This window comes from Brachyhypopomus gauderio, chromosome 5, assembly GCF_052324685.1.
Source record: "Brachyhypopomus gauderio isolate BG-103 chromosome 5, BGAUD_0.2, whole genome shotgun sequence".
NCBI classification, from domain to species: Eukaryota; Metazoa; Chordata; class Actinopteri; order Gymnotiformes; family Hypopomidae; genus Brachyhypopomus; species Brachyhypopomus gauderio.
Genome location: NC_135215.1, coordinates 12,282,665 through 12,422,596, shown reverse-complemented (window position 1 = coordinate 12,422,596; position 139,932 = coordinate 12,282,665). Strand labels below are relative to the sequence as shown.

The 139,932-nt window shown below is 44.2% G+C and overlaps 8 protein-coding genes and 1 long non-coding RNA gene across 22 annotated transcripts in view; 6 read left to right on the top strand and 3 right to left on the bottom strand.

Moving 5' to 3' along the window:
* The window catches only part of LOC143514497 (uncharacterized), a 15,330-nt gene extending 12,200 nt beyond the window's left edge, over window positions 1-3,130 (top strand). The window contains exon 5 of the long non-coding RNA XR_013130888.1: window positions 1-3,130. This exon is cut by the window's left edge and continues 116 nt beyond it. This is a non-coding gene — a long non-coding RNA (uncharacterized LOC143514497).
* Window positions 3,131-19,463: 16,333 nt separating this feature from the next.
* Window positions 19,464-23,706, top strand: smu1a (SMU1 DNA replication regulator and spliceosomal factor a). 2 transcript variants are annotated; one of them, XM_077005760.1, is made up of 12 exons: window positions 19,464-19,601; window positions 20,329-20,539; window positions 20,674-20,826; window positions 21,019-21,129; window positions 21,259-21,387; window positions 21,611-21,730; window positions 21,884-22,000; window positions 22,108-22,235; window positions 22,444-22,570; window positions 22,742-22,909; window positions 23,119-23,271; window positions 23,377-23,706. In XM_077005760.1, the coding sequence occupies exons 1-12, from the start codon at window positions 19,576-19,578 to the stop codon at window positions 23,473-23,475; spliced, it is 1,542 nt and encodes a 513-aa protein (XP_076861875.1). In that variant the 5' UTR covers window positions 19,464-19,575; the 3' UTR covers window positions 23,476-23,706. The 2 variants fall into 2 exon arrangements, with proteins under 2 accessions (XP_076861875.1, XP_076861874.1); XM_077005759.1 differs by having other exon boundaries at window positions 21,019-21,387.
* A 248-nt stretch (window positions 23,707-23,954) lies between these two features.
* elp1 (elongator acetyltransferase complex subunit 1) lies at window positions 23,955-42,454 on the bottom strand. Its single transcript, XM_077005758.1, has 37 exons — window positions 42,318-42,454; window positions 41,853-42,017; window positions 39,862-40,014; window positions 39,675-39,756; window positions 39,480-39,560; window positions 39,277-39,362; window positions 38,502-38,601; window positions 38,305-38,395; window positions 37,975-38,098; window positions 37,774-37,867; window positions 37,431-37,658; window positions 37,126-37,296; window positions 34,807-34,891; window positions 34,533-34,694; window positions 34,281-34,387; window positions 33,983-34,086; window positions 32,028-32,081; window positions 31,630-31,735; window positions 30,995-31,113; window positions 30,266-30,339; window positions 30,079-30,157; window positions 29,902-29,981; window positions 29,585-29,809; window positions 29,206-29,291; window positions 28,950-29,098; window positions 28,688-28,811; window positions 28,492-28,589; window positions 27,833-28,034; window positions 27,121-27,182; window positions 26,901-26,963; window positions 26,741-26,801; window positions 26,539-26,652; window positions 26,267-26,378; window positions 26,037-26,164; window positions 24,473-24,624; window positions 24,163-24,241; window positions 23,955-24,077 (listed from the first exon to the last, which is right to left on the bottom strand). The coding sequence occupies exons 2-37, from the start codon at window positions 42,000-42,002 to the stop codon at window positions 24,010-24,012; spliced, it is 4,053 nt and encodes a 1,350-aa protein (XP_076861873.1). The 5' UTR covers window positions 42,003-42,017; window positions 42,318-42,454; the 3' UTR covers window positions 23,955-24,009.
* A 335-nt stretch (window positions 42,455-42,789) lies between these two features.
* Window positions 42,790-54,607, top strand: tbc1d2 (TBC1 domain family, member 2). Of its 3 annotated transcripts, none has more exons than XM_077005748.1 (14): window positions 42,790-43,175; window positions 43,899-44,338; window positions 45,205-45,331; window positions 49,046-49,163; window positions 49,517-49,641; window positions 49,765-50,003; window positions 50,100-50,492; window positions 50,863-50,973; window positions 51,229-51,401; window positions 51,512-52,012; window positions 52,476-52,596; window positions 52,676-52,861; window positions 53,023-53,144; window positions 54,022-54,607. In XM_077005748.1, exons 2-14 carry the CDS (start codon window positions 43,931-43,933, stop codon window positions 54,224-54,226), a joined length of 2,829 nt encoding a protein of 942 aa, XP_076861863.1. In that variant the 5' UTR covers window positions 42,790-43,175; window positions 43,899-43,930; the 3' UTR covers window positions 54,227-54,607. The 3 variants fall into 3 exon arrangements, with proteins under 3 accessions (XP_076861863.1, XP_076861864.1, XP_076861865.1); XM_077005749.1 differs by having other exon boundaries at window positions 43,895-44,338; XM_077005750.1 differs by lacking the exons at window positions 42,790-43,175; window positions 43,899-44,338; window positions 45,205-45,331 and adding an exon at window positions 46,118-48,852.
* An 82-nt stretch (window positions 54,608-54,689) lies between these two features.
* slc44a1b (solute carrier family 44 member 1b) lies at window positions 54,690-73,743 on the bottom strand. Of its 6 annotated transcripts, none has more exons than XM_077005751.1 (16): window positions 73,572-73,743; window positions 71,881-71,970; window positions 71,099-71,241; window positions 68,018-68,154; window positions 66,431-66,524; window positions 66,092-66,261; window positions 65,467-65,556; window positions 65,013-65,179; window positions 64,655-64,841; window positions 64,086-64,254; window positions 63,606-63,762; window positions 63,170-63,253; window positions 62,696-62,833; window positions 62,272-62,508; window positions 59,602-59,706; window positions 54,690-58,861 (listed from the first exon to the last, which is right to left on the bottom strand). In XM_077005751.1, the coding sequence occupies exons 1-16, from the start codon at window positions 73,626-73,628 to the stop codon at window positions 58,838-58,840; spliced, it is 2,049 nt and encodes a 682-aa protein (XP_076861866.1). In that variant the 5' UTR covers window positions 73,629-73,743; the 3' UTR covers window positions 54,690-58,837. The 6 variants fall into 6 exon arrangements, with proteins under 6 accessions (XP_076861866.1, XP_076861867.1, XP_076861872.1 ...); XM_077005752.1 differs by having other exon boundaries at window positions 54,690-58,476; XM_077005757.1 differs by lacking the exon at window positions 73,572-73,743 and adding an exon at window positions 72,987-73,453.
* A 4,464-nt stretch (window positions 73,744-78,207) lies between these two features.
* Window positions 78,208-105,531, top strand: abca1b (ATP-binding cassette, sub-family A (ABC1), member 1B). Its single transcript, XM_077005739.1, has 47 exons — window positions 78,208-78,417; window positions 79,757-79,864; window positions 81,065-81,158; window positions 83,174-83,315; window positions 83,470-83,588; window positions 86,275-86,396; window positions 86,869-87,060; window positions 88,452-88,541; window positions 90,876-91,116; window positions 91,313-91,452; window positions 91,627-91,743; window positions 91,891-92,085; window positions 92,574-92,779; window positions 92,904-93,080; window positions 93,211-93,433; window positions 94,157-94,378; window positions 94,808-95,126; window positions 95,239-95,413; window positions 95,528-95,659; window positions 95,812-95,951; window positions 96,042-96,179; window positions 96,289-96,509; window positions 96,615-96,690; window positions 96,861-97,090; window positions 97,207-97,258; window positions 97,373-97,492; window positions 97,649-97,797; window positions 97,915-98,039; window positions 98,162-98,260; window positions 98,369-98,653; window positions 98,798-98,936; window positions 99,015-99,095; window positions 99,207-99,376; window positions 99,517-99,694; window positions 99,787-99,902; window positions 100,002-100,146; window positions 100,363-100,486; window positions 100,570-100,699; window positions 100,808-100,928; window positions 101,045-101,107; window positions 101,220-101,326; window positions 101,453-101,594; window positions 101,766-101,900; window positions 102,597-102,700; window positions 103,093-103,185; window positions 103,426-103,669; window positions 104,073-105,531. The coding sequence occupies exons 2-47, from the start codon at window positions 79,799-79,801 to the stop codon at window positions 104,214-104,216; spliced, it is 6,843 nt and encodes a 2,280-aa protein (XP_076861854.1). The 5' UTR covers window positions 78,208-78,417; window positions 79,757-79,798; the 3' UTR covers window positions 104,217-105,531.
* Window positions 105,532-105,806: 275 nt separating this feature from the next.
* nipsnap3a (nipsnap homolog 3A (C. elegans)) lies at window positions 105,807-110,922 on the bottom strand. Of its 3 annotated transcripts, none has more exons than XM_077005745.1 (6): window positions 110,726-110,922; window positions 109,677-109,887; window positions 108,948-109,109; window positions 108,033-108,182; window positions 107,050-107,136; window positions 105,807-106,489 (listed from the first exon to the last, which is right to left on the bottom strand). In XM_077005745.1, exons 1-6 carry the CDS (start codon window positions 110,792-110,794, stop codon window positions 106,413-106,415), a joined length of 756 nt encoding a protein of 251 aa, XP_076861860.1. In that variant the 5' UTR covers window positions 110,795-110,922; the 3' UTR covers window positions 105,807-106,412. The 3 variants fall into 3 exon arrangements, with proteins under 3 accessions (XP_076861860.1, XP_076861859.1, XP_076861861.1); XM_077005744.1 differs by having other exon boundaries at window positions 110,720-110,919; XM_077005746.1 differs by having other exon boundaries at window positions 109,677-109,913; window positions 110,720-110,859.
* A 139-nt stretch (window positions 110,923-111,061) lies between these two features.
* LOC143514491 (putative pancreatic secretory proteinase inhibitor) lies at window positions 111,062-114,263 on the top strand. Its single transcript, XM_077005747.1, has 5 exons — window positions 111,062-111,460; window positions 111,754-111,788; window positions 111,886-111,977; window positions 113,840-113,860; window positions 114,028-114,263. Exons 1-5 carry the CDS (start codon window positions 111,418-111,420, stop codon window positions 114,071-114,073), a joined length of 237 nt encoding a protein of 78 aa, XP_076861862.1. The 5' UTR covers window positions 111,062-111,417; the 3' UTR covers window positions 114,074-114,263.
* Window positions 114,264-114,393: 130 nt separating this feature from the next.
* On the top strand, window positions 114,394-117,609 carry thg1l (tRNA-histidine guanylyltransferase 1-like). Of its 4 annotated transcripts, none has more exons than XR_013130884.1 (7): window positions 114,394-115,055; window positions 115,318-115,494; window positions 115,745-115,914; window positions 116,050-116,138; window positions 116,289-116,396; window positions 116,496-116,724; window positions 116,810-117,609. XR_013130884.1 is itself a non-coding variant. In XM_077005742.1 (7 exons), exons 1-6 carry the CDS (start codon window positions 114,874-114,876, stop codon window positions 116,652-116,654), a joined length of 885 nt encoding a protein of 294 aa, XP_076861857.1. In that variant the 5' UTR covers window positions 114,394-114,873; the 3' UTR covers window positions 116,655-116,700; window positions 116,810-117,609. The 4 variants fall into 4 exon arrangements, 3 of the variants coding, with proteins under 3 accessions (XP_076861857.1, XP_076861858.1, XP_076861856.1); XM_077005742.1 differs by having other exon boundaries at window positions 116,496-116,700; XM_077005743.1 differs by lacking the exon at window positions 116,810-117,609 and having other exon boundaries at window positions 114,394-114,627; window positions 114,944-115,055; window positions 116,496-116,762.
* Window positions 117,610-139,932: the final 22,323 nt, after the last annotated feature.

Below are 139,932 nucleotides of genomic sequence, written 5' to 3'. Positions count from 1 at the left end.
CATCCACAACACAAAAGTCTGAATTCCTTGATGAATTCCTTCTGAGTGAAATCAGTCATCGTTCCTGTGAACTGTATTTAAGTAGTTCAGCACAAACCTTCAGCAATAGCTAGCCATCCCCAAGAACTGCCTCAAATCCTTTTCAGTGACTTCAGGACAGCCCTCGGGTGTTACATGTGTCACTGCCTGACACTGCTGTAGGTGATGATGTCATCCAAGCGGGTTCTGCAAGATTCTATCTGTTCTATAAATGCTGGACTGGGGGAACAATTTGAGCTGTTGGTTTCCTGGTGCAAACTAGTGCATAGTGCAGGTGTCTCTGGTGGATGTGTGAGAGCCGCATCTTCACGTCAAGAAAGAAGTGAATTTCATTCTTGTTGTTTAAAGGCCCCTTCTCTCACGTTTAAAGGCTCTGGGGCTTCTGTTCTTCCAATAATTAAAATAGGTAGAACCTCACAGAGACCTCTCATTCAGCCAACTATAGTTCAGCATTATCATAACCTCTAGTGTGTTTGTATACAAACTTACGAATCCTATTTTTGAGGGTCTGATTAAACAATTCAACCAGGTCATCTGTTTGGGATGGTAGATACTCGTGCTAATTTAATCCTCTATAATTTGCACAGTACACAGTATGCCTGACATAAACAATGTGCCTTCATCAGACAATATGTCTTTCAGGATTCTGACTTAGTAGACAATAAGGATGAGTGCCTCCACAACACTACATGTTGCCACTGAGGGGCGGCATGGTCTCTTGGTATTGCGTAATCCACCAGAACTAATACAAGTTCTACCCAAACGTACTCTGTTCTAATGGCCTGACAAGGTTCATTTAAATTCTACTGAAGGAGCCCTCAGGGAAGACGCATAGTTTTATGGTACTTTTGGGATGGATGAGGTGTTAGCAAACTGGCATTTGTAGCATTGCACACATCACATATGTACATTACCTCAAATGCCCAGCCAAAAAGAAATTCTTGATGTTTGAAGGGCCCTTGTCCCAGTTTTCTTGAATGTCCACAAATGCCCAGCCAATAAAAACAGGCCTTTAGGAGGTTTAGTGTTTGTCTCTCGTTCTAGCCCTGAGCTCGTCTTGATATGACTGGACCAAGATGCCACAGGATTGTTTTGAGCCTCGTGGAAAGTCTTTTGGGGAGCAATAACTGGGTAACTATTTTTGGTGGTTTGTTCCGTCTCACACTATATACACTGTAGTTAAAAAACTAAAAAGTGAGCACTAACGGCCATTTTCATTTTATGCTTTTTGGGTATTCATGAATATCCCCCCATAAACAGACCTCAGTTTCATCAACATGACCTTTCTGTTGCCTTGTGTTGAACCAGCCATTGGTTGATTGTGGTCTGGTTACAGACTGAGTTCACCAAGGCCTGATATCTGTCCCCTTGTGTCACTTGGGGTTTTGGGGGATCACACTGATTGCATGCACCTGTGGAAGTAATCTGCACAGAGAGCTTTTAAGACTTTAAACTAGATTATTCCTTCTCCTGAACTGTTCCAGCACCACCAGGTCAACAGTGTCCACAGTGTGACACAAGGAAACAGCACATACCATAGTCCCAGAGCAGCGGCACAAAGTCAGAGACCCGGTCTTCCCTGAGCGTTAGTGCTGGCAGGCCTCTGCAGTCTCCAGAGGTCACGGAGCAACTCAGCTTGTTCCTTTGAGGGCTTCAAAGAGAAGGAGCTGCTCTCATTGTAGCTTGAGAAGCACTTGTGCTTGTTGCAGGAATGTGCCAGCATTGATTATCTCTCCAAGCAGCAAGGACTCCATTGCGATGTCCAAGTCCTGGGTTGTAGTATGACTGGGTCCGAGGAGATTGAGGGGAAAGATACAGGAGGCAGGAGCAGCACACAGGGCTCTCTTTAATTTCCACATAAAACAGCAACCAAAAAAAAAAAAAACAAAACAAGGAAACACATCCAAACACCGTCCTCTTCTCAGTGAGGATGAGTTGCTTCACAGCAGCCAGTTCTGTGGAGACTTTCTCTCTGTATTTGGCAAGCAGCTGGATGAGACGTTCACATATATGTATGTTAGCCACACACGGGCACAACCAGTTTTAATGCTTCTTTTACTTAGTCTGTGTCTATGCCTGACTGAGGCTATTGTGCTATTTAATCTTTTAGCAAAACCATCAAAGATGCCTCTTTGATCTCTGCAGTGTGTTAGCATCGCTAATTATGCACACCTTTACTAAAGAGTAAACCTCAACAGAAAATTAATACCTTTGTTATAACTTCTCCAGCCAAACTCAGTGGGGAAAAAAACGTTCCCTTAAGCAAACAACTCAAATTCCTATACAAATGTTTGGTTTATGTGGGAACCTCTTCCAGGTGAATAAACTCACAGCATCAAACAGCTTCACTTGTTGCATTTTTATTAAATTCCCCACCTTACCAGTTCTGGTACATTATCAGAGGACTTACAGAGGTCGAGGGAGAGAGCATTAAGGTAGTAAAGCAGTATAGAGATACGCTAAATTATTTAGCTCCCCATATTCCTACTGACATTTGTGCTAATGGTTGCAAGCATGGGTCAGATAGAGAGAGAGAGAGAGAGAGAGAGAGAGAGAGAGAGAGAGAGAGAGAGAGAGAGAGAGATGTGAACTGGAGCAAAAATGAAGCTCCCTGGCTGTCTGAGTAGTATCTCATGTGCCTTTTTGACACAGATCAAAAAGACTCAATCATTTAATGTCTGAATATAGAAACTCTTGGGTTTTAGTACATGTGTTTAGTTCATATGTGTTTCACATCCACTTTGTTCAAAACTTAAATGCAAAAGTTTGACCAGATGGACCAAAGAAATAAATGATCTCCCTGCAGAAGACCAAAGAGGTCAGACTTCCAACTGGGCAGATACATAGTAATGTATGAATCTTGTGTTAAATTATGAAAATGGTCTTATTTTAACTATTGTGCTTTTTACTTGTGACTACTGGGACAAAAGCTGAAGGTATAAAGCTCATTTCCCCAAAGGAACCCATGTGCAGATTGAACATTATTGACAAACAATTCGATTAAAAAAATGTGGATTTGTACAAAGACAAATTTGTAATGTATAATCCAAACTTTTTCTTATTCATATCCACATACAACATAATTAATATAGTGAAGAGAGGCACATACATCACAAAAATTAAAAAATATATATTTCTTAGCTTGTGATCCACAAGCCAATGCATGGCAGTATTTTATTATTACTTTTCATGTTCTTTTGGTATACTAGTAGAAATATACTTAAAGTACAAAAAACTAGCTGAGTCAAGGAAGATGTACCACAAATGTGAGTGAGACTGATGTGATGCTTCATGAATGATACTATTGAATATCATTAGCTTTAAGTCATGGGCCCACTAGGTTGCCAGGTTCTTTCAGACTGGTGGGGTGAAGCATGAGGTGAATGAATGGATTATATAAGTCAGAATCAGGGTTGCTAAGTCATCTTCAACAGCACAAACCGACATGTTCTCAAGACCCATTTATTTCCCATAAGGCATGTTGCTGGGTTCTTTATTGCTTTTCCACTGTGGCCACTGACCAGGCTGTCAGTAGGACACTCACTCCTGACACCTGATCCCCTGTGGTCAGTGCCCATGACATGGCGTATGATCTCCCGAGGTAACAGTGCACGTGCCCACACGCCTGAGCGCAGGGCGAGTCCCGAAGACGAGCGCGAGAGCAGAGGAGAGCACTCACGGGCCGGAGACGCAAGAACGGAGACTTGCTATCTGTGCCTGTGCTTCTCAACGACATCACTTATCAAAGGCTCAAAAAGGCAGCCAAGTAATATTCAAACCGCGCAGGAGCAGAGGACGAGTGAGAGGACGGGGCGAACGAGCTTAGAGGAAGAGAGAGAAAAAGGTGAGATTAAAGCTGTCAAGGACATGCTGAGAAATACAGTGCGCTATGATGGAGCCTGGTGTTTTTCCTGGAGCAGAAGACCAAATGCGTCCGGCCTGAGGTGTGCAGTGGTTGTGTGCAGTTCATCAGACCTGAATTATCCATCATTTTTATAATCTGTAAGCCCCGCAGCTCATTTTGCACCATCTATATTTCTCACGACAATTCCAGTCTGGAGCTCCAGCTCTATAATCTGATTACGGTTCATCATTAACTGATAAATTATGCAAACGTTCCACATTCAAGAAAATTCTTCATGCAACATGTCCAACATCTACTATAATTTCCTGCCAAGTCAGAATTTTAACAGTTCTGATTCATGAAGATTTTATTTTTAGACACCTTGGCAGAATTATCAAAGACCTGTTCATTCGTAGTATGACGTATTTTAAAAATGATTATTTCACTATGTATTGTTGTGTTTTAATATTTGATGTCAGTGTGCTAAACTGATCCTGCTGGATCACGTTTCCTGCCATGATCTCACTAACACGGTCCTCTTCCTATATAATTAATTAGACTAAAGAAATATTAAAAATGACAGTTTGTGTAAAATGGATGGTTTCTTATCATATTAAAAACATTATTGGTGCATAATGAAGTAGAATTTCTGATCTACCAGGAAAAACTTTAATGACTTTCAGCTCACTGAACCTAGGAAAATCTTCTGATGGCAATATCAGAGAGAGTGTTATTATCTAGTATTAGCATTGCTGCTCTGTAGTCCCATCTTCAGTGTTATGGAAAATTATGTTCTCCATGACCGATGAGGCCAAAAGGCTGGACAATTTCTTTAATTCCACATTAAATACATTTCCTAAACCTTCAGTAAAGCAGGCTAGAGTGCTACAGTTCTGCTGAATAACAAAAGCATGTTTACTACAAACAACATCGTTATCATGCTTCAGAAAGCTTTATACCACCCACTCAAACAAATAAATTAGCAAAGGGATCCCACTCAAATATCAAATTCCCTAACTTTCAGTGACTAACAGTGTTTCAGTCTGTATTTAATGTGTATGGGTTTTCTCTGTAAAGAGTTTCAGACTGTGTTTAGTGTGTATGAGTTTTCTCTGTAAACAGTGTTTCAGTCTGTTTAATGTGTATGAGTTTTCTCTGTAAACAGTGTTTCAGTCTGTTTAATGTGTATGAGTTTTCTCTGTAAAGAGTGTTTCAGTCTGTGTTTAATGTGTATGAGTTATCTCTGTAAAGAGTTTCAGTCTGTGTTTAATGTGTATGAGTTTTCTCTGTAAACAGTGTTTCAGTCTGTATTTAAGGTGTATGGGTTTTCTCTGTAAACAGTTTCAGTCTGTATTTAAGGCGTATGTGTTTTCTCTGTAAACAGTGTTTCAGTGTTTAATGCATATGGGTTTTCTCTGTTTCCTGGGAGGTGGGTGAGCTCAGCCTTCAGCCTGCAGTTCTTCATGCACCCCACGACATCCATCCAACGCTGCCCACTGCACAGACTGCGTAGGCTTCTGCCAGAGAACCGTGGCTACATTGTTAAACTGTTACACTGTCTTTGTACTGTGCACTCGTGACAGGAGGACTGCAGAAGGGGAAATTCCTACGTGATTGTCATAAACAGACAGGGAAAATGTACGTGGATTTGCTTCAGTTTAGAGTGAACTTGGAGTCTACTAAGAACATTAACAGGCATGTGTGCAGTCTACGTTCTCCCTGTAGAACCAATTGCTTTAAAAACAACAACAGAATGCATGTGTGAATCAGTGGGTCAGTAACTGCCCTTCCTCAGCTTCGTCTGCAGCCTTTCAGCTGACTACACATTCAGATTCACTTCACTTCACAACATGAATGTTGTGCACACTGGTAGTGTTAATACACTTGGCACACCTTCGAGTGTGTTCCAAAGTCAGTTATGTTATTTACCCTTGGAGGAAAGAGCACACGTTGAGACAGGTCTTCTGCACCAGATAAATGAGAACCCTTAACCCATGTGTATAAAGGACACTAAGAGGCCTGTGGGCTTTCTGCAGGACCAGATGACTTTTAGCAAGGAGATTCTAACAAACACCCATTTTTCTTGGTACCCATTTCAAAGTAAACAATGGCTCTGTTGCCAATGAGGGCCAGCTCCATTAGAAGAATTTGAACAATTCATCGTAATCTGGGGGAAAATTGTTGCTTTTAAAGGTTTTAAAAACGTTATATGTCCAACCACAGGCAGCAGTCACATTATAGTGTGCTGAGAAAAAGGAATATTGCTTTGGTAATAGAAATAAAGGAACCCCCTTTGTCTTTTTTTAACACCCTAATATTTTATTTTGCCACTGTGTTGTATTCATGGGTGGGACAAAAAACCCCACAGCGTTTCTTTTTCACAAGCATGTCAGTCGTGACATAGGACTTGTGATCAAAGATGAAAAATATGCAGCTGAATTCTGACACAGGTGCAGTGAGTGTTTCTAGAGGCGTAGCCAAGAGCACGACCCTGACATTTTTCAAAAAAGCTCAGCTGACCTGCCGAAGGACCTTACATTTTTAAAGCAGATGACCATTTTTAAAGAGAGCAGTATTGCTATTTCCCCAGGGTGCTACAATCATTTGAATTTCAGAGCCTTCTAAGTACCCAGAGGTCTGGCGTTCCCAGGGTGATAAATGCTTCTATCAATAGACACAGCACAATGTCCACAAAAAATCCCACTAAGACCAACCATACATTCATCGCAACGGTATAGAACTGAACCCCGACCTGCCAATCAGTCGGGAGGAAAAAGCATGTATGATTAACCTGTGTTACTCCTCTCAAAGTTTCCTCCACTTTCCACAGTGAGTCCTGAATGTGTGCATAGCAGCTGCACAGCCTGGAAATTTCAAATCCCGGTGTGCCAGTGTAAGAAAAATCTTAAACAAATCTGGATGCGACAAAGCAAGGCATGGCCGTGGAACGAGCCCACCTGTGCAGAACTGTTGTTGGATCCTCAGAGGCACCGGCACTGAATTGAATCTCTATTGCTTTGAGTGTAAGAGACAAAGTTGGGAGATAATGGGAGACTGACTGGATGGCCTTTAATATCTGCAGCATTGTGCCCTGAAATTCCCTTGTGTCACTTAAATTCTGTTTGTCGTCTTACTGCAACCTGGTGGGGACTAGAGTGATACAGCAGAGCAAAAGAAAGAGACAAAAACTCAAAGCATGTCACGGAACGGTGACGCACAACTGAAACTACAATGCCTTGTTTTTATAGGAGGGTCTCAGAGCTATTCTACACTATTGCTTTAGTACATTCGAACATCCAATGTGTTTTGTACGGTGTATTTTGTTCATATTACAACAGATACTACAGATACTTACTTCTAGCTATCAGCGCTTTGTTGACTGTCCATGTTCTATTCTGTACAATGACATTTTATTAGATTATTATATTATATATTCACTTTATTATATTACATATTCATTTTATTATATTATTATATTATATATTCACTGTCTGTCTTAGGACCAACAAACCTGTGGTGCAGGTGCCCATAGGACAGGGTCCAAGCATCACTGCTCAGCTTTGTGAACAGACGGATGTTTGTGGGTTAATGTTATAGTTTTAACGAGCAGTGTTGTAACCATCCCACATGAAAAGATATCCAAAACTAAAAGCCAGTCCAGTAGAGGCAAACAAAACCAAACAGCAAAATTGAAACACAATCCAAAAATTCCAAGCGTAACAAGAAATACTAACAATATATAGAGCACACAGTACCTGCGCTAGAAAACAGTGGTATTAAAGAAAGAAAAAATTGGACTGGCAAATATGGACTGAACAAATGAGTGACAGGTGATCATTTTTATTCCAGGGAAGACAATCTTCTGATATGCTGCTGGGTCTCTTTTGAATTCTTGAAGGTTGAGTTAATGTCTGTAGCTCTCTGCCTAATGGAGAACTGCATTATAGTCACCTCGTGAAGTTGTTTACCCGCCTTCCCACCATTTACAACTAAATGTGTGAGAACAACAGCAAACACAGCTGATGAATCATCAGTCATCTGCCCAAGAAACAAATGCATTACTTGTGATATGGCCATGTGGTTTATACAAAGTCTTCTGACGTCTGCCCACATCCACAACGTCATCGTTGGGCTCTCAAACCAGTGGAGATCTGCAGGTCTGTTCTTAAAAGGTTTGCTAGCTCTTAGGAACCAGACACAAGTCTGTTCTTAAATGATTTGCTATCTCTTAGGAATCGGCACCAGCACCAGCACTTTGTTGCTGGGAAAGTGGTATGAGTGACATTGAATATGGCAAGGTTGTTGGTGCAGGGTGGGCTGATCTGAGTATTTCAGAAACTGCAGTTCTACGGGTATATTTACAGAGAATAGTTTGAAAAAGAGAAAATATCAAGTGATCAGCATTTCTCCAGGTGAAAAACGTCTTCTTGATGCCAGAGGTCAGAGGGAAAAAAAACGTTCATGAATCCACAAAAAGGCAACAGTTACTCAATTAACCACTTGTTTCAACCGAGGAATTCAAAAAAGCATCTCTGAATGCACATTGCACTGAACTTTGATGCAGATGAGCTACAGTAGTGGAAGACCACACTGGGTGTTACTGCTATCAGCTATGAACAGGCAACTGAGGCTACAATTCATGCGGCTCACCAAAATTGGACTATAGAAGATTGGAAAAAAATTGCCTAGGCTGAAGAGTCTCGATTTCTGCTGCTACATTTGGATGGTAGGGTCAGAATTTGGTTCAGATGACATGAAAGCATGGATCCATCCTGCTTTGTATCAAGGATTTAGGCTGCTGGTGTCATGGTGTGGAAAGTATTTTCTTGGCACACTTTTGGCACTTTAATACCAATTTGCCATCATTTCAAAGGCAGAGCCAACACAAGTATCACTCCTGTTCATGCCCATTTATAACCTCACACAACTCAACCTGGCTCCTTTAACATGACAATGAGGTAACGGTATTCAAATGGCCTCCACAGTGACCAGATCTCAAAGCACCAGAGAACCTTTGGGATGTGGTGGAACGTGAGATTCGCATCATGATGTCATCATATCAATATGGACCAAAATCTGTGAGGAAGGTTTCTTGCACCTTGTGCATTTATGCATGAAGAATTATGGCAGTTCTGAAGACTAAAGATTAATAAATCTAGAGCTAGCAAGGTGTATTATAGACACCCTTTAGTGTGTATACATTGTATACACACTAACTAGACTGCCACGTAAGTTCTTCAGTCAGTAAGCAGAACACTCAAGTTTTTCGTGTTCTAACAAAGGAAAGCACCTTCCTTCATTCTGAAGGCTATGTTATTCTCCCTGTCAGCTGGTGTCTATTCTCAGAAATGTGAATTAAATGTTTGCTTATACAGTGGTGGAGGCCATGGTATCATGCACTAGCCTTTTATAATTGAAGCAACAAATTATCCTCACACTGCGCATTCCTGAACATGCCAATTAAAGCGTCTCTGGGTTAGTTCAGGCACTGGTTACCCCAGCATGCTCCCATCAAGAATGCTAAATTAATGAACTGTAAACCATGTGTTTGTCCTCCAAGGCTACATTCAGATACTATGCTATATAGGGAAAGAGAGAAGAAAAAAATTAGGACCACACTTTTAATGGTATTTATATATTGACTATCCACAAAACAACATCCAAGATGGGCAGTGCCACCTTTTGGTAAATACCTTGAAGTCATTTTGGTGCATTCTTCTTTTTCTGCTAGTCTTGACATATCTATCTCCTTGATAGTATTTTTTGCTAGTTTTTCTTCATGAAAGTGTTCTTCAATCATCCATTACCGTGCCATGCCGTGTTCTTTTGATATTGCTAATCGGACTTTCTTGGTAACAATGTGACAAACATACCTAATATGCTATATCTCAAATTTTACATTTCCCTAATGTTTACATTTTGTTGTTTCTTGTGTTGAGAGACAAAAGTATCAAACCAGCTCTTTTTGAATCCGTTTCCAGCTAGCACATTTAGAATGAGCACTAACTACTCTTCCCTCTGATCCCCTCAATTGGAGCATCACCAAAATCACACTGTGTCAGTGGCTGCACTATTGTAGACATGCTAGATAGTTGTATGTTCAGTCACGTTTAAAGAATCTACAATATATATGTGTGTGTCACAGTAGTCAACGCACTTTATCCACCTGTGTATGCACATGTAAAAGAAAATGGAAATATGTATCTTCCACAGGAGATGGTGTGCAAAGTACAAAAAATGTGTGTAAATTTCCCATTAGAAACAAAAACAGACTGAAATTCTTAACATTCCGCTACAGTAAGAAAACTGTGTGTATACATTATACACACACACACACACACACACACACACACACACACACATATATATATATATATATATATATATATATATATATATATATATATATATATATATATATATATATATATATATATAGTCCCTGTCTTCTCCTGCGTCCAAGTCAAACCAGTCACATGGCCAAAAAATAGCGTGCAAAAAATAAAAGGAAACTTTTTTCTCAAAAGTACATAACAGTACACAACAACAAAATACAAATGATAGTACAATTTGTACATGCATACAGTGCCTTCACAAATCCAAATTGTTGAATTAACACCTGCAATTTTATATAAGACCATTTAGTTCCAAGTGAACATTGTATGAATGAATTCAATATGGTAGGTTTGGGATTACTGAGATCATTAGCAGTGCCATGAGGTCTGTAACACCTGCATGGTTTTATTAATGAAGCCCAACAAAATCACTGCTGCTCATAATAATCCCCTCATATTCATTATGAGATCAGATCTGACACTTGTGCATTAAACAATATTATGTAATGAGTGATCTTTTACTGGTTGAAACAGGTATATAACATACATATTTTTCAGCTTTCTAAGGTGTAATCATGTTATGCAGACTAAGTTATGTAATAGTTAGACAATGTGTGATTATGATAATTACTCAGATAATTGCACAGAATCTAAGGAGAGACTTGCTGCAAGATTACCCAGCTGGTGGCTTGGAGTTCTCTCCAGGATATCAGATTATGAAATGCATTAATGTAAACACAGTTACCCATTGTCTTTAATTATCTGAAGTTCAGAAATGTTTTAAGGTGTGATTTAAAGTTTGGGATTCAGCATAGTCATATACACTTAATGCCACATTGTCACAGAGCTACACTACGCCGAATAGTTTAATTTCGGTATGGAGCACAATCCATTTTTGTCTGCAGCTGGGTGACCTTTTCAGGCAGAATTTATAGTGTCTTTTCAGTCATCACAGACAAATAGACACATTCCCATGGCCATAAACGTCACTCAAGGTTTTCTGGCGCTTCTGTGTTTGCACTACAGCTGGAGGATGGCAGGGGCGATTGAGGCAGGCTGACATTTCTGTCTCTCTCTGTCCAGCTTTCATCCAGGATAGGGAATAAAAAATAGCATCGGATACACATTTCACATGTCCATAAAATTAGTCAGTCAAGCCGCCTCTTGTCAAGATGCTGCTGATGCCATGAACACTTTTTTTCATTAAAAAATTTCATTTCATTTAAAAAAAAAGAATTTCATGTTTAGCTGAAACAGATTAAATTACCCAAAGGGCAAACCGCTAATGTTGCTGGGTAGAGCTACGTAGAAGAATGAACGCTTTTCCACTGCTGATATTCTTTGCGTCATATAACCCTAATGTGATTGAACTGCAAACGTCATCCTTTCCTATGTGTATAACCAAGCTGTCAAACACAAGCTCTAGTTTATAATCTTGCGCCTTCTGGTGGTCCAAACGGTCATCAGCCTACAGGCTTTCATCATATTCTTCTCCATTATAGGCAGGTCCCATTAAGACATGCCAATTATGTTAGTAATTATGTGTTCATGAAGCTTTATATGTTTCTAAGGGTGGTCATGCCTACGGGCCCTTTACTCCCCCCACAGACCCCCCACGTAACATTTATTCCACTATAATCTGCTTGCTTTAAGATTACCTCTGGGTGTTTAACTAATCATAATAAAGTCTGCTCATAATGCAGATTTTGCTGAACAGGTATGAAAAATTCATACTGATTTGAGACCAGGTTTGAGGTTCAGATACTTGCTGAGAAACCAGATTTTGGCTAGAGAAGGCTTGTCCTCGATCAGTGGAAACGGGGAAACCTCCACTCATAGCCCCTCCCAGGAAGGTCAAGATGTATCAGCCCTGTGTCTTGTTGCTGATTGGACTCTGTGCTGTGTTTCCAGACTATTAGGAGGAGATGTCCTTCTCAACTGGGACTAGCACAAGATGGATTTAGTTATTACCTCTCATTGCCTAGGCCATGTGGAATGCACTAGAAATCAATAGGCTTGTTGCAAAGGGGGGAGAAAGTGTGTCTCCCACATGTGTAATCACAACAGAACACCCTGGCCAAGCAAGCACTCACTAGGCGGGTCTCCTCAGCACACCCTGGACTCCTCCAGGGACAGCACAGTGATAGAAGCAACCGAAGCAGCACTATATACTCAGCAACCCCCCACAACCAAAAAAATCAAAAGCAGTCAAGCAAACTACACCAACACCAAAAATGGAAAAAAAAATGCAAATGAGACCCAATTTCCAATTTGCACATGGGCAAAGTCCCAGGATAACTCAGAATGTCATAACAAAAATCCAGAAGACGCAAAGCCAAGAAAGGTTCGGTCTCGAGACGCATCATCTCAAGTGATGGAACTTTAAAACAACAACAACAAAAAACAAGAGTAAATAAAAGAGTCTATGGCATCGGGGTGGGCTAAGACCAACACAACAAACAAAAAACCCTCCCCTCTTCCCTAAAAATAAAGAAAACCAAAACAACACATCTTCCCAGACTCCCCGACGGGAAAACACGAGAAAGAGAAAAACAAAGAAAATGGCATCCAGTCCTACAAACAAAAATAACAATAATAAGGTTATTAGGTAACAGTGAGTGCGAATCTAAAAGCAGACAAGCTCAGACTGCATGTAGCCACAGAGGGAGTGAACCGTACCAACACATGGCTCTCATCCAAGAACCCATAACAGCTTTGCACTAAATCACAAAGCAAACTCAAGGCTCCAATAAAGATCCCATGAAGGACACGTGTTTGCCGTGAGCGCATGGCATTCTGTGAGCGCGTCTACTGCTCAAGACACCACGGGGCAGTAGCATGATTACACCACGGCAGTATAAAGGGGAGGGAATCATCCCATCAGCCAATCACAACATCCATGCATGAGGTTGACCCTTGAGAGGCGTAGAGACACGCCCTCCTGCAAACAACGCATGAGTAGCATATCACACGGCAACTCCTCCAACAACATCCTCGTGGAGTAACCCGTCAATGAATACAGGACACACAAAAGCTAAATCACAGCGAAACCAAACAAGAACAACACACTCAAACCTCAGTGATATTCCGTCTTATGATGTATCAGCAACTCTTCACATCTACAACAGCAAAGAAGTTCCACGACTTATTTAGTATGTTAGTCTATCACTGTTTCCTGAATGCAACAATCCAAAATACAGGTTATGGTCTTTAGGTCATAGTTTACTGTTTTTCTAAAGTCGTTAGTGACAGGCATGTAATCTGGACTATGCAATAGAACAAAAGTGGGTCTGGCAAAAGTGTCATCCATTTTGGAAATTGAAACCAACACTGGATTAACTGATTATGATCAAACTCCCAGGTAAATTCACAAGGCAGTGTTGTCCTGTTTAAAGATGTATAGAATACCCTCACTATCCAAGCCAGAGAGAACTGTGATCTTTGGAAGAAAAAAGATCACAGCCTTGATACCATCACAGACTGTTCAGCTCTGGAGAGAAGATAAGGGGGAGATCCACACCAGCAGAAATGATGTTGCCTAGGCCAGCGAAAACCAGCTTCCCCTTCTGCATCAGACCATCAAAACACAGTAGCATCAGCATTAACAAGATTAAGTCCCAGGTCCTCCAGTCGGTCCTGACCAATCGGTCAGGAGCACTGTGTATGCGTGGTCCTCGGTTGTTAAGCATAGCTCATGTTATCCGTCCTCAGCAACCCAACAATGGTCACTCTCTGACCACAGAACTGCTGACAGGTGAGTACGCTTTTGGCCGGCCACTCTCATTCGAGCAGTGATGTGGAAGCATGTAAATAAACACCTGCTGGGAGGCCCGTCACACCTGCACCTGCCCAACACTCCGTCCCGCGTCAGTGTTAATGCTGCACTGGAGTGCTACACCTTCCATCCAGTCAGCAGTGGTCCTGGGGTCAGGAGCTGAGCTGTGAGGGGGGTCTGAAGAACTGGACGTACCAGAGGACCTAACGCTATATGGGCCTAACACGGCCTGCAGCCCATGACTGCTCACGCACTAACGTCAGTGTTAACATGTGTACTGAAAAGTGGCAAAAATAAGGCGTAAAATCTAAACCTTTCTCCAGACTATAACATGAGCGGTGAATTCAACACCGAAATGTCAACCTGGCATTTGTGAATCAACAGTGCGTATGTAGATGGTGGGGAAGGGCAGATCATGCACTGTATATTATGCACAGGCTAAAGTGTGGAGATCAGTGTTGGTCTAAAATTATACCAGGGACTGAAAATTAGTGTCAAGCATTGGACATATGGGTTAGCACTAGCTGGTGTCAGCACTTTAGGATGTGATGAATATCCAGTGATCCAGCGTCTGTGAAATGGAGGTCTCACCACCCAGCACGCCTGCACATAGACACTTACAGGAACAGTGCCGTCAGATGCGTCGTCTGCCTCCTGCAGACTGGATGAGCTGAGGTCAGTCTAAAAGGCTCTGTCTGCTGCCTCTGGCTCGTTCCACACACAGCCATACACACACACACACACACACACACTCACACACACTCACCGTTAGAAATTTGGCAGTAATGAGTCAGGAGACTACCGATCTTCAGATGCTCTGTGTTCATTTGCACACATAAGAGCACCTTCAGATCAGTTTTCCAGCTTGAGGGTTCTGGTTCAACATCAGTCAGTGTAACTACACAGGAGAGAGGTCAGACTTAAGTAGGAGAGAGAGGAGAACAGGGAGGGGGTGGATGGTTATTGGGTGGATAAATGGGGTGGATGGTTATTGGGTGGATGTGAGGGGGGTAGATGTTGAATGGGTGGATGAACGGGGAGGGTAGATGGTGAATGGGTGGATGAACGGGGCTAGATGGTGAATGGGTGGATGAGTGGGGGTAGATGGTGAATGAGTGGATGAAAAGGGATGGTAGATGGTGAATGGGTGGATGAATGGGGTAGATGGTGAATGAGTGGATGAACAGGGATGGTAGATGGTGAATGGGTGGATGAACGGGGGTAGATGGTGAATGGGTGGATGAACGGGGGTAGATGGTGAATGAGTGGATGAACAGGGAGGGTAAATGGTGAATGGGTGGATGAATGGGGTAGATGATAAATGGGTGGATGAACAGGGGCTAGATGGTGAATGGGTAGATGAGCAGGGGGGTAGATGATAAATGGGTGGATGAACAGGGATGGTAGATGGTGAATGGGTGGATGAACGGGGGTAGATGGTGAATGGGTGGATGAACGGGGGGTAGATGGTGAATGGGTAGATGAGCAGGGGGGTAGATGATAAATGGGTGGATGAACAGGGATGGTAGATGGTGAATGGGTGGATGAACGGGGGTAGATGGTGAATGGGTGGATGAATGGGGTAGATGGTGAATGGGTGGATGAGTGGGGGTAGATGGTGAATGGGTGGATGAACGGGGAGGGTAGATGGTGAATGGGTGGATGAACGGGGGGAAGATGGTGAATGGGTGGATGAATGGGGTAGATAGTGAATGGGTGGATGAACGGGGGGTAGATGTTGAATGGGTGGATGAACAGGGAGGGTAGATGGTGAATGAGTGGATGAAAAGGGATGGTAGATGGTGAATGGGTGGATGAACGGGGGTAGATGGTGAATGAGTGGATGAACAGGGATGGTAGATGGTGAATGGGGGTAGATGGTGAATGGTTGGATGAACTGGGGTAGATGGTGAATGGTTGGATGAACTGGGGTAGATGGTGAATGGTTGGATGAACTGGGGTAGATGGTGAATGGGTGGATGAATGGGGTAGATAGAGAATGGGTGGATGAATGGGGTAGATGGTGAATGGGTGGATGAGTGGGGGTAGATGTTGAATGGGTGGATGAACGGGGAGGGTAGATGGTGAATGGGTGGATGAACGGGGCTAGATGGTGAATGGGTGGATGAGTGGGGGTAGATGGTGAATGAGTGGATGAAAAGGGGTGGTAGATGGTGAATGGGTGGATGAATGGGGTAGATGGTGAATGAGTGGATGAACAGGGATGGTAGATGGTGAATGGGTGGATGAACGGGGGTAGATGGTGAATGAGTGGATGAACAGGGAGGGTAAATGGTGAATGGGTGGATGAATGGGGTAGATGATAAATGGGTGGATGAACAGGGGCTAGATGGTGAATGGGTAGATGAGCAGGGATGGTAGATGATAAATGGGTGGATGAACAGGGATGGTAGATGGTGAATGGGTGGATGAACGGGGTGTAGATGGTGAATGGGTAGATGAGCAGGGGGGTAGATGATAAATGGGTGGATGAACGGGGGTAGATGGTGAATGGGTGGATGAACTGGGGTAGATGGTGAATGGGTAGATGAGCAGGGGGGTAGATGATAAATGGGTGGATGAACAGGGATGGTAGATGGTGAATGGGTGGATGAACAGGGTAGATGGTGAATGGGTGGATGAACAGGGATGGTAGATGGTGAATGGGGGTAGATGGTGAATGGTTGGATGAACTGGGGTAGATGGTGAATGGTTGGATGAACTGGGGTAGATGGTGAATAGGTGGATGAGTGGGGGGTAGATGTTGAATGGGTGGATGAACGGGGAGGGTAGATGGTGAATGGGTGGATGGTGAATGGGTGGATGAATGGGGTAGATAGTGAATGGGTGGATGAACGGGGGGTAGATGTTGAATGGGTGGATGAACAGGGAGGGTAGATGGTGAATGAGTGGATGAAAAGGGATGGTAGATGGTGAATGGGTGGATGAACGGGGGTAGATGGTGAATGAGTGGATGAACAGGGATGGTAGATGGTGAATGGGGGTAGATGGTGAATGGTTGGATGAACTGGGGTAGATGGTGAATGGTTGGATGAACTGGGGTAGATGGTGAATGGGTGGATGAGTGAGGGGTAGATGGTGAATGAGTGGGGTAGATGGTGAATGGGTGGATGAGTGGGGGGTAGATGGTGAATGAGTGGATGAACAGGGATGGTAGATGGTGAATGGGTGAATGAATGGGGGTAGATGGTGAATGGTTGGATGAACTGGGGTAGATGGTGAATGAGTGGATGAGTGGGGGTAGATGGTGAATGGGTGGATGAGTGGGGGGTAGATGGTGAATGAGTGGATGAAAAGGGATGGTAGATGGTGAATGGGTGGATGAATGGGGTAGATGGTGAATGAGTGGATGAACAGGGATGGTAGATGGTGAATGGGTGGATGAACGGGGGTAGATGGTGAATGGGTGAATGAACGGGGGGGTAGATGATAAATGGGTGGATAAACGGGGGTAGATGGTGAATGGGTGGATGAACAGGGGCTAGATGGTGAATGGGTAGATGAGCAGGGGGGTAGATGATAAATGGGTGGATGAACAGGGATGGTAGATGGTGAATGGGTGGATGAACAGGGGAGATGGTGAATGGGTGGATGAACGGGGGGTAGATGGTGAATGGGTGGATGAATGGGGTAGATGGTGAATGGGTGGATGAGTGGGGGTAGATGGTGAATGGGTGGATGAACGGGGAGGGTAGATGGTGAATGGGTGGATGAACGGGGAGGGTAGATGGTGAATGGGTGGATGAACAGAGGGATAGATGGTGAATGGGTGGATGAAAGGGTGGGGGCGTGGATGGGTGGATGAAGCCTCAGAGGCCTCTAAGCCCTCTTGACCTCAGTGCTGTCATGGAGACACATTGCACCATGGCACAAAAATCAGCCACACAGACATTCAGAAGATTTACAGAAGCACTTAACCCTAGCTGTAAAATCTGACAACCAAAATAAAAAAAACAGAATCAGAAGCATTCACGAATGGAACAAGCATACAGGGTATATAGGAAGGGCATATGAATCCCAACACACACATCCACTTAACATGATCAAATACACAAAAGCAGTTCCATGTCATTTTAAGCTGATCCCTATATGTCCAGTTTGAGACTTATATGCGCTTCAACACATAAAACAACTCTGCCCTTGGAAATGGTGATACAGTTCTCCATCCAGCTTTTTGTTTCCTTTTTCATGCCTTTTTTACAATGTCACGAGCTTGCCCGCCTCTTTTTAAAACAGCAGAACTAATAACACATCTGCCTGTGCAGTTGGACTTTGATTATGTGAAGGTTTCTCTTCCACAGACCTGTCACCACTGCCTACTGAGCCTCCTTCTAATGAAGAACAGGACAAACATAGATGAACCAGAGCAGAACTAATGTGTTAAATATAACCTGTAAAAAGCCTCTACTGGCTTGTGCTAAAACTTTTCCTTGATGTAAAATCCTTCCTCACTTGAAAGTATAGGTTGCACCAACCTCCAAATAACCTCGAAAACATGCGTGCTCTCCAAATAAAGTCATTGCCGAATTTGCATAATAGTACAGGTTTTCTGAACTTTTATGTGACTGTTTTAAGAAATCGGTATTTTGTTGCAGCCTATGCAGGTCTTGTTTCACCTCAGATGATCATATCATGATTTTTGCGATTTTGTTATGGGCACCGTGGTATACTGTGGGTGCCACTCAGAACCGACATGCCCATTCTTCTAAAGGTCACTGAGACTGAAGCAGCAATAGATGTTTTAACCTTGAAAGACCTTCGTTCGCAATAAAACATCCCTTCCGTCTTCAGCTGCCTCCTCCCCCTACTGGACAAAGCTGGCAGACACAATTTAATTCGGACTAGGGACTCGATTAAGAGGTTGATAATAGCACACATCCTAGGCAGGGTTTGAAATACCAATTCAGTCGATTTTCGAGTGCTTTACCATTAGGCCCTAGAGATGACTGCGGCTGGATAACAGTGAAGTGCTAAAACACTCTCTATATTCACTCTATAAGTGTTGAAACACTCTATATTCACTTTATAAGTGCTGAAACACTCTATATTCACTCTATAAGTGCTGAAACACTCTCTATATTCACTCTATAAGTGCTGAAACACTCTCTATATAAACACCGTTTAGAAACAAACTTCGTTTCCTAGGTCAAACGTGTCAAAGGGTAGACCAGGCGTGAAACTTTGCTCATCGCCGAACTGTGTTTTCTATAAATCGCCTTTGTCACAGTCTGTTTGTTGGTCTGTTCTTAAATGTTTTAAAGTTTCTCCTATTAGAGAAGCATAATTTTGGAACATCTCCATGTGAGAGACAAAATAGCCCGTCTAGTAGGTAACCCAGTTAAAATACACACACACACACCTTGCGGTATTGCTGCTGTTTTTGTTATCACGGCGTAACTAGTTGAGTGAGCCAGTGTTAATGTGTTCATGTGTAATGCTGGGTGTAGTGGTGGCTGCGAACACGAGGGGGCGCCACACGGCGCTCATATCAACACATCGAGCCACAAGAAGAAGCGTTGTTCCGGTTTGACTGCGTGTCTCGCTTAGCAATTTTCCAAACCATGTCTCTCGAAATTGAATCTGCAGAGTAAGTTACCGATTATATGAATTATACGGGTGCATTGTGTGCATTTATGTAGTTTTACCTTATGGTAAATATAACATGTATTCTGAAAGACTCAGGTCGTGCAGTATAGTTAAGAGGACTGGCTAGCTAGCTAACGCTAGTTGAGCGATGACCAACAGTTATTGTGTAAAATATTGAGTGTATCGCGGTAACCAGACACGGTGTGTAAGTGTGTGTGAGTACATCAGGTTTAATCATGTCTCCACCTACTGAAGGTCCATCTGCACTTGAATGAGTCCACACTCCTGACCAGAGGGAGCAGACGCAGGAAGCTTTAGCTTTAGCTATCTGGCCACTGATCACTACTGTAAATGTATGAAACGTTGGTGTAGGAAATATCATCTGTTATTGTGTGTTCTGTGTTTTAAGTAACTCTCAAAGTTTTGGTTTATAATCAACATCCTACATCCAAAGGGTGTTGGGCCCTTATATTCTGAAATAGTTAGCTAACAAAGAGGCCATATTAGTTTAGATATATCGGGGTATTAAGAGATGAAACCTTTACTGATTGTAACCGGGGGATGAGGAGGTCCTCTCACTGCCTCTTCATGGGGGACTAAATGTCAACCCTGCAAGCATTCAAACAACATTTATTCTCTACAGTGCTAAATGTGTACACAAAATTGTCATTACAGACTGCCCAAGACATTAAAAATACAATATGCTGAAATATTTGTTTGTTTTGTAGCGTTATTCGTCTGATCATGCAGTATTTGAAGGAGAATAACTTGCATCGCACCCTCGCAACGCTGCAGGAGGAGACCACCGTGTCGCTCAACACAGTGGATAGTATTGAGAGTTTTGTGGCAGATATCAACAGTGGTCACTGGGACACCGTGCTTCAGGCTATCCAGTCCCTCAAACTCCCAGACAAGACGCTGATCGATCTGTACGAACAGGTGAGACTCGCGGAGCCGCAGTCCAGCACTGGCTGCGTGGTGATGGAAGCTCTCCCTGACGGCACGTTGCCTCCTGATGTTCTGATCCACAACGCAAAATGCCTGTCGTAGTTGACCCGAGTCCAACCCTGCAGGTGGTGCTGGAGCTGATTGAGTTGCGAGAGTTGGGCGCCGCCCGGTCTCTGCTGAGACAGACCGACCCCATGATCATGCTGAAACAGACCCAGCCCGAGAGATACATCCACCTGGAGAACCTGCTGGCGCGCTCCTACTTCGACCCCAGAGAGGTGGGTAACGAGACAAAGGGAGAAATGACCACAAGTGTGAATCAGCACAGCTCTGTCTGAACTTCTGTCAGTTCTTTTTTTGAGAGTTCATCCACAGCTAGGGAAGGTCGGAGAGAAACAGCTGTGTGTGTGCTGCTACTCTGATGTTGTAGTAAATGTGGAGTTACACGAGTGACCGGTGTGTGTTTGCAGGCGTACCCTGATGGCAGCAGTAAGGAGAAGCGGAGGGCGGCCATTGCTCAGGCCCTAGCTGGGGAGGTCAGCGTGGTGCCCCCCTCTCGTCTCATGGCCCTGCTCGGCCAGGTGAGGAAGCCCCGCCCCCTCCCCATACTGCTGCTCCACATACCACGGAGTGTAAATCCAACCGGATCTTTGTCTGATGCCGCTGCTGTGGCTGGAGGGTTTGATCTGTGGTCCCTTCTTCCCCCCCAGTCCCTAAAGTGGCAGCAGCATCAGGGTCTCCTCCCTCCTGGCATGACCATCGACTTGTTCCGAGGTAAAGCTGCAGTGAAGGACGTGGAGGAGGAACGCTTCCCCACACAGCTCAGCAGACACATCAAGGTACTGCTCCTCACTCACGTTCCTCACGCACTCCGCTGAAGGGCCGTGTAAGTGAACGCCCTTTCTGAGAGTTGATGCCTCTTAACTCTGATGTTATGGGGAAAGCAGAGCCAGTAACGTTCTATGTGATGGCAGATTATCAACGTTTATTTGGCTGAATCTGTTTGTAAATGGATGAATGACTAAATTGTGTGTGTGTGTGTGTGTGTGCGCGCGCGTGCAGTTTGGTCAGAAGTCCCATGTGGAGTGCTCCCGTTTCTCACCTGATGGCCAGTATCTGGTCACGGGATCAGTTGATGGTTTCATTGAGGTCTGGAACTTCACTACAGGAAAGATCAGGAAGGTACAGACATTCGAACTCCAAAACCCTGCCTGCCCGCTGCCGTGTCTCGGATATGAAGCTGTTCTCAGTATATATGTGGATGCTGTAGTTTGCATGGTTGTCTGTGTATGTTCTTCATTTATTGCTTTATTAAGGTGTGTGTGTGTTACACAGGATCTGAAGTACCAGGCGCAGGATAACTTCATGATGATGGACGATGCGGTGCTCTGCATGTGTTTTAGCCGGGACACCGAGATGTTGGCCACAGGAGCTCAGGACGGCAAAGTGAAGGTCTGCCCTTGGGCGGGAACGCCACTGGCACTGGGATTGTGTAGTGCACATGTCTGTGGTTGTAGGTCTGTGGATGTGCATCTGTGTTTTCTCCTGTGTCTGGGCAGGTGTGGAAGATTCAGAGTGGTCAGTGTCTGCGGCGGTTCGAGCGCGCTCACAGCAAAGGCGTCACCTGCGTGAGCTTCTCCAAGGACAGCAGTCAGCTCCTCTCTGCCTCCTTCGACCAGACCATCAGGTGAGGACCCCCTGGAGCCCGTGTTAAGAGGGCTGATCTGGGATCTGTTTGGTGGATGTGCTTACGTTTAGGCGAAGCATGCGAGTGCCATATTTCAAGGTTCTTGATGCACATCCGTCAGTGCATGTATGTTCATTTGTTAATGCTGAATGTGTTTGCTTACCTCAAAGAAAATAAATGTTGTAATGAGGTGCGTTTCTTGCATCAGAGTACACGGTCTGAAGTCGGGCAAGTGTCTGAAAGAGTTCCGAGGCCATTCTTCCTTTGTTAACGAAGCCACGTTTACTCCCGATGGCCACCACATCATCAGTGCTTCCTCTGATGGAACTGTGAAGGTACGCTCCATCTCCAGACCCTCTCCACATCTCTGGAACTCTTCGATGTTCCTTGCAGTGCCACAGACCACAGAGTTGATTTCTCCATCCTTTTCAGTGGCCAGTTGAACAGTGTCTGTCCTCACACCTTTCGAGTGAAGTTTGCAATCCGTTTACTTTGGGTTTGTTCAGATTTGGAACGTGAAGACCACGGAATGCACGAACACCTTTAAGTCTCTGGGTGCATCAGCCGGCACCGACATCACTGTGAACAACGTGCTTCTGCTTCCCAAGAACCCGGAGCACTTTGTGGTGTGCAACCGCTCCAACACAGTGGTCATCATGAACATGCAGGGGCAGGTAAGGGTGGGTGCGGGGGGCCAGTGACGCCCAACTGTGGACGGCGTCTGCTTTCCCGTGCAGATGCTCCAAAGTTAAACTGCATTAAACACTCGTCAGCTTTCACAGTATAACTTGTACGTCTCGTCACTGTTGCATTTACTTCAGTGTTACTGTGCGTGTTCTGTGCTTGGTGAGGTCTGATTTGTGGTCATGTGTCCGTGATGCAGATCGTGAGGAGTTTTAGCTCCGGTAAGCGTGAGGGGGGAGACTTTGTGTGCTGCACGCTGTCGCCCAGAGGAGAGTGGATCTACTGTGTGGGAGAGGACTTTGTCCTGTACTGCTTCAGCACAGTCACGGGCAAACTGGAGAGAACCTTGACGGTAAGAGTCCATCACCAAGCCCGCTATGACGGCCTGGCCTGGTCTTTTAGCTTCACTTCCTGGGTTTGAGATTCTTCATGTTTGGAATTGTGTGTTCCCGACCAGGTCCATGAGAAGGATGTCATTGGTATTGCCCACCACCCTCATCAGAACCTGATAAGTACATACAGTGAGGACGGTCTGCTCAAGCTCTGGAAACCTTAAGACATCGGACTTCACCGGCTTTCTTCCTGGGTGTCGTACAGGAGAAGGGTTGCAGATAGTTTTGGTTTTTAAATGTTTTTTTGTACATATTTCTTTTGTTTGACTGTAGTAGAACGGAGGTTTTGTTTTTGGAAAGTTGGAGTTGTTTGTGGATGTGTTATTAGAACTATATAATAGCAGGTAACTCAGTTTTTCATGAAAAATAATCTTTGCAATTAAACGTTTATCACATTTGTGCCTTTTATTCACATGTGGGAGGGGGTGGATTGTTCCTGTGAATGTGGGCTATACTATGATCTCCTTTATTGGCCCAGTGACACGCTGGATACATTGGGAAGACTTCAATGTATCATGTTTCTCCATTTAATTTCTCCAAGTTTGTAAAATGCCTGTGTCAGCATGAAGATACTCCTCATATTACTATATACTTGGAAAACCATATTGAGTGTAAACCTGGCATGAAATTAAGTTCAAAGTACTTATTTTTTGTTTTAGATATTTTAATGAAATACATAAATTTATAAACAAAACCAGTTACTTAAGACTATAGAGTTCCCATCTGACAGACTGCCGCATCTTGGGGGGTGTGAGGACCTCCGTGTCTGAGTGAGAGAAGCGTGGAACTGTTATAAGCACAGATCTCAGATGGCTGGTTGATGCGTGACGGGTGTGGCTGGCTCTACTCACCTCCCCGGGGCCCTGAAGACGCTCTGGGCTGCTGCAGACAAGCTGTGATGCTATTGGCAGTTGAGTTGGGCCCTGTAATCTACCACCAAGACAACGTTTCTGATTCTACAACCAGCCAAACTCATAGCTAAAGATTAATTACTGTACAAGACAGCTAATATAACTGATACTGTTAGATTTCTTAAAGGCTCCTAATGATTTTGTACTGCAACTTTCATCAGCAATGGTGAAAAATATTAACCCAGTATATAAAAATCATGTGGTATCTCTTAAGAATTTTAATAATTAAAAAAGAACGTGTGTGTCTTACTGGTGCTGAGGCCTGCTGAAGACCCTCGTGCCAGATCTCAGGGATGCTCGTCTCCATGAGCTGCAGTAGCTCACTGTATTTGGCCTGCAGGCTCCCAGCCAGCGTGTCAAACTGAAACAGCACCAGGGCCTTGAGCAGGCTGTGGACCTCCTCTGTAGAGAACACAGTAGACGTTGAAGTCTCCGACATTTCTCTGATGTTCCAGAGCGTTATGGACCAGAGCTGCGCGGTTGTACCCGCCTCTGGACCAGAAGGGCTCTGTGCCCTTGTTACTGTGTTTCTGTGCTTGACTGCATTGTTTGTTGTGGTCCCCCCCCCCCCCCCCCCCCCCCAAATATATTCAGTTAGACTTAAGTCTGGCCTTTAGTTGTCTATCCCATAATAAGTAAATAAATAAAAGAGGGTCCTGTGGTTTCACTGGCTACAGCCCAACTGTACGAAGGAAACAACCAGCAGCTGCTGCTAGCAGGAGGTTCACTTTGACAAAACTATGAGGAATCAAAGCTCGAACGGAGGAGAAACTCCCACGCCTGCAGACAACAGTCCACCACTGCAGGGAGTGTATCGACTCCATTACAACAGTCCACCACTGCAGGGAGTGTATCGACTCCATTACAACAGTCCACCACGGCAGGGAGTGTATCGACTCCATTACAACAGTCCACCACGGCAGGGAGTGTATCGACTCCATTACAACAGTCCACCACGAGTGTATCGACTCCATTACAACAGTCCACCACTGCAGGGAGTGTATCGACTCCATTACAACAGTCCACCACGAGTGTATCGACTCCATTACAACAGTCCACCACGAGTGTATCGACTCCATTACAACAGTCCACCACGAGTGTATCGACTCCATTACAACAGTCCACCACGAGTGTATCGACTCCATTACAACAGTCCACCACTGCAGGGAGTGTATCGACTCCATTACAACAGTCCACCACGGCAGGGAGTGTATCGACTCCATTACAACAGTCCACCACGAGTGTATCGACTCCATTACAACAGTCCACCACTGCAGGGAGTGTATCGACTCCATTACAACAGTCCACCACGGCAGGGAGTGTATCGACTCCATTACAACAGTCCACCACGAGTGTATCGACTCCATTACAACAGTCCACCACGAGTGTATCGACTCCATTACAACAGTCCACCACTGCAGGGAGTGTATCGACTCCATTACAACAGTCCACCACTGCAGGGAGTGTATCGACTCCATTACAACAGTCCACCACGAGTGTATCGACTCCATTACAACAGTCCACCACGAGTGTATCGACTCCATTACAACAGTCCACCACTGCAGGGAGTGTATCGACTCCATTACAACAGTCTTCCCAAAGTCCCATTACGTTCTGCTGTAACACCAGCTTACCAGAGGCAGCCGGCCCAGTACAGACGGGCCTGGCACCGAGCTGGGGAGGGGCGCCAATGACGCAGATTAGGAGAACTTATCCAGGGACGGGAATCTACGCTAGTGCAAGTTCATACGACTCGTGGGCCATGTTGCAAAACTCTAAAACTGCGTGTCTGCGAGTAGAATTGCAAACCTCACCCCTCATCTTATCGACGACGTGGATGATCTGAATGAGAGCGTGGAGCAAGGCCACGTCCTCAAAGGGGCTTCCCTCCTTCAGGCTGTGCTTCTTGCCCTCCGCCTTCCTGCGGTTCTTTGAAGACCTCCTGAACAGAAGAGCAGAGGCAGGCAGAGCCTTTTACCGCGGGTTCACCCGCCCTGGTGGCGTGTGTTTCAGGGCCGGCAGCGGAGGAGACGGGGTTACGCACGAGGAGATGCGCGAGTTGCTGTGCGAGTACTTGGATCCGAGACGGCTGCCCGTCAGGACGCTGCTGGCCTCGGAGTACAGCTCCGCCTCCACACAGTCGGGGCCATCCTCGTCTGCACAGCATTGTGGGACACGCGAGATCGAAAGAAAGACACAACACGGTGCTCGTTCAAAGGAGCATTTTGAAAAAACCACAATCAGAGAAGAGAAAGAGAGACTCCCAAGATCCTCGTGAAAAATGTGCCAAATGTTGGCGTTTGAGAGGCGCCTCACCGACGAGCTGCTGCCTGTTCTTCTCCTTCAGCTCCCGCACCACCGCCAGACGGCTCTTGTGACGTGTGAACAGGGCCGTCTGAGACTCCAGGAAGGCCGTCTGCACGCTGTGGGCTAGACGGAAACACAAAGACGCTCAGTGGGACAGGCACGCACACGCAGCGTCACAGCAGGCTTAAAGGCTCACGGAGGAGGGTTCTACCTTCTAAAAGAGCAGGTTTCAGATGGGTTTCAGTGATGTCCTGTCTGCGGTACAAGGATATCTGGAGAAGGGCGTGAGCAAGGCGTAAATCGGAGCTCAGTAGAAACATGTGGCAGAAATAAAGCGATCAAGGAACGAGGAGCCTGAAAAAAGCTCTTACCAGTCTGAGGGCTTCGTCCCACGCCGCCCCCGTGATGAGCGCTGAGATGGCCTCTTCACAGTCCTGACAACACATGAACCAACAGGTCAGAGCCATCAACACAATCATGACTACAGGAGGGTGTGCTGGGGTAACGTGGGGCCGTATCACTTTAGACTCCCACTACTGCACGATGGGTAGCCGTCTGTCAGAGGGCATGATGGGAAGGGGGAGGGCGCACCTGGGCGTACTGCTCCAGCAGCAGGGCGGCCTCGCTGGCCCTCCTCATCTGCAGCAGCTCCCCTGAAACATCACGCAGACGCAGGTGAGGAACACGAGGAGCACTGATGCACCACAGAGGTTGAAGAAGAAAAGGCATCATATTTAAACCATCCCGTCTCATTAGGTGTGAATGTTCAGTTTTTGCTCTTAATAAATAGTAAAAACATTAATCTTGCAGTCATAATCACACACTTGGTTATTAAGCAGACAGATGGATGATCATGCATGCACACACACCCCTCTACACTCACCCCTACACACACACACACACACACACCCTCACCCCTACACACACACACACCCCCATCCTCACCCCTACACACACACACACCCCCTCACCCCTACACACAAACACACACCCCTCTACACTCACCCCTACACACACACACACACACCCTCACCCCTATACACACACACACACCCTCACCCCTATACACACACACACACCCTCACCCCTATACACACACACACACACACACACACACACACACACACACACACACACACACACACACACACACCCCTCTACACTCACCACTACACACACACACCCTCACCCCTACAAACACACACACACACACACACACACACACACACACACACACACACACACACACCCCTCTACACTCACCACTACACACACCCTCACCCCTACACACACACACCCCTACCTGCCAGGTCTCGGGCAAGCTGTGCCAGCTGACCATCGGTCACAGGGATGTGCGTTGCCACGGAGAGGGCATGCCTCCAACTAGTGCAGCTGACAAAGGCCTGCAGGGCACGGGGCATTTCTCCACATCGCCATAGCAACAACCCCGCCTCCTCGGGCTGCTGCTGCTCCAGCAGGTACTCTGCGTAGGCCACAGTCAGCACCTGTCAAGACATCACAGGAAGGTCAGGTGTTCACGGTGGAGTCCACCCACAGGCACACCACCGTCTCAAAGACTGAACCGCAGTCCGCTTTAACACAAGAGCGGCCAAGCAAGCTGCAAACATGTAACCCATCCAGCTCGTTACTGCATTTCTACCTGTCTAACACTCTCACACACACACACACACACACACACACACACACACACACACACACACACACACACACACACACACACACGCTAGACTAACGGACAGAAATGACACTCTGGCTCCGAGCAAAACCACACAAAACATTAAGATCCCCAAGCGTGTGTAGTTCTAACAGACACGGGGTTCCTGGAGGTGGTTACTTACTCAGAAGGCTGCAGCCATGTGACTAACAACCACCAGCCAACACACCAGGTGATGGCAGCGTGCTCAAGCTGTTATTTTAATGGGCCCTTAATGGAGCGCTGACCTTGTGTTGCTGGCTGTCTGACGGGTAGAGCTGTAGTGCCTCGCTGTGCAGCCGCTGGTCCTTCACCAGGTTCACCAGCTCAGTGAAGTGCTCCTCACCTGAGGGCCCCAGAGGCGGGAGGAGAGAAAGACTCGGGTTACGGGGCTCGTTTTCTTCTCCGACTAGCGGAGTGCGGGAGCGCGGGGGAGCCTCTCACCACACTTGCTGAGGTGATGTAAGGCTTTTCTGTATCTCTTCAGGTGTTTGTCGATGGTGTAGCGCTGGTAGTTGCTCTCCAAGGTCTTCAGCATGTTCAGGAAGGGGAGATATTCTTTAGGATCCTAAAGACGAGCAGATAGAGGGAGGACATGGCATGGAGGTCTCAGATTTCACTTCCGTTTCCTCGTTGTGGTTCTTAGCAGCAGGTGTAGAAGTCAAGTATGAATTCTTGTTAACCGTACAGAAAATCCAACACTTACCTTCTGAGACTTTTCTGCTACCATAAGCACCAGGTCAAAGTCGTAGGTTCCCAGAGAGTGTTCGTACAGCTCGTTAACGTTGACCAAGAACAAGAGATACTTCAGGGCCTCCTCTGCATCCACACCGTGCTCTGCACCGGGTGGGTTCACTAAACGAAGAATGTCAAACTAAGCTTCTACACACACGTACAGCAGACATGGACATGACTGCTTTCTCCATGGTGTGCTTGCTAAACACAAAAAACATCATTCTCACCGCGCAATTCATGGACCTTCTGTAGAGCAATCTCCAGTTCTGGTGTGGTCTTCCTTACGTGTGATGTTAAAATGCACAGGCAATATCTGCATGAACAGAGGACGAGTGGATCTAGTGAACACTCAGATAGCTACCAAGGGGACACTGAACCGATTGGACTACCACATAAATAAATGGGACAAAGAAATACTGCAGAAGAGTAAAAAAATAAAACAATTTTCCAGTCTAGACACTAATGCGAGTCACAGTGTTAGGCCAGCTTGCAAAACAGAAGCAACATGGTTCTTAATATTTTGTTCAAATGTAACACCGGCTTCTGCACCAATCCATGTCCTGAAAATCCTTTCAGAAAGCATTCAGAAAATGTAAACAAACATACTTTTGTGGGTCGAGAGTTTCCATAGCTGACCGAAGAGCATCACAGACAACGTCCACTTTCTTCCTCAGCCCTTCTCCTCCTCCTCCTCCTCCTCCTCCTCCTCCTCCTCCTCCTTCTCCTCCTCCTCCTCCTCCTCCTCCTCCTCCTCCTCCTCCTCCTCCAGAAACTGGCTGGCATGCGGTACCCATTGGGTGAGGGTACATCGTCTTGGTGGTGTCTTCCTCCCTAACGGACGACACATCCCAGAATGCTGACACGTTCTGACAAACAACACAGAATCCTTAACATGTGGAACCACCTCAAAAACAGGAACTTACTTGAGCTCTGTGAGAAAAAGGTTGATGTGGTTGACGGAGTCGATCTGTGTGAGAAACAGCTCAACATTCTCCAAGAACACCTGTGCAGATCAAAGAGCGTTCACATCGCTAAGCAGCACAGCGGTCAGGGGTGAGGTCATGCGGAGGTCATGGTGAGGTCATGGTGAGGTCACTCACGCGGGGACTGTGGTCGTAGATGAGGTTGAGGTTGATTCGTAGCTTCCTCATGCTCTCAAAAGCCTCTCGAAACTTCAACCTACAGCAGCAGGAAGCAGGACTCTGAACACAATCCTTATGGTTTTATCCTTACCTCCACTCATCCATTTTAGGCACATGAACCTTTAAAAACAGAGACGGCACGTACCCATCCAGCCACTTCCTGAGCTGGGCGAGCACTAGAGCTCGATGGTGGACGGTCTCGATGTTACCACGGGGCATCTGTGGACCAAGCCACAAGAGAACATGCTCAAAGCTCACAAGAAATCACGAGAAACCACCACAAACCCGTAGGTGCCGTCTAGGAAACGATGGTATTAAAGGTTTCAACAGCACCACGTACAGCCCATTCCTCCACCCTTTAGATACACCCGTACGTGTGGATGGGTTCAGTACAGCCCATTCCTCCGCCCTTTAGCTACACCCGTACGTGTAGATGGGTTCAGTACAGCCCATTCCTCCACCCTTTAGCTACACCCGTACGTGTGGATGGGTTCAGTACAGCCCATTCCTCCGCCCTTTAGATACACCCGTACGTGTGGATGGGTTCAGTACAGCCCATTCCTCCGCCCTTTAGCTACACCCGTACGTGTGGATGGGTTCAGTACAGCCCATTCCTCCACCCTTTAGCTACACCCGTACGTGTGGATGGGTTCAGTACAGCCCATTCCTCCGCCCTTTAGCTACACCCGTACGTGTGGATGGGTTCAGTACAGCCCATTCCTCCGCCCTTTAGATACACCCGTACGTGTGGATGGGTTCAGTACAGCCCATTCCTCCACTCTTTAGCTACACCCGTACGTGTGGATGGGTTCAGTACAGCCCATTCCTCCACCCTTTAGCTACACCCGTACGTGTGGATGGGTTCAGTACAGACCTGCAGGATGAGCCGTGTGTCCTGCGGCACCACAGTAACGATGCGGGAGCCTCTCTCCACCCTGCGGGTGCTCTCATCGTTTTGAGCGTTTGAGTGGGAGTTCAGGGTAGCCTGCAGGTCTGCACACGCACCAGGAAAAGTTTTTTTTTTTTTTTTACAACATAAAACAGATGCAAGAACTTTCCAGAAAACTCTACGCCGAGCAGAACCCACACTATGCATATGGGAACCATCTGTTCCATCAGAGACTCAAAGTGCCACCTACAGTTTCTTCCTGTTGTCATGGAGATTGCTTTGCGAATACGGTCACAGGCGTTATTGCAAGATATATAATGGATGATATTCTGACAGCACTTGATATTGCTGAGAGGAAAGCTTAAACCTTGGAACCACTTTGAAATCACATTACTGTTTACTGAACTGTAAAAGGATTTCAGGACACTGATAAGCCAAAAAGACACAAAACACTGAAACCGCAGCTGCCATGTTCCTGCCCTGTGGCATTAATGAAGGTATCTGTGTCCATGTTTCCTCTCTTCCCTGCCTGCGAGAAACTTGAAACCACGCGACGTAAGCCAAGCACAAGAGTTACATTAGTTGTGCTGCTCGCATTTAGGCCCCTCCCACTTCCACACCTTTCACGGACATGGCGCTCAGGCGGATACAGCGGCAGGTGTGCGCGTGTGTGGTGAGCAGGAGGAACTCGTCGTACACCACAAAGGAGGACACGCCGGACGCCACCTGCACAGGGGGAGCACAGCGACGTCACGCGGAGGAGAACCATCCCAGCACAGAGATATCACCACGGCAACCTTCAAACACGCCATGCAACATTTACCCATGGCTCCAAAACACATTTTAACTAATGAATGGCTTATTATGATCGTTAGTAAATGCGTTGAGCTCAGGGAAATCATTTAATTATCCAGTAGTACTGTACACAGATGCCAAGATTAGAAGAAAAACTGCTCTGCAGTGTTAAAACATTAGATTCATACTCCAGTAAAAACATTTTAGATCAAATCATACATACCTCACAGTTACCAATATAGAGCTGAGATCTCTCTGTGAGACCTATCAAATGCTCCTGTTAAAAGACAGAGCGGAGGATTAAACACACACACACCCCTATAAGAGACAGAGCGGAGGATTAAACACACACACACCCCTATAAGAGACAGAGCGGAGGATTAAACACACACACCCCTATAGGAGACAGAGCGGAGGATTAAACACACACACCCCTATAAGAGACAAAGCGGAGGATTAAACACACACACACCCATATAAGAGACAGAGCAGAGGATTAAACACACACACCCATATAAGAGACAGAGCGGAGGACTAAACACACACACCCCTATAAGAGACAGAGCGGAGGATTAAACACACACACCCCTATAAGAGACAGAGCAGAGGATTAAACACACACACCCCTATAAGAGACAGAGCAGAGGATTAAACACACACACCCCTATAAGAGACAGAGCGGAGGATTAAACACACACACCCCTATAAGAGACAGAGCGGAGGATTAAACACACACACCCCTATAAGAGACAGAGCGGAGGACTAAACACACACACCACTATAAGAGACAGAGCGGAGGATTAAACACACACCCCCCTATAAGAGACAGAGCGGAGGATTAAACACACACACCCCTATAAGAGACAGAGCGGAGGACTAAACACACACACCCCTATAAGAGACAGAGCGGAGGACTAAACACACACACCCCTATAAGAGACAGAGCGGAGGATTAAACACACACACCCCTATAAGAGACAGAGCGGTGGACTAAGCACACACACCCCTATAAGAGACAGAGCGGTGGACTAAACACACACACCCCTATAAGAGACAGAGTGGAGGACTAAACACACACACCCCTATAAGAGACAGAGCGGTGGACTAAGCACACACACCCCTATAAGAGACAGAGTGGAGGACTAAACACACACACCCCTATAAGAGACAGAGCGGAGGACTAAACACACACACCCCTATAAGAGACAGAGCGGAGGACTAAACACACACACCCCTATAAGAGACAGAGCGGTGGACTAAACACACACACCCCTATAAGAGACAGAGTGGAGGACTAAACACACACACCCCTATAAGAGACAGAGTGGAGGACTAAACACACACACCCCTATAAGAGACAGAGTGGAGGATTAAACACACACACCCCTATAAGAGACAGAGTGGAGGACTAAACACACACACCCCTATAAGAGAGAGTGGAGGACTAAACACACACACCCCTATAAGAGACAGAGTGGAGGACTAAACACACACACCCCTATAAGAGACAGAGTGGAGGACTAAACACACACACCCCTATAAGAGACAGAGTGGAGGATTAAACACACACACACCCCTATAAGAGACAGAGTGGAGGACTAAACACACACACCCCTATAAGAGACAGAGTGGAGGACTAAACACACACACCCCTATAAGAGACAGAGTGGAGGACTAAACACACACACCCCTATAAGAGACAGAGCGGAGGACTAAACACACACACCCCTATAAGAGACAGAGCGGTGGACTAAGCACACACACCCCTATAAGAGACAGAGCGGTGGACTAAACACACACACCCCTATAAGAGACAGAGCGGTGGACTAAACACACACACCCCTATAAGAGACAGAGTGGAGGACTAAACACACACACCCCTATAAGAGACAGAGTGGAGGACTAAACACACACACCCCTATAAGAGACAGAGCGGTGGACTAAACACACACACCCCTATAAGAGACAGAGTGGAGGACTAAACACACACACCCCTATAAGAGAGAGTGGAGGACTAAACACACACACCCCTATAAGAGAGAGTGGAGGACTAAACACACACACCCCTATAAGAGAGAGTGGAGGACTAAACACACACACCCCTATAAGAGAGAGTGGAGGACTAAACACACACACCCCTACATATACACACAAATGAGAATGAAGCTGTTCTAGTACCTGTCCGCCCATGACACACAGGGCAGTGTGTACACAAGAGAGTGGAAAGTGGACGCTGCCCCCCATGGAATCCTCCCAGTCAGTGACCGTTACCTCAGGGACGTCTGAATAAGGACATTCAACAAAATCACTGTCAACACCCCTACAGAGTTCAGAGGTCAGAGCGTAAATACAGTATCTGATGTTTCATATGAGGGTGAAAGGTCAAATGGAGGAATAAAGGTGAGCACACCATCCCACAGCACACTCTTCCCCTCCCATGTTCACTCCACAGGGTGAGCAGTGCTGGATCACTCACCCCAGCACACTCTCCGGATCTGACCATCTTCCAGCTGCACAGCCAGAGTGCCACTCCTGGAGCTGTGGAACATACTGACCACGTGACCTTCGACCTTGACCTCTGCCCTATATAAAATGCCAGACAAATTGTAAAAATGAAAAACGAATACATAAACACGTAAGTAAAGTGCCCGTCCTGCTGCCTACGTGGTCACGCAGCACGCCGGACCTGAAGGCACACTAATGACCCCAGAGAATGAGTCTCCAGCACCTGATCTCCAGCCTGTGGTCAGACCCCTGCGTCTGGGCCGGGGCGAGTATGAGCACGCGCGACTCATTCAGGCCGTCTCCACATCCCACCGCTGCAAACACGTCTTCCCTCAGCCAGAGCAGCAAGCGCATGAGCAGCACCCCCTCCTGGTCTACTGTGACACTGCATGCAGGACACATCACCATTGAACTACACACATCCCACCTCCTCAGGATGAGAAGCACTGTGCAACAGTTGTCGTAGCTTAGCAATGATATCAAAAACTGAACCCAACCTGTACGTCCTCTGTAAGACTGCTGGTTTGGAGACAACTCTGAACCCACATGGTCCTGTTTCAGGAGGGCTGGCCTCTCCAGTGCCTGAATCAAAAGGAGGGGGACTTTACATCCAAAACCACCACACACACACACAGGGTTCCCACACCTCGGTTAACATCAAATTCAAGAACCTTTAAATGACTTTCCAGGACCAACTTCCTCAAATTCAAGGACTGCACCTGGCAACATTTACCTACTTTTATCTCTGAATATGTTATCAAAAAACCATGTTAATACAATGCAAATTCAAAAGACTGAATGTCATTTCAAGACAGGCATCCTGAAATTTTCTGTGCATGACATTAAGCGCTGTTTCAACGAAAACTTCACTCACACTCAACATAACTGGCAATTTAGCAATGCACCTGTGAGAAGGTGACATTCACCTAAAGTTTGTTAATCTACTTAATGAAGAGTAATATGAATTTAATTATTCATAAAGAGAAAATAATGCTTTTAACCACTCCACTTAGAGAATGTGGTATTTTGCTAAAAGTACGACTACATTTATGGCATCAGAAATCTGAACTTAAGTTTTCTGCATAAGGTAAAATGGTATCAAAAGAAAGAATGCTAAGTTTGAGATTAATCGAGTTTCTAGTGTCCGTGCAAAAACTTTGAAACTGTGAATATTGACATGAAAAAACAAATGCTCCTGGAATTCATCTTCTGACTTACAAAAGGCACATGACTCCACATCAAGTTTAAATCTTCTTTCAAGAAACATGGCTACAGGATATATCTTAATTACAGGGGTGATAGAGGGAAAAATTCCTGAGCCTGAACTTTTTCTGAGCGCGGGGTGTGTGTGTGTGTGTATGGAGTGTTAGTGTACCATATTTAGAATATTTAATAATTAATATTTAAATAAATTAATAATAAATAAGTCAGGTAATTATAATAGTGAAATAAAAAACAAATTTCTATTAATATTCTGAGAAAATGCTGTATGCATGATTAATAATTTCTTCATTACTGTTAGTAAATTATAGGATACCAGACAACTCAAAGAAATTATGCAAATAAAGTTTAAAATAATTACAAGTATTATGATTATAGTTAGTTTTTATATATAAAATTTAATAAATATTTTGTGTTGGTTTATTAGGACATACATTTTGTGCTTTTGTTCATGTATTACACCTTGTGCCGTAAGGCGGCCAGGATGAACCAGATCGTCTGACTACCTGTACCGGCTCAAAAAAAACACTCTTATATTTCTGATAAAAATTTAACTTAAAATCAGAATAAAGATAAAATACTGAATTTATCTTGTATCTACCTCTGAAGCTCTTCTGATGTCTGAAATACAGGCGGTCCCCGGGTTACGACGTTGATCCGTCGTAAATCGATTTTCGGTGTAAATCAGAACATACGTATATACTGTACGTAAATAACGTACTATACGCAGTTATCCTATCCTAAAGCTAGCCTTTTGGCAAATACCTTTATCCATAGCTGCGTTTAACTAATCCTGACGCCGCGCACACCAAACACTAAGTTCCTTTTACGACGCAGAACCACTTAGGTCCAAACGAGGCTTTATACAGTAAATGGGAGATGTGTCGTAACCACGAAAAATTGTAACTTGGGAACCTCGTAAGGATCGTAAGGATCATATTTCGGCATCAAAACAGATGGCATGCGTGCGCGTGTGGTTTATCATTATGATTTGACGGATTTTTCCCCACCTCAATTTTTTTTTTTCTCGCGGACGTGTCGGTACGCCAGAATTCCGGCGTGGCGCCTGAAAGCTATCAGGCCTGTAATTATTATTTTGAAATCAGTCTCTTTTACTTTAGAAGATATGGGCCATTTGACAAGCCATTGTGGTTTTATAATTTGTATTAGAATGTTTCTTGAAAGAATATCTATTATATATTTTGTCTCATACCATCAGTGATAATCTTGTTATTACACTTGAAGTCAAGTTACAGTCATTCACTTTTAACACGGACATTGAAACGGTCAACTCGGAATATAAAATTACATTTTTGATTAATTTAATCAATGCTAAAAGAATCACTTGATTGCGGTCTTTATCCATGTAAAATTTCAAACCCCCTAAAATATTCAAGGACCTTCAAGGACGGCTGTCTTTTATGCCTGTTTTCAAAAACTTTCCAGGGCCTTGAACTTATTTTTTCAGATTCACAAACTTTCAAGGATTTCAAGGACCCGTGGGAACCCTGCACACAACATGACCGACTATTCAAATCCACAGAAGAGGTAGGACAGACCAAGGAGAAAGAAAAGTTATTTCCTAGTCAGCTTACCTCGACCATAGATATGGAGCCGCCCATCAACCGTTAACACTGCAAGCTCATTGGTTCTCTGAGGCTGGGCGTGGAAGGCCACCTGGTTGACAGCAGTGGGATGGTGCAGCTCGTAGGCACACATGGGCGGAGGCACCACACACTGGCGAAACGTGGTCACCAACACCTTATCTGCAAAACCAACGGCACTTGCTAAAGATCAGGCCAGTCGCACGACAACACACCCACGCGTCCCCCCACCTCACATAATGAAGTGCTGCTATTCCAAACTCTTTCTGCGACACGTTTCTGCACGGGGCCCTCACCTCCGTCAATCACCGCCACGCTGGCGTCGTCTTGCGCGTCATCCCCAAGGCTTCGCTCTGTGGCCCAGCCCCAGTCGTAGGTGAAGCTGGCCCAGCCCTGGGTCAGCAGGTGCAGGCGGAGGGGCCTCTCGGGGTCCCAGCACACGCAGGCCGGGGCCCTCGACGGCTCGCTCCAGTGCAGACTCTGCTTCAGGTACCAGTGGGAATTCCCCACTGTCCACAGCTGAACTGAAAACACAGACAGAGTCCGCTAGTGACATCAGAAAGGTTAGGGTGACTCCAGCTATAGCGAACGGTGGCCGTCTCGCTGAATGTAAATGCTGCGTGTCGGGGAGTCTCTAACGGTATGTGCAGTGGTTGCCGTCCTCTCCTCCAGCGAGGTCCTCGAGCCAGACAGCCAGCACAGTGGAGTCACTGTTCCAAAGCAGCTCCTTCACCTGAAACGCAACACATTCACACCTACATAAACACACCTGTGTAGACGTACAGCATTTGTGGACGTCCGAATAAAGCACACAGCTAGTTGGAGGGCGCTGTGGCCTACCTTGACCTGGTCCTTGGGGAAGGGCAGAGTGAACTCTCCATGCAGAAGGCCGTTCTTTTCCATAAACACCACGCTGTGCTTGTTAGGGTGCCGCTGGCTAGAGGCTAGCAGACTTCCCGAGGGTCTGAGTTAGGCACACGTTAGCTCTGTCAGCATTTCTGATTTCATAGTAAAAGCACACACAGATCAACAGGCCTGGGTTTCTGAAGCAGGTTTGCCTGATGAGGGTGACCCATCGGTGTAATAAGGTTCAGGCTTCAGGCCCTACATTCCACATATCGGCCATAAGCACCAACATAACACCATCTCTCTGATCTGAGAACTGCTTACTTCCAGCAGAGCGCCTGTTCCAGACCGTCGACGGCTTCGCTGGTGGCCTGCAGGACGCATTCTCTGTTCCACACTCGGACTTTTCTACACCCTGAAACAGCACCAAAACACTCAGGAACAAGGTTCTTCTGTCCAGATTCCTACATCAGAGAGAGGCACGTGCACACACACACACACACACACACACACCCACCCACCTGTGTGAGGGCAGATGGCGCTGACGGCAAAGAGCTGGCCATCGCCTCTCCACGTGATCCTTGGCCTGCGGTCATCCCAGGGCACTGCTGGCTGCACTTCCTGTCATGACAGCATATGACAAACCACATCACTGCAACACTGGTGTATGACAAACCACATCACTGCAACACTGGTGTATGACAAACCACATCACTGCAACACTGGTGTATGACAAACCACATCACTGCAACACTGGTGTATGACAAACCACATCACTGCAACACTGGTGTATGACAAACCACATCACTGCAACACTGGTGTATGACAACCCACATCACTGCAACACTGGTGTATGACAAACCACATCACTGCAACACTGGTGTATGACAAACACATCACTGCAACACTGGTGTATGACAAACCACATCACTGCAATACTGGTGTATGACAAACCACATCATTGCAATACTGGTGTATGACAAAACACATCACTGCAGTATAAAAGAACTCCAAATGGGCTACAACTCACAATAAACCCTAAATAAAGCTTCACACAAAATTCATTTTAGAATCACTGAGGCTTTATGGCCATTGAACATTTCATAGATTCTCACTTTTTATGTACATATTACTCTCCACTCAGTGCAGTCCCTTTAGAATAAAAAGGTCAACCATTATTAACTTTTATTTGTATATCCACAAGTAACCAAGAAACACAAAAATTGTTAGGTGTGCCCCAACCAATCAGCATCTACTTGTGATGGCTTTCATACAGGAAGAAGGATGAGGACTTACTGCAGCTTTCCTCTGAGCTGCCTGCTTCCCTTCTGAGCCATGAAACTGAGTCTCCTTCTTTCCCCAGCCTACCGTGATGAATTTACCTGACACAGAAGCACACCATTAACACAATGACCAGCCAGCAACTCCAAAGAATCTTAAAGAACACAGAACACTTTGGATAAATGTGGTAAAAAATCTTGTAAATATGAGGGTCTTACCTTCTCCAAACTCATCCTGGTGGATGGCCACCTCAGTTACAGGCTCAAAGTCTTTGGTCATCAAGATAAGTGTCTCCTGGCCTAAAAAGCATGCACACAGGAAATCCTTCTGGGACACCCACACACAATGCACACACAATCTATACTGCATTTAATGAAGAACATGTGTTTTCGTGTATTCTGCTTCATTCAGACCTGTGCTGAGGGTCACCAGCTCCTGGTCTGGACTCCAGCTCATTGAGGTTAGACCACTATCGACGCTACCAACACACTCCAACTAGCCAAAGAGACCAAAAATCACTGTTTTATGGTGTAGAAAAAAAAAGTTGCTCATGAAGACTTTGGGGTGTGTCAGTGAGGGCAAGTAAGAGAGGATAAATACCTCATTAGTACTAAGGTTGTACAAAAGGACATCGCCTTTAGCAGTGGCCACACAAACCGCCTCCTGGTCCGGCAGGTCCTGAATACCTACGACCACACCACTACCATCTTGAGGGAGGTAGTCCTCCGCGGTCAGGGACACTTCATTCACAACCTGGAGAAACGATGAAAACGTACTTCACACAGTTTCTACAGTGTAAACCAATTAACCAGACTGGGGCTACACGTCCAGAGGTGGGCAGTAACGAAGTACATTTACTTAAGTACTGTACTTAAGTACAGTTCTTGAGTATTTGTACTTTACTTAAGTTGATTTTTTTTTTTAATACTTATGACTTTCACTTCACTACAGTTGAATAACAAATACAGTACTTATCACTCCACTACATTTCTGTCCAGCTCTCGTTACTCGTTACTTCCACACACAACTCTCCTCCCCTCCCCCGATAGTATTTTCACAGGTGACAGCCTATCAGCAATCAAGGATGTGTCTGTGAGGTGTAAAATCAAGTTCGGTGTCGCTAGTCGTTCTTTTCCTAAATAACAGCAACATGAGCGGAGACGGCGGTGATGGAGCATGCCAGGGTTGCCAACTTTTCAAGATCGCTTGGAGGGAGATTTGAACCTGGACTTTGGTGGCGAGTGTAAATTGTTGATCAGGGGGTGGCGAACGTTACCGGGGCGGTGAAAAATGGACACAAATTAAGTATTATATCGCGATCGCCGGTGGTTGATAGATATAGATCAGAGGTAAATAAACTAGATTTTTTATCGGCGTGAGATATCGGAACTGTGGCGTGAGAGCGTGTGAAAACGGTCAAATGCGTGTGTCTCACGCTCAATGCGTGAGAGCTGGCAACCCTAGCATGCTCTTTTGCACCCATGGCCGTATCTCGACAAAATGTTCCAGTTTTCTGAACGGATGAATCATTCCTATTTTTTTTATGCATGTTAAAGCATGTTTTAAATGCATGCTTTGTTTGCCAAAAACAAACTATATCACTGCATACCAAAATTCACCGTCCCACCTGAGGAAGTATATTACAGTATGCAGCCTAAATGTTTTGTTAAGTGACTATGTAGTCAGAGGAGCTTTGCAGTAAGGCTAGTGAAATGACTTTGCCTGCTCACTCCACTGCTAGGTCTGCTAGGATCACTATAAATAATGTTAACATTATATTGGCAAGTAATTCAAACTACGGAAACATCAATAAGGGAAACCGTGTGGGTTATTCGAATCTTGTCAAATAATGTTTCCATTCTAATGTCAGTGTAGAATTAATGTCAATAATTCTAATGTGGCTGTGATTTCTAGTTTGAAAAGAGTTTGTTAGCATGTTGGGTGGCATGGAGTTGGTGGGCTTTAGCCATACTGCAAAAGGTTGTAGCAAGGTTAGACTACCAAGATGCCACACTGCTAATTTTACTTTGTCTTTGTTTATATTGACTGTAGCATAATGTTGTATTGGATGACTGAATACCTAACTAGCAAAGAGAGAAAAACTGTCATTTTATTATTGACTTTTAATATGGTAACATAATTTGCTTAAACAGGTTAGGCTAGGCTAATCAGTGAATTGTGGTTTTAGAAAATGTTTTTGTTCCTTAAACTAAAGTGTAGGTTAAACTTTTCTGCTACCACTACCTGAATGATGTACATCATTGGAATATGCCTTATGGATTATTATCAAAGACTGTATGAATATTATGCCCAAAGAGGATTTGGTAGGATGTATAATACTTTTAAACTATAACTTTTTTACAAATGTGACGGAAGGTGTACTTTAATACTTAAGTATTTTTAAAAGCAAGTACTTCAGTACTTTCACTTAAGTAAGATTTTGAACATGCAACTTTCACTTGTATCGGAGTAGCATTTGAACAGTGGTATCTGTACTTTGACTCAAGTAATGAAATTGAGTACTTCGTCCGCCTCTGTACACGTCAATGTAAGACAGTCGTGCCTTTCTGACACTCTTGTGTTGGGCTCACCTGGCCGGACCGGGGGTGGTACTCTATGGCGGAGAGCGGAGAGGCCACCAGAACCGTGCCCGAGTCCGTCCTCACACACCAACACTGCGGCCCGCCCGGACTCCGCAGCTCCGCCGAGCGCAAACACTTCAGCAACTTCAGGTTTCTCATTCTGGCTGCATGTCACTGTACACAGAAACCGAAGATAGTCAGATAATATCCAGATAACTAGCGAATAACACAAACGCGTGTTGAATACACTGTGATCTGTCATTAAAAGTCACAACACGACCGAGAGAGAAACACGAATAACCAGGTTAGCCAAACGAGCCAGCCATGCTATCTAACTGCAGCAGATGTAACGGGCTAGCTAATATTGCTAAAATAACACCGCCTACTAAAAATGAAATATATGCACAAGTATAAATTATAAACGATCAAATGTCAATGTAAGTGCAAAGAAATATGGTTGTCATCGATTCATACCGTCAGCTCTTCTCCTACTACACACAGAAACACTGGACATATAAACACAAGCACGCTGTAAGATCCTGCTGTCTTCACTCTGACCTCAAGGCGAACACACACATGTTACTCTCACAAATGGACTTGATTCTCTCCCCATCGCCTCCTTTCGTCAGGGAGGTGAACATCATAAGAAGAAATTTAGTTCAGAACTAATATAGATCGTTTTATATGACAAATATATAATTTACGATGTGTACAAAATATCATGATGACTCGGTTCTACCATCACTTCATGGTCTAATGTCAAATATGGGCTTTACAGATCTATATACTACGTAAAAAGATACCTGTCATAATAATAGCTTATTCCTTCCGTGGTTTATTTTTGGGAGTTAATCGTGCAAACATTCGCGTCTCATTTCACCATCCCACAGGCGAAAGCATCCATTGACCCATATGGTCGGAGCGAGTCGGGCACAGCCCATCTGAACCCGGGCTGGCACCTCCTCCCTGCACACTCTCCTCAGCCCTGTCTTCTCACCTGTCTCACTCTGTGGGACGGGATTAGCTCTAAAAGTTCTCCATTATGGCTTTGCTTGTTCAAGGTCCCACCATAATTTTGGAGAATATGAATACTGCAAAAAATGAAATTCAAAAGCGGACAGCCGGACATTCAGCCTGAAACTCGGACAGTCCAGGTTGGAGCCGGACGGTGGAGCCCTACTTCAGGGTCGGGATGATGTTATAGATGATCCCCCCACTCCTCTTATTATAAATCATCCCTGGGGAGTTTTGTTAAGGAAGTGTGTCCTTTTTTCCGTTCGCTGAATTTGATTTGCAATTGTGAAAAGCGCCTTTTACAAGCGCTAAAAACAGGTCAGTAGCTTTTCATACATCTCACCATTTTGGACAGCGTGTTATGTGAAACAAATGTCTGTAGTTTTAATCTGCCTTATTGTGGCAGGACGATCGACTCAGTTTATTTTGGACTGTGTCGTATCTGTGAAGGATCGTAACTTGCTTCTCAGATTCTTCACCTACATAAGCTACTGTATGTTTCAGATTTCAAAAATATCGTGTTATCGGTATGTTTGCTAAGTAGAGTGAAGGAGACTTCACTCTAGTGAGAAACTGAAGTGTTACATTTATCAAATCTACAGGTATTAATGTTCTCTTTTTAGTTAGGCATGGGAGTGGTTTCTCAGTGTTTTGTTTTCAGTACCCCCCTAGCTATGTTGGCTTTGGGACTGCAGTTGAAATATTTCCATGTACAAGATTTCGACATAGTTGGCCGATGGCTATGCACGTTTCAGATTACAGCGTAAAAACCTTCACGAAAGCCTATATATCTGACTAAGAATAAATATATTAGGCTAACTAAGCAAAATAGAGATTTTTAAACTTTATTTTCTCGGTTATTTTAAACAAACACAAACTTAATAGGCGTGCTTTGCATCCAAAGCCTTGCATCCAAAGTTCATCGTTCTTGTGTGAGGGAACTTAAATAAGATCATTCTGACCAGTCTACTGTAAACACTGTATTGCTGAGCTGAGCTTTTTGTCTGGTTCTGTTTTTTCCCCCCATTCTCCTGAAGGCAGAAGGAGAGCGTGAAGGAAATCCCAGCACTGATATGTCTCAGCCACTTCCCTCTTGGACAGAAACTAATGCAGCTGTGGACTCCACAGTGGCAGAGAGACCAGAGGAGACGCACACAGACACTATGGGTCCGTCCACGGGTGACCAGGGCATGGAGGGCACGGAGGAGGACAGCACTTCTGTCGGCTCCAGCACCACCGAGCTTCTGTCTGCCTCCAAACTGTGCGGATACCTCCACAAGCAGGGCGGGCCCCTCAAAGCATGGAAGTGCCGCTGGTTCTCCTATGAGGAGAGCAGATGCCAGCTGTTTTACTATCGCACAGCACAGGACTTGAATCCGCTTGGCAGGGTGGAGCTCTGCAACGCCACCTTCGGCTGCCCACTGCAGGGCGAGGAGGGCACATTCGAGATACAGACTCCAGAACGCACGTTCAGACTCAAGGTATTTACGGTCTCAGGTTTAACAAGGTGGTTGAGGAGTGTGTCAAGAGCGTTTATGCTGTTAGAAACCATTGGCGTGTGTTACCGGTCATCCATTGGTCACTTATTCAGTTACTTTTGGCTGCATGCTTGTGTTGCCATGCTGTGTGTTACAACATACCATGCGGTAAGCAGTACAGCTAGCACTGCACTCTGGAAGAACAACAGACATGAAATGAAGTAACATCTTAGTCACAGTGACGGTAGCAGACAGTCCTCTTAGCCTCCTGTTTACTCTGACCTGCAGTTGTATGAAAAGAGGCTGCACTTACTTGCCCACTTAATGCATTTTTGACCCGTTTATTCCTATAGTTTATTCCTATAAGCCCACGCCTCTAGCCTATATCTTTGATCAGACTTTTAAATGTGTAATGATCAATTATACACAAGCACACCTGTTGGCCCAGTAATGCTATATGGGACCAGAAAGAAAGCATGTGTGCAGTGTGTTATTGATCCTGCAGTGACAGTGATTTCTCTGAAGAAAATGCTTAAGGGGGCATAAAAGGGCAAAGGTCGAAAATCTGTAACATAAGACTACAGTTTTTGACGTATTTCAGCTGAGCTGTGTGTCTCTCACACTCACATACACACAGACTCGAGCAAATGCAACATGTACAATATGTACAAAGTGTACAATAGGTACACTTCACTATACCACATGACGATACCAAAAACCATGATCATTATGGTCACTGATGTTATTGTAGGAAATGTTTATATTACCCCATTCCTGTTTCTCGGTGCCCCCCCCCCCCCCCCCCCCCTTCAAGCCCCCACCCCACCCCCACACACCCACATTTGTTCCAGTAACGTGTGTCATTGCAGGCAGCTAACCAAGACGCTAAGATGTACTGGCTGCAGCAGCTCCAGCTGAGGCGGCTACAGCACAGAGCGCTGGTGGCCCCGTACAACTGCAGGGAGGAGGGCCAGCAGCTGCTCGACACCTGCCCTGGTAAGACCACCGAGAACAAAAGAACAACCCATCATGAGATCAGCGCTTACTGCAGCAGACAAGGCAGTGCAGGCCTGGTTAACATGTCGAATCATGGGCCCCGTGTGGTTTGGGTTCAGATAATGCAGGGAATATTTCAGTGATGCGAGAGTTTGGTTGGTCATCCCAGCATGTGATGCAGCCAGAGGGCCTACAGAAAGGGAAATGTACTAACTGTTGTGGAATTAGGCTACGAGCCTGGAAGGATTCACGCCGCTCGCCTGTGGTGTTGCTGAAAGTGAAATCATCTTAGAACTCACAGTGCCCCATTACTACTGGGCCTTTTGCTGCTTCCTGTCTGTGTAAATATATGAGTGTTTCACTGTTTGTTACTTCTTGCTTCACATAGCAACGAAGTGTAGTGCAGAAACTAAAGGTGTGCACACCTGTCACTGTGTTCTGTGTGCTCATTCACCTGTCACTGTGTTCTGTGTACTGTGCCACCTGACACTGTTATGTGTACGCAGTCACCTGACACGTGTGTGTGTGTGTGTGTGTGTGTGTGTGTGTGTGTGTGTGTGTGTGTGTGTGTGTGTGCGTGCGTGCTCAGGCACCTGTAACTGTTAGAAACGAATCAACTGCATTTTCTCTAAATGGAGTAATGCACAATACTTTGTCTCATATTCAACTTTTTGACTTTAATCAAGAAAGCGTAAGAAATGTCTATGACAGGGCATGACCTTGGAGGGAGGGAGGGAGGGAGGGAGGGAGGGGCGCTCAAGAGATCAACAGAAGAAAAATGCTAATCAAATCAAGAGTCCCCGGGCACAGGAGCTTATATGATCACATTAGTCCTGTAAGCCTCACATTTTGAAACTCACCCTCTGTTTCGCATGTGGACGTTCCTAACGAGTACACAGTCTGCTGCCTGTACAAGTACACACTTGTACCGCTCAATACCACGATGGCCAAACAGAGTTCTGTGTAAGATCATATAAGTTTAAATAATGAAATAATTTAAGTATTTTTAAAATTCAACACCTGCTGTTATCACCACATGAAATGTTTCTTATCTGTTCACGTAATATGATATACATGTATCACTCATTCCAAATACAGTAAAAACAAAACAAAAAAACGCCAGACCCAAGTCCTGTTTACATATAAACTCTGCCAGTGGCTGATCCGCAGGGTAATTATGCACTGATTTGGAGATATTAAGAGAGTGATAGATGTGTTTATGTGCCACAATCTGGAGGAAAATGGAAAAGGACGCAGTTTGGGACGGGGACGGGAAATGCCCTACGTTCATCAGAACATGGAGGTTAGGTTGACTCAGATCACTAATCCAGCAGCTGTGCACATGTGACCCAGGAGTGGTGGTGAGGGGGTTGCCCAGCAAAATTGCATTTAGATGCTTTTTACTTCGTTCTGTAAGTGTCTCGTGATTCATCTAAAGCAGCTTCCTTTAATGTGCCTGATTTGTTGGATTTCTGAAACTTTTGCTGTTTTCTGAACCATCTTTATCTGCATTATTTATCAGGGTGGCAGGATGGTATGGAATTCTAAGGGAGTCTCTTTCTTGTGTGTAATCCTGAGATTTACAGCAAGTACTGGCCAAATATTTGCAAACCGTGAGGCTGAAAATCACTGTTTGCTGGTGTGGTTAAGAACTTACAACATGCTGTTTCCTAGGGATCTTTTACCCTTAAAATGATCATGTTTCTTTAACCGTCTTCCTTTAACAGAAAGTATGAATCTGACAAAGTTGTTCCTGACAACACAACTTAAGTTACATATGGGCTGGAGAAGCATATAGACACATCATTATCATAACCATCTCTTAGAGTTCTTCATTAGAAAGTGTAGCATATTCTGTAGGAATTTTGAAATTTGAATTGTCCAGACAGGACTACATAGCCTCTTATTTGCATATCACCATAAAAATACAAAATTATTCAAAAACCTCAGTGTATGATATTATTAAATACTAACTGAAGCTTACCATCTACACAACACTTTATCAGAAGTAGCTGATAAGTAATTTTAACACCTCTCTGGCAAGGGATTTTTAAAAATCCATTGAATAGGCAAATATAGCACTGCAGATTATTCATAATCACTTGGCAAATCCTCCAAGTTCAATTTGCTACATACCTAGCCTGAGTAACCCAGGAGGGAAAAGACTGTGGGTTAGCCAGACTGTTAGCCTGTTGTAAAAAAAAAAAAAAAAAAGGTTTGCTTGGTGTCAAATGTGACTCCATGCATTTTTTTTATTTGACCTTTTGAATGATTATTAGCTGTCAAAGGACTCTGAGCCTCAAACCCATAAGCAGTGGGAGCTGGTGGCAGTCTGCGGGTACTGCTTGACATGGTAGTCATTTGTGGTCACGGGCGGTTATGTATAGCCTAAATCTGCGGCTTGTTGTATTTCTTTGATGTTCCTCTGCATTATGTGCATCATTTCCTGTATGTGGCAAAGCACCATACCAGATAAATGATGCCTAATGATTCACATCCTTAGTGAGTATTTATTCAGTAATCCTTGATCAGTAGGTTGTGTCTCTCAACATGACAAAGGCCCACCCAGGGTTGTCTTATCCTTTCCTGGCAAATCCATTTTATTTGATAAGATCAATATATAAATGTTGGTATAGATTCCTGCAAATCACCCAAACACCACTTGAGGCTTGGATGTTTGTTATTACCCATGGTTCCCCTGGTGCCGGGGTATTAAGTGCACAACTGCAGGAAGAGGTGCCACACTGCAGTGACTATTACAGGAAATGAGGAAACAAACGTCTGAGCCGCTCGGGCAGGTGGTCTGTCGGAGGATCTGGGCTAATAATAACAACTGCATTACATAACTTCCATATTCAATCTGCTTGCTGAATGAAAGGGTCATTGTAGGTTGTTTTGACCTCAAACTGTTGTTTAAATGAAATAACATCTTGTATCTTATCTTTATGAGAAATTAGAGCAAGCAACAGAGTTTCCCAACTAGGTCTAACTACGTTTGGAGCATTGTGGGCCGTGTCCTCTCCAAAGAGGACTGCTTTGACTGACTCACTGTGGAGAATTTCAGACATGTTGTGACGTGTCAGCACCTCACCCTGGTGTGTGTGTGTGTATATGTGTGTGTATGTGTGTGTGTGTGTGTGTGTGTGTGTGTGTGTGTGTGTGTGTGTGTGTGTACACTTTACTGGAGATCACACTGCCTATGTCGAACCGCCAGGAACTGTGCCGTGTCTTCGTCCTCGGTCCTCAGTTAAGCTGATTAGCCGTGCTGTGTTAGGAGCACTCGCAGAACGTGGCTGTGCACCAATCGCGTTTATTCGAGGACAAACTGAGAAAACAAAAGTTACGTCCCAGGAGGCGACTGCAGGTGAATACTTCTGGCACACTCCTGTAGCTCGCACCAGTGCCTTTTGGCACTGGACGCACTGCACGCTGTAGCAGCCATGTGGTGCATTTCACACAGCCAAGTAGCCCAAACCATGTCTGTCAGCCGCCAGCACCCAGCAGAAGAGAGTGTTGTTATGGTGAGGTGTTCTTCCTTATTCACACTTATGTAGGAGGTTCAGCCAGGTGTGAGTTTACAATGTATTACAAATGCCTTGTTTGTTATATTGTTTTTTTAATTATTATTCTTATTTCCTGACTTCCCGGCTGAGTTCAGATGCTCAGGAAGGCGGGGGCGGCTATGATTTGTTGATTTGTTTTGTTTGGCTGTAGCAAACTTCCTGCCCACGGTGAAGCTGCCCCTGGGGCTGGTGGGGGAGGAAGCAGCCCGTCACCCTGTGCAGACGAGCCCCCTCAACGTCTCAATCAAGCACCCGCTCATCGAGATTCAGTACGTGCAGGAGTTCTGCTGGGTGTAGAAGTGTAAACGGTGTCCTTTCATTCATCAGTGTTTCTTTCTTAAAGTGCTGTTGTCATCGCGCCCCACAGTTCCCCCCTCCAGTTTCCCTTTAGTTTCACTCTTACGGAAGTTCACTCTGCTGGTGCGATGTGATGGTTCCTTAGGGTCAGTATTTGTGGTAGTAAGCTGGTTTTATTACAAATTTCATCTCATTGGAAAAACACAGGGAAAAAAGCTATTAGACACAGGGTTTAAAAACAATTACAGTGTTGTCAATTAATTTTAATAATGTTTGAGTTGGTCAAAAAATTTTAAAACCTTGATGAAAAAGTTTTGTCTTACAGAAACTCGGTACACAGCTTGCTCCTTCGGCGGCCCTCTCAGGAACGGAGTATATTTTGGGTGGAATCCCATACCACCCCAAATGACCTCAAAATGGACTCATCCAAGCCCTCACCCAGTATACCCAGTAAGCCCCAGTGCTTGGACACCCCATGCTGTTCCCAGCGCAATATATATATACTAGATATCATCTGCACATACTAGATTTTACTGAAACTTGGGTGTCTGGCTCCTCCCGACTGTCCTGAAGGCCTGGAAGTGTCCCCCGCTGAGATGCCCGAGACGCGTGCTGCTCCTGAAGTGGGCTGCGATCAGCCGTCCAGCGGCCGCCGGTCCCCACGGCCCTCGCTGTCTCTGCCCAACAGGAAAAAGGACAAAGGCCTCTCTGCCACGATGCCCGTGGACCGCAAGGAGGCCGGCACCATGGACCGAGCCGCCCGCCTCCAGCAGGAGAACCTGACGCTGTCCGAGGAGGTCAAAGCCCAGAAGGTAGAGGTCGTAGAGGGCAAATCATAAGAGCAAATCTAGAATAAATGCTTTTATATGCCCTGAAGTGTGTGTGTGTGTGTGTGTGTGTGTGGTTAGGAACTGGTGTGGCTGCTCCACCAGGCCCTGGAGGCGGCCCAGCTGGAGAAGCGGACGTGCACACAGTTTGCGGCGGCCGAGGGCGAGCAGGCTCGTCTGGAGCTGCTGCGACACGGTGAGCGTTGTGCAGCCGACCTGCGTCAGCGTCTGGAGCGCCTGCGCACGGAGGGCGAGGCCCTGCGCCACAGCCTGGCCCAGCGGGACGCGCACGTGGCTGAGCTGCAGGACAGCGTCCGCCTGCTGCTGGAGAAGAACCAGGCCAAGCAGGAGGTCATCCTCAAGCTCTCCGAGGAAGTGGCAGCGTGCGCGGACGACCCTCACCGCACCCTCGGCTTCCAACGCCTCAACACGGACACTTTCAGGCACCTAACGCAGGAGATGGCCAGCCTCAAGGTGCACGACGCCCTCCGACATGAAACGCAGCTCTCCGCATGGTCAAAGTGCTTTATGTACACCATCACTTTATGTACACCATCACTTTTCACTAATTGTCCATTTTTTATTATTATTATTTTGTGCTCATGTACTTTGTACTCTTGATTTCCTAACTAGGTTTAGACTGACCAATACTGCCTTTTTATTTAATTTTGTACATTTTGTACATCAGCTGTTTCACTGGGCCTTCAGGGGAAAGTATCTTTTTTCATTTAAAACATTTCATTTTACATACCGGTAATTATTTCTATGTATGTGGTTTGTTTTAACGAAGATTTCTTAGAAGATGCTGTTGACTGATGTGCCTTGTGTATTTTTCTGTTTTCAGGATGATTTGGAAGCTTACAAAACCCAGAACAAGTTCCTGAACTCTGAGATCCATCAGCTGACTAAACTGTGGCAGAATAGCTCGGAACAGGAGAAAAGTCTTATGGTGAAGGTAAATAAACTACACACAACTTTCTCACAGATATAGACAAACCTCTGATTCTTAGGATCTGATCAAATCCTCAAACACACAGCACACACTGTGATGATATAACATGTGCTCGTGACTTGGTAGCTTGTTAGGTGGTCAAATAATCAAGTCATTGACACCATGGCTTATAGTTTTTGGCAGTCCATTGGTGCTACAGTTAAGGGTAAAAGTTGAATAAATGCTAGGTGTGTATGCGTGTGTGTGCGTGCACCTCAGTGTGCCTATCTGGAGGCCAGCAACTGTCAGATGGAGAGTCGTTACCTCGGGGTCCTGCGGAAACTCCAGGAGAAAAAGGAACTAAATGCAGAGCAAAAGGATGCAGTGAAGAGGTTAATCGAGGATGCACTACAGGCAGATCTGAATGATGTTATCCAACTCGACACAGTGAGGTAAACAACATATGGGTAATATCCAACTTCCAAACTAAACTGTGCAACTGTGTAAACTACTAATAGGGATGTTACTGAACTCCTGAGCAGCCCACACCTATGTTCCTCAGGGAGTATGACGAGTATGGCTTTAAGATCATCCCTGACTATGAGGTGGAGGACATGAAGCTGTTGGCCAAGATCCAGGCTCTGGAGATCCGTTCACACAAGCTGCTCCACCGAGACGTGGGAGAGCGCCCGCTGCTGGCCCGATGGACCCAGTACTTGGGCGGCCGCTCGCCCGACGACCTCTGCTCAGGCCCGGAGCTGAAGGGGCTTTTGCGGGCAGGCGTTCCCCGCGAGTACCGGGCCCGGGTGTGGCGTTGGATGGTGCACACCAGAACCCGGCCGCTCCGTGAGCGTCTCCCGGACCTTTTCCAGCAGCTGTGTGAGAAGAGCCACGCCACGCCGCACCCAGCCTCCCGCCAGATCCAGCTGGACCTTCACCGCACCCTCACCTCCAACCAAAACTTCTGCTCACCCTCCAGCCCCCAGCTGCAGCAGCTCCACAGGGTCCTGCTGGCCTTCTCCTGGCAGAACCCGACCGTCGGCTACTGCCAGGGACTCAACAGGTACACAGCTGAGAATTTCCCACTAGGGCAAGATTTCATGTAGGTTCCCATATGTGAATCAAAATGAAAAATCTTAGGAAAATCCCAGTTCAGCTAGACAAGTCTGCACAGTGCCACGATCAGAAACAAACAGTGTAGTCTGGAGGAACAGGTTGGTGAGGTCATAGGGAAGAATTTTGCAACAGGTTTCTTGCAGGTCATGCTCACATATTTCACAATGTGCTATTTAAGAAGTTGCATCCACCACTCCGAGCACACCCTGTTCCAGGGGCCACCACTCCAGCAGAAGCACTCGAGCTGGGGAATACTAAGCCCAAGAACCAAGTAACAAAAAACCATACCTGTTTTGTCTCACAAACTAAAACAGATGGACATTTTAAGATGAATTCCCGTTCAAATTGTTGCCACACCATGTATATCGGAGGAGAAGCAGCGTTACTCCAGTGGTGTGTGTGATTTTCAGGTTGGCTGCCATTGCTTTGCTGGTTCTGCAGAGTGAAGAAGAAGCGTTCTGGTGTCTCGTGGCTATCGTGCAGTACCTCATGCCTCAGGACTACTACACCAAAACTCTGCTGGGCTCTCAGGTAACAGCTTGTAGGAGATCAGAACATTGGTGGAGCAGCTGCTGTTGTTCTCGCTCAGTAGCTGTCCATGCCCACATAGGCGGACCAGCGTGTGTTTAAGGACTTCATGGCGGAGAAGATGCCACGGCTGGTAGCCCACCTGGAGGAGCACGGTGTGGATGTTTCTATGATCACTTTTAACTGGTTCCTGGTGTTGTTTGTGGAGAGTCTTCCCAGTGACATCCTGCTCAAGGTCTGGGATGCCTTCTTCTACGAGGGAACAAAGGTGCTCCCACCACAGCCAGCTAGTCCATTCCCTCTCAGACTATGTACTCTGTACTAGACTTTTTGTCCTATGTGCTAAATGAATGGAAAATCTGTACATTGAGATTCTCTCCTATCAGTTCACCCCAGACCATCTTAGTCTGTGAATGTATTTACCCACAGGTGATATTTCGATATGCACTTGCCCTGTTCAAATACAACGAGGAGGAAATCTTAAAGCTCCACGGCAGTGTGGAAATTTATCAGTATCTACGCTTCTTCACCAAGACCATCACAGACAGCAGGTGAGGAAACGCCACCAGAGCTCTAAAGGTGAGGTGTACTGTGGTGGCAAACACCGCCAGAGCTCTAAAGGTGAGGTGCACTGTGGTGGCAAACACCGCCAGAGCTCTAAAGGTGAGGTGCACTGTGGTGGCAAACACCGCCAGAGCTCTAAAGGTGAGGTGCACTGTGGTGGCAAACATAGCCAGAGCGCCAAAGACACTGGGAAGGCCACCTCAGAGGCCCAGCGGAGGATTAACACCCTTCTTTGTCATTTGTTTTTGAAATAATGTCTCTCTCCTTTCCTAGCTTCCTAGTGTCAGTCATTTCTTTATCTCGACTAAGAGGATGCATGATGGTACCCTTGCTGACCCCTCCGAGCTCTCGTTACAGCAGACGCTCTCAGAGCTGTAGACAGCCTTGCTATTTTTGCCCTGAAGGCAGACTCCAGCATGTATAATTCACTAGGCATGCAGACAGCACAGAGAGCACAACTCATGCCCAAGTCACATGAGCTTTAGGCCAGCTGAGCAGATGGGAGCTGGATTTGGGTCACATCACAGTGCCGCTCCAAAGCTTTAGCTCTGCAATGAAAAAGACCAGTGGGGTCTGTCTAGATCACTCTTTCAGAGGTTTCCATTGGGGTTATTATTTTTTAAAAGAGCTCAATGTTTAGTCCAAGTAGGCCGAGTTTGGACAGTGTCCTCCTTCCTCATTGATTTGTTGCCCCAGACAGTTCATCTACTTGATATAGCAAAAAACCCAAAAACTAGCATTGTGAAAATTTAAACGTTAATGATGCACGTTAATTACTAAATAACCTAAAAGTTTGTAATACTCCTGATAATACTCAGCAGTGATAATACTCCTGTGCTGCCTCACCACTTCCTCTTCCCACAGGAAGTTGACCGTCATTGCTTTTGTGGACCTGAACCCGTTCCCGATGAAAGTTCTCCGGAACCGGCGCACGCTGCACCTACAGAAGTTACGAGCAGAGCTGCGGGAGCTGGAGAGGCTGCAGGCGGAGTACGCCGCCGACACCGGCCCGCACAAAGACAAGGATCTGGACGCCAACGCCAGCGAAGACGATGACATCGACTCCTAGACGCCCACACACACTCATCCAAAGTGTGTGGGTCTCTTACACATGTGAGAAGCTGGTTGGTCATAACTGGGGGACAATATAAAGGATTTACCAGTAGGGGGCGCTGGAGACTGTAACATGTTATAGTGTCTGGCATAGTAAGTTGTCAAAAAATGCATAACACTCTGCTACCTAAAAACAAAAGAAAGCAGAAAAAACTCATCAAAAAAGAGGAATACTGAAAATATCCTGCCTTGAACAGAATAAGACACATCTGCATACACTAATATTTAGTGTAAGGTAAACAAAAATGTAAACTTTATCACTTAATAAACATTTTTATAATTGAGCATGTCTATTGGTATGCAAGATATGTACATTCATAATAAAGATTTTATAATACATCTGTTAAAATGTCCTTTTGTTAACAGATTAATATTTACTCTGTAGTGGTCCACTATACAATAACATCTGAGGAAAGGGCTTAAAATGTTTTCACTTTATTACTTAAAAAAACAAGGTACATATGAAATCATAAATATAAAAATCAAAACAAACCAAAAATAACACAAAGAAAAACTTTCAATGTTACAAACAACTTTACTGCAGGTAAAATCTAAGAGCTAGTGTCACACCAGACAAATAAACTGATGTATTGCCTATTCATAACAATATCTGTAGACAACCAGTCTATTCCCCAGGGAGATGAGAATAAAAGCACAGGTCTCCATAATGAAGAAACGGACCAATATGTCAAAAATAAAACAAAGTAAAAACACTGTGGCGTGTTGAATAAAGCTATTGTTCTAGAAGTTAAAGTCAGTGTTTTAAGTCACATGGATTCTAATGCTGAACAATTCACGACCTACAAAAATGGCTCATTGTTTTAAAGAGTTAGAAAAAGCTCAGAGTGGAAGCATGCAGGTCATATCTGTGTGTGTCTGTATGTATGTATGTGTGTGTGTGTATGTGTGTGTGTGCGCTGCAGCTATGGGCATTGCTAGCTGTACTCTTGCTCTAAGAAGAGCTTTTCTACATCTCTAATGGACTCCGAGACAGCACACCCGGGCCCCACTGCCAGGTCAACTGGGGGAGAAGGAAGCGAGAACTCCACCGAATACCAAAACATAAACAAACTGGTTTTCAACCAGTTAGCACAATACAGTGTTTGTTCACTTAAGTTTGAATTTCCCATTGTGTAAGCATTTGGCAACAAGGGAGAGCATGGGGAGGCAGGGACGGTCATTACTCAGCACTGGCTCAGGCTGGAGAAGCTGTGCTTTACACTGATCTGGGAACAGTGTTTCTGCACCAGAACCCACTGAGTTGGAGCAGAACCAGAGAGCACAGCACTACACTCAGAAAAAGGCAAACTTGCACTAATGGCATTAGGTTTGCCATTATGGGTTCCAACAAAGCCAAATAATGATTTCACTATTGTTTGTAAAACTATGTTTCTCTATGGTTTGTTCATGTGTTTGTCTACGGCATTCTCAAGCGTTCTAAGACAAATTAGTGATCAGAGGAGAATCCCTCTCTAATATTTTAAAACACGTTCTTCATGAAATGACTAAGATAATTTTAAATATCAAGAATTTTTTACAAATATGTTTTTAATCGCTGTTAAATACCATCTTGCTGCAACCATATGTGGCAAAATGTTGATTCTGTAACTTTATTATTCATGCTCTTACTGTTTCATAGCATTGTGTCTGTGTTTCTGCACTCCACAGAGGTTTTTCAAATTACCCCATACCACGATTCCCTCCCATTGAACAGGAGACTCGGAATATCTCCGAAATGAACAAAAACACAATACACTTTCAGGTCCCTTGTCAAAAAAGACATTCTGTTATCAGTCAACATGTATCATTACATGTATTCTGTACATGTAAAAAGACACTCATCAGTCAACATGTATCATTCCATGTTCATATGTTCTGTACATGTATAAAGCTGCATACTTCAGTCATATTCACATCAGTTTTAGGCAATACCCCTTCCCCCCTCCCCTAAATCCATAGCTTTTCATTATCCTCTCTTCTACATCAGGAATTGTGGCAAAATCTCCCAGGTACTCTATAGTTTAAATGAACTAATGTGTAATTAGTAGTCATTTGATCATTTTCAAATAGGGACATAAATGAAATAAAATGTTAGCTATCTGTCTAGACAGTTATTTCTGAAATGCCATCCTGCTGAAGCATTTTACTTCAGATATATAAAGGATTAAATACACCAAGGATGACTGTCACACTTCATCCCAAATTAGCAAACTGATATCACAACCACTACTGCACATCTAGTTTGTGTTGTTCCCAGTTTCAGGGGACCTGGGGAATGTTAGCCAAATGTTTGCTGAACATTCAGTTAGGAAAAAAGGAAAACTACACAACAAATGGTACCAATGCAAATTTTGATTCCTCTTGTCCATTCACCAGCGACAAAGCATCACTCTCCTACCTGCTCCTGTCCTGCCGTTATATAATGCTTGTGAACATTTTGTGAAAAGTTAGAACTGTTTTAAGGCTCGCTAGTTCTGTTGTTGAACGGGTTGGAGAATACAATACTGCACTGAAACTAACCAAATCAAGTTCAGTAGGGGGCGCCGCTGGCTAGGTTAAGGCAAAACGCAAGTTGTGTGTGCCTCTCCTCTCCTCATCTACAAGCATGCCTGACAAGAAATGTAGGTTCTTTTGAGAAATGTAGTGCACGTAGGAAGACTTGAGTTTGCCACAGATGTAAAAGTGGATGATCACACCACACAGAGATCAAGGTACTGGAGTAACTGGACTCTCCACAGGATGCAGTGTGACTAATGAACCTTGTTAAATAAGCAACGAACGAAAAAGTGACAAGTTAGTACTACTCGTACGTGCTATAAAATAAATAAAGTTGCACGCAGAAGCACTTCTTCAGAAACGTTAGCCGCGTTTCCCCCTACAGTCTGAAGGAGGAACTGCAGAAATAGCCCTAGCAAACACACACTGCATTTGAGGAGAGTGCAGAGTACCACAAGGGCACTGTTGTATTATCCATTAGTCAACGTGGTCAGTGACGAGAAGGTGAACGGATGGCATTTGTGCTTTGACACAATAATTTGTGTAGAGTTGCAGAGCTGACCTGTGGACAGTTTTGGTGATTCAGGTCAGTATGAACACACAAGGAATCTGATTGTAAAATCAGCACTCCAGTTCTAAAGATTTCAGTAGATACACGTCTCGAGCTTTGTGCCGTACTCACCCTGTGTGGCTGAAGGGCTGCAGGTTTTTACGGCTCAGGAGAATAAAATATTGGCATCAATCGCTTTCACTGGCAATCATGATTTTGGGTGATATGTATCAAAATTTGCAAAAGTATGACTGAAAGCCATTCTGTATCCTAATCCAGTGCTTCAGTTCCACAACACATATAGTACATACAGCGTAGATCTAAAAAAAAGCACCAGGCCCTGCCACGCTGGAGGTCAGGGGTCACGCCGCTAGGAGTCGCAGGGGTCTGCTGCTTTTTTGCTGCCAGTGCTGATCAAAGAACTGCTGTCTTTCAAATGCTTGAAATCACGGACTTCTTCCCCTCAAAAGGCAAAAATAAAAACACCCCACTAATGTGTAGGAACAGTCACTGCTGGACAAGCTCTCTCCCTCTTTCTCTCTCTCTTAGTTTTACAAGTCAACATGAAGATCCAAAATCACCTGGTTTGGTGTAAATTACTGTGTCGTAAGAATGAGGCACAAAGCAACCCCAGTCTATAGACACGCTCTCAAACACAGCTAACTTCCTTAATGGGACTGAGAAGAATCACACATCAATAAGAGCAAGATATAATCAGATGAGTCAGAGTTAAAATGATACAAAAACAAAAAAAACACAAGTAAAACTTCATTGCTGCATAACACCAAGGTTTCTAATTACACTGAGAAACCCATTTAAGAAAAAGAACAGAAGTTTGTTATGAAAACCCTACATAATAAAAACAGTGATTCTAGACATTAGTAGCACTGCGCTTCCCTAGATGGCATTTGTGTTTAGTCTTATAAAAGGACATCACTACGAAAAATGCATCAGCCTTTTAAAATATGCAGCGCTCCAATATAAAGTGCTTCATTACATTGTTATTTCTTTTTTTTTTTTACAGTTTCTTATTAAAATATTGTATTCCCTGGAGTGAAACCATAGTAAACATGTTACACATTGGTAAAAATAAACATTTTGGAATGTCTTTAAAAAGTCCCATGGGCTGCGTTAGGTCAAGCTGAACTTGTCCCAGGAGCCTACGAGGAGAAAAGGTCATGTGTTTTATTTCAGTAGGAAGACCAGAGAAACATTGGGAAGAAGGTTGACGGATGTGAAACGGTGAGTCTGATTAAGAAAGAAAAATAATTAAGAAAAACAAAATGACACCCACAAATTGAGTCCAAGAAAATAAAACAAAGTGAGAAATGAGAAACAGGCTTATCTGCTAGAGAGAGAGGGGGGGGGGTGCTGGGGGAATAGTGGTCATGTACACAGACTGTCCTGAGCCCCAAACCCTGGAGTGAGGAGAGGGGTCACTAATGCGTCCTGCTCATGTCACGCATGTCCTGCCACTGATGCCATCAGTCATGCAACACCAGCCCTGACTTCTGCAGCTTTTCACAGCAATGTACAAATCCTTTCCTTGAGTGCAGAAAAGGAAAACATTTATACTTTAGTGGCAAGCAAAAATGAAACATTTATACTTTAGTGGCAATTTAGCATTATTTAACACCAGCTGGTGCAGAGCCAGGTTATGGTGTAGTTAATAACAGCTCCCCTTGGACCACACTGGGACTCTGAGCCACATGGGGGCGGGGCTTTGGTGGCTGCCTAAGCTTGTAGCACCACCCCTTTGTGTTCAGTCCAGATCGGTTTCAATCTGGCACTAGCATTCCCCGCACTGATGAGCCCATCTCTCTCTCCCAGAGCAATGGTGTGATGAAGAGGCTGCAGACAGCGTGTTATTTACACAGCTGCACTTTGGGTTCTAGACAGCCAGAGAACAAACGACGACCAAGAATGACGACAGGAAAAAAGAGAAACCCAGAAAATAAGAACCACATTAAAAAATGAAACGTTAGTGTGATGGACAGATGAAGAAGTGATGGACGTATGAAAGGATGGATGGAGAAAGAGTCGTAAGTAATGGCAGATGTTAACAGTCAGCATGCGGCAGTGACGGCCGTGTCCTGAAGCAGCGTGGTCAGCAGGAAGAGGCTGGAGGCAGGCAGACACACAGACAGGAAGACCAGCGCGTCCTGACTGAGGCAGACCACAAGCTCATGCTCAGACAGCACGCAGTCCACCAGCACACAAAGCAGCAGGTAGTAGAGCAGAAACTCCTCCCACTCTGCCCCTGCCACGCCCACAACACCACTCACCATGGCCTTTATCTCTGTAAGCTCCGCCTCTTCACGAGCGCGAGAGCGCTTGCTCCGCCCACGCTCTGCTGGCACCACCGACTTTCTGCTGTTCTCCACAAACTCCTAACGGAGGAAGAGGAAGAGGAAGACTCAGCACAGCCAGGAATTCAGTTGTCATGGTTAAAAAAAATTAATGCTGGCTTCACACTGTACAATAATCATGATGATTATGTTGTCGCACACTTCAATCTCAAATCACGAAAGAATTTCTTTTGGTCACAAGTTAAAATTTGTGGTCTTTCAACATGTAAATGAGTCAGAATACCCAGTGGCCAAAGTGCCGTCACTAGTTTTGCTCACCGTTTATCACCACTGCTGTAATGCATGTCTAAAACCAACCAACCACCTCACACTCCAACTACAAATAAATTGGTGTTTCCAAGGCAGAACTCTGCGAGGGGCTAGGCATGGTTTAAAAAGGCATTAGGGATGACGAGCAGAATGTTGTAGTTTTCTGGCGACTTGGGAATACTGACAGAAAACCTTTATCGTCGCGTACAGTCTGACCTTCGATACAACTGCAGTCACACAGTTGGTCTGGAATTTCAGCTGCAGCATCTTAAACAATCTGAGATGCAATAAACACACATGACTGGTGCTTGTCATTTTATATATAATTGTGTGTCACCTATTTAATAAGTCTGTTAGTCACCACCTCTGTGCGAGAATCTGTCAAAAACTGGCTCGCTATGTGCTTCCTTAGGCAGTAGCAATGACTACATAACACTAAACATCCACACACTGGTCAGGGATGCGGTGGTCACAATACAAAGTTCACCAACAGTGATGGACAGCTAAGCCACCAAACGGGGACCTGTGTGACCCAGACCCACTAAAAATGTCTGCCAGTTAAAGCTTTAGGGAGGGCTGCCTTTCAGAAACCTAATGTGTCCGAAACCAGTGTACCACAAAACCACAGTGTAACAAAAAACCTCAGTGTATGCAGACCCTGGACCTCTGAGCAATGAAAGCAACCATAAGCTATGATGATAGTGCTCTTACATTTCACCCTACGCCCAGGTACATTTATGTCTGCACAAAATCAATTGGCAATGGCAGGTCTGAAAAACATCCACGGCTGTACCGCATGGTCCTAGCACAGCTAGTTTCCCACATCATGTACATTCTGTACAGACACAGTGTGGTCTCATATGAATACATATCACACTGATGAATGCAAGGGCAGTTGTTGAACACCAGAATCTAACCAGCGTTTACCCTGAAGTCCTCACGGGCACATTACTGCTCCTCACGGGCACATTACTGCTCCTCACGGGCACATTACTGCTCATCTGAAGTTAATTTCTGCCTCAGAGAACCAGAGGTGTTGTTTTTTGTTCTTGGAGAACAGGCTATTTCACACACAACTGAGGTCTTGCCTGGCAATATTCCACGAAAGCCCGAGCCCATTCTGGAGAGGCGACAGGGTAGCCCTGTTCCTGGTCTTTGTGTTCTGTACGGCGTGTTCATGACAAGATTCCACCCCCACCAGACACCCGGGCTTCAAGCCACTTCAGTACTTTACAACTTGGGCTTGCTTAAGTTGCATTTGCATTGCTCTGCGAGTTTTCAAAAGCTCGCAATCAGCTGCTATTCACGAGCACTCACGGCTGCAGCTACACAGTCAGACTACGCAGCAGCCCCCTCTGTTGGTGGCGCAGAGCATTACAGCACCGAGATGTGTTCACTCAAGGCTGAACGTCATGTGAAAGGACTCGCATTTTGCATACGATTATAGTGTCATTTTTTACAAATGCAGAAATGCTTTTTAAAAACAAAAAACAAACCAAAAAAAACCAACAACAACAAAAAACTGACATTACCCCAGAAAGTATCTAGGACACACTATCTTAAAAATATCTGTTCTGTATCCAAGACAGCAGAGACTTTGCATTTTGCAAGATGCCCAAACCAGCAGATGTCAGCTAACTAAATGTGCAGGCCTACCTGTACTTCTGACAACCTAACGTTTTCACATTTACAGAAATAAAACATTCAAACAAGTCATAAATGTTGTGTCAAGCCAGACAGACCATCAGTGGGTGCGTGCCTCAGCCAAGCCCCACCTGCAGCACCATGGACAGCACCCTGTCAACACAAACACTGTGGTCCACACCCCCATTGTGTAAACAAGAACATTCAGCACTGTGGCTAGAGGGCGATGAGACCTCATGCAGAAAACTGAGCATGTTTGTTGTGTTCGGCCTCATCAGTCATCAAAGTTGGACCCATTAAATAAGACATGCAAAGAGGGATCCAGCCTCTCTTCTCTGTTACAGTCTGAAACTAGACCAGACTGCAACATGTTCTCGCTTTCGTCATGTGACAGACTGTCTGGCTGATGGGACACAACCCTTCACCAAGACCCCCCCAAAATAACTCCACCCCTCCTCGAGTCAAACCTAGAAGTTATAGCACTGGCATGTCCTGTCCCTTTTTTCATTTATTAAAAAAAAAGTGTTATGTTCATGACACCATTAAGGCCCCTTTAATTTAGCCCAGTATGTGGTTAGTCAGTGGTACTGAGTGGCTGATTCACTTATTTCATTTCAGTGCACATCCCAGAATGCATGAATCCAAATCCGGACACTCTACCAAACGTAGCTGAGTGTGAGTGTTCTGACTCACCATGAGAGCCTTGTCCATGTAGAACTCCTTGCTGGGTGTGCCGTCGTTGTATTTGGTGTCGATGGCGAAGCAGAGGAAGAGCACGTCCACCACGATCTCGAAGATGGACAGGAAGCAGTGGGCCACCAGGAAGGCAAACAGACACACGATGAGGAGCGGTAGCACCCACTCTGTGTAGTCACGCTGGTAGTTCAGTGCCAGCACACCCGCAAACGCTGTGCAGGACACGATCAGGATCTGCTCATCCATACGCACGCGCGCACGCACGCACACACACACACACACACACACACACACAAAAACACACCCACACACAAACACAAACACACCCACACGTTCACAATTCTGCCAACAGGAAGTGGATCTGTCCCATGAAAGGCGTGGCAGCATCACAGATAGCGTGTTGAGGTCCCAGTCCTCCCACCTTGCCCAGGAAAAGCACAAAGTCTCCAACGGTGTTGATGGCCGCCACCCTCAGTGCATTCTCCACGAGGATGATGAAGGCGTCGCGCGCCGATGTGCAAAAGCTAGTGCTGTTGATGGCTGTCGCTGCGTACGCGTTCTGGTCGGGAGGTGAAGCCCACAGAACAGAACAAGTCAAGACACAAAGGCAAAAAAAATAATCATACCACTTCACATATAGCACACAGTCTCACACACACACACACACACACACACACACACACACACACGCACGCACGCACGCACGCATCATGGGAAACCGGTCTTACTGAATGAAGAACCACCCCTATAGAACCGTCCTCCATGGATATACGATTTTGAGAACCTACTTAATTCTATGGTGCATTTCTTCCACTTCTTCAACCAACAATTTTACAACATGCAATTTTCTAAAACATTCCATACTGAATGAATCCAGCTCACTATATAGGAGTACCTGATTCAGATAATTGAGGCACTTCTCCAAACACCACAGGCAGCAAATACACGCCTTCAGCATGCAGCGTGCACACGCATTCTCCTGTCAAAGGGCAAATGCATTACGGGTAAGAATCACAAACACCGCTACATACAATCCAACTTCCTCACACCAATATACTTCATCCTGGTCTTTCTGGTACTAAAAGATAATGAGAATCACATCTCTGTGTAGAATCTAGCATCATGAAAAAGGTGATAAGCAATGTTCATACATACGGGTGGCAAGGAAAACATTCTTTATAAATGAGACAAACGCTTATACATTCAGTGGCCCATCCACCTTTGAATGATCCCTAGAATCTAGATCAAGACCTAGAACTAGAGCCTACAGTCTAGAAGCTGTTCTAGAGCACAGAGCGTAGGCTGCCAGGCCCGGGATGCTGTGGACTGACCTTTCCTTTGAGCTGGTTGTAGATGTACATGAGGATGAGGCGTGGAATCTTCACCAAGGTGATGATGAAGGAGCCCTTCGCCACAGTGCCCAGGTGGTACCGCATCAAACGCACCACGGAGGACAGGATGGGTGTTATGGGGAGCTTGTTCTTATCCCTTCAAGTGGAGACAGAGGTTGGAAAGATCAAAGAGGCACCGTTTTTCTGAGACCTGCTGAAAAACCTACAGTTGATGTAGCTAAACAGTGACTGAAACTTTCATGGTTGATTGTCCACCAATCATATCACTCCTAAGCTGTTTGGTTGGCTGTATCCGAGTTGAACGAAAGGCCCAGTGAGGAAAAGACCACACCTCTCCTGGATTAATGCTGAACTTCCTACCACACACCACCGGGACGGCTTGCTTTGGTTGGCGTGGTCAGTAGTGTTTGGATTTGCTTCTCCCATCACTGAGCTACACAGTGACCGCGCCAGACAGACCTGGTGAAATAGTAGGTCACCACAGCTCCTGCCACGGTCATCTGCTGACACGCCAGTATGAACTCGCTGACCCAGATGAGACCCACGGCGTGGTACCAGGTGAGGTACTGCAGTGGACCACTCAGTCGGAATTCTGTCAGACCCGTCGTCTCGTTCTTTTCCGGATTTCCTGTCGTCACAGACATCAAAAGGAAAAGTATGACATTGGAACGTAGACAATAGAGCGCACGTCCCAAACTGGGACAAAATGAAATTCAAATGAAATCCCATTACCTATACGAGATCTGCTGAGTGGCGAGTTTAAAATGAGCTGATACTGCCAATCTCATGAAAATATTGCAAGTCAGTCAATAATATAGTAAAAGGTAGCTACAGTCACTTTGAGAGTTTGTAAAGGTTAAGAAATGGTAACAGATGCAATCTTCTCTGAAAAATAATTACCCAAGAAAATCATAGCTAGCCAACTCAGAAAAATATAATGTATGTGCCCTAAGAAAAGTGATGTAGGAAACGTAAGTGGGAAAGGTAAGTGCTTTCTAAAGGCCCTTCCTGACCGTGCTGGGACTCACCAGTGGTTCCCAGAAAGAGAAGCACCAGGATCCAGTAGACCCAGAAGAGGAAGAGGGCGAGGAAGGTGCAGAAGGGCTGCAGCACCAGCAGGGGCAGGTGGATGAACACCTTGCCGGCCACATGGAAGAGTGCGATGGTCAGAGCCACCCGCTTCCGCATGAAGAGCATGAGCAGGAGCAGGATCACCTGCCGCAGACGGGCCGCCAGAACCAGGACACACACATGTTGGGGGGGAACACTGTTAGAGAGGAGCAGCTCAGGCTGGCATGAAGCCTGCATGAAGCCTGCATGCAGGAGCACAGAGGAGCTTCCGCTCCACGCATGATCTCAGCTGTGACCCGCCACTCTGTGACTCACCGTGAAGACAGTGGCTGTGATGGCATACACCAGCAGGGTTTGCATGTGGTCCTTGGAAGCCTCTGCTTCCTCGTCGGTCTCTTTCGGTTCCTTTAAATCTTTAGCCAAAGTCTCGTTCCTCGTCAGCCTGTGGTCTATATATAACCACCACAGAACACCGGTGCCTCCTACATATACACACAGCACAACACACCTTCACACTTCCAAACAGAGGCACAAACTATAACACCCGCTATAAATCGACTTTGAGAGATGTTAAGATGCAGATATCGTGCTGCACCCATACCTGAGTTTATGTCATTTGGCAAGAGGCTACTCAAGACTTACTCTAGGCACTTGACATAAAATACAGACTGTTCCAAAAGTGCATTTACCTGGAAGGAAGAGTTGCCCTGCAAAGCTTAAGAGCAGAACAGACAGGGAGAAAGGAGCAGAGAGGAAACAGGAGACTTGCCTAGAGAGCCCAGCACCACTACCACGGTGAGAATCCACACCAGGACAGCAGAGATGTAGCGAATGATCACCATCAGGACCATGGAGAGCACTGTGGCACGCACACCCCCACACACGTTAAACAAGCACTCATTAGCTCCTGGAAATGCCATCACTACAGGCCTTAGCTACAATCACATGAAATCAGAGTCCTCGTCTCATCAAAAACATAGCCTAGATTTTCTGGTCCAGTTGCAGTTAAGTCCTTAATTATAGGTCACTATGTGTATCAAATGTTTAAATACCATTACGTACATGTTATATGTACCCCAAGTCTCCATAACAAGAAGCAAACATCAAAACAAGATGTACATAAAATTAAAGAACGAATCATTATAATTATTCATTAATTCCAGTTAATATTTCTTATAAGCCCAAAGAGGAAATGCTGAACAGTACCACTGAGACATCCAACAACTGATATTAAAATTAATGTAGTGCTGCTAAACATGAATAAATTAGACTCCATTCACATAACTGAGTCACACCACTTAGCCCGTCTAAACTCTTGCTCTTCTGCATACCAGCGTCATCGTGGTGTAAAGTGGGCTGTGTCTGAGCAGCAGGACACGTGTGAGGACAGTTACCTAACGCCAGTACACACAGCCCCAAAATGATCTCTTTACTGGCCACCACCCCAGAGATCAGCCGGTGGAGCAGAGTGTTATCGCTGACGAACGTCACCACCGCCTCAGCGAACTTTGAATAGCAGAAGATGTCCACGGGCGTGCAGCGGTTAAAGACAGGCAGAGGCTTACTGCGGAGAAGGAACAAGTGGGAAGAGAGGGAAAGTGAAGACCGAGGAAGGCCAGACCTTCACCCCTCCCGAGACGCACGGCACGAGTGGGGACCGCATGCAGGAACGTCCCCAAGTGGGGACACGCCTCCTTCTCACAAGGGTTTATGGGTCACACTGAGCTACATACCTCTGTGGAACAGGAAGTTTGGGACACTTGTCAAAGCGCTCAGGGAGGTTTGGGTACTTGTGGCCTGCCAGCTCGTAGGAACAGAGTTCTGAGCCTGAAGAAAAGAACATAGTGCATCCAGATATGATGACATCATTTCTCATCACCCAAGTGTTAGTATATGCATGTGTCATTGTGTACAATACAGAAAAGCGGCATCGGGGACAGAGCTGAGGGGACACACCCGAGGGGACGTCTAGGCCACAAATCACACACTACACATACATCACACACCTCTTTAGGTTTGGGAAGCAAGAATGTTCAGATGTTGTTGGCCAGTTTAATATTTTTACCCTCTGTAAGTAATATTTAATTCCCAGGCTTGGGGAGAAGGATTCCTACAACACGACTGAACTGTCCTAGCCTGCTCTAAATGTTGGTGTTAAAAGACAAAAGGCAAAGTGCTCTCGCAATGCAGGTGAATAGCAACGCAACATAGTTTTCCCAGAAACAAGCATGCAAATGAGGCTGTCACGGTGCCAGCAGGCATGTGTCAGACCCTACACACAGCAGTGCAGACACACAAGGCTCGACCAGTGGACTGAAAACAACAGACTCCCTGCACGAGAGGCCAGCTGAACGGGGCCATTGTCCCCACAGCACACTCCCCTGTGTGTGCGTGAGGTGTTTGTGTGCGTTCGTGCGCACCCGTGGAAGACCCTGAAAGGAGATACAGTGTGAAGTCAACGGTGCGCTGTGGTCACCGTCGCGCCTCACAAGGTCCTTTGTCTCCGCAGGGGGTGGAGCTTCCGTCAGCCCCTCGCTGCCATGATGCGATGGACGCATCTGGGATGAAGACCTGCTGCACTGTCCTTTCCCAGTAGCTAAATGTGGACCCATCTCTGAGAACACCATGTTCGCTGCTTGTATTTGTACACTGTATGGGTGACAAATCGGGTCTTAACATAGACGTCTACGTGCACCTGCACCGACGACAGGCTGAGCAGCAAACACTTTTGAAATCGAGGATGAACCCTACTTCATATGCAACGGTAGAAAAGGGGTCTAGCCAACCCAACCGTGTTGGTAATATAGCTCGTGTCAACACAGCTGCCACCACATGGATTCAGCACTCTCAGAGCTGCTTTCTGCTTGATTAAGGGTTGCAGCCTGATGACCCTTTCTGCACGCATTACATCTTGAAGAGGCAGGACGCATTTGCATTTTGAAGACCGCAGCGTTTTCTGCATTTCCGAGCCACGCATCTGGGGATCATGTCTGACCTCACAATACCGCTGATGAGCAAAATAGCCGTCATGTCAATTATACGGGTATGCTGAATCGTTTTTATTGACCGAGGAATGTAATGTCTGTCTATAGTCTACACATATGTGTCTACAGCATATTCTCATTTTACTGTACTGCAGTGCCCCACTTTAAGGACGACTCTAGTCCCAGATGGGGCTGTCGCTGCATGATCTGAGGCTATAGCTGCTTTAGTATAGGACGTTATGGCCACGTGCTACCACTAGGGGGACTTGTGGTGGTATGCGGTGAAACAGAAGGCTGCCTCCGAGCAGCCTGGCGGGGGTGGCGGACATGACTCACCGTTGACCATGGCAAACCTTCTCAGGTCCCCGTATGTTGTCAATTCCTCAGCTGGACACTGCGAGACACACAGGGCCATCGACTTGATCTTCCGTTGAATGATGTCTATGTTACAGGGATCCAGGAAGAAGACGTATCTGTAAAACATCAACTCAAACGCATTACGTTCCTCGTCGAATAAAATAACGGAAGTCTTTCTTTTTTTAAAAACAGTACGTAAGAATATCTGAACAAGACGCAGTAGACTGGAATGTGTGTCCAGCAAAGACGAGTTGTGGGGGCATCAAACTGATAACATACCAAACCAGAACACAACGTGGCTATTCAAACTGACGAGAATGGGGCGCCTCAGCTGAGCAAATCAGATACCAGAATAGACTGCAGAACACAGCCTTCAGCATTGTGCACTAAACATCCACACAGAGAGGTGCATATTTTGGGCCTCGGCCCTGGTGTGTGGAGTGGGGCAACTGTTCCCACACGGATCTGCAAGCAAGACCCATTGTCCCGCACGCCCTGCACAAAAGTGGCCTGTCAGATATGCGAGTACGGCTGCGGGTGGGGTGGTGGTAGCAAGAAAGCAAGCGGGTGGAAACGAGGCCACACCGCTGGTCTGAAAGGCTTTTACGTGTGGCGGAGGTGAGAGGAAACACGCAGACCGCAGACAGCCCCTCCAATCACATCCTCCCGGGTTTGACTAAACACATGTCAGCCTGACAAAAAACTGGATCAGACTTCTACCCGCGACCCTAATAGCACTCGACTGGTGGTTAAATCATTTTGAATGAAGGAAAGCAGGGATAACACTGGGAAATGGTGTTTTTTGAGACCTTTGAATGTGTTATGAGAAAGTCCTTCATGACAGGAAAAGGAAGCAAACAGACGTAGGCATGGAGGGTGTAGCGGGGACAGATGTGTGTGTCTGAAGGGTGTAGCGGGGACAGATGTGTGTGTCTGAAGGGTGTAGCGGGGACAGATGTGTACCTGAAGGGTGTAGCGGGGACAGATGTGTATCTAGTGGGTACAGATGTAGCTCTAAAGGTTATAGAGGGAAGGTGTATGGGTGAGAAGGGTACAGTGGGGATAGATGAAGGTATGGAGCATGTAGTAGGGACAGATGTAGGTATGGAGAGCATAGCTAAATGAATGAATGTATGTTAATCCATGTAAACCAAATGAACTTCGACTGGCTAAAAGTCTTAATATTTAAACTTTTCTCTGTTCACTGGCCCCAACAACTACCAACGACACCTTGTGTAAGGGTTTCCCATTAGCTGCATTTATATGGCAAATCCACTGACCTTTCACAAACAAACACTGTCCTGAGGGTGAGTGCACAGTGCTTCTGTGTGTCTATAATAGTCAAACAGAAATCTATTGTTCTACGGCCAAGGCCCACACATTATGAAATCATCAACATCATGAAGGTAGAGAGAGATAGAGAAAGGTAGAGAGAGAGAGAGAGAAGCAGACAGACAAACAGAAAGACAGACAGAGAGAGCGGAGCCAGTGGGAAGTGACAGCTGTGCAGACCCTAATTGAATCCTATGGCAGCTGTCGGCTCAGTGGAGTTCTACATGAGGAATTTGTGTGCTCCCTGGCGAGCTGTCACTCACCCGGCCCCGCCCCCCACAAGGGGCCTGACCAATCTTTGGCTCGCTCTCATCTCATTATCTGAAGCTACCAGCGGCTCTAAAAGCAATGGATACGGGTCCATATTAAAGATCGACACTCTGTCCACCACAGATGCTGCTCAGACACTGCCATGGTTACATAAGGTAGAAGAAATTCTTCCTCAGATTCTTCCTGTGTTTTGTGCACAACCACGCAGCTAAAATTGATTCATAACTTTAAACCTGTCCACTGATTGGCCAATTCCACAAGCCCATATAGTCCTAGAGTCAACTACCCTTGTTATTAGAGTGAACTGACACCATCTATGTAAGTCTGTAACGCAGGTCTCTGGCCATCTGTCAGGTCTTCTTAATAAAACACAGTATATCCACTTAATGTGGTAATTATGGAGTTTGTGAGGAAAAGGAACCTTCTGAGCAGTACTGAACAGGCTGAGGTCGTGTCTAGGACATGTGTAAAGAATAATGACCAAAAAACCAAAATCCAACTTTGATTCTGCCTATGTGATTTTATTTGTACGACTCAGTAAGGAATTCGGGGCAGAAAATAATACTTGAACGAACTCTAAACTTGCTAAAGCTACAAGCTTATCTGCTCATTATGCCAAACTTGAAACACAGCCTTGCTGCTGAGAATGCGGTGTAAAACACAAGACATGTTTGAAACAGATACCACCACCACCATTCTTTGTTTCAAATATCAACAAATCATGCAAGAATGTAAAGTGCAAAAAACATTAAACATAAAAACATAGATGTATGGTAGTAAACCAAGATCCACATTTCATAATTTCTCATTTTATGATGATTAAATGACAGTAAAAAACTGTCTAAACAAAAAACTAATTAATATGCCAATAACATGCCATCCTCAACTGCCCCTTGGGGATGAATAAAGCTTACTAAATCTGAATGAAAATATGAAACATATACAACCCAGACACCATAGTCATATGTAAAAGCAGAATATTTTCACCAGGATCTTCTGTGCTGCTTACTAAGTTAACATCTCCTTTGCACAACTGCGAAACCCTGAAAGCTCCGCTAATGAATTGCTGTCCAATCTGCAAGACAACGACAAAGCGGAGAGCGTCCTTCACCCCCTGCTGCACAGAGGGCGGACAAAGGAATGTGACATTGACGCAAATGAAAGGGACCGATATACCTGCCTCTCGTCTACCAGGCAGGAGCGAGCGCTGTGCACAGTGTGACATCGGCGCCTTTAGGGCCTCTCTCAATTATTAAAGCAAGTGTGTGGCTCTGCCAAGACTAGAGGTGTCTGCAGGTGAACCACAGCTGACTTGGACGCGAGCATTGATGTGATAATCCATGAGAACAGGGCCGTTTCTTCCCACACCTTTGCTCGCAGACAGAGAGAAGCTGCTTAAGAAAGCAGAAAATGTGAAGAGGACGAAGGTGCTGTTGGGGGGGGGTCATGCGGGCTCACTTTCTGTCTGTGTGGTCCAGGCCGCTCAGCCTGACCCCTTCGATGGCGTCGTTGCGCTGGCCACACGTGTTCCCATAGCTGTCATATCCAAACACCAGGCGTGCGGCCCCACCGGTCACTATGGTGTATCCACAGATGGCACCCTAAGACAAGCAGGCTCGGTCAGCGTACATCAAGGACAAAGGACACAAATCAGGAGAAGATTCGTAATCATACTGCATGAACTCTGTCTCATAAACATAAAAAAACATGACACGGTCCTCTCCAAATCCAGAAAAATTATAAAGAGAGAAAAAAATACATTTGAGTTAGTGCTATTGTGAGATATAACATTGTGGGCTTTTGTTTGTTTTGTTCTTATGAACCAATTAAATAATCAGTGCTACAAAACAGAGGCTGATGGAACAAATGCATCCAGTGATAGAGGTCAGATGTGATTCTATTTTTATGAGCTGGTAAACAGGTCATGCCAAATACTTTAATATATTCCTATATTCTAAAGATTCATAAAGCATAAAAATCCCCAATGATCTTCAAGAACAGCTGATTTGGCACAATTTCTCAAATGATAAATAATGATAATGGTGCATTGAACAGCAACACAGCCCTTCACCAAGCAAATCAAAGGTAGAAACATCTAATTAGTCAGTCATTTAGTTTATGAAGCATGCAAGTTCAAATGTGATTAGCCTGAATAATGATGAACATATAGGCGTGTGTTGATGACAGCTCCCTGATACATTAGACTTCGAACACCTAAAAATGCTAAAGGTGTAGCTCACCATTCCCACACAGAACAATGTGAACAAGAGGAACCAGGGCAGATCTGTGCAGCTTCGATCCTCCAGGGGTTTCCATTCTCTTTTTGCCCTCTAAAATACAGAAATCCCATGTTATCCAAGAGAGACGCCATCACATTGTTGGATTTACATAGCATAACCTTGTACCGTTGCTTACTTCAGTGTCCTGCATAAGAAAACAGGCTTAATGTATTCATGATTCAAAACAAGGCCTAAAAAAACGTCAGCTGTCCACTCTGAATGTGCTTGCACACATGACATGTTTTGACAGAATCTGACAGCACACTGAATATCCCTTTTGTGCAAAACGCTGAATAAGAGGCTACTTTGCTAAACTGCGCTACAGTGAATATGCCTGTCGGCAACATCAGCCTAAAACATACGTATCCCTGCGGGTTCCGTGTGTTCAGGACCTCCACCGAACCCCTTTATTCACAAGCCCCGCAGCCCGAGTACGACAGGCTTGTGTTTACCAGCCCACCCGCTCTATCGATGTTCCGTCCGTCGGTGCGCTGTAATTCACAGAACTTGGGTTCCCCGCTCACGCATAACGAGGCAAAACGACTAATCATCGGTTAAGGGGCGAATGCATGCATCGATATGGGAAAACGTATGGGAGCGAATAATCCGATCGCACCTTCTTCTGCCCACTCTCAAGCCCACCCGCACATAAGACATTGCAACATTGCACTACCACATCCGCGCCGGGTCCCCCGTAAGGCGCCCGTCCGACAGGGCCGTCGCAGGCGGACGGCGGGTCCCTTACCTCCGCGCTACCGCAGCATCCCATTGCAGGCGAGAGGTTAGAATCGCAAAGAACTAAACGCTACACCACAAGAAAAGAATAACCCCGAACTTGCAGGGAGTTGACGGTATGGTTGTTTTACCCTGCATTAATTGTGTGGCACGCACTAAAACGACATATCCATTAGATTCACCGTCCAAACGGATTTCCCCGTGACCATGTCATAGTATTACTGGGTCCTCTTGCGCCAGGTGAAAGGGATTATTACTTTAGGCTTTAACGCGCTACACTTCCTGGTGGATGGAGCAGGTGTAGCCGGAAAAGGAATGCACCATCCACTCACACCGCGAGCTGCTCGAGGAGGTGCCCACGCGGAATGGTGGGACACTGGCGGATGCCGCGAATTTCAAAACCACGACGACAAACCGATTAGGCGACTTGGAAACTCCGATTAACTTTAGTCGCCAGCGCTGCGGTCAGCGACCGTGACGTCATCGCAGACCGGTTCAGAAATTGACGTCACGTTGCATGTATTTGTGTTCTTGACACGAAACTATGAATACCGCTGATGGACATACAAATGCATACTGACAACAATCCAAATTGATTACATGTATTTTAGTCAAAGGTTTGTCCGCACACCTGTCTTAGAAAGTCTTTTAATTAACGGTTTCCTAAAGGTAATATCGGTCCTTAATCTTTAAACCAAGGCCACAATAAACAAAATCAGGAAACTATTCTAATCTAATCTACACTTAAATTACCAAAGATAATCAATACCAAAATATTTGCAAACATTGTGATTCACTACCCTCTTTAACCAAACGGTTTAAACCTTTACAAAATTTATTGTTGGCCGTTCAAAACCTAGAATCACTGTCTTGCAACTTATCTGTTCTCCTGTCAGTCATCAAAGTAGTTAATCCACCTTTCTCCAAAGGGTCTTTGGGTGGTAGGAACTCGCTGTCCTTCTTTGCTCGCTCATCGTCGTCTGCGTGCTGCATTACAGGAGGACTACAGCTACAAGCTACCGCGGAGCTGCCGGGCCGACACCGTGAAGGGGCTCATTGTTCTATTGTTTGCTGTTGTACCAGGGAGAGGGTGAGCGTTGGTCAGGGGCAGTTTTGTGTGTGTGTGTGTGTGTGTGTGTGTAAGTGTGCGTGGGGGGGGGGGGGGGGGGGGGGTACTGGCAGACGAAGACACCCCACCCAGATTACTCTACTGTAAACACCAGTAGTAAACAAATCGATTGCAAGGAAATTGCACTCATCGCTTTGTCCACTAGAGAGCAGTCACGTATAGTACATTATCTACTAGATAAGTGAATCTGATACTACCAACAAGCAATCAAGCATGATATGTGACTATTATTGAGATAAATAATTAACATCTGACTACTTGTAGTTAAATACAGTACATTTCCAAATATAATCTAATTATTAATTAAAGATACAATCACTGACGAGACCAACAGGGCTGCTTTCTTGGACATGGATTATGTGTAGTCTTAGTGTTGCCTAGCCTTGTCTTGTTTTAATGTTGATTAATGTTTCATAGTGATTCACCACCGAAAATAATGAGCAAGGTTAATATAGGTTAGGATTCATTTCGGATGGCTCCATACAGGACAGAGGTATGACGGGTAAAATACTTTCAGAGATGGCAGTACATTATCTGCATCACTACAAAATCAAGTGTGTGTGATGTCTCTTGAGCTGACAGATTGAACTTTTGCTGCAGTGAATTATGACCTTTTCTTTGTTTTTACCTAACATGTTTGACAACATTAGTTTGTTTCTAAATAGCTTTAGATAACCAGGATGACATTTGTTGTGTCAATTCAAAACAAACCGCTGAGAAGGTACTGAGTTCAAGGCAGCCCTCATCTGTAAGGTTTTGTAAGGTCATACACAACATCACTGACTATCTTGGAGCATGTGGTTTCAGTGGTTTGAGGATTCATGCTCTGTAGAGGATCTGTTTACAATCTTCTAAGGCACTGAGGCACTATCTGCACTTCCTTGTATTCCATGAACCTTTTCCTGAGATCTGCTGAATCAGCACAGATGAATGCAATGTTTTTCTCTCAGTTTTTCTATGTGAAATCAGGCCTTGTTATTCCATAATTCCATGCCCGTGCATCTTAAGATCTAAGCACACAGGAGGACAAGATCTTCCAGCCGAAAGTGTGGGGTGGCCTGAAGAAGATATATATATATATATATATATATATATATATATATATATATATATATATATATATATCAACACGGAATGGCCACGTCATTTGACACAGCCATCTAGTACCACTTTGGACCTCTTTTAGCCTTCAGAGCCATTGCAGTTTGTCATTGCATTGATTCCAACAGCAGTGCACATAGTTCTGCAGGAATCAAATTAGATGGAGGTACTAATGTGCTATGAATAGCCCATGCTACCTTGTCCCAGAGATGCTCTATAGGATTAAGATCTGGGAACTGTACAACCCTTGTGGCATGGTGCAGTGTCCTGTTGAAAGGGTCCTTCTGCCAAAGGGTAAACTGACACCTTGAAGGCATGAAGTTGGTCTGCCACAATGCTTAGGTAAGTACTGTTCAAATATCCTTCTACAGAGGCCCATCAGAGGACCCAGGGTGTGCCAAGAAAACATTACTCCACCTCCGACAGCCTGAACTGTTGACACCTCACAGGAAGGTCTTGTCAATTAATTCTGCCTCTGCCAAATTCTGTGCCTCCCATCAGCCTGGTGCAAGAGAAATCTAGATTCAAATCACCTGGTCATGTTTATTCACTACTCAGTGATCCGGTTTTTGCATTCCTTTGCACACTGCAGTCTTGGCTCCTTGTTTCCCTTAGACAACACTGGCGCTTGGACTGGTGGACCACTGGAATGACGTAGTGTTTGGTTATTTGGACACTTGAGCGGGAGCACCAGCATTGGATTTTATTGCAATTTTCTTGATTGTACAGTGCCTGCTCATCAGAATGATTCTTTACATTATTGTCTGGGCATTTTCATCAGTGAGTTGTTTATGTCCACAATACCCTTTCACTGGACGCCTCTCTAGCACTCTGTTCTTGGTGTACTCTCAGTGTTGCATGAGAAAACTTCACAAAGTTGGCAGTTTTTCAAATACAGGCCTTGGCTTATCTAGCAATGATGGCCGGGCCTCATTCAAAGTCAATTAAACTACTCAATATTCAAATGTAAAGTCACACAGAATGTACTACTGTAAGTGTACTATATGGACTTATCTGTGGAAACCAGTAGTGTTAACAAAAGGTTCACTTCATGTGAATCTGATCCCACGTAAGAGCTTGCTAAATACTGCAGGAACAATATAGTGTCCCTCAGGACAAGCAGAGAATGGCCACCTTGCTCAGGTTACTTCATAGTGCAATGTTTACGCCACAGAATTCAAGAGGCTCACTCGTCTCATAAGTTTTGTAAAAGTTAAACTCTAATCCATAGTGCATTGTGTGTCTTTAAAACATAATATTTTATTATAGACAACTGCATTCCTCCAGAGATTATTCAGAAAATAAAACCATTTTAAGGTTTATAAAGACTTTGGTCAACATGTACTGTCAAACTGAATCATTACATTTCCCAGACATTGATTTTAACAACATTTTAGCATATAATAATGATTATAGTAAGTTTATAGGAAGGACAAGCTGAGGTCGAGCTGAGACCTTTTCCCGCCAAGATATCACAAAGAGGCAAGTAAACAAAATAACTGAGGACAGAGAAGAGAATACTCTCACAAACTTTAGGTAATACTTCATACCAGTTTCGACCATGAAAACCGTTCAATCAATGAGATATATAGCTAAGCCTCTTATAAACGTAAACGTATCCTACGCTAAGTGGTCTAAATATCAGCGCACGCAAAACAAATTATTGTGTATCCTATTTGTAATGTTCCAGTTGATGACTGCGTCACAGCTGTTTTGTTACAGCAAATAAAACTTGCTCAATTTTCTTCCCATTGGAGTTTGCTGAAAATGACGCAATAGCGAACTCGCCAGACTTGTCGAGATTATTCGTTTTCTATTTCAGTCTTGTTAACCTTTGGTTAATAATGTCGTATAGTATTTATGACTAACTTCAAATACGAAACAGGCGGTGCTGCGCGAGGACCTTCTTCAACATCTGGTTAAGAGCAAATGCAGTGCACGAGCTTGCGACGTCACCTCCCCCACATAGGGAGACCAAGTGGTTATAACCTAGTTAATACCTTGTTCGTCGCTACGAATAACTTAATACACCACCCATGCAAATGACCTCGGGTCCTATTACAGATATATGGCAGGATGACAATAGTCTGAAGCAAATATGTTTCCTTCTACTCAAAGAGACAAGCTTGATGAAACGAGACATTGTGTCCTCGGGCCACTGCAGTATGTACCGAAATCAAGGCAAACACGTTGATGCATTCAGTCAAATAACGTATTTGTTAAAAACGTATTTGTAAAAATGTGACGAACACCTATTCAATTGCTGTGATTTTTTGTGTCCCCTGCGATTCTGATTTATTATCTCTCACTGCGTTAGTCAAAACTTGAATTCAAGACAAAGTAATCGGAGTTTCACACCGGGTTAGTGCTTACGACTTCTTGACACACGGTGTCCACTCAACAATGGCAGGCACGGGTCAGTCCTTAGGTAGTCATGCGTATGCCTTCGTTTTTGGCTCATCCATTTGTGTGTAAGGGTAATACTGTCCTTTCTGTGTTAAAAAATATAATGTAATATAAATATTTCCGGTTAATGCATTTGAATAACGGTCAGTATCCATGAGTCAGCTTCGGCGACCTTTGACTGGTCTTATCCCGCTGGCCTATCTGTTGTCTCAGCACTAACTTCATTTGCTGTAACAAAGTCAAAAAAACATGACTCAGTTGTCATTTTGTGCCAAAAATTGCAAAATTGTGGCAATACATTCTATATCAGTGAAGTACCTTGTATCAAATTTTTAACCTTGTTTTGCATGTATTTCATGTATTTCTTTGCTAGTGGAAATAGTAATTTTGGTGGTTGACAAATTATTTGCTATTATTTTCTAAAGTAATTTAGTTTTGCCTGTCGTCCTGCAACTATAACGTGTGACAATGTATGTGATTCTCTTTCATTATTATTACTTAGGTTTTCTTAAAGATAAGATGTCTTTGATCATTAGTAACGTTTCAGAGAAACTCAATTAAGCATCGGTGGGGGTTGCGGGATGTGGTGTTAAGTGAACTCTTGTAACCATTCAAACTGAATGAAATCATTAATCTAGGATAAAGCATTTAAAAATAAATATAGATTAACGTAAATATTTTAAGAATTAGAGATAGGATTAGATAATGGGCTTGAACTGTATTAAAATGATAATATATAGAAAGTAGAAAACTGCACCGTATTGTGTTTTGACTGGCTTATTTTGTCTTGTTTTGTGAGGTTGTTTAATCACCAAAGGGTTGGACGTTTGGGTGCCAAACAAGCTCTTTTAAGAGATATTGTGGCGCTTCACGTGTTTGCCCAGTAAACTCCCGAACACGCATCCCCATGACCGATAGTAACCCCGGTTCTACGAGCGGATGTGTCTTGGGTGCGTTATAAAGCCTAAAGTGAATTGAACAGATGCTCTTTCCCAATTACAGTAGCTTTACGGTACCTCGTCGATGCTAGAAGGCCCACGGGTGACTGCAGAAAGAAAGTTGTTTCTGCGTTTACAGGGAATACAGCGAATGACCAAGACTAAATCATCAGGTGTGTCGGGAGAAAGGTAACAAATACTTTTCTTTTTCTGTTTGTTCGTCAAATGGCTGGAATAGAAACGTTGCAAAACGACCTTAGACCATTTCGGTATTTTTTTGTACAGTTTCATTTTAAATAATCTGATTGTTTACATATTAACCAAAGTAACAACTATCATTCGAAGAATTGATAGTCTCAGTAGTACACTAAAAGACGAGGAACGTGGCAGTTTCTTCGTGTTGTTTTAAAAACAAAAACAGACCGCGTCATGTTTTCTTACAGGATTCTGTCAGACACGTTGTATGAGAAATAAGGGAAAATAGATTCGTAGGGACAAAAGTCTCCTGATCATTATGTCGCTAGATTGCACGAGAAAGCGCATTCCATAACTCACCACACAGAGAAACATTAAAACACTGACACAGTAATGTACACTGCTATTGAATACACACATTTTAAATAAGTTGTACAAGAAACGTTGAAGGAACATTGGCAAGTTGATTATAAGTGCATTTGACGAGAAGCAGCTAATCCTCCGATTTCATGAACTTGTAGAGTTTCGTATAGAGGCTATTGCAAATAGAAACGTAGACCCCTTATATGGGCATGTTCCGGAGTAAAGATTAAGAATTGTAGACGTGAATATCTCATACTGGGGATCCTCGTGCAGCTGCCGATGTTTCTTTGTTTGTTTTGTTTCCTTTTTCTTTCTGAGTATCAAAATGCTTTGTTCACAATGTCTCATCCTGTTCACAGTTACATTAGTATGTATGTAATTATAATGACTTATCATGTTCACATCTTCTGAACAGTGTAAGGTAATGACTATAATAACAAAAATTACAGCCTAAGTTTTTGAATAAATTCACTTCGGTTTCCTTCTTCCATACCTCTCCTCCAGAAGAAAATAAACTGTGTGGCTTGGAAAGTGTTTGAGAATTTGATTGATCAGGTCTTGATGGCTTGAGATCACATACATACATGTGAAAAGTTTCATTAGCATTTGAACGACGGCACAGTCTTTTGTCGCAGACCCCTGGCGAATCAGCCTCTGAGATAAAGCTCTTTGATCAAAAAGCAGTTACCTGTCATAGCTGGTATATCTGGGCACAGACCCAGAGCCGTGAAACTCTTTACAGAGTCAAGTCCTCCAGCTACAATAAAGTCCAGCACTAATAAGTGCTGTGGAAAGGCAGGACAGGACAGGACACAGCAGGACAGTCCAGGAGAGCAGGGAAGCGAAGACGTGAGCAGGAAGGCTTCAGATAGGCTGCTGCACTTTGTCCTGGACTTTTGAGCTGCTGTGCTGGTTGTACTTGGCCACCTTTGTTTTACACGCCCTGCTCGCTTTGTGTGTGTCACTGCAGCTGCGAGCTGGAGAGAGTGGTGTGAGGAGGACCTGAGTGAAGATGTCTGTCTCCACTCAGCTGGGCCTGCTGCTGTGGAAGAACTTCACTTACAGAAGACGACAAACAGTGAGTCAGCCCACTCTTTCTGTTCCTGCCGCTCTGCTGTATAGGAATTAGAAAACATGTTGTGAAAGATGTATAATATATTTCTCTGGGCCAGCAAATATGAGATGACATGGTACTGGAACTCACACTGGAACTCACTTTAAACACTAGACATTCAAAGTGTCTTAATATCATTAAGTATCCAATTTTTTATTTCTTGGTCAATGTATAAGGAGCTCTATAGATTTGAGTGGTGGACATTTTCCAAATGTTCAGCTGACGGACTAAGCTCATTGAGGAGTTTAATCTTTGATTAGATTAAATCACAAATCCAATTATTTGACTTACACTTACACTTCTAGGCAACATTAAGACCATTTAGACCATTTCATGACAAAACCTGTAGTGGCTTTTGCCACTATTACTATCAAACTGTCGATGTTGTTTGGCCTCTCTGAAGAATAAAAAAAAATCATGACATTATTAGAAGAGAAGCAGAGTCCGTAGTGGGAGTTCTGTCATTAATAAGACCCTCTCAAGAGCAGAGCTTCAGGAACAACAGCTGCAGAAGGACATGTGGGCCAGATGGCTGTGATAATCCTGTGTTCTCTACCACTCCCAGGTGCTTGCCTAGAGGACACTTTTCCAGAACCACCTTTTCTAAATAATACTTTAGAGACTAAATACATCATTTAGAATTATTTATATGGCTTAGTTATGTTGTGAACAGTAGTATGCTGTTGCTGTCTTTTCAAAATTCAAGATGGTTCCCATTTGTGTAAAAATAAAACTCACCCCAAGAGCCCAGACGCGGAGATGGGGTCAGATGATTACCTCTCACGTGGCTTGACCTTATGAAACATCTATGCTCAGAAGTCACTCTACATGCTTTCTATATCTTAGAATGTATTATTGATGTGTGTTTGACGACATTTTCTCATATTAATAATGTATGCTGTTAATAAAAGGCAGCCAATGGCAGCGCACGGTGACAGCGCTCGAGTGAGGCAGCAGACCCCGTGTCTGGGCACAAGGAGGTGTGGGGGCTAGGCGTCTGTCTTCCTGAAAGCTCTATTAGCAAGGGACTGGCACTCACCTTTGAAGGGGGGACCGGGGGGGGGGGGGGGGGGGGGGGTGTCTCCTCTGTCTGCACTTCAACAAAAATGCTGACTGTATTGTTTCCTTCACCTCCCCTCTGTTCTTTCCTCATGTGCTGTGCAGCTCCAGCTTCTGATTGAGATAGTGTGGCCTCTTTTCATCTTCTTCATCTTGATTGCTGTGAGATTTTACTATCCTCCGTACGAGCAGCATGAATGTAAGTAAAGTTCATGATCGTTTTGCAACAAACAGGCTGCGGGGAACCCAACTGTAAAAAGACATAAAAAATATAAATTGGTGGTCCATAAATTGTGAAGGAATTCAGACAGACATTCTGTACAGAAATGTAAAGCAGTGTCCTGTATAATTTATGCAAAATAAGCATTTTCTGTTTAATTAAATAATTTCCTCTGGAGACAATAGAGAGCAAAATGGCTTCCATATGTTTGGAACAAAAGTATTTCTGTAAGCATATCAGCAAAGCATGTTTTGTCATGTAACTACATTTACAGTTAAACACATCATAAATGATATCATAATAGATTATGTTCATAGAAGTCAGACAATGCATTTTAGACAAGATTTCCAAGATATTTGCCAGTGCTTATTTATTGTGTACCCTTATCAAGTGTAACCACCATTATCAGTCATAACAACATGTCATTTGAAGGATAAGTCAGATAGGGTTGATGTTATGAAAGTTAAGCAGTACCTACTGGATCATGTATGGGGCTCACAAGGTCAGAGGGACAATTTCTCAATAATGTTATATTACATAGAGCAAGTGTAATTATAGAAGGTTAGAATTTAAACTTGACATTTCAGTACCTCTGCTGTATTTAGAGAGACACAGCAATGTCAAGGACCACTGATTCTAATGTATGTATGTATATATCATTCATTGTAATACTGAATCAATATTTACCCACTGCCTTAAAGTAATTAAATGAACCAGTGAAAGTGAAGATTCACCATTGACCTCACTCTGATTAACCCACAGATGAAACTGTTAGAAGGTGTCGTAAATGGCTCATCGGCTTTTATATTAGAGAACAGTGAATTTATTAGGTGTTACCTGAAGTTCTAATGTCAGTAAAGATTATATTATTGCAGAATAGTTGTTTATTTGACTTAACTGCTCTTGTAATCTCTTTATCAAAGTTCTGTGTGTGAAAGATATTCAGGACCCCTCAGAGTGTTTGGTATGATATCAGATATAATGCTAATAGACACATTCTGTGAACTTTTGTTAACTTATGTTAAAGTATCTTCATAAACCATAGTTATGTAGTATTTTGTCATATTATTATGGATTATTTGTTGGTTTATTATGGACCCCTAGTTGAAGGAGGAAACACTTCTTTTGTGGTGTTTCGTTTCTGCATGATGTCCAGATCAGGGTAAAGAGTGCAGTAGTTTACCACCATGAATCATGGACCATGTGAGTCTAGACATGTTGCAACTGCTCAGAGGAACGATTGGTTAGAGTTCCTCTTTACACAGTGGCCAGTTAGAGAAATGTAATCAATTATGCAGGCCACGATTTAATCAATTTGTCTCTCTTAAAAATAAATCTAAACCATTGTCATAAGCATTGTTAATGCAAAGTGAAACAATTAATGTTCATTTTAATGTTAAGGGTAATTTTAGAGATTGGAGCAGGCAAGATGTATTTGCTGATTTGTCAGTATACGGTGCATTCACATTTATGCCGTTGTGTTCTCTTATCTTATCTGTTCTGTGCTTAGTGATGGGCCAGTTGGCAGTCTTAAGGTTGACTGATAGCAGACCTGCTTATTTGACTCATCACACAAATAACTGTTACCAAGAAGAAGGGAGGCATCAGTCTTAGGCCAAAGGTCCTGCACTATGCTTAGGCAATCACAAAGATGCTGATGTTGGCTAGCTTCTGCACCGACCCTCAGATAAGACAATCACAGGGTACATGGCTGCTGTCTGAGCTTTGTCTTTCCAGGTGCACCGGTGTTCTGAAACAGCTGTGTCTTAGCCTGTTTACAAACATGAAAACAGGAAAGATCTTGGAAATATTTGTTGGAAAAGATCTGATGATCTGAAAATGTAGACTTTTGCACCCCCTTTATCTAAATGGCTGGATTCAACCACTTTCCAGTGCATGTTCCCACTTTCCATTATGTCTCTCTTACTGTGGGAACTCTCTACTCTTCAGGGAGGCAGTTAATTACGTCTTCTGTCTTTCTCTCTCTGTCCCAGGTCACTTTCCCAACAAAGCCATGCCCTCTGCAGGCACCCTGCCATGGATCCAGGGTATTGTCTGCAATGCCAACAATCCCTGCTTCCGCCACCCTACCCCCGGAGAATCCCCAGGAATAGTTGGCAACTTCAATGATTCTATGTAAGTTTAAACTCACATCCTAGCTTATGACTACAGGAATGGTCAGAATTGCAGTTGACTGCTAATTCAATTTTCCAGTCAGCTCTGATAATTAAATAATAATGAAAAATGACTAACATGCAGCTGTGATAATGTGTTGCTTTCACATTTTCAGAATATCACGACTTTTTTCTGATGCCAAGAAAATTCTGCTGTACAGTCAGAATGACAAAAGTCTGGATGGGTTTAAAGAGTTAATACATGCTGTGAAAGCCTTGCAGAATAACACTTCAGGTAAGATGAAAGAGGGTGTAACTACAACGTTTTAAAACGAACTGCGCTGACAGTGTGTTGTAGCCTCAGGCCTTACTCTCCTTACTTTGCACAGGCAAAGGATTTCACATAAATACTGCAATAAATCCCCACTATTTGTACTAGTATGTATTTATATTGTATTCATGTGTATTTGTAAGGAGCTGAAGAGAATCCTTTGTATTGAATTAAATTTTCCACTCAGTGAGGATGTGGGCGACTGACTGACAGCTCAGACTTTTTGGGCAAGCTGTGACAAGTCAGTGACGAGGCTTGTGTGGGAGAACCCAGGCAGAAGATAAACACACATATGTGGACATACGCACGCACAAACACACACACACACACACACAAACACACCCACACCATCCATTCAGTCCTCACGCAACACCAGTCCTCCCCTTACTGCTCCCCAACATGGCAACATCTAAGCAGTCTAACATTTATATTAACGGTCCAGCAAGTGTAGTGCTCTGTAACTAGGAAACCAACACCTCATAAAACAGGGGCTTTTGTTTGTTTGTTTGTATTCACATCATTGGAATAGAACAAAGACTGTTGGCCAATGTAGATCTTTATTTGAGTGATATGGGACGGGCTGTGGAGCACGTGAGCGTTTGTTACGGTACAACCAGCTTGGGCCACAGACTGTACTGATGCTCATGCTTGCATACCAGAAGTTAAAAATCATAGGTGTATGCTTCAGATAAAGCGTCGGTCCTCCCACGTGCTTCCCATGTGATCCCATCAGTTTATCAGCTCTGTCTCTCTGTTTATGACTTCACCCCTCACTCCGGTACATTTGTACATCCTGTGTTACAAAAATACAGCCGTTTATTTTGCATTTAAAGTGCCCAGTGATATGTGATCAACTCAGGGTCTGCGTTTGGGACCAGAAGTGGAAGAACAGTAGGGACAATAATCTGTCAGAGAATGTCTAGGAAAAAAGGTGCAGTAATGTCACCTGATTTACTTGCAGCTTTAAAAATAAGAGTCTTTGCCTCTTTGCAAACAAAACTGGTGCTTTGAAGTGGCTTTCCAGGTATTGTAGAGCTGCTCTATGTTTCCTCATGCTGAGATCACAGTCACTTTTGTTTGGATTATTCTGTCATGCACGTAAACAGATGGAGGATCATGTTAAAGGAGTGTGGGTCACTGGGTTTGTGATTATTGGCTTCGGCTGCTTAGTGAGTTCCGCTTAAACTCACTCACACCAGGGTCACAGCTGTGAGCACCGTGAAACCTTTGCTTAATTATAAGCAAGATAGAACTTGCTGTGTTATATTATTATTATATTATTCATTCATCAATATTCATCAGCTGGGTTAGCACTGTCAATTTGTTGTCAATTTAGTTGTTATTAAAGCAGAATGGGTAGATACACACACATACATTATTTGTTTGAGGGGTATAGGTAGCGAGCTTGGCAAGCGCCAGCCCGGTACAGTGTGTGTGTGTGTGTGTGTGTGTGTGCAGGGGTTTTGAGCACTAAAGATCACTATAACAATGCCCACCTAAAGTTCCATTACATAGGGTCCACTTCCCAGGACGCAGTTGAACTGGAGTCACATATTAAGTAACCTCCCCAGAAGCTGTGGTTCCACAGTCTTCACCAGCCTTACCTGTCATTCAGTATTTTTCATATGGAGTGGTTTCAGTTAGTAAAAGCTTAAACAGTCCAGGAGTCTGTTACCTCTGGGAGATCCAGCTCCCTGAATGTGTAGTGGATACACCCCCACCCCCCTGAGGGGCAGAGGTGCAATGGGGGCAGTAGAGGAAGACAATCAGGCGACTATAGTGTCATCTTTCCACCAGGCCTTTGGAGGAGAGAGTGTGAATGGCCACACTTTTCTGTGGCCCAGGTGTGATTTCTGAGGCCTTACAGATTGTTGGGGCATTTATCCTTATCCATTGTGGGCAGGTGACCTCTACCATTTAGTATTTTGTTTTTTCCCTACAGTATATATTGAATTATATTGAAACCTGGGATGCTTGTGCTTATATCTTGAATATCTCGAGTGTGCTCATGTTGTTTCATGATCATTTAACTATCATCAAACAACTATCAAACAACTATCATTAACAAGATCATCAAACTATTCTAAAAATATTTACAATTGTACATAACATCTTTTAAATGGTAGTATGTCAGGGAAACACACTTTCTAAACATTTTAGAATGCTCGTGGATTATAATGATGGCCAACGTGTTTAGCATTATAGACCATGCTAAGCTTCTCAGGAGTTCATGACGGAGGTAGTGAACCTGCGGGACAGCCCACGTATCTGGCATACCACAAAGCCTGGCCTGCACAGGCTTGCACATGAACCTCAGAGGATAAATGAAACGTAATCCAGAAAGCAGGGGTGCACACAATGGACCTTCCCTTCAACACACACCTGAGCCTTCAGCAAGTGAGCACATGCACAATTACAGGCTTATGGCAACGGCAGGAATGCTAATGAAAGAGAAAATGATGGAAAAGGGGCTAGAATTTTCCTGAATTAATCTCATAATCAGTAGGTGGATATGTTGTGAGTGAACATCCGGTCGAATTGCAGGAGAATGATAAATAAAACTATAATGAAGGATTTGTCAAAGCAGATATTAAAGTTCTATACTATACTATATTATACTATACAATAAAGGTGTATTTCTCCACCTCAGGTTTCAAGCTCAAAGACTTCCTAAATGACAACGAGACCCTGTCCACATTTCTCCTCAAAAATGCATCCATCCCAGAGACTGCAGTGCAGGACATTCTGAAGGCAGAGGTGAACATAGAAAAGGTGAGCAGGGACCAGATCGTTTGATAGCTTTGGCTTTACTGTATGCCATCACTGCTCAGCAAATACTTTGATCAAGTTAATCTAATGTCAGATAATGTCCCTGTCATTTTCTGCACTGTATATCTTAAACAGTCCAATGTAAATGTAAAACCTGTACACTGTTTATTGTTAGTAAGCCACTTTATTATTATTTATAATCAAGCAAGGAAGGTTCTTTGAAACTATTGAAAGGAAGTTCAAATCACAAGGTTTCATATTTTCTTCAGAGAATGTCTGACACAACTTAGCGGAGAGGCCAGACTTCACACAAACACCTACATCTGACTCTGTACCTATTCACAACAGAACTTCATCCTTCTTCCCTTCAGCTGTTACACGCAAAGCTGTGCTCTCTGTTCACCATTTCCCCCCAGCATCATGTGGGCTTAAACTCACACCCAACCTTCTTCTCTGTCATCTCACTCTGACCCAGGTGTTAATGAAAGGCTTTGGGGTGCACCTCAGAGATATGTGCAACACGTCCAGCTTGAAAGACTTTGTGACCATCCCAAACACGAAGGTGGCCAGACTAACACAGGACATCATCTGCAGCTCGTCACAATCATGGTTGAACCACGCTGAAAAACACTTCATGGCCAACCTGGACTTCTTTAAGCCAATGAGGGTAAATAAACGTATCATTTTTGACATTACCATATAAAACTATAATACATGACTATACATTTTATTTATTTTATTCAGTTTTTTGTGCTGATTCATTCTTTCCAAAACACTGCAAGTTGACTATGTCTATACCATTATTTTAAGAATAGATCTGGTGTGTATCAACCAGTGGTGACTTGTTGACTTTGTTGTGTGTAAATGCTATATTCTAGAGTCTTTACAAGCAGAAAATTTGTGCCCTTTCCAATTTGGTTCCTTGAAGAAATCTGAGATTTGTCAAACGTAAAAATTTCATATGGCATAGTATGGAGAAAATGGCCAACTCCGAATATGTTTCTGTGTAATGGGGAGAGCGATCTTAAACAAGGCTATTAACACTCGTGGGTTAATAACTGCAGCAGTGAAGAGGTCATCGTCTGCTCTTATCAGGAAACATTAACCTCCTCTTTACACCTCATTGACCAGCTGTGTTCGTATTCCCTGAGAACCCGTGCCAGGTGATTCGGTCATTGATGTGCACTTTTAGGGAAAGTAAACAAAGACCAGGTCAATAAGGAAGATGGAGAGAGGTAGCTAGAGAGAGAGAGGGAGAGATGAAAGGGGGTGATATGTGGTAAGGTGGATGAGGGCCTGTTTTAACTTGTCCTCCACACACACACACACCCCTGAACATGTAGCCTAGAGATACAGCTTGAGCTTTCTCTGTCTTTGTCTTTGGGTGGTTTGTTAGGGTCTATGACTATCATGTTCCCCAGAACTCTCCTACTGAGAGTCGGCACCGGGAGTTGGGAAATTGTTTCTCACAGGAAAAGCCCTTTAACGAGGAGTTACCTGCACTGACATCTTGTATCGGATTCACCGGTAGAGTCGAGTAGTGAATGGCTTGAGGGCTGTGTTACACAACATTTCTAGTTTTATTACATTTTTCCACTTACTCATGGAATTAATTAGGCCACTGACGTATTATTATAAATGTTATTTTACAGCCTCATAAATTAGATAGCTAGTACATTCACATTGAAATATATTTTATATTCATGGAACGCGGTAACATTTTAAGTAATAGATAAGATGTTACCTACAAATAAACGCAAAATATAGATAATACAAACAGGGCATATACCCAATTTTCCCCCACATTTAGTTTAATGCTCACTGAGCATGGTTCAGAGGCCTTTAGCTAGAGTCAGGAAGTTGTCCTTGTGTGTGTGTGTGTGTTAACTCTCAATTTGATTACGGACCCTTGCTGCGTGTTTGACTAAGTTGCCTTACTAAATGATACATAATGGGTACTGCACAGAAACCTTCTGTTGTAAACAACACATTATTTGCGTGTTAGACCTGGACACATAAGCTCATGATTAAACTCTCTTAAATGCTCTTTTCTTGCAGACAGATGCAAAATCTGAAAACCACCATGCCCATCAGGTCACCAAGGCAACAAACAACCTTCTGGAAAGCCTCGGTTCTCTGGCTCTGGAGGTAGGCCCCATGTGACCCTGCTTCACTCTCAGTGCTGGTGATGTAGCGTGATTGGTGCATTCACTGTGCTCTCAAGGCTGGTGGTGTAACGTGATTGGTGCATTCACTGTGCTCTCAAGGCTGTTGCTGTAGCATGATAGCATGATCTGTAGTACAGATAGTCCATGTGTGGAGTGCCTTACATAAAACCTCACACAGAACAATTAAAGAGTGCACCCGAGACCGAAAAACATAGACGACTGAGCACTACTTTGGTCAAAGTGAGGAATGTGTATGTATTTATGTGTGTGTACATCTCACCAACTATCAGGATCTAGTAAACAAAGACTCAGTTCTCTGTGCCTGACTGCAAACAATAAGCTGTTTTGGTTCCAGACCTACACCAAGGCAGTGTCAGATGTATGGGATCAAACCTCAGTGGAGGATTTTCCTGCTTATGCATGTGGCCCTGCCAGCACTTTTCCATAGAATGTTCCAGAATGCACTCTTTTCATTGTTGTCTCCGCCCCCTTTGAAGTGTTGTGGTCAACAGTATCTGTCTGAATCTATAAAGCCTTTATATTGTTTAAATCTTCAAACTATTTTAGTCATTTAAAGCATTGTAGTCTGTTCTGTTTGTTGTTATTTAGGTATCACTATTTATAGACCTTAGAAAAAGAAGTATTGGTTTAATCTAGAAACGTACTGTAGAAAAAGAGATAGCCTACTTTTGATTTATCCAGAAGAGTGCGAGTAACTCTGTAATGGCAACAGCACCTGCTGAGGGGCTTGACACAGCAGAAAAAGTGATACATGGTGCCAGGATGTAGTGAGGATCTAGTGGACACATTGGACGGGAGGGAGAGAGAGTGAGTTGTTTTAACTCTCAGCTGGACAGACATACAGTCAGGCACAGCTGAACAAGCAAAAGGAGAAATCAGATGGCGAGCGTGTGAGTGGACCAAAGCAAGTCACAGACAATCAAGAGAAGCACTCTGGTAGTTTCTAGTAGTCAGTGTTAGTATAAAGTAGACATTTGATCTAAGCAGTTAGTTGGGAGCCTGATTTGTATGCTGGAACAAATGCTTCTCTGTCATTTCTCCATCCTGGATCTCTAAGGATAAAGTATAAACAAACTATAAGTATCAGCACAGTCCTTCCCTTTGACTCTGGACTAATCTCCAAGACTAGGCAGTCTATGTGAGTGGAGCACGTGTACTACAGTAACCTTTTTTTGATGTTACCTGGCTTAGTGCTGAGTTCAGCAAAATTCTCCAGTGGAGAATTCAAAGCAGCCCTACTAGCCTGACAATGTTAAATTCATAACTTTGTAGTGTTCGGCCAACGGCTAAGGGTTTATTTCCACATGTCCTGTTTTCTCTACATCAGTGTCTGAGAGGGTTTGGTAGGCCTCAGTTGTCCTGGCACGGTGTAGCAGATGTTTCCCCAGATTTTTCCCACTCTATCTCTCCTGTCCCTGCTTGCATGCACTCTTCGGTCAGTGCACGGTTACACAAGACTGGAAACATGTGACAGGCTGACTGTGCCAGTGTGGCGGAATGAGTCACATCAGAGCTAACACTTCTTCCAGAGAGCACGCAGGGCCAAAGCCGCCCGGCTGGCCGACCACGCCTCTCTGAGCGTTAACGGCAGCGGCTGCAACTCGGTCTTCTCCGCTTTCGTGCTTGGCATCACTTGTGATTCCAGTTCCTGTTGACTCACGGGTTTGGAGGGGAATAACACGGCACACGCAAACGAGCAAAGGTTTAGAGCTGGGTCACAGCATGCCTGGTTCTCCTTTCCCTTTGGCCAGAGTTTTGCTGCTTTTTGAATTAGTAGTTTGTTTTGGCTGCCTCTTGCTTTGTATCAGAGCACATTCTGTGTGTTTGCATACGTCACGTGTCAAAGCTGTTTGTTTACGTGGCTGAAGCCTGTTTCATTGGACATGCCCTCAGGATTGCCACCGCATTAAGTAATTGTGCATAGGACATCCAAGCATGAGACACACATCAACAAGAGAACACTGGAAACACAGGAAACACTGGAAAATGCCCAAATGCGAGCTTTACTAGGGTTGTAAACACAGTGTTAATAAGGTCTATGATTTGGCCACCTACTTTCAAAGCATATATCTTTCATTTCACAGTGCATGCATAAAAAATAATCTAATTGTTGTGATAGAGCAGACCCACAATCTGATGACAGCAAGATGCTATTTTGTTGAACATCGCAGAGCTGCTGTAACCATTCAAAACAGCCCCCTTAAAGTGTTCTCTGCTCCAGTGTGTAATGAAGGGTTCGGTTTGTTTGCTGTTGGTGCACTACAGGCCTGTAACATGTCTGATCCTCCCTCAGCTGGCTAGCATGCGGAGCTGGAGTGACATGCGGAACGAGATCCTATTCCTGACCCAGAATGCAACTGGTTCGCCCAGTCAGATGTACCAGGCCGTGTCCCGAATAGTGTGCGGCCACCCGGAAGGGGGCGGGCTTAAGATCAAGTCCCTTAACTGGTACGAGGACAACAATTACAAAGCCCTGTTTGGCAACTACAACAGCAGTGATGAGGAGCCTGTTTCACTCTATGACAACACAACCAGTAAGCACCCTATGCTAGATGTCCCTTCAGTGTTTTGTCTTGACTTTTCAAACTGCGTGTGTAATATTTATAAAAATAAAAAAATTTTAAAGATTATTTCATTTATAGTTTTTAAGTGCTGAATATGAAGCCACTTAATTTTTCATTGCCATGAGCTTATGGGAAATGTATGCTACCGTTTGTTTTGCTTTTATAGCCCCCTACTGTAACAACCTCATGAAGAACATGGAGACCAGCCCCATCTCTCGGATGATCTGGAGGGCTCTGAAGCCTCTGCTAATGGGCAAGATCCTATACACGCCTCACACCCCTGCCACCCAGAAGATCATACAGGAGGCAAGCAGTCTGACCTTGATGAGCACAACATCCTCATTACCCTGTCTTTGTAGGCAACTTAGATGTGTAGAATGTTGAACCAGATTATCACCGTGATTGTAAGATATTTTTCTTTCACTTGCAGTGAAAGTTGGAGGATGTAGTTATATGTTTTCTTCATATTATGTGTTTTAGGTTAATAGGACTTTTCAGGAGTTTGGTGTCCTTAGAGATCTAGGTGGAATGTGGGAGGAGACCAGGCCCAAAGTCTGGAACTTCATGGAGAACAGTGAGGAGATGGATCTTTTGCGGGTATGATTTTGTGGGCATTTTGCTCACTACTGCCCTCCTGTGCACAGAACACTTGCTAATCTTTAGAATGTAAGTTGCCAGACACAGCTGCCAGTGATTACTCTGTGTAATGGACTACAAGATGTGACCCCTTCATTGTGTTCACAGACATTGCTTCAAAACAACCTCACAGCCTCATTCTTCAGTGCCCAGCTGACAGGCACCCAGTGGAGTGTACAGGACATAATTAGCTTCCTGTCCAAGCAATCGGAGGACACACGTCCACATGGGACAGTTTTCACATGGAGAAATGTCTTCAATGAGACAGACCAGGCCATTTTGAGCATATCACGCTTCATGGAGGTCGGTTTCTGTCCCTCTGCCTCTCCCAGTCCTTGATATGCCACCATCACTGTCTCCACCACATATGTACACAAACCACAATGAGGCTGTTTCTCTCTCTCATATCCAGAAACATGCACACACGCACGTACACACGCACACACACAGAAACCCAGTTCAGTTCTGGCAGTGACGGTTGACTTATGGCATGGATAGAAAGGAGAAGCGAAAGCAAAGCAGAAGTAGAAATCTTTTGAGGGAGGAAGATTCTCAAGCTGTTTGCTTTCCACAAGGAGACATTTTGTATTCATTCAGTGTCCTCCCTTTACACAAAAACCTCTTTTGCCATCATTGTACACCCTCTATACACACTGAACCAAGGAATGTCTATATAAGTCACATAGCCATTTGAAGCAATTAAAAAAAAAAATTCTCATTTGCAGTGGTATACAGGAATAACTACCAGTAACGACAAGATAGTCTGATTCTTGGTCTTTCTGTCTCTGCAGTGTGTAAACCTGGATAAACTGGAACCAGTGAGCACAGAAGAAAAGTTAGTAAATGAGTCTCTTGGTCTCCTGGATAACAGGAAGTTCTGGGCTGGAATTGTTTTCCCTGACATTGACACAAATAGTTCCGAGCTTCCGCCCCACGTCAACTTCAAAATCCGCATGGACATCGATAACGTTGAGCGCACCAACAAAATTAAGGATGCGTACGTCGAACTTTGCCTCTTTATTAAATATTTAAATACTTCAGGAATTGACAGTACCCCACTGTTGGTGGGACAGCACTAAAATGTATGTCAGATAAACACTGATTTTTCCCCGTTGTTGCAGTTACTGGGACCCTGGCCCCAGAGCAGACCCTTTTGAGGACATGAGGTATGTTTGGGGCGGCTTCTCTTACCTCCAGGATGTCATAGAGCACAGCATCATGAGAGCCCTGACAGGCAGCAAAGAGAAGACTGGGGTCTACATCCAGCAGATGCCTTACCCATGTTACGTCGATGATATGTACGTACACTTCCTCTCCTAGACAGCCGTGACCCTTGACGTTACCATTGTGCCCCTTTATTGTAACCATGACAGTAATTTTTATAATCCGAATCTTTAACAGTGTTTTGGCACGTCTTTAACTCCACAGCTTCTTACGGGTGATGAGTCGGTCCATGCCTCTCTTCATGACCCTCGCCTGGATGTACTCTGTGGCCATTATCATAAAGAGTGTGGTCTACGAGAAGGAAGCCCGCCTCAAGGAGACCATGAGGATTATGGGATTGGACAATGGCATCCTGTGGTTCAGCTGGTTCATCAGCAGTCTCATCCCTCTCCTCATGAGCGCTGGATTACTGGTACTTCTGCTTAAGGTAAAATGTCCCTACAAGTATTTCACCACCATTCACATAATTCTGCTTATAGATACTGAGTTACATTTGGTCTCCGTGACATGTATGATGGAGGTGCAGGTAAAAAAAAAAAGTTTATATTTCATATGATGGTTTCATATTCTCAGCTCAATATGGTATTAAAAGAGAAATGGTCACCAAGGAGTGTGATTATGGTTCATCTTTCTGTTTCAAAATCATCTTTGACATAACTGATATAAAAGGCATTGCTGCATGTGTCAGTATTGATTAATGAAGTGTTTTGAGTGCTTTGACTGTATGAGTACTCCTATATAAACCATGTTAGTTCACATATTTTATAGAATAGCCTAAATAAATGGGGGAAAGAAGGGCAAAATAAAAGCCCTATCATAATCAATACAGTTGCTGTCTAAGGGGTAATTAACTTAGCTCTGGGCTGTCAAATCCTCTTATTACATTAGTATCTGCAGTAGCTGCATTAGTACCTGCAGATGCTGATTTTATATTAATCTCTGGGTCTAGTGTTAACATAAGTCGGAATTGACTTTGAGCAGTAAACAGGAAATCCTGTGTTTATTTGTTCCACAGAATAATCAACATGCATAAACGCTCATTTACCATCTATGATGTGCAATATCCTACCAGCACTACGAATGAGGAACTAGTAACTTATCGTTTAAATTATTAGTAATATGTTGCATTGCTTCCCCCTCCTCTCTGCAGCTGGGGAACCTTCTCCCGTACAGCGACCCTGGCGTGATCTTCCTGTTCTTGGGCTCCTTTGCTGTGGTCACCATCATGCAGTGTTTCCTGATCAGCACGGCATTTTCCCGGGCGAACCTGGCGGCCGCGTGTGGAGGCATCATCTACTTCACCCTCTACCTGCCCTACGTGCTGTGTGTGGCCTGGGAGGACTACGTAGGTCTCGCCGCCAAAGTCATCGCTGTGAGTTGGTTTTTTTTTTTACAACCCTTGCATCAAGTTCCAGCATGGCCTGTAAAGCAAAGTGCAGCTGTGTGTGGGCTTGTGTGGCAGCCGTGCTGGCTTATCCTTATCTTCAGCAGAGGTCAGTGCTGCTGTATCTTATACAGTACAGCCACTCAGTGTAATTATACATGAAGAAGACATGCACACAAATACAAGATATATGGCCTAAGGATTGTCTGACTGGTTGTGTGCTGCAACCACCTTCCCACACACTTTGAATGAAAAAGGATGAGTTCTCGTTGGTTGAGACATGGATGAGACGTGGTTATGCAATCACGTTAACTGTCCTCCTAATGCCTTCGCTTATGATTTGCCATGTTAGTGATTTGGGGTGCAGGTCACCTATAAAATAACACTTATCCCTGTTCCCACACACCGTCTCTGCAGAGCCTGCTGTCTCCGGTGGCGTTTGGCTTTGGATGCGAGTACTTTGCCCTCTTCGAGGAGCAGGGGGTTGGGATCCAGTGGAGCAACCTTATCTCCAGCCCCACGCAGGGGGATGACTACAGCCTCACCACCTCCATCGTTCTCATGTACTTCGACGCCTTCATCTATGGGCTTATGACCTGGTACATAGAGGCTGTGTTCCCTGGTCAGTACGGCATTCCCAGACCGTGGTACTTCCCACTTACCAAGACTTACTGGCTTGGAGAAGGAGACCAAAGGCAGACACCCACAGTGCAGGGGAAGAAAGCAAATGCAGGAGGTAAGAGTGTCTGCCTTTAATTTCTACAATAGGATTGTAAATGAAGGATAAATGACATGTTACTGCTCCTAACAACACTCAGTGATGTAATGGTTGGTATCTTGGTTTGAAGCTGTGTGCATTGAGGAGGAACCTACTCACCTAGAGCTGGGAGTGTTCATCCAGAATCTGGTGAAGGTCTACCGACATGGTAAAAAGCTGGCTGTGGACGGCCTGACACTGGGCTTCTACGAGGGTCAGATCACCTCCTTCCTAGGCCACAACGGAGCTGGGAAAACCACCACCATGTAAGCAACTGAGGAATAATTTAACAGCAGACCTTTAGACCTTTGCTTGTTATCACCAGGCAGACCAGAAACTGCTAAAAGAGCGTGACAGATAATGTTCATTGGATGTTTCAGGTCCATCCTGACTGGTCTCTTTCCACCCACCTCTGGCACGGCCTACATCATGGGCAGAGACATTCGCTCAGAGCTCAGTGCCATCCGACAGAGTCTGGGAGTGTGTCCTCAACACAACGTCCTCTTCAGCATGTGCGCACCTTTCATTTGCCAGGCCTTGTTTTTGCATTAATTACATTTAACTTTGCTTAAAATCACTACCAGCTGCATTTTAAAGGCAGCATTTGGGGTGGCTTTGTTCAGAGATGTGCTAGATCATGGTTGGACGTGTGGCATGTGTTCAGGCTGACAGCGGAAGAGCACATCTGGTTCTACGCTCGACTCAAAGGTCTGTCTGAAGAGGAAGTGAAGGCTGAGATGGACCAGATCTTGTTTGACACTGGACTGCCACACAAACGCAGGTCCAGGACCAGTGAGCTCTCTGGTGAGCAGGACATTTAAACATCTAAAGTCAGCAGTGACAGGTTTGAGATCAACAACATGTTCAGTGCCAATGATATCTGCCCTTTTAAAGGTGGCATGCAGAGGAAGCTTTCAGTGGCCCTGGCTTTTGTTGGAGGGTCAAAGGTAGTGATCCTGGATGAACCAACCGCTGGTGTGGACCCTTTCGCTCGTAGGGGCATCTGGGACCTTCTGCTGAAATACCGAGCAGGTACTGTTTTCAGCTCCACTCTGGCAACATAAGAATGCTGGCTGTATCTTTAGCTGTGAATTATCCATCTAAAATGAATTCATCAGCACTACGATGTGTCTTCCTGCAGGACGCACCATCATCCTCTCCACTCACCACATGGATGAGGCAGACATTTTGGGTGACCGTATTGCCATCATCTCCCATGGCAAACTGTGCTGTGTGGGCTCCTCTCTCTTCCTGAAGACACACCTGGGATCGGGATATTACCTGACCTTGGTAAAGAAAGAACCGGAAGCTTCCCTTAGCTCATGCAGGAACTCCAGCAGCACTGTGTCTTTTGCCAAAAAGGTGAGAAGTTGAACCTCCTACACCAAAATAATTCTAAATCACTTCTGAAATCTTCAAGAAAGTGTCTCAGTCAAACTTCTAACATTGACTGAATTGTCTCTTCAGGATGATGAAGCTTCAGAGAGCAGTTCAGATGCAGGTCTAGGCAGTGACCATGAGAGTGACGCTGCCACTGGTGTTGGTAGGTGTCCATTATCTACATGACATTATAAGGCTAGTGGGAAATGTTTTTAGACTTGGACTTAATCTGCAGCCTGGAAGAGAAAATGAGACTAAATATAATGTAACATCTGCATGTTAAATGCATTCACTACTAACCCCATTGCACCCTTGTTCTAAATGCACCTGCAGGCTCTTCGTGGCCTGTTGTTCCTGCAGACGTCTCTGTCATCTCAGGTCTGATCCTCAAACATGTCCGCAATGCACGCATGGTGGAGGACCAAGGCCATGAGATCACCTACGTTTTGCCCTATGAGAGCGCCAAAGATGGCGCCTTTGTTGACCTCTTCCGTGAAATGGACGACCGCCTTGGTGATTTGGGCATCTCCAGCTATGGTGTTTCTGATACCACACTTGAAGAGGTACATCACTGGTCTCACTTTCCTGTGAAAAAAATATATTTAGTACCCACTACATTTGAAATTGCATCGAGATTGAGTTTTTATGTTTTTACTGACTCTATAATAATAAATTGCAGATTTTCCTGAAAGTCGCAGAAGACAGCGGCGTGGACACTGAAATTCTGTCAGGTAAGACTTTAATTTGACTTGACAGAACAGGTGTAAACAGTGATGAAAAAAATTGTAAAGTGCTTCAAATAAATGAGAATGCATAATCGCATGGTCCTATTTGCATGTGTCCAGACGGCACCCTTCCAGTACGCAGACGAAGACGACATGCTTTCGGAGCCGACCACCAGAGCTGCCTTAAACCGTTAACTGAGGATGACAACTTTGACTGTAATGAATCTGAAGTTGACCCAGGTAAAGCTTATAAACAGTAGAAGGCTGCTTCATCTAGGCTTCCAACACCACAGCCAAGGAATATGCCTGTTATTTATCTTCTGTTACAGCAAGCAGTTGGCACAATTAAACGTTCAGAGGTTCTTTTACAAAACTCTTGTGTTTCTGCTTCCGTAGACTCCCGGGAGACGGATTACTTGAATGGCTCAGATGGTAAAGGCTCATATCAGGTCCAAGGCTGGAGCCTGACGAGACAACAGTTCATAGCCCTGCTGTGGAAGAGATTCCTCTATGCTCGCCGGTCCAGAAAAGGCTTCTTTGCACAGGTACACCGTGAACAGCTGATGGTATAGATAGTCACCTGATGGTATAGATGAACAGTAATGAAACACAGCATGAAGACTTTCAGATAGAAAGTGTCTGATTTCTGTTCTTTTCTACAGATTGTTCTGCCTGCAGTCTTCGTGTGCATTGCTCTAGTCTTTAGTCTTATTGTTCCCCCCTTTGGGAAGTACCCCAGTCTAACTCTGCAACCTTGGATGTATGAAGATCAAGTCACATTTTTCAGGTGCTTGTTTTCTAAACCTGGCATATACTTAGCTTGCTTTTAATGCGGATTACCCCTCTGTAAACCTAAACAAAGTTTGGCTTTATAATCTGTGATCTCTTTTTGTTCACTTTTGCTTGCAGCAATGATGCACCTGAAGACGCTAGTACTCAAAAACTACTTGCTGCTCTGCTAGAAGCTCCTGGATTTGGAACACGATGCATGGAAGGAGAGCCAATACCGTAAGTAAATCACAATATCAACTATTAATAGACTTAATGAGGAGAAAGGTCAATAAAACCCTATATATCCAGGAACACTAATCTTGCCCTACTTGGCCATGTTCACAGAGATGCTCCATGTACTATGGGTGATGAGGACTGGTCCACACCAGAGGTCACAGAGAGTGTACTTGAGGTCTTCAGGAAGGAGAACTGGACCATGGAGAACCCATCCCCAGCATGCGAGTGTATCTGTGAAGGCAAGAAGAGAATGCTTCCAGAATGCCCGGCCAGTGCCGGAGGGCTACCTCCTCCACAGATCATGATTAGCGAGAGGGACATGCTTCAAAACCTGACTGGAAGAAACATCTCTGACTATCTCGTCAAGACCTATGCCCAGATCATTGGGAAAAGGTATTATTCAGTTGGGACAGCAAGAGATTCATTTAATCTTCACACGTTCAGCTATTCTCACTGATGTTCTCTAATTGTTAAAAATTATGCATAAAAATGCTTAGCAATAATGCAGCTGCTTCTTTTGGCTTCTTTTCTACAAAGTTTAAAGAACAAGGTCTGGGTAAACGAGTTCAGATATGGAGGCTTCTCATTGGGTGCAAGGAGCACTCAGGTATTACCACCTGCTCAAGAGATTGATGATGCCATTTCCCGTGTTAGGGAAATATTCCAGCTGGAAAAGGTAATTATTCAGGTTCTCATTCGTAATGAGTCCATTAGCACAGCGGCTAATCTGCGTGGTTTCCCCTGTGATCTTCAGAATTCAGGGACCGCAGCCGATCGCTTCCTTAACAGCCTCTCTGCATTCATCAATGGCCTGGACACCAAAAATAATGTGAAAGTGAGCAACACGGACACATTATTTTCTCCCTTGTATTTCTTACATCGTTGGAGTAAGTAGATATCCTAAAGTTGACAGTGGGTGAACTAAAAAATATTGTTTCTCTCACAGATCTGGTTCAATAACAAGGGTTGGCATAGTATTGGGGCATTCCTCAGTGTAATGAACAATGGTATTCTACGTGCCAACCTGCCCCCCGAGAAGGACCCGAGTAAATATGGCATCACAGTCTCCAACCATCCTTTGAACCTTACCAAAGAGCAGCTGTCTCAAGTGGCATTGTAAGTGATGTCCAATCATTACTTTGTAATTACTTGGTAAAAGTAGTTTCTAACCACAAAAACATGGCAATGTAATATCTTGTGTTTTCTGTTTTAATTCACTCAATTTTTTTCAAAATTGTTTTGATGTTTTTTTTCAGGGTGACAACCTCGGTGGATGTGCTGGTGTCCATCTGTGTGATCTTCGCGATGTCCTTCGTCCCTGCCAGCTTTGTGGTCTTCCTCATCCAAGAACGTGTGAACAAGGCCAAACACATGCACTTCATCAGTGGGGTTCAGCCTTATCTCTACTGGGTGGCCAACTTCCTATGGGACATGGTACGAGGCTTTTTTGCACACGCTACATTGTGCCTGTCTGTACATGATTCCAGAGGTACGCCTGTTCTTAACACATTATTCCTTTCTTCTAGTGCAATTATGTTGTTCCTGCAACCCTGGTCATCATCATCTTTGTGTGCTTCCAACAAAAAGCATATGTCTCCGCTAACAACCTACCTGTCCTGGCCCTGTTGTTGCTTCTGTATGGGTGAGTGGGCCCTTTTGGGTCATCCATCTGTAGGCTTGATTACCGACCCAGTTCAGGAACACGGGGGTATTGTAAAGACAAATGTTCTGGTCTCTCCAGGTGGTCCATCACACCTCTGATGTACCCAGCCTCATTCTTGTTCAAGATTCCCAGCACGGCTTATGTAGTCCTCACGAGTGTAAATATCCTTATTGGGATTAATGGAAGCGTGTCAACGTTTGTGCTTGAGCTGTTTGGGAACAATGTAAGTACCATTTCAGACCAATACGAAACTGCCGTGTCATGGTTGACTTACTGATGTAGTTTAAACTTTGCTCAGTAATTGCAGAGTCACACACCTTTAAAAATTGTGTGATTCAATAAAATAAAATGTCAGACTTTTTAAAACACCTGTCATTTTTTAAAAGAAAATAGCAACACAATGAATTCGTGCATGACTCCCCTCTTGTGCCCTCTTCAGGAAATTGGTGGTATCAACGACATCCTGAAGAATTTGCTCTTGATTTTCCCTCACTTCTGCCTGGGCCGAGGTCTGATTGACATGGTCAAGAACCAGGCCATGGCCGATGCTCTGGAGAGGTTTGGTAAGAATAGACTTTCTTTTTTTTACATCTGCCCCAATCTGTGTGTTTTTCCCATTCATAACCTATAGTTTGTCCTTCCCCAGGTGAGAACCGTTTCCGTTCTCCTCTCGAGTGGGACATGGTGGGTAAGAACCTTTTTGCCATGGCAGTGGAGGGAGTGGTCTTCTTCATCATCACCGTCCTCATCCAGTACCGCTTCTTTGTCAAACCGAAGTAAGCATCTCCTTCAAACGCTCGCACTGACATATTAACATAGAGCATAAAGAGCAGCTGACTGCTAGAGGCTCGTTTGAGTGACTGGCTGTTGCTGGTGGCTTGCAGACCTCTGAGACCTAAACTGAGCCCGATTGGAGAGGAGGATGAGGATGTTGCCAGAGAGAGGCAGAGGATCGTCAGCGGAGCTGGACAAGGAGACATCCTGGAGCTCAGAGAGCTCACCAAGGTCTGGACCTTCTCTTCAGCTACTCGCCCTTATGTTAGTTAAGTAGAGCAATTGTAAAGGAAGATGTTGGTACACGTGTCCTCATATTCACAGTGCTCTCTCACGCCATGCCGCAGGTGTATAAGAGGAAACAGAAGCCAGCCGTGGACAGGCTCTGCGTGGGCATTCCTCCGGGCGAGGTGAGACATGCTGTTTCTTCCCGTTTCCATTTCAGACACGCACAGCCAATTGTCTGTGTTACCCGATCAGGGGCGGAGGGCATGTCTAACCTCCATCTTGTTCTTGCCCCAGTGCTTTGGTCTGCTTGGGGTAAACGGTGCTGGAAAAACAAGCACGTTCAAAATGCTGACAGGAGACTCCTGCGTCACCAGCGGAGAAGCCTTCCTGGCCAGAAAGAGGTGAAGTGAACCAAACAACATCCATTTAATGTCAGGCGGAAATTGTGTCTAGTATATCATAATTGATTAAGTTGAATTCTTCACAAATCGATAACAGATAAATGTTTCTGCTTCTCTCATTATCAGTATACTCAGGGAAATAGATCAGGTGCATCAGAACATGGGCTACTGCCCACAGTTCGACGCCATCAATGACCTGCTAACGGGCAGAGAGCATCTGGAGTTCTACGCCATTCTGCGCGGTGTTCCCGAGAGCGAAGTGTGTGCGGTAAGGAAGCTTTCTTTCTGAAAACAGGACACAGAAACCAAAAGTCCAGAAAACACAACAGAGGGTAACAGGACCCTACCTCAGGGCACTACACATCTACAGCAGGAGGGCACTGGGGTTTGGAAGGGACAGTTTATGACTACAGGGGCTAAGGCTGTGTGTCTGTGGCAGGTGGCTGAGTGGGGAATCCGGAAGCTCGGGCTCATAAAGTACGCAGACAAAGCAGCTGGCAGCTACAGCGGAGGCAACATGCGCAAACTCTCTACAGCCATGGCTCTGATAGCAGGCCCGCCCGTAGTGTTTCTGGTATGTATACCCCGGAATACACACATGCTCACACACGCTTTAATCGTGACTAACACAATCGCGTCACGCTTCTCTGACGATCTGTGTGATGAGGTGAGGCATTTGATCCCAGAGATCTCTGTTGTTTGGTTTGGCACCCCGCAGTGGTGTTCCAGTTATGATGTAAAAGGGGAATTAGATTAAAACTCCCACACAACTGCAGTTCTGTCCTGACTAAATTAAGCTGAACTAATTTTTTTCTAGTTCTTTCTGCATGAGTTCAGTATCTGTTTGCATTCATTACAGCATTAAAATCACATCAGTGCATTTTTTTATGTAGCAACCTTTACAACAATATTTTCTATAAATCAGTTTATTCACAAATTTGGATTTAGATCCCTAAAGAGCAAGCCTAGGGCAATAATGAGGAAAACAGGAATACAAGGAAAACTCCATAAGAGGAAGTAACAGATATTGAGAGGAAACTGACTTCAAAGTGCTGTTCTGGACCACACATGACCATGGGAATTTTATCTGAATTTAACAAAGCAGAATTTAAGTACAAATGATACTGAATTGCTGAATGGAGTCCTCTTAATCTTCAGTGTAGAACAGTACAGGTGGTTTGGGTCATAGTTTTTGCAGTGAGGTAGAAGATTGCTCTGGTGCTTGGTTGGCACCTTCAGTTAAACCTGCATGCTAACCTGTGTGTCTCAGGATGAGCCCACCACCGGAATGGACCCCAAGGCCCGGCGAGCCCTTTGGAACTGCATCCACAGCGTCATCAAAGAGGGACGCTCCATTGTGCTCACCTCCCACAGGTAGGGACCAAGGTGGGGGCTCAAACAGGGGCCACCAGACTACCTGTTCAAATGGAGTAAAAAGCTAAAAGAGCTAACGCATTCCTTGGACTGATGATAGTATTTAGTAATTATAGTATAATACTATATTAAGTATAGAGGTGTCTATGGAACACATGACTGATGTGTCCATGCTGTGATTCTAGCCAAAACTGTTTCATTTGGTATGTGGGATTATATACAGAGAGTTTGAGGGACTGTTACAATAGCCACTTGTAGCCACGCCCATGATTATCACACCAGGTGTGTTACAACAGATAAAACGTTTGGCAGTATGAGAATGTTCTATGTCTGATAAATATTCATATACATCTTGTACGTTAACAATCGACCTTTGCCCTGTTGCTCCACAGCATGGAGGAGTGTGAGGCTCTGTGTACCAGGATGGCCATAATGGTAAACGGCAGATTTCGTTGTCTGGGTAGTGTCCAGCACCTCAAAAACCGGTAAGATTACCTCACAACACTCATATTACCTCACCTCAAACAAGCTACGGCAAGTTCATCCCAAGCATCCCAATCTAATCTCTGCAAACTTTAAATTCCTCAGGTTAGGATTTGTACATTTGAGAGATTAGACGGTGGTTTTATCAAACTGGGATCTCTGGACTGCTTTTCAGTTGCTGTGTGGCTTCCCCCAGCTGTGATACACATCTCCTCTCTGTACACGTGCCCCTCCTTACGCAGGTTCGGCGACGGCTACACCATCATCCTGAGGGTGGCAGGACCTGAGCCCGAGCTGCAGCCTGTGATGAAGTTCATCGAGTGTGAGCTGCCCGGCAGCACGCTGAAGGAGAAACACCGGAACATGCTGCAGTACCAGCTGCCCTCCTCACTCTCCTCCCTCGCACACATCTTCAGGATCCTGGCCAGGAACAAAGACCTCCTCAGGATAGAGGACTACTCTGTTTCCCAGACCACACTGGACCAGGTGAGGATACCTAACCTCAACCCCATTGATAACCGCATAGGTGGAATGATGCAGAATGTCTGTGGTGAGGTTCAGTGTGATCGTTCAAATAATAAAGAAAATAAATCTAAGAAAAAGAAGGGAATGGGTGATAAGCTCGTATGAACTATGGGTCTCTGTCCACGTGTTGTTTATTTGCCTAGAATATTCTGAATGCTCCTGAAAACTAAGCATGCTAAATTAACCCACACCAACTCACTCCACGAGTTTGAGATTTTATATAGAATCAAGACATTATTTGTGCTAGGTGGGACTCATTATACACATTATAGTTTCATTTTGAAAGCACTTTTGAGAAGAATCACAATTATATACCTGTTTGTTTTCTGATTACCTGTACTGATGTGATTTTGCACTCCTGCAGGTGTTTGTTAACTTTGCCAAGGACCAGAGTGACGATCACTCTGAAAACTCGATACGGCGTAAACAGGTGCTGGTGGACATCCCCCTGCTCAGACTGGCGGCTCCTTCGAAGAAAGAGCAGAAAGCGTCAGAGAGCGTAGTGTGACGGGCGCCGTCTGGAGCCAGTGAAATTTCACTGTTTTCACCTTCCTGTTCTTGTCCATGCGCTACAGGCTGCTGCTTCACTTATCCAGCTGTTTGAAGGACTGCACGAGTTTACTGGTGCAGGCGCAGCAGGGTAGAAAAATCAATGCAAGTCAATGCTAGTGCCCACTTGCTATGTTGTGGAGCCAGGTGGTGGAGCGTGGTGAGGCCAGCCCCCCACGCCCATCCCAGCTGAGAGTGAGAGAGGGAAACTTGAATCACTGCCATCGTTTTGTTCTTGTACGACCTATGCAAAGAAGCTGTGGCTTTGTGCATCTTTTAAATAGATTTGACAAATCTTTGAAGCTCACTGTGTAATTTTGTTTTGGTGACTGTAAATGACAGGAAAATTCAGGGGCAATGTCTATTTATTTGTACTAGAAATGACATGAAGAAGAATTACGATCTTTCTTTTCGTCTCTAAGAGCTATATTACATAAAAAATCTGTTTGACTGATTTTCTTTTAAAATGTGCCTTTATTTATGAACAGACAATTGTTTTTAAAGTCCGGTGGGGCATTATTTTGTAAAATGTTCTTGCAAACAGTGCCTAACTTAGACTTCTAATACTACAATTTGAGACAGAAGTATTCAGTGTTAGCTAGAAACGTACTGTACAGAAGAGTGATTATTATATATATATATATAAGAACAGAAGCAGAAGCTTCACAGTGTCGTAATATAATGTATACCTCAGCAGATACAAAAGTCCTCTAACAGGTTATCATATTGAAGGACATTTTGGTTTTGAAAACCACTACTCTAATTTGCCTTTGACCTCAAGTAAAGCCTTCAAAGCCAAGCGAATCTTTTGTAGTACATACTTAAGTTCAGAAACAGTGAGTGGTGCACATATGGGGTTAGGCGTCTGTTCAATTTGGACTATCCAACAGAATCCAGTATTATAAATTTCGAATCTTGTGCTTAATTGGCAATGCAGTCATTTCCTTTAAAACTACACTGCTCAGCGACTCATCAGTATTCTAAAATGTTGAAACTGGTCTCGGAGGAAGGACGGCATCCTTAGCACTTTACTGGGTGTGATCGTTGGAAATTTATTGATCTCTTTGCACTGGATTTTCCACAGAACAAACTACATTCCATTTTTCTTTGTTATACCTCCTGTTTTTTTCTACATAAAATGGAAAGCATTTTCCATGGAATATTCCTTGTCTGATTCCTGTTTACATTTCAGATGTATTGACAATGGCTGTGGAATATCTGTTACTCACCATGTACAATACTCAAAATAAAATCTGACAAATCTACAGCTCAAATTTGTTTCTTGTACATTGGCAATACTAATATAAAAATTCCATATTCATATAACTTTGACAAGAAAACCCAAAAAGGACTTTTAGAATCCTGCAATGGGAACACTAAGAGCTACACTAGTAATTGTCAGTCGGCACTGAATCCATTTTAATGAATATGAACATGATCTCCCCTGCCCCCCTCCCCTTTAAAAAAAACATCTAATTTTCCAGCTTACCCCACATGTACAGTACAAGAAACTAAATGTTTATAAAAACAGAAAAGCAGTAAATTCATATTGGTTTATAGGTGTTTAATTTAGTATTATTTCCAGTACACTGATAGTAATCTATAATTTTAATCTTAAAATAAGTGACAAATTTAGATTTCATATAATTTCAGTATTTTTTAATCAATATATAATCAATATCCATTACAAGATCACACACAATTTCATTAGAGCTTGCACACATGCATGAATTGATTGAAACAGGTTTCCCTGTACAGCTAATCCAGAAAGGCCTGAAGTAAAGCGATAACTTTGTGAAGTAGTAACACATATGCCAGTACAGCAGCAGTGCTAAAGGGAACGGGAGCAGAAGACTGAAGCTGCCTCACACTGTTGAAAGATGACTGAGAAAATAGCTCCACCTACTGGTACCTACCATCTACTACAAAATGCATTCGTAATTAAACATCTTTCACAACATGGTTCAAATTATTATTACATGGGGACATAAGACCAAGACAGAAGTCAGAGCATGCTGCACAGTTCTAAACTCAACTCTCACCACCCGTGTAATAGCAGTTAGTCTGGAGCTGTGGCCAAAGGTTGGTGTTCCATCTGCAGTGCTGGGCACTGATGCTGTGGGCTTCGTCCACTCACCCACTCCGCACTACGGCTTCAGTTCAGTGGAGAGTAGGGACAAGGAAACATGAGCTTGTTGCTTTGATATTCAAGGTACCCAACACTCTGCCGCACTGCGAAGACAGAATAAGAAAGCTGTGAGGAATATAATGCCTAAAGGAATCGTAAGAAAAAGGTCTCTACAATGCACGGTCACCTTTTTTTTTTTTAGAAAAAGATCTCAAATTCTGAAACTTTTACAAAATTGGGAAAAAAAACTACAGATAATTCTGGGAGAGGGAGAGACAGCCACCATCCCTGTCAGCACGTAACCGCTGGAGACACATACCTCAACAGGTACAGTCATATTTGCCAAATCCTCACTTTTTTTTTATTGTTGAAATGCGTTGGCAATATTGTACTCAGTATACTGATGCCAAAATAAAGTCTTGAGTTTTTTTCTATCTTTAATTGCTTTGCTATAAATATAAACTGTCCCAGGCCTGCCACAGGCCAATATGATTTGTATTTCACTGGCAACTCTGTCCAAGCTTGAAGATGCCATTTCATTTATTGTAAAGGTCAGCAGCAGGTGAATGTTTTCACCAAGGTCACCACTGAAGAGCCAAGCTGTTTTAATATTGCATGTGATACAAGACAGCAGGGTAAGACACAATGTAAAAGGCGAGATTACCTGCAGCCACGACCCTGGGGTCACTGTGAGACTTGTATCTTATGGCTGCCCGTGCATCTGCAGACTCATACCACCACAGGACGTGCACTGCAGTACACAAAAGAGCACACGACACGTTCTGAAACAAAAACCTGATGTGCATCACATGTTAAAACAGGCTTTAGTGCACTTAGGTGTGGTGTGATGGCATGGGGAGTGTTTTGTGCCATGGTTTTCACATAATTTGAAAAGTAACTTTCAAATAAATTCACAAGTAAAACATATTACAAATGCAAGAAATGAGAATCAAATCTAATTAATTTTTTCAACACAGTACCACTCACATATTTTGACAGTCTTTGATTTACTTTTTTGTATTTGGTGATTTTGCTAGGGGTCGTGGGTTCGATTCCCAGACAGGCCATGACTGAGGTGCCGTTGAGCAAGGCACCTAACCCCAACTGCTCCCCGGGCGCCGGGCTAGGGCTGCCCACCGCTCTGGGTACGTTTGATCCACAGCCCCCTAGTAATCACTAGTGTGTGTGTGTGTGTTCTGACTGCACAGATGGGTTAAAAGCGGAGGACAAATTTCGATTGGGGTGTAAAAATCACAATTGACAAAATATGGCACATTTCACATTTCACATTTTTAGCTTCTGCATTCTTTCCATTTTGGACGTCTGGCCCATTCTTACAGGGGACAAAGTCTTAGAAAGAAGTGTTCACCTTATATCTCTTCTGGTCAGTTAACAGGTCAGCATTCTAGCCCAAATCAGGCATGGCTGTGTTTTAGAGCACGTCGACTCAAAAAAGCTGACCAATTGAGATTTAAGACAATGAAATACAAACAGGCATGTGAGGAACAGTTAGCACAAAATGGCCTCCACATGATGGGCTACGTTTTGAATGACGATTGTCAGCTACGCTGCTTATCCCAGCGTTTCATGGAAGAACCTCTGACAAAGATCAAGTCTTTAGTTTGAATGCACCTGTGTCAAACTCACCTCTATTGAGGCAGCCAAGCTCGGCATGGAAGACCCCAACTGGGTGGCCATACCCTGGAGCCGCGTGGGTGTTGACTGCAGCGTGGAATACCTCGCCCCACACGGCTGGACCACCTGGCTTCATCTGGAAGGACACCAACTCATAAACACCTGGGGGAACAAACACACAAAGTATCAGTCACTGGTACCTCAACCGGATCAATGTTCTGAATCAGTGCTGAGTACTTATAGAGTAAGAATGTTTGACAGGGCAAATACTGCCAAAGTACTGACAAACAGACCTGTTTACATGGCCAGCTTTTCAATAGGAAAAGCTCTCACTCACTGATCAGACATGCTCATTCTTTCTTTCACACACACACACACACACACACACACACACACACACACACACACACACACACACACACACACACACACACACAGTTTGTCCCTTAGACACACACAAACACACACACCTTTTTACATAGTTCAGAATATGACAGTGAACCAATATGACTTCAAGTCTGTATTCAAAGAGGCAGAGGTGTAGACAGCACTCCAAATCACTAATACAGCTCCAAGCATTTTTTTAAATGGTTATGCAATATAAAAATAAATAGGCAGCAGTAATGTACATTTATGGCATTTAGCAGACACTCTTATCCAGAGCGACTTACAAAGTGCTTTGCATCTGATCACAGAATTCATCCTAGGTAATAGTGCGGATAGGCCAGAATTCAAGATACGCTCGAGTCAAGTCAAAGTCATTACCTAGTGTTTTGCAAGTTAAACGTTTACCAAGAAGCACAAATAACCATAGACAGACATACAATTTAAGAACAAGGCACAGTATATAAACACAGTATATAGTATATAGACACAATATAGACACAGATTACTCAAACACACTCTACTGGTTAATATCACGCTCACCACCCTCTTTAGGAGGTTTCTGGATCTTGCTCCAGGGCACCATGTATGTGATCTCATTGTCCTGAGAGCTCAACATGGGCATGGCTTTAGAGATGTACTGCTCCATCCAGCTGGGGTCCTGAGCCAGAGCTGCCCGCACAGCTGCCCGCTGAGCATAACTGTCTAAAAAACACCATGTGAGTAATTGAAAAAGGCTGCCTATGGAATTCACAGAAAATGTGTTTAAAAATGTTTTGGGTTTTCAATTTTTTTCAAAATATCTATAAACTGTACATGACATATCACACACTACTAAAAATATGTACTTATTAGAAATACCTTGTAGATGTACAATTTGTGACTACAGCCCACCTATTCCAACGTGCAAGTTGTTAGCAATGCACAAAGCCCTTCATCAGCATTTAACCATAAACCTGATGCTGCCTGTGCATCAGTGTCACTACTGTGATGGCAATGGACTGTCTCCCAAATGAAAACTGTAACTGTACATCTGTATGCCAGGAGTACTGTAGACACAGTGAATACAGTGCACAGTGAATGTAGGTGCAGCATGGGTATTCATATTACAGTGGGTGGTGAATGTAGATACTAGGTCCCACACAAAATGTATGCTGTCATTTTCTGCAGGATGGGAGATGGAAGGTGGATATTGGCTAAACCCATAGCAATTTTACTCCTGAAACCTAATTTTGAAAAGCTGTCCAATCTGCATACACACAAAGCTCTCACCGTACTTCCATATGTGGAAGACCTGATTGAGACCTCCATACTCTATGGTCCAGTAACCCAGGAGCTCAGAGTGCGCTGTGCGCTGGTTGATGTTTTCGTTGGTTAGTTTGAGGAAGGCTGCGTTCTGATGGGGGTAGATGTTGTAAGTACGGAACTCGTAGAAAGTTCCGTCACGTTTCTGAGGTCCAGAAGACAGCGAGACCCTGGGTTGCTGGATAACAGAAAAGCAGGACATCACTGACACCCAGTGATGAACATTGGTGTTACGCGATGTATATCCCTTGCCAAACGGAGCAAAGAAGAAGATATAGCCCTACAACCTTCTGTAAAAAAAAATGTCCAGCAATCGCTTTAGTAAAAGCATGAACACTACTACATGTCAAAGTCCTGTGCTGTCATGTTAATCAATAAACCACTGGTCTCTGGTGAAGCAAGTTTGACATAGTTGTCCATTCGTAGAAACTCTAGACTGTAGCACACACAGTATAACTCAATATAACACAGTGTGTGTGTGTGTGTGTGTGTGTGTGTGTGTGTGTGTGTGTGTGTGTGTGTGTGTGTGTGTGTGTGTGTGTGAGAGAGAGAGAGTTCTCAAGCATTGTGGTGCAGACTAATATTTCTATAAGCTAGCTAGCTAAGAGGAAATATGCAAACTTTCAGGGAATTCTTTCAAATTTTCGATGTAAACGTCCTGATATACTGGTGTTACGCGAACTGCACTTAATCTACCTTAACTAGCTAACCTAACCATCAGTACTGGATTCATAGCTATACTGGATAACTGTGGGCTTTGGTCCTTTTGTGTCAAGCTTACAGCGAGCACAGTCAGAGTGGTTATGGTGTTAGTGACGGGGGGGGCGGCGGGGGGTTTCAGCTACACCCGTAAAGACGCAGCTGCGTGTTTAAGGGGTTGAGGCCATGCCTTCGATATGTTATATCAGCTTTGTGGAAGGTTCTCTGGAGTTAAGGCAAGCAGGCTGTTGTTTGTCTCCGGACGCAAAACTGAAAACATGAAAAGTGAAATCAACATGACATAGACTAACCTTTACCGTTTTCGAGGAGATAATGTTTTCCGCTCGAAGCGTGGCTTTTCGGAGCACATTTCGTATTTGATGCATTATTTGCTTCTTTGAGTGTCTCCGGGATCCCTTGCTATACGTGCGTTTGAGCAGGTTTGACACACTTCTACATGAACCGAAACGCGGTGTGTTACGGAAGCCGATAAGGCAAGGTCAAAGGCGTCCGCTGCTTACACAAGCACGCAGATCTGATTACGTCTGTACAAAACTGCATGATCTATTGTGGACATGAACGATCAATTCTGCTTTTTCTAAATAGCGTTCATACGTATCATTGGGCATAACTAACAATGCATTGAATGTTTAAGCCTTTGTTATTTTAGGTTTTATTTAAGTGTTTATTATGCAACTGCATTTTGTTTTGTGATCAGCAGTTTTTGAGCAGGCCGAATGTTTATCCCTTAATAAATAGAGGAACAATACAGATTCTCAAAGTGTTGATGAAAAGGGCTACAAGGAGCGAAAGAGCGTCTATGTTAGCACTTTCCTCCCATATCTAAAAAACTGCAACAAGTGGTCGATCTCACGTGATTAAACGGTCATAAAGTCATACACACCCCGGGTATACGTCATGAATTGAGTTGTCCGTCATCAGCAGTGAAAGAACTTCATATTTAGAGCTTCAACTATCCTACTCTCCCGATGTAAGGACTTTTATCAACATGAGAGCTGTGTTTCTGATCTTCTTTGTCGTCTTTTCCGTGGGTAAGTCTGTGATACCCCTTCACATCCTAATAATCATGTAGCGATAATTCATGAATTCAGATCAGTGCCTACCAAATTTAACAAACATTAGCAAAACATAGCATTAGTACTTCCTTGCGCATATATATATATATATATATATATATATATATATATATATATATATATATATATATATATATATATATATATATATATATATATATTATTTATTTTTTATTATTATTTATTTAAGATCTTAATTTTGAAGATGAAGGTCAGTGACTAGGGAATGGGTTTCTGTCATTTTATAGGTGCAGATGGCAAGTCGTCAAGTCTGTACCAAAAGGTAAGCTATATCTGGTTAGATAACACAGCAAGCAATGCCCGAACAGCAGCAAATGCCATTCTGATGTACTGTCTGGGGTTGTGTTTGGATTTGACAGCCTGCGTGTGGGGACTTGGGCCTGTCTTCTGTGTGCCCCCTCAACTACTCTCCGATCTGTGGAAGCGATGGCATCACATATCCCAACGAGTGGAGAAGGGTATTGCTGCAGGCCGGAGCCCCGGTGGGCGTGGGTAAAGGGCGTATCATGTGTCAATCATTTTCGAATGCAGCCAATCAGATACTAGACTTTCGTTGTCAATCAATTTTTATTAAGCCAATTATCAGCCAGAGTTAGCTGTCAATCATTTTTTACTGCAGCCAATCATCTTAACAGATCTGCCAAAAGAAGGCGGAAACTGCACGGAGAAGCTCTTTAAACAGAAGTATATGCCGCTCTTACACAAAAGTAGCTGAATAAAAACATTAGAAGAGCCATGACTTTAGACATTTTTATATCAAAGTTTAAAATACTTCTCACTTGTTATTCTGGAACGGCACTTTAATGTTTTTTCCTTTATTGCACGTATTGCATCATTTCTACATCATATATATGTGGCGAGTGTAAATTGGTAGCGGAGGGGAGGTGTAAATGGACACAAATTAAGTATTATATCGCGATCGATCGCCAAGTATAAGCGCCTCCGCCGAGCAGAGCGTTGAGGAGCGATTTCGATTGGAGGATCGTGCTCTATTTTTTATTATTCATTTTTTTGCCGATGCTGGTCCAGCGTGTCGCGTGCCACTGATTATGCCTCGGCGTGCCAACGGTGGCCCGCGTGCCATAGGTTGCCGACCCCTGCTGTAGAGCCTTTGAATATTATAACCATTGTCGAAATTAAGCTCAGCAAGTAAAGTAAAAGAAGGACGCGATCACACAGTCTCATTGAAAATGTAGGAGTTAATGAATAAAGTGCACCAACGCAAAACCCGTGACATAATCCAAATAAAGTTTGAAGACTAGTATTGTTTTGATATAATCAAATGACGATGGAGTGTTGGAGTTATCGGACAGAGTTGATCAAATCAGAGTTAATCCAACTCAATGACTCCCGCAAAGATGTAATTAAACTCTGCCCACGAATTTCTCTTGGCGAAAGATGTACACGGTGAGCATACAATAGCTAGCTCTCCATAATTATGAGGATTAAAAGCAATGCCTGATTATATCAAAACAATACTGGTCTTCAAACTTTATTTGGATTATGTCACGGGTTTTGCGTTGGTGCACTTTATTCATTAACTCCTACATTTTCAATGAGACTGTGTGATCGTGTTCTTCTTTTACTTGCGCTACATTACTGGTCACATCTGAGCTTAATTTCGACAATGGTTATAATATTCAAAGGCTCTACAGCAGGGGTCGGAAACCTATGGCACGCGGGCCACCGTTGGCACGCCGAGGCATAATCAGTGGCACGCGACACGCTGGACCAGCATCAGTTAAAAATTAATAATAAAAAATAGAGCACGATCCTCCAATCGAAATCGCTCCTCAACACTCTGCTCGGCGGAGGCGTTTATACTTTGCGATCGATCGCGATATAATACTTAATTTGTGTCCATTTACACCTCCCCTCCGCTAACAATTTACACTCGCCACATATATGTATGATGTAAATGATGCAATACGTGCAATAAAGGGAAAAAAACATTAAAGTGCCGTTCCAGAAAAATAAGTGAGAAGTATTTTAAACTTTGATTTAAAAATGTCTAAAGTCATGGCTCTTCTAATGTTTTTATTCAGCTACTTTTGTGTAAGAGCGGCATATACTTCTGTTTAAAGAGCTTCTCCGTGCAGTTTCCGCCTTCCTTTGGCAGATCTGTTAAGATGATTGGCTGCATTAAAAAATGATTGACATCTAACTCTGGCTGATAATTGGCTTAATAAAAATTGATTGACAACGAAAGTCTAGTATCTGATTGGCTGCATTCGAAAATGATTGACACATGATACGCCCTTTACCCACGCCCACCGGGGCTCCGGGCTGCAGCATTACATATATGGACGAGTGTGCCCTGTGTTTAAACCGCGAGTGAGTACAGTAGTAAGACATGATGATTTACTTGTTTAAACATACTTAAAATCAACTAGGGGCATTATTTTCTAATCACATTAAATGCTGCTGTTGTTTATCAGCCTGGATAAGGTTGTGAAGATGATTTTGAAATGTTGCAATGCTCATTGAACGTGTGTCTTTAGGCAAAGCAACAGTGACATCCTGATTGTGAAAGAAGGGAGCTGCTGAGGAAGTGGGTAACTCCTCTCGTGATCATGTTTTATGCCTTGCTTATCTGCGCCTGTTTGATTTATGGGTGTCATTTCTCTGTTCAAACTGCACCTGAAACGTGTCATCGTGTTCTTATATAGACATGCATAGATGTGAACAACATTTCTCAAATTTCAGCTTTGTTATTAAAAACTAATTCAGTACATTATCATGTGTGTGGCATAATTATTTAAATGATTTTCGGATATGTTTTTTTTAGCAAACTCAGAATAACTGAGTGACTTTTTGATTTGCACGGATATCAGTTATGCTTAATGTTGGTAATTAATTATATTTTACTAATAATAAACCATCACATGCACGTTACGACCTGATACCAAGACTTAAAAATAAAACTAATTCGAGCAATTTCAGAAATTTCCGAACACCAATATTGCTCGGTCAAAACGACTGGAACAGGGGAACTAAAGTTTTAGGTCCTTGTTTCTAGGACGACAGCTACATGCTGACGGACTGATAAATATGTCCGCGCTCTCAGCTGCTTCTACGATGGTTGACCTGCATTGACAAATGTACTAGATGTGCGATAATCTGTGCCATGATCTAGAAATAAAATATTGTGTCTGTAATGCAGTGATGCTATGTATTGCTGCCAAACTAATAAAGGATGATATATATATATATATGACTCTCCACAATTCAGGCAGAGGAAAGACTAAATGTAGATAACATATTTAGTATTACCCTGAAGGTTTTCTTAAAAGTAAAGATCCCTTTGAAGGCCTCCAGAATTAAAGCAGAGTTTCTTAACTCCTCGGATGTTGAGACAAGTTTGTTGTCCGATTGTGAAGTTTGCTAACAGGGACAACATCGCACTGTTTCACACAGGCTGCCTCATGGCTAAGAGCAAATTTGAGTATGTGCGCAATTTTGAGACCGACGATACGTGTTTACGAAATTGCTACATAGTAGTTCGACTCGATGGGCGCAATTTTCACAAGTAAGTAGATAAAACAACATAATGAACATTGTGTACCGTTCGCTTAGTGTTTTTATTATTATTTTTGTTTGTAAAAAATCAGCTGACGACATTCGGGATGCGCTCGTTTCAGACGTGCTAAATGTACAAGTCCCTTCAGTTATTTATTTCGTTGTTGATGTGTGTGTGGCGACATTATATGCTTACTGCCTTTTCGTTCTTGTGTATGTTTATGCATATTTCTGTTCGTTGACGTTAATTGTCAAACGCTGCGTGCTTGCAGGTTTGCTGAAGAGCACAATTTTCTTAAGCCCAACGATGACCGAGCTCTAGAGCTGATGTCCCGCAGTGCCCGCTCAGTCATGGAGGAACTGGACGACATCGCTGTCGCTTACGGACAGAGCGACGAGTTCAGCTTCGTCTTTAAACGGTCCACCAACTGGTTCAAACGAAGAGCAAGGTAAACCTCACACCTGCAACCTCAGACTCTTTATCCGACAGTAATAACTATTCAGTTATCACTTTATGGATGATAAAGTGATGCACTCTGATTCCTCTGTCATTGTATTCTTCTGAGTTCAGTGGATAACTAAGAGAACTGTGTCATTCCCTCTGGTAAAATACAAGTCCCTTGTATTATATTTACATCCAATGCTGTGAAGCAGATATGGAAGCAAACAAGTCTTTTCTTCTCCCTCACTACTCTGCAGTAAACTGATGACCCATGTGGCATCCCAGTTCTCCTCCAGTTACGTGTTTTACTGGAAGGACTATTTTGGAGAGCACCCGCTGCTCTACCCTCCAGGCTTTGATGGTAGGGTTGTCTTGTATCCCAGCAACCGCAACCTTAGAGACTACTTGAGCTGGAGACAAGCTGATTGTAAGTGTTTTCCTCTCATAAGTCCATGTAATATAACTTTGGCTTCAGTGTCATTTACATGTACAAAGCAACAATAACACTTATAACTTTTGTAACTAATTTTAATTGTTTTGCATGTGTTCTGTTAATTTTCAGGTCATATTAACAACTTGTATAATACAGCTTTTTGGACACTGGTGCAAAAGGGAGGACTCTCCACAATTCAGGCAGAAGAAAGACTAAAGGTATGTCATGCCACTCAGCCAATCAAGGTGCTTTTGAATAGCAAATTATGTCTTTAGGCCTGGTTAAATTACACTGTATGAAAAGATGGACAGGTTCAATAGCTTAAATCCTCCATCATTAACATGTTTTCTGAATTCATGTTATTTCAGGGAACTCTGTCTGCGGATAAGAACGAGATTTTGTTTTCAGAGTTCAATATCAATTACAACAATGAATCAGCACTACACAGAAAAGGCACCACTTTGATCTGGCAGAAGGTAAAGTAGTGTCAGCTCTTTGAGTAGACAGTTTGAGTTGGATACCTGTGTGGAAATGTCACTGATTTAGTCATGGATATTTACATCAACACCCTACAGGTAAAAGAAACGTCAACTAAAAATGTCACGGTGCCCAGTCAGGGAGAAGAAGAGGTCACTTTTACACGGAGCAGAAGGAAAATTACGGCTTGTAACTGTGACATAATTGGAGATTCTTTCTGGGATGAACATCCAGACATCCTAGAAGAGGACAGTTAATCAGACACGAAGAGAGCGTGCTGATCCATGCACACATCAAGCACCTGTAGGATTTAATCTGGAAATTTTGGTATCATTTTTGCTTTGTTAATAAAGGCTTTTGACTATATAACAGGTTTCATGCCCACTGATTTTTTGTGATTCTGAATATTCAGAGGCACCTATTGCCACCAGGCAAGGCAGGCAACTGCTTGGGGCCCTGGGACACTGACAACCTTAACAGCAGTGGTGATGTGAACCAAGATGAACAGGTACAGCCTGGATTAGCATGTACTTCAGCTCTATCTCCACAAGGTGGCAGTCTTTAACGTCTACGTTTTAAACCATTGTGTCCACATCAACTTATTGAAGGCGTACAACAGTTGGCTGTTTTTCCTGTCTAATGCATTAACTCGTCAGTTAATTACCTAATATTTGACCTAACATTCAATTTCAATATTTTTGAATAATTAACCCTTTCCACACTTAAACGCATCCTTGCTTCCATAAATGAAAAATAGTGTGGTATATTTAAAAGTAGTGTGGTGTATTTGAAAGATTGTAAACATTTAAATGTGGTGTTGAACGTGCACAAAACTAGCAGGGTCATGGAATTCGTCAACAAATTGCTAACACGGTCATCATTAATTACCCTAGCAATAAAGCCCAAAACGTTATATATTTACAAATAATAATAATTAAAAAAGTGTAAAACTTCACAGCTGGGATTAGATAGTTTATATTATGTATTTGTTACTTTTGCTGAGAAACCTTTTTATTTGTTGTTTGTCAGCCAAACTTTTCACGTTGGATTAATTCAAACTCAGGACAAAATGATTAATATAGTGTACATGATTGGCAAATGAAATTGAGAAGTAAGTATTCCTATTTTGTTAAAATAGCATTTGAAAAGGCTTTTCTTGTAGCTTAATCCATTTACACCATTAATGATTTTCTTCTATAATAGATTATTTGTGATGTTGAACTGAACTGAAAAGTATATTTTTATATGTTTAGTAAAGGAATTCATTCATTTGAACAGGTTCATGGGCAGAATTCATTCATTTGAACAGGTTCATGGGCAGAATTCATTCATTCATTTGAATAGGTTCATGGGCAGAATTCATTCATTCATTTGAACAGGTTCATGGGCAGAATTCATTCATTCATTTTAATAGGTTCATGGGCAGAACAGAAGCTTTCATCCTCAATTTTGTGCAGGAAAAGCTGCAACAAGATGGAGTAGTTCAGGAAAGGCTGGTTTTTCCAACACCTAATTTTTTCAGTCTTGCAGTTTCACAAAAGCAGATTGTGTATCATCTTCTGCACTTTTCACCTTATGAACTAGTAGCTCTCATCTCAATCCCAGCTCTACATTTAACACCTTATCACCATTTCAGTGGTTTTCAGTGCTGTGCTACCAACAATAATGGCAAACTCTCAGCGTAAGGTGGAGCCATTATCCTGATCTGTACAGTGTTTTCTGGCTGGACTGCAGACAGTTGCTACATCATAACCTAATTACAGCCGCCCTCATCTTACATTTGCTGCTGATTCAGAAATGTTGCCATCCAAACCTTTATTCAGGTCTCCCCAAAAAACAAGATGGATGTTCTCTTTTCGTAAAAGAAATCCATTCTCTTGCCACAGAAGCTCCCATAGGTGGAGAGAATGAATATGTAGACTTTTCTCCAAGGTGAGAACACAGAGACAGGGGACTCGGGTGGCTATATTTGGCTAAAGCCTTGTTTTTGGACTGTGGCCATAGAAGAAATCATGTTCAATTGGGTTTTCATACAAATCAACACTATCTCTGCGAGAAGAGAACTACTGCAGCTCACAGAAAGTTAAAGAACTGAATTAGCTGAGTTTGGAGTTGTGTAAGTCCAAATACACAAGACCTGAGGGCCACACTTACATGTGCTGCTATGAAAAACTGGACAGTCTAGCCTACCAAGATTCCTTCAATGATTTGATGTTTGCTTTATTGTAAATGGAATATTACCCATTTTCTTGTTAAGTCTCATGAAAATCCAGGCCTGCTGTTGTCTATATTTCCAGGCTCGACTGCTCGTGTGCAATATTACACCACAATTGAAGTGGATTTTGAAGAGGATTTTTCTTATTTAATAACCATAGCAGGTTAATTCACACCATCTTGTTTACTATCATGTAGATATCCTATCCAGACTTGTACTGAATTTATTGTCTACAGAATAATCTACAGTGATGGTCTGCTGATTCCTCCAGTGTTAGGCTCTCAAATAAATATAACCATAGTAAACTGAAGACTTAAAGTAGTCTGAGGGCCCAAGTATTCACCAAACAGTTCATGAAAGACTTTGATGCAGGGGCTTCCATATTGAAACCAACATAGATGTGAACCTGTCGCTGGAGTGGCACTGAGATTGGCTGCTGTCGTGGTGAGACGTGCAAAGTCCTCTGTGGTGGTGCGGAGGTGGTGGTCCTGACCTGATGGAGGTGGTGGTCCTGACCTGAAGACGCCTGCCGGCACCGTCATTCAAAGTCGGACATTCTGTACTTTGTACTTTCTGACAGTAGTTGCCATGGAGACTTATGCAGGTATTCATTAGTGACAAAGGTAGCACAATATATGCCTTGATGGAGATGTGTTACTCCAGCTTTGACCTGTCTTACACCCCGCTGAGATGGAGACCGGGCTAGGGCGAATGATCCCAGCCCTTGCACACGGAACAATAAGGTTGTAAAATATTGCAAAGCCATAAACACACCAAGATCCAAAACAATGGAGAGGCATTGCACACAAAAGCGTGTGTAAATGTGGGCAGTGTGACTGCACGCTGAACTCCTGACCTCTCGGCCAAGGGAAGAAGCCACCAAGTTAAGACAAAGCAGTAATTATCTTCATGTTACTAACGCATTGTGAACATAGCATAGATGTGGTACAACTGTGTGTGTGGGGTGGGGGGGGGGTGAGAGTGTGAGTGGTAGTGTGAGAGAGAGAGTGCGACTGAAGTGGCGATCTCTTCCTTGAGCATCTGCTGGAGGATCTCATGCTGTCCCTCACATCAAACAGTCTCATCCAGACAGTGAGAAGAAGAGCTTCACCATGAGGCTCGGGCTTGGCACAGAAATGTGCCTTCAGCTCCTGTGAGTCGGCGGGCCGAGGGGCTGTGCGGGGGGGCTGGACACATCCTCTTCATCTGCAGGACACAGAGAGCTGGTGAAAAGGGGGAAAATCTACATGCTGAGGGCTTAGGAATGGGGCTGTTCAATAGGCAGTTTAGTCATCACAACAGGATTTGGGATTTGCCACAGATCCCTTTGCTCCTAATACCCAGTGCAATGCGCTCTGTGTCTGTCTGTCTGTCTCTTTCTTTCTCTCTCTTTCTCTCTATCTCTATCTCTCTTTCTCCTCTTTCTCACCCACAGTAGGACTGCCTTCTCTCGTTTCGCAATCATTCACATACAAAATCATTATGCAAAAACCAGCATAACCCGGCAAACTGTCTTATATCAACAGCAGCACAATCGGGCCCTTTTGTTTGCTCACTGGTGCATTGATCTGGGCATCTAAAGTCTTTGCTCAAAGAGTCTGCAGGGCTGGTAGACCCCCCCCCCCCCTTCCCCCCTACCCCCCACTCCCCACCACCCCAGCCACCATGCCAGAGCCAGGCCGCTTTCTCATGCTAATCGCATACTTTGTCCTTGGGTGGATTATCCTGCCGTGGCTTTTGTTGGGGACCCGGAGCGGAGCCCCGTGAGGGCGACCTCAGCCATGGCCTCGGACACACAGCCCCCCCCCTCGCACATGCGGCCCCACTCCGAACACACCCCTCCATGCACAAATTAGTCCAGCACAATTCCACCTCACACTGAAGAGGCCCCCCCACCCCCACCCACCCCCAAATCATTAAAAATGACTGCACATGCTCCCCAGCTACCGCCACTCAACTGAAACGCAGCCAGGCGCGAGCACGGTGCCTGCCTCACACATAAGGGGAGGCACAGCTACCATAGCAATAAGCACAGGGACCTATGTATATGGGAAAAGCCTGTTATATTGTCTTCCATGAGTTGCAGAGCAAATTAATTAAGCCCGTTTATAATATTTAAACTAAGTATTAACTTCACTATTAATTAATTTCACTATTCACTGTTCAGTTACTAGTCATTAATCAACAGTCATCCATTCATCCTGCGTGTTACTATAACACTCATGGCTATTCATTACATCCATGAGCTTCCCATTCAGTATTCTATTTCCATTCATCCCCTTTTTGGTTCTGATCCAGCTGCTCCACTCTGCTCTACTCTTGGTCTGGTGTCATGGAAGACCTGACCCTTTTCCCAGTCCACCTCCAGCACCGGCTCTCTCCACTTCCTTCAGTACTGCTGGATGTAGCTGCTGAAGCAGAGACGTACGTCCAGGTCCCCCCCACCAGAGACCTGTCCTCGTCTGAACAAGCTCCTGTGGTGGACAGAGGGTGGACAGAGGGTGACCCCCCCCCCCCCGCCACTCTGATGATCAGTCAGAACATTTCACAGCACCTCCTGACCGAAGACACTCATACAGTCAGATTTATTAGTCACGTTCATCCACTGTCATAACTGAGGCATTGTTCATGCACATTGTTGTCATGTTTCAGATTCACTGTCGATCATAAAGGAAACGTGTTTTTTGTAATATTCATAAAGCAGAGAGATTGGCATTACATCATTACGTGAAGTCTTCATTTTGCTAATGAGTTGACTCACAGTGAGATAAACAAAAAAGAGAAAGTGAAAAGTGCTAAAGGCAACAAAAGAGTCTCGTTCCTCCCACTCCCTATTGGTTGATGACATAGATGCTTTTCTTTCTCTGCAAGCTAATTGGCCACCCAGGCTTTCACTTGATTGGATGTTTTTTTCTCTATGCATGTGCATGTGCTCTCCTGGCTAGACACATCATCCGACATGCCAGTATTAACACCACTGGATACCAGTGTTGCCGTAGAGAGTTGTCAAATGTTGAGGCCACGCAAGCCTGTTATAAAGATATATTTGCGCAATGATTTGAACAGATACACACACGCACGTAGACAGCTTAAATTTCGCTATTACACAGCACGTTGTTGGATGGATCAGAAAAGACATATTAAATGAAATGCTATGAAAATACATTCACAAAGACGAATTACACTGTGTCATTTCTCTAATGAGATACATAACAATTACCAATTCATTTGTATTTATTGCAAGAAAAAAATATTTAAATACTATCCAGTCCCCTTCAGATGTCGCAAATATATCTGTGGCACTATTGCATAACCTGAGGTTTTGTTACTATTCATGTACACGAACACATACAGTGTGCAAACACACAAAACAAGTTGTATCAATATTAGTTATGGTGCTCTGTTAGGATTGTCATGCTGTTATGTTAAATGGAGCTGGAAGGACCAAAATACCTGAGAGGCCTCCAGTCACATCTCAGTATCTCCCCTCAAGACAAGAGGTGATAGATGAGCCAGCCCTGATCTCATTATTTCATTAGATATTTAGAAGCAGTGGTGGAATTTGGTTACCCCTGCATCCCCCTTCAGGGGCAGATTTGTGGGGTTGTGATCACTTCTATAAGCCCAGAGAAAGATGTTGGGGGTGGGACATGGGGAGAGTGATTAGATTGTGCTACTTCCATATGGTGCCATCAATGTTCTGTTTTCCTAGTTCTGTCAATAGCAGACTGGCCAATTGCCATTTGAATGGTATGGAACCAATACCCCGACATAACAAACTTTGTCTCAGAGCCAGACCTCACCCTAGAGACCCCAAACCCAGCCCTACACACCCACCTCCCGTAAAATACAAACACAGGGAATCTGGTTAGAGAATAAAAGCAGGGGGGGGGAGGGGGGCTATGAGGGGTGGTGGCGGGGGGTTAAAAAAATGGTGGGGTGTCAAGTGAGGCGCAGAAAACTCCAGAACAAAACTGGGGCTCTTTGAGGCACACAAAGGCACAGCCCTGTCTTTTCTGTTTGCTGCGACTGGTGACGAGAGATAAGGGAATTCCTCAATACAGACGAAGACACAAAAGGCCTCCAGTGTTGTGGGGGTACTACCTCAAGCCACTGGTATTATGCTTATGTGTTTAAGAGATTGGGCTGATAATACAGCACTTTGTCTGACAAGTTTTGCTCTATTTGTATGTCAGTCTCTCTTTTGCTGTTACCATTGGCTTTTCCAATTGATCCAGTGCACAAGCACTACAAAGATCAGAAACTAGCTATTTGTTTTCTTTTCTGGAAGAAAACTGACCATAGAAATGCAAGAATTAGAGTATTATTTCAATATTTTGGCATTGGTGTTTTGCTCTGATTGCTCGTTTGATTTTAGCCAATCCAAAACATGTGCTTTTGATTGTGTTTTCTTACCTAATTTCAGACTCATTTAAATATACAATTAGCATTCAATTGCCAGACACCTGTCATAAACCAATATTAAAACCCACATCATAATTCATTTTTAACATACTATAAGGTCAAATCCAGTAATGTGCCAATAAACAAATCATAAAGTATGATGTTATAACCAATCAAAACCGTATTATTAGCACAGCTAAATTATATCGCACCTGCACCCCTTCATCCAGGGTTTGTTTTCTGGGAGTTTGCCAAATACAGTGGATGTTCCTAGTGCCTCTTTGGAGAGTAATATCCACATAAATCACAGGGAGCTCACTGCAAGGATATTTCGGGGCAAACAGATTAATCATAGTCTGCGTTTTGTGAGGCTGTGTAGTTTTTGAGCATTCCACTGCGAGGTGAACTCAAGGTAGCGTGTGAGGGCGAGGGCTGGCCGACAGAAGAATCGGCTCAGTGGGGTGACGTGCGTGGGCAGGACTGCTACAGGAGACTCGTCAAGCAAAGGCGTTATTAACATGAAATGGATCCACGTGTGCACACCAAGGCTGCCCCTTTGACTGCTCTGAATCACTTTCTGATTTCTTCATGACAGTGGTAGCAAAATGCTATAATTTGCTATAGACATCATCTGTGGGACGTTTTATTAGAATCACAAATTTCCTGTTTGTTAAACTGTTCAAATAAATGAACAAAAATTATTTGTTGTAAAATGTTCTACGTCTCACAAACACGTACATAAACTCCTTATTCATACTCATAACCTGGTCACTTGTGGCCCACTGCAGTCTGCTACTGGAAAAATGATAGAAAGTCAAAATGAGGAGGCAACAAAGCTGTAGGGAACCTGTCCTTAGTGACCAACCTTCCACAGTTTGTTAAGATTCCAGAAAGTGCCCGATCACACTTTGATAATGAGATGATATTGAGCATGACTGCAGAGCTGGAACACACAGTGTGCTGCAAGAAGGTATGGACTCTGATTTATGAAGAATGGCACATTTATCATCAGAGCCTGAACCAGAGGCCTTGACTATAAGTTGCTCCCAGCAAATTCCTTTGCTGCATAAAACAAGCTTCTCTGATATTCTTTAGATTCATTTAGATTCATCTCAACGTGTAGATTCAACAGTCCACAATCCCTTTTTTTTAAGTCCTGCAATGACTTCCTAAACTACTTTGAAATCAAGTGCATTAATGAAGCACATAAGATGCAAATTTGTATAGCTTGGAGGCCAACTGTAATGTTCAATATAGTCAATAGTCAATAGTCAAATTTATTTATAGTTTTTATTTATAGTTTTTCACAAAGCAGATTTACAATCGTATGGGTCCAGATCCCTAAGCAAGCCAAATGCGACAATGGCAAGGAAAAACTCCCTATGATGGTGGGGATAAGGAAGAAGCGAGGACCAAGACTCAAAAGGGATCCTCCATCCTCCATTGGGCGGCCCGTTAGCACAAGTCTGGTGCGCAGGGTGGTTCTACAGTTCTACAGTAATAGTTAAGGTTCTTGTTCCCCGGCCAAGTAGTCACAGTCCCTTCAGTGTAGATGGTGAGCCTCAGGTAGGAGCTAGCATCAGCACGTCCTCTTGTGGCAGTGGCACATCCAACCCCGGCATCAATACATCCACCGGCAAGCCAGACCATCTCCCAGGTGCTTGTAGGTGCTTGTATCCAGTCGTCTCCAATATCCCATGTATATGTATCCAATATCCCATCCCCTTTGGGTGGCTTGGTTAAATACACAAATTACACAAAAACACAAATTACACAAAATCAAATTATACAGACGAATACACAATTCACACAAAGCACACAATCAGACTAAGTATAAGGTAACTTGAATTAAAATTCTGGGTGTTGATATTGTCAATGTAAATGTCTTGTGATGAACGCCAGGTTTCCATTCTGTGTCAGAGCAGTAATAATGGTACTGTAGACTCCGACTGCAGTATTACTCCCCTGTTGAACCTCGGAGAAGAAAGATATGTGATGTGGTAAACATCCCTATAAAGGGATTAAATGTAAGATACATTGTGCAGGTACACACTCACACTTTCACTCCGGCATACACAGACATAGCCAAAACAGAATAATGCAAGTGGGAGGTTCCTACAGTTTTCTTACTCAATTATCAAATTAACACATTGGTTTACAGATCGAGGAGATACAAAGTGGCCTAGACAGAAAGATGAACCCTCAGCAAACACACACTTCCCTTCCACAAGCTATTGGTGTCTGCAAACAGCCTTAGACTAAAATAGTTTAATTGTAATCTGAAAGTGGGAAGCCTGATACCTGGGTGCACTTTTTGATGGTTGGGAGTGACCACTTTCATACATCAGTGTAGAAGGACTATCTGTAACACAAACACCAAGCAGCCTCTAAAACCTCTGGGCTCACACTGCCTTTGCTTCTCTAGGAATGTCCTGCACCGTTTGGACTGTGACACTGTGGCATGTTGCCTTTGTGCCTTGGACATCCCGCAGAGCCACAATATGGCTTTCAAAGGAACAATGTGAGCAAAAAATGGACCTAACCCAGAGTAGCCGAGGGAGGCCCGAGTGGGCCAGGCCTGGGTAGACGGCGTCCCGGCCCAGACTCGTCCTCCCCGTCCTGGCCAGACCAGCACAGTTTGGGGTTTCCCTGCCTCCATTCTGGCACAGTGGACTTGAGTCATTAGCCCTCGAGCCCTCATTAATTCGATGTCAGAGCAAGGAAAACACCCAGCCATGTACCTGAGGACCTTCTGGGACCGGGAGCAGGAGCTTGGATTTGGATAAGGAGGGAGCAGCCCTCCTGCTCCTGATGCCTTTGTTTCTCCTGCTACTGAACTCACATCGCGTGCTAGATAGTAACGCTCTCTCCCTTTCCGACACACGCAGATACGCATAAACACTCCGGTCCATCTGTAGGTACCAGACGCAGGAGACGCAGAGAGGCAGAAAGAGCATTGCTCCTACCTCTGCTGACACGGTGCGATTTAACGCTAAGAACACGACTTCCAGTCCCACAAGGCGCACTTTACGCGGCAGGGCCTTCACCACTGGTGGCGCCAGCATTTTCTCTTAGGCCTAAAGTGGGGTCAGTACAAACGGAAAGAAATGGGTCGTTGCTTTTCTATTTTAAGCTGGTGCTGTCAGGGAGATGCATTGGTAATCTCGAGCCTCTTGACGGAGAAAAAGCAGAGAAAACTGCAGAGTGCGCGGTTTCCGAGCACGTGGAGCCGCCGCGGACCGAGCAGAGCCGAGTGATAGTGTCAGTCTTATCATCACGCCGCTTTCACACACCATCTCACGCCATCTCACGCCTCTGGCCTCACACCCCCTTTATCACAGAAGAGGGGGAAATATAAGACAGATGGTCCTCTTTTTCTCTCTCATACTCTCTCTCTCTCTCACACACACACACACACACACACACACACACACACACACACACACACACACACACACACACACACACACACACACACACACACACACACCTCTTGCATGCACACATATGTGCACATACCCAGTCACCCACACTCACACACACACACTCCTCTCCTCTGTGCATGACCTTTAACATGGCTTGTTTTGACAGGGGAGGCTGCCTCCCCCCCACAGACACTCACTAACACATCCCCAGGGTCCTTGTTGTCCAACAGCCACTTCTGGAATGTGAAATGACGAAATGAGCAACAACTTTGACAACAGAGGCGGAAAAGCGAGGGGACGTAGAACACAGAAGTCTTGACATTGTCAGTTTACCAACACATCAAAGCAACCATTCCTCAAGCTCCATTGAACCTGCTCTGCTTGTGTCTGGATCTCCACACACTGGCCTGTGCATTAATCTAGGAGGTTGGTATGGGCGGCTGTGATATATGCAGTGGAGAGGCAGCGGGTGGAGCCCCCTGATGTTCCCACACCATCTGCCATGTGGAGATGCAGTCCAGCCACAGCACACACACACACACACACACACACACACACACACACACACACACACACACACACACACACACACACACACACACACACACACACACACACACACACACGATCATACACACTCTTGTTCTTCATGCGGGACTGCAATCTCTGCAGTCACACTGCACATATGTTCACATCATTTATCTGCCTGCACGTAAAAATCTGAATTGCACAAATTTGCCATAGTAAATTTGTCATAATACCATAATCATAGTAGCATTAAGTTCATCATTAGTAATGTGCTATTAAACATGATCTAGTGTGTGGTTATAGACATTCACTTAAAAATTATTTTTAAAATTAAATATTCTGGAGCATAATATCATTATGCTCCAAATTACTGTAGCCACAGTTGTCAGTTTTCAGCTTGCGAACTCATTGGCTTCCCCTATAACTTCAGCTTCTGTTGTTTTGTGCCCTGGTGGCGTTTTTCACATGAGCGTGGCCTTCAAGGGTCAAGGAAGCATTTGTTGGCTGCCCACCATCCGTGCAGTCTGTGTCACATAATCGACATTTAATAGAGGCAAACTTTAGAGTGGTTCTCTGCACAAGCAGATTGGGGGGAGAGGCCTCTCCGTTGTTCCCTTGCCAAGCCCATCTGTCTGTGCCTCCACGGTCACCATCAGCACCCGGGCCAGTGCACGGGGGGGCGGGGCGGGCCGGCAGACCGCCCCCGATGACTGCGTGACCTCCCCAGGCTCACACAATGCCCCCATAGCCGTCGTTGAAGGAGCACTTGTTGACTCTGACAATGCAGCTCTCCCATGACATGGTGCAAAGCAAATTGCTCTCTGCATTCTCGATGAGTTTGGCAGACATGGCGCAGGCACCTCCAGACTCGTGGTCCACACGCCGGGATCCTCGTGGTCCACACGCCGGGATCCTCGTGGTCCACACGCCGGGATCCTCGTGGTCCACACACCGGGATCCTCATGGTGCACACGCCAGGATCCTCGTGGTCCACACGCCGGGATCCTCGTGGTCCACACGCCGGGATCCTCGTGGTCCACACACCGGGATCCTCATGGTGCACACGCCGGGATCCTCGTGGTGCACACTCCAGGATCCTTGTGGTCCACACGCCGGGATCCTCGTGGTCCACACACCGGGATCCTCATGGTGCACACGCCAGGATCCTCGTGGTCCACACGCCAGGATCCTCGTGGTCCACACGCCGGGATCCTCGTGGTCCACACACCGGGATCCTCATGGTGCACACGCCAGGATCCTCGTGGTCCACACGCCGGGATCCTCGTGGTCCACACGCCGGGATCCTCGTGGTCCACACACCGGGATCCTCATGGTGCACACGCCAGGATCCTCGTGGTCCACACGCCGGGATCCTCGTGGTCCACACGCCGGGATCCTCGTGGTCCACACACCGGGATCCTCATGGTGCACACGCCAGGATCCTCGTGGTCCACACGCCAGGATCCTCGTGGTCCACACGCCGGGATCCTCGTGGTCCACACGCCAGGATCCTCGTGGTCCACACGCCGGGATCCTCGTGGTCCACACGTCGGGATCCTCGTGGTCCACACACCGGGATCCTCGTGGTGCACACTCCGGGCTCCTCGTGGTGCACACGTCGGGATCTTCATGGTCCACACGTCGGGCTCCTCGTGGTGCACACTCTGGGCTCCTCGCTCTGGAGAGGAGGAACCAGGGAAACAATCAAGTAGCTTTTGAAAGCTTTTGGTAATAAGAACTTGCTTCTTTCTTTCAACAGACTCTGGTCTCTTACTCCAGGAAGGGCCTATATTAGTTCTCTTCACATGCTGGATTTGTGCACTTGAAGGAAAGGCTGCATAAAGATTAATACACAAAAAAACAAGGCATGTTAATAAAACACCTTTCATGCAAAGTGCTTCAAGTGATAATAGAACAATAGAATATTTAAAAATATTACAAACAAATAAAATTGAGATTAAGAGAACTCCATAAAGAGTTTAAAGAATTAAAATGAAAGGTTAAGATAAATTAAAATGAGATTAAAATGAATTACACACACAAAAAAATGACATGTTAATCTTGGGTTCAGGATGTGAAGTTTGGATCGCCTTCCCAAAGGAAGGAATTCCACAGCAATGCAAGGGATGCACAGATTACTCACCAGATTAATCTGCATACTACAGCATGATTCTAATATTAGGTGACAATAGAGACCAGGGAGAACAATATGCCAATAAAATGCACTGACAAATCTCAGTGTTGTATCTGCCAACACCAACCCAATGAATCAGACCTAAAAGAGCAGACACTGAAGAGAACTGTAACATAAATTATGAGGCAAGCTTATCTTTATGTCCCAGTGGGATTCTCCCATAATTAGTTTGCCATCGTTTTCCTGCTGGTGTTGTAAAGATAACAGAAGACAATATACTCTAATGAAACTATTGCGAATATTATCTGTTCTCTAAGCATCTAGTGAGCGCCATGTGGGTTTATTTGCCTCTACCATCATGATTAAATCTCAAGTTTAATTATAGTTTCATGCTAAAGCAATTATTTTTAAAAACCATGACACAAGGTTTGTTTGTTAACCTAACTATTTATTTCTTATATACTTAGTCATTCATCCAGTTAATAGCGACCCTTTGACATATCAAATAACAAAAGCATTAAATTAATGTTACTTTAATTTATATTTTATTTCACCATAACTATTTATGAAGTGAGAGGTAAGGTGATATGAACAGTGAAATTGACACATGAAAAATAACAGCATTAAAAGATTCAAATACTGCAGTGAGTGACAGGAACTGCCTCAAGGGTCATTTCTCTCTGGAAGGTCATTTCTCTCTGGAAGAATATACTTTACCTCGCAAGAACTATTTACCCTGCAGATATTCGTTTAAAAAGACAGAACCCTATTAAAACAGCAGCAGTGTTCTGTCTGCTGGTCATGACATGGTTTCTCAGGACTGTCATGGACTGTGCTGCTATACAGTAAAGCACTTTGAAGACTCTTCCATATAATAAGGATTGATATGCTGATAGCTTTAGGGAAATGGCTCTTTCTCACTCATACATGCACACACACACACACACACACACACACACACACACACACACACACACACACACACACACACACACACACACACACACACACACACACACACACACAAACCCAGATTCCACACACTATTGACTGTTTGTCAGATAATAGCTAGAGGGATGAATGTTATGAGTGTTACCAGTGGTGCACGAACATAGCCTCAAACCTCTCTCTCTCTCTCTCTTTCTTTTTCTCTTTGCCCTTTCATAACGTTTTCTCATGAATACTTTCCACAGCCCTGTCAGCCTCATTCTGCATATGTGAGGTCTGCACTGGCCCTTTCCCCACTGCCTCTCTGGTGCACTGTGTGCACACAGATAAATCTGCCATATACCCACAATGATTAGTGTTCTATGTTAGTATCCTCTCTTTCAAATACTGATAAGTGTTCTATGTTAATATTTTCACTGTCAAACACTGATGTTCTATGTTATTATTCTCTCTCTAACACAGACTGGTGTTTTGTGTTAGTGTTCTCTCAAACAGATTAGTGTTTTGTGTTAGTGTTTTCTCTCTCAAACACAGACTGGTGTTTTGTGTTAGTGTTCTCTCAAACAGATTAGTGTTTTGTGTTAGTGTTTTCTCTCTCAAACACAGATTGGTGTTTTGTGCTAGCAAGTTCAAGGTGAGACATAAGATATACATAAGATATACATAAGAAATACATAAGATTTACATAAGATGTACATAACTTACATCAAACCTATTTATGATACTACTGATATAATGATGCTGCCCACGAGAGGTTGGTGATACATTTCAAACAAAAAGTAGCAGACCACCAGACCCTGGATTTAACTTTTTTTTTAACTTTAATTTAAATGTTTGGGAAATTTTATATTGTTCAGGCCAATGAGAAGACATCATAAAACAATTTACAAGCTCTCCAGGGTCAGTAGCTGTTTAGTACACATAATTTAATATTTAATCAAAATAACCCTGATGTTGGCTCTCCTTGGTCTTTCTCCTCTGAATCCTGGATGACTCGTTCTCAGAATTATTTTTCCTTCCTAAGTGGCCAAATAAGACTGAATCTCTTCTATTGTCTGACTGCACTGCAAGCTCCGCTCTAGTAATGTGGTGCAAGGATACAGACATATGTGATAAGTCCTGATAAGAGCCGAACAACCTCTCATGCTGAATATAGTACTCTGCTACCTCTGCTGCCATCTACAACCGCTCCTTAACTATCATTAGTCTAAGCAGCTTTGCTGTCATTAATATGTGTGTTCGAACGTGGTATTCAGTGTCTGATATATATGTGACATAACACATATCTCTCCCGCCTCTGCAGAAAAGATGCCTCGGGAAGTCATATTTATACATTACTGAGTTGCACCCGGCACTCACATAATACTTGGCACAGCAAGGCATTAGATGCTAAAGGTTATCCCCCCTACATACTTGTCCTGAAATGGTAATCCTGAGAAAAAAACTGTCCCATAAACTTTGATGTACTCTAATGTAAAAAAGTTTTTATGTTGTCTGTGTGGTTAAACTAACCATGGGATTGAATCCAGAGTGGCTCTGTTGGGCGTGGGTTAGTTCATGAGAAGACAACACGCAACGTCATCCAAGTCTTGACAAGCTGGCCAGTACTTACTTTCTGCTTAACAAAACACATCTGAGATGAGGAGAGCTTCTCTTTCTGCCTGCGTCCGCTTTCGCCTCTCACACTCTCCCTGTATGTAGCTCTGCCAGACACTCGGGGCTGTGTGTCTCGGGGCTGTGTGTCTCCAGCTGTCACAGCCAATCAGCCGTCCGCACAAGTGGAGATAGAACATACCTGGCTCCCCTCGCCCCACAGGTACCTGTCAATCAAATCATATTACACCCCCGAGACGGCCCCTCCGACGGCAGAGATCGGGAGCAGGGCTGAAGGGACATAGGGTGCCTGCACTGCATGGAGACTAGCTCGCTGGCTATCAGTCAGAGATCACCATAATTGGACCCCGTCTTACATGAGAGGGGAGGATGTCAAGTGGTGTGTAATGAATGTTAGCTAGTGTCTTCCAAACAGCCACTCTGAAGGCATCATCTGCTTAACATGGGAGAGATCATGTTGAGACAAAAAACAATGTTGCAAGTGGAACATGCTTGTGTTCAACCTTTTCGCCTCAATTGCTCTTCACACTCACCTTCTTACTTATCATGAGCTTATGGTGTCTTACTTCTCACATTCTTACCGCTGTAACATTCACCGCAGAACCCATTCATGGCTTTTCGGTTTTGGTCTATCCGTAATACTCTGTTTTAATTTTGATTTTGGAAATTTCATCTATGAGTGTGTTGTCACCGACAGGTGGGCCCCCTGTGGGGTCTGGGTCCTGGAGTCTGGGTGCTGGAGTCTGGGTCCTGGAGTCTGGTCCTGGAGTCTGGGTCCTGGAGTCTGGATTCTTTCTTTCTTTCTTTCTTCCTTCCTTTCTTTCTTTCTTTCTTTCTTTCTTTCTTTCTTTCTTTCTTTCTTTCTTTCTTAAACAGTCATTGGGTCAACATGACATCTACAGTATGATGAAGTACAATTACTCAGGGAACTCTGGGTGTTTGCTTAGGTTTTTGGTCATTAATCAGTGTGCAGAAAGCTGAGACTGTGAGGTTAAAGCAGACAGATCAATGAGACGCATCTTAGAATGTACAGTCATAATTCCTTCTGTATTAACGTAATAGAGTAAATTTATGGAATTGTTGTTGACATCTGGAATGGATCTGAATTCTTTTCAGACGTCATTTCCAGGAGACATTTTTCAAAGAACAGCACTGGACTGTACATATGCACAAAAGTACAAACACACACATACACACACACAAATATACATATAAAGTATTTAACCATAGACAAGGAATTTAGAAAATGTAACCTAACTGAAAAATTACATGCAATAATTTACGTCCAGCAATATGTTTTTATTCTCTAGTAGCCTGGAGGCAGAGTGACACACAGAGGGTGCTGTGGTAGCCTGGAGGCAGAGTGACACACGGAGGGTGCTGTGGTAGCCTGGAGGCAGAGTGACACATGGAGGGTGCTGTGGTAGCCTGGAGGCAGAGTGACACATGGAGGGTGCTGTGGTAGCCTGGAGGCAGAGTGACACATGGAGGGTGCTGTGGTAGCCTGGAGGCAGAGTGACACACGAAGGGTGCTGTGGTAGCCTGGAGGCAGAGTGACACACGGAGGGTGCTGTGGTAGCCTGGAGGCAGAGTGACACATGGAGGGTGCTGTGGTAGCCTGGAGGCAGAGTGACACATGGAGGGTGCTGTGGTAGCCTGGAGGCAGAGTGACACACGGAGGGTGCTGTGGTAGCCTGGAGGCAGAGTGACACACGGAGGGTGCTGTGGTAGCCTGGAGGCAGAGTGACACATGGAGGGTGCTGTGGTAGCCTGGAGGCAGAGTGACACACGGAGGGTGCTGTGGTAGCCTGGAGGCAGAGTGACACATGGAGGGTGCTGTGGTAGCCTGGAGGCAGAGTGACACATGGAGGGTGCTGTTGCAGCCATAGGCACTGTTCCTTTTTCCCACCATACTAGACTCCTACCCTCCCACACCCTGAAGCTCCTCCTCATAACCCTCAAGTGTGCTACCAGCCATGAGAGAGAGAGAGAGAGAGAGAGAGGGAGAGGGAGAGAGAGATAGAGAGAGAGAGAGAGGGAGAGAGAGAGGGATGGAGGGGGAGAGAGAGAGAGGGAGGGAGGGAGAGAGGGGGAGAGAGTTTTAAATCCTGTAGACACCACATATACACACTGAGGTACTAATCCATGCCAGCTCATTAGCCATTTAATGTGTTTTAGTTGCAGTGTGTGACATCAAATGACACTTTTATTATTCTTGACTGCTTGTTTTGATTCTTACAAAGAAAATGTAAAATGTGAGGGAGAAAGAGAGTGGGTGAGGGAGAGAGAGAGTGGGAGAGAGAGAGCGGGTGAGGGAGAGAGAGTGGGAGAGAGAGAGAAAGTGGGTGAGGAAGAGAGAGAGAGTGGGAGAGAGAGAAAGTGGGTGAGGAAGAGAAAGAGTGGGAGGGAGAGAGAGAGAGAGAGAGAGTGACAGCAGCAAAGATGAACAAAGCGACAGCGAGGACAGACACAGTTAAGGACTGACAGACCAGAGAGAGGCCACGCCCCCTCCAGAGGCGCTAGGGTCAGACTCGATCACTGCTGCTCTGGGGCCAGAGAGCAGCAGCAGTGCCAGCTCACGCTGGACAGAGCTGTCAGAGCCTTCACACACCAGCCCCACAGGAGCAGGGAGAGTGAGCGCCTGCCCACCAGGATGTCTGGCAAGGACTTGCATGGACAGACAGACAGGCAGGCAGACAGGCAGGCAGGCAGACAGCTGATAGCTACAGGAGGGTGGTGGCCCTGGAGAGTGTTTTAGGGTTTATATTCTAAGTGCAGTGAACTGTTCTTTTTATTAGTCATGCTTATACAGAGGCCCCAGGCAGTCGCGTACACACACACACACACACACACACACACACACACACACACACACACACACACACACACACACACACACACACACACACACACACATACACACACATCACTTCAAACCATTCCCTCTCTGAGTGCAGAGATCTGAGTTTACTGATCTCTCTCCACAATAATATGTGCTGAGGTGACTTTCCGGCTTCACGATCTCTCACTGCAGTGAAATGCGAGGCACTCGGGTAACGTGCAGCACTAATGAGCAGCGTAATGAGAGTTTCTCCAGGGCTGGAGTCTCCCCTGCAGCTAGACAGGCCGCACAGGAATGCAGGGTGGGAGCTTTTGGGAGACAGCCATGCCGTCAGGAGACTCTCAGCACCACGCGGCTCTGCTCCGGGGGGCGTGAGCCGACCTGCCCCGCCACATCCGCACTGCCCTGCCAGCCTTCAGCACGCTCACGCTCACCTGGGCGACTTGGGACGGGCCCCCCAGTGGGCGTGGAGGGGGAACTGCCGTCAGTTCAGTTTCATCATTAAGGTTTACTCTAATCCTCTTTCATGCGCCGCTACTACCCGTTAGGCTGTGCTGAAAATCTGGCAAGTGGAAAACAATGTGAACAGTTTAGTGAAAACTTGCAGGCTGTCGTGTGGCTCCTGGACGAGACGGCCTGCACATTTACACCCGCTTCCTCTTTTCTCTCAACGCCATTAGACCTGAAACACACTGATTGGCTCCAGCACTACAAATTAATTTAAAAAGAATTGGTCTGACCTTAACCATTTATTCATTTTGGGTTATCTAGCCTGGGACAAACACTAAGATTCCTATTTGTAGCTGCACTGACTGTAAGTGCATTGTTTACAGAGGTGGGTAGAGTATTCAACAATTTTACTCAAGTAAAAGTACAGTTACTTGAACCAAATGTTACTCAAGTAAAAGTAAAAGTATGCATCCCAAAAATTTACTTGAGTAAAAGTAAAAAAGTACTTTGATTAAAAGCTACTCAAGTAGTGAGTAAATGCATGAGTACTGTCTCGTGTCAGTAAATTACATCATGGGAAATTGAATTATGGGAAACAATGACTTTTAATGATAAAAATAATGTATTATAAATAAATATTATATATATAAATTATTTATTATAAATAATATGTATTTTTGTTTGTTCCTAATTATTAGGCCTGTGTAACTTTAATGTGTTCCACAAAGGCACTAACTGATGAGACTGTCAGCCAATACGTGTAGCTACAACTTGACACCAACTGAATCAATTTGTAGCAGACTTAATCATCCTATATTGCTAGTGTGTACAATCAGTGTGAGAACTGGTTTTTAGTATTGCACTGCGTTACATTTAATAATTACATCATACAAACGTTATCGCATCGTGTTTCCTCATATTTGATGTTGAGTTCTTGTAGGCTGAAATGTCCACACGTTTGCAGACACAATTGGCAGCGCCAAGGTTGCAAACTCTCACGCATTGAGCGTGAGACACACGCATTTGGCTGTCTTCACACGTTTACACGCCACACATCCGATTTCTCACGCCGAAAAAAGTCTAGTTTATTTACCTTGATTCAATGAGTTACTAGTTCGCTCTGGCGCCAACCACTGGCGATCGATTGATATAATACTTAATTTGTGTCCATTTTACACCCCCCCCCCCCCCCCCCCGTCAACAATTTACGTTCACCATCCAAATCCCAACCCCCACCCAGTTTAAATCTCACTAAAAGTGATCTTGAAAACTTGGCAACCCTGCATCGCATAATATAGCTGTCCTTTTACACGTTTGTAATGTGAACATTGGCTGTATGAGGTCAGGGATGCTCGGTAAGTTTTTCTGTCACTTTCTTGCTACCGGTGGAGAAAGTTTGCCTGTGTGATCACGTGATTGACCGGCTTCATTTGATTGGTCACTCATACTCAGGTGACGAGACGTTGGTCAGTCTTCTCACTGAAAAGACGAATTATTTACAAAACGAAAGTAACGGTAGCGCGCGGCGCAAATCCGATTGTAACGGAGTAAAAGTCGCGTTTTTCTCACCACATATTTACTCAAGTAAAAGTAGAAGTCTTTCATATTAAAACTACTCCTACAAGTACATTTTTGTCCAAAAAGCTACTTGAGTAAATGTAACGGAGTAAATGTAACGCGTTCCTACCCACCTCTGATTGTTTACAGTATTACATAATGTTTACAGCTGGGGTAGACTGGAAGAACCCGGCTTCACAATCTCTCAACAAAATACATTTAACTGAAATCATAACAATAGGAAGACAAATGTACAAAATACATGATATGTGCTGTTATTGTAGATATGCAATGGCGTACATGTCACCAGAGACCACACACATTCCCAAAGAGGTTATAAACCAAACCTATCATCCAAACAATGTAATTATCTAAAAGATGACATATTAAATGTCAGACGACATCAAGTTTGGTTGAGATAGTTAATTTCTGTAACTAAAGATATGTAAAAATATCACTTTCCAGGATGCATATTTGGCAATGAACCAAGCGAATTATGTTCCACACTTTAAATGTGGCCATAGGTCAAGTCTAAAAAGGATTTTCAATAGTAACAACCAAGATTCCTGAGTTCATTAAATGATACCATATAATAAAACATGCAATGACCAGTCATCATGGCCAAAACTGTATGAGCACACTAAGCCCACAAGCTGTTGCTTGTATCATATTAGGTCTCTATTCTTTTTTACTTGTTAAAAACAACACTTAGTGAATAAGGAGATGGTCTCTTTGTTGGTGCAAAGCAATGCGCTCCAAAATGCCCCCCTAAACAAGCCGAAAATAATCCCGATCTCGATCCAGATCCGGCAGGACACGAACTCAGCCGTCTCGAAAAACTCTCCCTCCAAGCAAATCGCTGCTGTATTTATCCTATTTAGATGGCAAAAAAAAGCAAAAACTTTTACCCATTTACTGGGGAGGAAAAAAGGAATTAAAACCTTTGGTGTAAAGACCCTATTAGTAGAGGGGCACGCCATTTGCATAATAGTAGCCTTATCCTTGAGCTTATAAGAGAAGGACGCTGTCTCGAGTCTCGGGGAGAAAGAGCCCTTTGCAACAGAAAAGGCCTAATAAGCTGCACTGTGCCTCTAGAAGCAAGAGGGGAAATATGCAAACTAGACTCCTTCAGGCCTTCCAGCAGGCTGCTGGGCCTTGAGGACAGAGGCGTAACGGGCAGGAGGAAGAAACCCGGCTGCACAAAGACCTGCGCCCGGCGGCAGCTGAAAGCAGCATCTAGATGCATGAGATTGTTAAGCATTAACAGTGCATGTCTAAGTCTCCTGCACGTCTAGAGTCCAGGGCTCTGGGGTTGGGCTCGCGCTAATGTCAGCGCCGTGCAACTGAGACCGCATTTCTAATTGAAGGAGTAAAGTTGGACAATTGATAATGAACTTGTAAAGGAGGTTGGTAAAAAATTCAGTAAGCTCTTTTTCAGAGTATTGATCATTCTTAGATACTCAAGCACAATAAATTATATATATATATATATATATATATATATATATATATATATATATATATATATAAATGAGGAACACACACAGAATTTAAATGGTTTCCACAGGAAAATGTCAGTATTTAGTGTGACCTCCCTTGGCACTAAACATATCTTGAACTTTTCAGGGAGTCCTGAAGTTCTGGAAGTTCTGGTATTTTCTGGCATGTAGCAGGGCTTTTCCAGCACTTCCTAGAGCTCTGGTTAAGGCTGTCATTTCCTGTTACTGCTCAAGCATAAGGGAAGGCTTCATTAAATACTTGGAACTATAGCCTATAGGAGGAGTTTTTAATCATTTATTCTGCAAACAAATTTCCTCCATTTTCTGGTTATTTTGTAATAATAATACTGAGAAAAATAACAATGCAAAAATAACAAATCTAATGGTCCATATTGACATGATAACAGTATGCAGTTTCTGCACATTTCATGGCTGACAGCAGTGGTACCCAGTGTGGTCGTCCACTGCTGTAGGTCATCAGCATCACGCTTCACTGTGTTGTGCATTCAGAGATGCTCGCTTTCATTTCTCAGTTGTAACGAGTGGTTATTTGAGTTATTTGAGTTACTGTTGGCTTTCCACTAAACCAGTCTGGCAACTTTCCTCTGACCTCTGGCATTATGAAGACATTTTCACCAAGAGAACAACCACTCACTGGATATTTTCTCTTTTTCAGACCATTCTCCCTAAACTCTAGATATGGCTGTGCATGAAAATCTCAACTGATCTGCAGTTTTTAAAATAAATCAGACGATCTCATTTAGCACCAACAACCGTAACACACTCAAAAATCACTTAAATCACCTTTCTTCCCCATTCTGATTCCCAGTTTTAATTTTAGTAGGTTGTCCTGACCATGCCTAAATATCTAAATGCATCATGTGATTGGATGATTAGATATTTGCACTTGTGAGCAGTCAAACCAGTTTACCTTATAAAGTGCATGGTGAGTATACATACATGAATAAATTCCCCACTCACCCTGCACCAGGAAGTCTTTCTCCTTCAAGCTCAAGCCATTACCACTCTGTCAGTCTGTATCTGGAAGCCTAAAAGGATCTTAGCTCAGTCATTTTCCACCCCATTTGGGGAGGTGTCCCTCTTTGACCATGGAGCTTACAGCGTGTAGTTGGCGCAGATGTTTCTGTAGTATACAGTATACAGTAGACACACACACACACACACACACACACACACACACACACACACATGCACACACATATATACAGTGCTGCTTGAAAGTTTATGTTTTTCTGTTTTAACATGATTTTCTTATCATCAACAGTTTTTGTATATGAAATGTCAGGTGTATGTTCATCAATTCAATTTAATTGTTTTGAGGGAAATGTCTGAATTGCCAGCAGACTACAAGAAACATAGAATCTGAGCATGTGCAAAAGTAAATGAACCACAGCTGCATTGGAAAAGACAATGAGGTAAAAGACTCAGGTGAAACACGTGAGTGCTCAAGTAATCAATTACACAGACCAATCAAATGAGAAATCCTTGGGAAAAGACTTGAGCCAGGAAGGTTTTAGAAGTCAACACTGCATATAAAGAGAAGAACCTCCTCCCAACACTGAAGCATTTTCTGCCTCCAGACATGAACGACTCCATATTATCCAGGGATCCATTAATTCCCAGGCCTATCAACAAATTCTTGAGCAGAATCTCCTGTCATCAGTCAGGGAGTTGAAGCTGGGACAGAAATGGATTATGCAACAAGACAACTCAAATCATTCCTGCAAAACTACCCAGGAATGGCCTAAGAGAAAGATTAGCACTCTGGATCGGCCCAGCCGGACCTCAATCCCATAGAAATGCTGTGGCAAGATCTGAAGTGGGCGGAACATGCCACATATCTCCACCCTCTCTCAACAGGTGGAGTTCTGCACGGAGGAGATGTTTGGTTCATGCCA

Excerpts from the sequence above, each read along its gene's own strand:
- LOC143514491 (XM_077005747.1), top strand. The coding sequence starts at position 111,418 with ATGAGAGCTGTGTTTCTGATCTTCTTTGTCGTCTTTTCCGTGG. Across the intron at positions 111,789-111,885 it reads CGTCAAGTCTGTACCAAAAG|CCTGCGTGTGGGGACTTGGG; the intron begins GTAAGCTATATC and ends TGGATTTGACAG. Across the intron at positions 111,978-113,839 it reads ATCACATATCCCAACGAGTG|TGCCCTGTGTTTAAACCGCG; the intron begins GAGAAGGGTATT and ends TATGGACGAGTG.
- nipsnap3a (XM_077005744.1), bottom strand. The coding sequence starts at position 110,794 with ATGCATCAAATACGAAATGTGCTCCGAAAAGCCACGCTTCGAGCGGAA. Across the intron at positions 109,888-110,719 it reads TCTCCTCGAAAACGGTAAAG|CAACCCAGGGTCTCGCTGTC; the intron begins GTTAGTCTATGT and ends TCTGTTATCCAG. Across the intron at positions 109,110-109,676 it reads CTTCCACATATGGAAGTACG|ACAGTTATGCTCAGCGGGCA; the intron begins GTGAGAGCTTTG and ends GGTGTTTTTTAG.
- elp1 (XM_077005758.1), bottom strand. The coding sequence starts at position 42,002 with ATGAGAAACCTGAAGTTGCTGAAGTGTTTGCGCTCGGCGGAGCTGCGG. Across the intron at positions 32,082-33,982 it reads TGTGTGTCATGGGCGGACAG|GAGCATTTGATAGGTCTCAC; the intron begins GTACTAGAACAG and ends GTCTTTTAACAG. Across the intron at positions 28,590-28,687 it reads ACATCACCTCAGCAAGTGTG|GTGAGGAGCACTTCACTGAG; the intron begins GTGAGAGGCTCC and ends TGGGGCCCTCAG.
- smu1a (XM_077005759.1), top strand. The coding sequence starts at position 19,576 with ATGTCTCTCGAAATTGAATCTGCAGA. Across the intron at positions 20,827-21,018 it reads CCTACTTCGACCCCAGAGAG|GCGTACCCTGATGGCAGCAG; the intron begins GTGGGTAACGAG and ends GTGTGTTTGCAG. Across the intron at positions 23,272-23,376 it reads AACTGGAGAGAACCTTGACG|GTCCATGAGAAGGATGTCAT; the intron begins GTAAGAGTCCAT and ends GTTCCCGACCAG.
- abca1b (XM_077005739.1), top strand. The coding sequence starts at position 79,799 with ATGTCTGTCTCCACTCAGCTGGGCCTGCTGCTGTGGAAGAACTTCACT. Across the intron at positions 92,086-92,573 it reads GCATATCACGCTTCATGGAG|TGTGTAAACCTGGATAAACT; the intron begins GTCGGTTTCTGT and ends CTGTCTCTGCAG. Across the intron at positions 97,091-97,206 it reads CTGATACCACACTTGAAGAG|ATTTTCCTGAAAGTCGCAGA; the intron begins GTACATCACTGG and ends AATAAATTGCAG.
- slc44a1b (XM_077005751.1), bottom strand. The coding sequence starts at position 73,628 with ATGAGCGAGCAAAGAAGGACAGCGAGTTCCTACCACCCAAAGACCCTT. Across the intron at positions 68,155-71,098 it reads CTGGACCACACAGACAGAAA|ATACGTCTTCTTCCTGGATC; the intron begins GTGAGCCCGCAT and ends GATGTTTTACAG. Across the intron at positions 58,862-59,601 it reads TTACAGAGATAAAGGCCATG|GAAAGGATTTGTACATTGCT; the intron begins GTGAGTGGTGTT and ends TCTGCACTCAAG.
- thg1l (XM_077005742.1), top strand. The coding sequence starts at position 114,874 with ATGTTGAGACAAGTTTGTTGTCCGATTGTGAAGTTTGCTAACAGGGAC. Across the intron at positions 115,056-115,317 it reads GATGGGCGCAATTTTCACAA|GTTTGCTGAAGAGCACAATT; the intron begins GTAAGTAGATAA and ends GCGTGCTTGCAG. Across the intron at positions 116,397-116,495 it reads CCACTTTGATCTGGCAGAAG|GTAAAAGAAACGTCAACTAA; the intron begins GTAAAGTAGTGT and ends AACACCCTACAG.
- tbc1d2 (XM_077005748.1), top strand. The coding sequence starts at position 43,931 with ATGTCTCAGCCACTTCCCTCTTGGACAGAAACTAATGCAGCTGTGGAC. Across the intron at positions 49,642-49,764 it reads GCCCTCACCCAGTATACCCA|GCCTGGAAGTGTCCCCCGCT; the intron begins GTAAGCCCCAGT and ends ACTGTCCTGAAG. Across the intron at positions 51,402-51,511 it reads ATCCAACTCGACACAGTGAG|GGAGTATGACGAGTATGGCT; the intron begins GTAAACAACATA and ends TATGTTCCTCAG.